The 141,642-nt window shown below is 59.0% G+C and overlaps 1 protein-coding gene across 2 annotated transcripts; it reads right to left on the reverse strand.

Annotated features, from left to right (window-relative positions):
* Nucleotides 1-5,396: 5,396 nt before the first annotated feature.
* ZFAT (zinc finger and AT-hook domain containing) lies at nucleotides 5,397-117,035 on the reverse strand. 2 transcript variants are annotated; one of them, XM_045861515.1, is made up of 16 exons: nucleotides 116,013-117,035; nucleotides 96,402-96,578; nucleotides 87,114-87,365; nucleotides 75,955-76,143; nucleotides 73,862-74,012; nucleotides 68,337-69,793; nucleotides 67,331-67,563; nucleotides 55,746-55,833; nucleotides 54,263-54,412; nucleotides 52,458-52,631; nucleotides 44,822-44,910; nucleotides 33,468-33,606; nucleotides 26,967-27,085; nucleotides 23,802-23,928; nucleotides 20,996-21,126; nucleotides 5,397-5,784 (listed from the first exon to the last, which is right to left on the reverse strand). In XM_045861515.1, the coding sequence occupies exons 1-16, from the start codon at nucleotides 116,029-116,031 to the stop codon at nucleotides 5,545-5,547; spliced, it is 3,735 nt and encodes a 1,244-aa protein (XP_045717471.1). In that variant the 5' UTR covers nucleotides 116,032-117,035; the 3' UTR covers nucleotides 5,397-5,544. The 2 variants fall into 2 exon arrangements, with proteins under 2 accessions (XP_045717471.1, XP_045717472.1); XM_045861516.1 differs by lacking the exon at nucleotides 96,402-96,578.
* Nucleotides 117,036-141,642: the final 24,607 nt, after the last annotated feature.

Here is a 141,642-nt window from a genome sequence, read left to right on the forward strand (position 1 = left end):
CAGGCTCGGGTTTGCCTTGCCTGGACCTCTCCCTGCCCAGGAACAGGCGGAAGCCTGGGCGGTGCGTGAGACCGCAGCGCAGCAGGGTGGGGTGAGTCAGAGGAGCCAGCTGGCTGAAGAGAGCCTGGGGGACAGAGCCCGGGGCCCCGGGCTCCTCCCCAGTCCCACCAGCTGGCCCGTCTCCCACCTGGACCTGGGCGGACTATCTCTGACTTCCTCCGGCCTGCCCTGGGCCTCCACCGGCTCCTGTTCACACCTGCTCTCGCCGTGTGGCCACACGGGGCCTAGGCTCTCACTCCACGTAGTGGAAATGGGCGCGCTGCTTCTCAGCCTCCCCGGAACTGGACGCCGCCCCCACACGCTGCCCACCCTTGCTCTGCCCCGCTGGAGTCAGGCTGGAAGGTAACAGGGAGGCGGCCTGGCACAGGGACCCTCACACTGGATGCAAGTCCCAGACACAGCACTCTGCCCTCCAAGGTCACCCACTGCAGGTCACTCACGGAACCTGTTTTCTCACGTGTAAAAGGGGGAGAAGGGTTGGCAGAGGGCACCTCGGTTATGAGTGCGGATCTTGCCTGGCTTCACGTTCTAGCGCTGATACTTCCCGTGTGACCTGAGCTAGTTTCTGAGCCTCTCTGTGCTGGTGTTCTCCATCGATAGAACTCGAGTGACAGCGCCTAACCTGCTGGGCTGCGGCGAGGGTGAAATGGGAACACCCACGCGCTGGGCACAGTGCCCACGGCTCACATCATAAGACACAGGTGGATGGGGAGACCGAAGACCCTGGGAAGGGACCGGGCACACCGGTGGCCCATGGGACACACTGTACAACAGGGAGGAGGCCCCCACTCAGCCTTCCAGCGCCATCCTTCACACTTCTCTGCGCGAAACCCTGAGCAAGCAGGTGGACCGGAAGGACCAGAGCACAACGACCCAACGACACAGGGTGCAACTGCTCAACTTGCACCCTGTGGCTCAGAAAAGCCACCCCCCCCCCCACCAGGAAAGAACCCTGGAGAACCAGACCCGCGCCCTCCCCCACCCAAACAGTATCCGACAACTGAACCATGTTTCCAGTAATCTAGGGGGTGGGAGTCAGGGTCCAGGGGGAATACGGAAACGAACAGCCTGTGGCACCGCACTGCTGGGAGCAAATGCTCCCCGGGAACAACCCTGCAGGGGGTAGAGACTAGGTGATCTAGTGATGCTGATGGAGAGAAACAGTCTGTGGATGCAAATAACACTCAACGGCATCCAACGGAAAAATTCCTTCCGTCCTTCTAGCCCTCCCTCCCTTCCTCCCATGCACCCCCGTGTTAGGTCTCCCCGCGGGGCGCCCCGCCTCCTCCTCTGGGGCCTTCGCTCTGGCCGGAGGCCCAGGCCCGCGGGGTTCCAGGTGCAGCACGGAGCCACAGGCAGCCCTGCGAGGTCCAAGGGTCAGGCCCCCCACTGCGCCATCGGCTCGGCCTCCTCCTCGCCGCGGGCTTTGGTCACACCCGTCGCTCCCCGGCGGAGGAGGACAACCCGGAACTTACCCGCAGGTGTGGTGCGGGGGGCAACGGTGGGACGCCCGCGAGTGTTTGGCAGGGTTGGTCCGCATTCGTTCCTGGTCTTTATTACTTGTGTCAGCAGAAGGTCACTGCCACCAACCTAACGCCAACATGTGGCCCCAATCTGGGGGACGGTGAAAGGAGCATCCGGACTCAGGTGAACAGTTTGCGAACGGGAAACACTGCCCCAGTGAGACCCGAAGGGCAGCGCCTCGGGGTAAAGGGAAGGCCACTCGCGCCAAGTTTCTGGATGGTTACAGTCCAACTCTGTCCTGATTGGTCAGAATCCTGCAGCCTGATTGGTCACTAGGGGAGCCACTCTGATTGGTCAGTAAAGATGCAAATGACTTGCAGCTATGCAGCTCTGATTGGACGGGGCAAGTCTCCACCCGCTGGTCAAAACAAGATTCCGGGAACTCTGTGTAAGGTTCCGGCAGGAACTTAGTGCAGGAGGCCTTTCCCCGTGAGCACGTGCGCCAGAGCGAGGCCGCAGTAAACAGTGGCTGCTAGCCTCTGATTACGAATTCGGGCTGTTACCCATAAGAGTCGTTTGGGTAGGAATACCACTTCTTGGGGTGGACATTTGCCATTTCCTGGATGGGTCATGTTAGTTCAAGACTCTGTCGTGCTGCCGCTTCTTTGCCTGGACCCGAGGGCACGGTACCCACCCTGACACTCGCTCGTGTTCCTGCTGTGCTTCCGAAGACGCCTCCTCTCCGTCTTCCCATCACCTGACCCCTCCCCTCTACGCGCGCTCACCCGCGGAGAATTCTCTGAGGCCCAGACCATGCATCATTGGTAAGTTGTGTTCCCAGTTCACAGCCCAGCGGCTGGCGGCTGGCGGCTGGCGGCTGGCGGCTGGAGGGAGGCAGCCCTTGCTGAACCAGTGAGCGAATGAATACAGTAGTAGGCACTGTGACAGGCCTCGCGAAGGGAAGACAGCCCAGGACCACGCAGTTTCGGGGTCAGGCAACACTGGATGTGAGCCACACTCTGCTCACAGACGAGCAAATATGGCCCTGTTCAAGCTGCCATTTGTCATGGGACTCCACAGGGAACCCGCCATGAACAGGAAGGAAAATAAATATTGTATCCCTACTATGTGCAGTACGATGTGCTGGGTGCTTTGACAATGTTATCATCACAGTTAATACTTAAAACAGACGCAAATGGGGTGAGGTTATTTACCCCATTTTACGGATGACGAAACTGACCTTCATAAAGGTTAACCGACAGCACGGCAAACCATAAACGTGGACTCAGCATGCAAATGGGAGCCCGCCCCACTGCTCGCGCACAAGGCCCGAGGACCTGGACTTCGACATTTAAAGCCACTTCTCCCTCATGTCTCCGTTCAACTTCGGAAGTACAGAAGGACTCAGAGGGACTCAGATACCCAGGGCATCCACGCTGAACACCAGCCAGGGCAGTTCGCATTCTTCGTGGGGATTATAAATAAGAACTTTTCATGACTTCAGGGTCCCTGATGGTGCAGAGAGGTGGCACCCGCTGGACATGCATCTGAGACATAACCGTGTCCAGCTTCTGCAGCGATCAGCATGTGGGACCGACCCAGCCCAGACGCTGAGCTGTGCGGACAGTCGTGCAGTCATGAGCTCCTGCCCAGCGACCCCTCCGTGTCACGTGGCCCCACCAGTTCCAGCCCAAGTCCTAGATCAGGGGATCTAGGCAAGCCAGGCTCCTCCCCTCCAGCCTCACTCGGAACACTGAGAGCACTCAATGTGTCTTTTCCTATTGTGTTTATTATGACCTGTCTCTCCCACCAGACTGTGACCCTTCGAGGGTGGAGTTTGAGGGATGGTCACCTTTGTGCCCTCCATACCTAGAATAAAAACAATTGATGTGAACAGAGGTGGGCCAGATACTCTGCTGATGGCTTCAGGGCTTTTGCATCGTCAGACCCATTTCAGAGATGAGTAAACTAAAGCTCACACGGGTGCAGGCATAGGCCAAGGTGGCTCAGATGAGTGACAAGAGCTGGGGCTCCAGCACAGGTCTCTGCCTCCAGTCTGGACGCGGCGCCATCTCAGCATGGCCCACCCGATGCTTGGGCGAGATCACCTTTCTGCAGTGTCGCTCTGCATCCATACCCGGGCCTATCAAGTGGCCACCAACACCGCGTGGCTTACTGAGTAAAACTGACACTCATCGTCCCTCATCTGGTCTTCTGGATTCTGGCTGATCTTCATGCCTTCCCCCTCAGTGCTCTCCACCAGCCAATGGAATGCCAGGGCTCACTGCTGTCCCCAGGCTGGCCTGCTCCCAGGGGTCAACTCCACTGTCACTCTCCTTTGGAATTCCCTCCCCCCTCTCCTACCCCAGTCCTTGCGAAGACTAGAAGTGGAAAGCCTGTCTAGTCTACAAAGCGCTGATCACAGGCCGCCACCACCAGGAAGCTCTCCCCAACTCACCCCAAGTGGGAGGTGTCCTTCCTTCCCCTGAAGACCCACCGCACTTCCTCCCTGCCTGGCTTAGGACAAGCGGTCACTTCCCTTCCTGTATTAGAGTGGCCTTCAGGCTCTGCTGGGGTCAGGTGAGAGGGTGGCAACAGTGAAGGCCAAGTACATGGGGCTGTGGATTCTTCCCATTGAGATCAACTGCCACTATATCTGTGTGTCCATCTGCTAACATACCTGCACAAGTTTTTATTTCAAGAAAGCACTTAGAGATGACAAATCTTGACTTCAGTGAGCCGGATGGTGGGCAATGAAATCAAGCAACCCCAGGGCTGGGCAGGCACAGTAGGCCCCACCTGGACGCCGGCAGAGCTGTGCACAGAGCAGGGGCTCCAACAGGTGTGGGGCTGACCTGAGCGCCCGGACGGGAGCTTAGACAACAGCGTGTCACGGAGACCTGCCTGGCGGCTCAGAGTGTAGACAGTGGGACGGAGGGGCCCTGCCCTGTCTGGGCTGGCGGCCCATCGAACGCTGGCATGGGGCATGAAGGGCAGGGTCCCCGACCTCCGACACTCGGCCGCAGAGTAAACCCAGTGCTCGAGAGCAGGGGTGTCAGCCTCGCGGTTGCCTTCAAAGGGCCGAATGTAATTTCAGCTCCTTCACAGTTACGGAGTGCTTACATGTATACAGCCCTGAAATTATTTCGGCCCTTTGAAGGCAACCACTTGGCTGAGGTGGCCCCATGAAAATGAGTCTGCCACCCCTGCAGTAGAGGGAGACACACGTCTCAGTCTCATTCTAAGGGCCCCAGTCTTGGGTGCCGTGGGTCTGGGTGGGGCCCAAACCCAAGACCTCGGTTCAGGACTGGGAAACATAAACTGTGCAACCCAACGAAGGAACTGAAACCAGGCAGAGGTTGGTTTTATTCTGTCCACCTCACCTCCTCAGAATAGGAGGTGAACAGTGGAAAGTGCAATTTTTGTAAATGCAGAAGAATGGCAAGACTGTAAGCTGAGACCCCACGGGTGAGGGCAGTGGACGAGTCCCCACGCTGCGGTCACCCCCCGCGGTGAGAAGCACCCTCGGTGCTGGAGGAGGGGACAACTGAAGAGCCCGGACCCCCCCTCTGCCCCGTAAGGTCACGTTCCCTGGGATGGCTGTTTCCCCGGCCCCGGGCCGCACGGCAGTCCCAGGAGAAGACCCGGCACCTCGGTGGGGCTGAGGAGTCGGGGTGATTCAGGGAGAGGCTGACGGGGAGTGCGGGGCCTCTGACACTTGACGGGAAGGGGCGGTGCAGCGTGCCCAGGTGGGAGTTGACGCACAGGTCTTCCCAGAAGCGGGTCAGACTGGGCAGGCGGGGGTGTGTGCCGGGGCGGGGTCCTGTATTGCTGGTGATGCCAGTCGCCTTGCCCACCCGAAGGAGGGCAGGGAGAGCCGCCCCGGGGACCGACTGGCGGGAAGCACCGAAAACAGCCCTGCGGAGGGGGAGCGCCGGTCTGCAGCCTGGCTGCCCCGGGGCCCCTGGGTGCCCTGCAGAGCCCACAGGCCCCCCTGGCTCTGTGTGACGTGTGCGGCCCCTAGAGCTCCTGCGTCGGCGGCCCCCCGGCCGGCTCCTCCAGGGGCTGCACGGCCTCCTGCACGTAGACGATGAACTCCGAGGCCTCCCCGCCCTGCGTGTAGACGGTCACCGTCTCGATGCCCTCCACGTCGTCGGAGGACACGACCAGGTGGTGCTGCTCGGCCAGCTCCACGGACGCCTGCTGCAGGGTCTCCTGGATCATGACCGTGTGGTTGGCGCTGGGCTCCTCCTCGGTGACCTGTGGGAGGGCGAGCGAAAGGTCACACTCAGCCTGCTTCCGGGTCCAGCTGCGGCCGCAGAGCCACCACCACTGCTCACGGAGCACCCAGCGCGCGCCGGAGCCCCTGCCCACCGCAGGGACCCTCTCCACCGCGCTCTGCGGTCTGCGCTCTCCTCCCTCCCGGTGACAGGTGTAGGGGGGCGCTCAGTGCTGCCAGGCCACAGGGCCGGGGCCAGCTGTCGCTGAGGGCGGAACCCGAGTTCAAACCAGAGTCCACGCTCTCTACTTGATGCCAGGCTGGCTTCCCCAGGTGTGGGGTCAGCAAGGGTACGAGGTTGGGAGGCGCCTTAGCACTTGTTTACTGCAGCTGTGCGGGTGGGCGGGCGGGCGCGGCTGCAACTTCAGGGCCGGTGCCTTTGGCGGTGAGAGAGGGGCTAGGTTTAGCCCGCGCCGTCTGCCTTTCCACGTGCTCTGGGAGCTCCCCCGTGTCTGGAGAGCAGCCTCACACTAGGAAGGGGCGGGTACCCTGTGGGATGCTTTTCCCCGGGCACATCTATCAGCATTAACCCCTCGGCCCTGTGGGGGGATGGCCTGCCCAGGAAAGTCCCTGCCACACGGCTGGCTGGGCGGGTGAGTGCAGCACCTGCCAGGGGAGGGGACTGCTGAGTCCCAGGGCCAGGGGAGCCCGCGGGCTCCTGGAGGATGTGAGAGAGACAGACTCTCCAAGGGGGTCCCAAGGCAAAGCAGGAAGAGTGCCTGCTCCGTACTGCTCGAAGCGCGGGTCCACCGCTCCCCGCTGGGAGGCCCGACACCCTGGCCTATGACCCTCCGTTTCGCCACATCACAGGACTGCTGGGAGAGCTCAGGGGGCTCTGTGTGCGCAGTGGGCGCTGACTCGCACCACTGCCCTCCCCATGCCTTTGTTCCTTCACTCCCAGTGCTCCTGACCCCTACCTGAGGGGCTGCGGGGTGCCACTCACTCACTCACTCACTCACTGCACCAGCCCGCTGTCAGTCCGCTGGTCCCACCGCACCAAGCGGGACGAGGGCAGGGGCCGTGCTGTCTTGCACAGCCCTTCCCGGGAGCCCAGCCTGACGCCCGGCACACGGCACAGGCTCCACTAGCTGCCAGATGCCGCGCCTGGTGTGCAGGGGAACACCAGAGTCTGCCGGGGAAGCCGGCCGCAGACAGAGCCACAGGATGCGGGCAGCAGTGCGGGGTGGGGGTGGGGATTGTCAGCGGAGCAGAAAGGCAGAAGGCAGCAATGACCCCCAAGAGAGTTGGGGAGGTTGGGCCTGCTCGGGCAGCTTCCACAAACTCCTGTTCGTGATGCTTCTGATTCCTGTCCCAGCTGCCACTGGGGGCTTCCTCCTGTCTGCCCACCCCTCTGGGACGTGCCGTGACTCCACGCCGTCTCTGGAGACCCCAGCTGGCTGGGAGGGGCCTCGCTCAGGCCCCCTGACTGCACCCTTCCCTCTGAGCAGGGGCACTGTGACAGCCGGGGGGGCTCAGGTTTTGCTCAGAGAGAACAATGGAAAAGGCCCGCTGGGGTGGGCCCCCTACCTAGGCGTGGATTGGAGGGAACTTTTCATTTGGCTGACGGAATTCACCAGAAGGTAGAGAGCCATTCTGAGTGGGAATTATTAATACATTTTGCCTGATTTGTTTTTCTGGAGTGAATTGAGACTTTTTTTCCTTCTCTTTCTGCTTGTTTCAATTTCATTTAAATGGGGAAATGTACTATGAACTAAGACTTCGGAAGTCAACACTGATGTATTTCACTCTGAGAGCGAGCACCTGACAGAAGGCAGGGGGCGGAGGGGCGGGGGGAACACACACAAACACTTCTCTCCTCTCAGCCATCGGTCACGTCCACACGGAGGAGAAAGACAGGAGCACGGTGATTCACGCTGAGGGCCGTGCCCTCCAGGGCGTGCAGCAAACCCACTGCCAGTCAGGTGGACAGGTGACGCAGGTGGAGGGGAGGCCCTGGGCAGAGCGCACACAGGTGCCCACATACCCCCCCGCCCCCGCAGCCACCAGCCACCCCTCAGTGGCCACACCACCGGGCAGAGTTCCATCTTCACCTTTCCAGAAGACTCGGCGCCGCCTGGCGCTATGAGCCGGCCTCCTGGCTGCTTCTGCACCCCTCCGTGGGCTCCGTTCCCGGCCCCGGCCCAGGGTCCAGGCGTTCCCGCTGCTCCTCTGCCCGCCCACAGAGCCTGGAGCACTGCTCGGCCCCCTCCCTGACTTCTCTGGACTCCTCACCTGCACCCAGGCTTCGGCTCCCGGCAGAGCCCGTGGCCACCCCCCACCAGCCCAGAGACTGAGACGGGACTTCACAGAGGAAGGCGGGGCAGAGCTTCGGAGGAGGGCCCTGCGCCACCCAGCCCGCGGCCCTCTGTGGGTGGGCGCCGGCCTGGCACGGGCGTTCCACTCCGCTCACCAACAAACGCTGATGCTTATTTGTCCACATTCCTTCTCTAAGTGTTCAGTCTACTCGAAGGTAGTCCTTTTTCCCTTTCTCTTTCCGGTTTTCAGCTCCAGCATTTTGCCCGCTAGAATCTCCATTAAATACATCCACTGCTAATTCTGAGAACAGCCCACAGGGTCCTTGGGGACCGAGAGAGCGATGGAGACAGAGGTGGGAGGGCCTTGCACAGACACCCCGCAAAGAGCACCCTCCTCGGTCGGCACCGGTGTGATGGGGCTGTGCCCTGCTGCTGTCATCTCACGGAGCATCCAACGCTAGCGACATCCAGGGTCCCCGAAGGCCCCTGCTGCCCACCCTCGGGCCGCCTCCCCACCCCCAGGAGCTTTCCTAGCAGCTGTGCCAGCCCCCCAGGCGCCGCCGCCCCTACAGACACCGCGCTCTGTGTGCAGCCCAGGTGGGAACCGACACTGCAGAGGGTCACGGGGTGGGAGGCTGCTTTACAAAGGGGTGCACGCGGCTTCTGCGGAGTGTGACCCTCCCCCACCTCCATGCCCCCAGTGCGATCTGTTTCACACTCTGTTTCATGTTGTTGCAAATCACACATGGACTTCCCTCCATCCCTGCAGAACCCAGTGTCCACCCAGCCCCCTGGACTCTCTCACCGGACACACTCCCATGCGTCATCCCTAGCATTTCCGCATAACGTCTCCTGGCAAGGGCATTTCTGTCCCCACTCACAAGCGGGGGCACAGAAGCTTCCGGTGGTCGAGGGACTCATCGGAAGTCAAACAGCTGAGAAAAGCAACAGCTGGACCTTGCTCTGGGTGACCCCATGTCCAGAGACCTGCCTCACAGTGTGCAGTGTGACAGGGGCTAAAGGGACCACCTACCACAGGCGCGCAGAGTAATTCTTACTCTGACCCATCCCGGGCGGTTTACGGCTGGCTGTCTAGCTCCCAACCATTCCCTGTTCGAATGATCCCTCCAGGAGCCTAATCTGTTAGCACAGGCTGAAAACTGTTCTCCACGGGGGAAATTGTACGGCTCCACAGCGCCATTACCCCCTGAGACGGGTACTCCATTCTCCCCAAGTGCTGGATCTAACACATCTTGCAGGTAAATTATGAGCAGCGTGGAGAGCTGAACAGAAATCCTTAACCCCGGGGCCCACACACATTATTCCTGAAACCGGGCCCCGAGTCCCGCACTCGTGCCCACCGCCAGTGTCCGCCCGGGGTCTGGACCGGACCGCTGTCGGACCGGGCACTCCGTCGGGCTCCGCCGCTGCTGCGCAGGGCTCGAGGGCTGCAGCTGGCCGGTGCGCACCTGCTCGCTCGCTCCCCTTCCGGTGCCTGTGCCTCACGCGTCTCGCCCATTCCCGCGTCCCCTGCCTGCCCTGCCGGCTCGCCCACCCCCGCTCCCCTCTCCCCTTCCTCTGAAGACACCTTTCCAGGCAGGCTATGCTTTTTCTCCACGTCCCAGCAACTCCCTGGAAGTGCCCTGGCCGGGGGAGCCCTCAATGAAGAGGGGCTCCCTGCACTCCCATCCCTGTGTGGCCCCCACAGAGCCCTCTCCCATGGCTCTACCATAGTCCATGCGTCGCTGCACTCACCTCCCCCACCCCCACCCCCACAGCAAGGACGAGCTTCCCTGCCCCTACCCCGCGCCACAGTCTGGGCAGGCACACGGGAGGGGCTGGTGGCAGGTCCAGAGCGCTGCAAAGGCAGAACAAGCTGGAAGGGGTGACACAGAGGACAGTCCGGAGCAGTGGCCAGCCCTGTTTCTGTCTGACAGGAGCCCACCCAGACGACGTGCAGGTGGGGAGGGGCACACTGTTCATAGAAGGACCCCTTTTGGCCCCAGAAGTCCCCAAGGCCCGTCCCCTCATCTCACAGAGGAGGAGCCCAGGCCCAGAGTGGAAACAGGTGCCCAAGGCCCCAGGTCCGGGGCCAGGGTCCAACCTTCTGCCTCCCGGTCTCAATGTTTTCCCTCCCCACCCACCCACCCTGCGCGTGGTGGCCGCAGGCCAAGTGGCAGGGCGGGTTTGCTTCCTGGGAGAGCACAGGTGAAAGCGCCATGGTGCCTGGCTCTCAGGTGCATGACAACAGGCTGTCCCACAAACACGGAGTGATGCTGAGGACACAGCCGAGGCTCCGAGGTCACCTTGTCTTGTCTCGGCTGAGGGCTTTCCGAACAATCTGTAATGAGGAGGAGGAGCGGGGGGAGGAGGAGCTCCCGGGGGCTGTGTCAGACCCGTGTCAAGCACTTGGCCTGCAGTCAAGGGCATAAGAATGCCCGGGCCCTGGCTGGGTAGCTCGGTTGGTTGGAGCATCATCCCAATATGCCGAGGTTGCAGGGTTCGAGCCCCGGTTAGGGCACATGCAAGAATGAACCAAGGAGTACCTACATCAGTAAGTGGAGCTACAAATCCATGTTCATCTTCCCCTCTCTCTCCACCCCTTCCCCTTCCCCTCTCTCTTTAAAATCAATGACAAAAAAATAAGAACACACCATGGACCCCTGCGCCTCGGACGAGATGCCACAGGATGCCCGAGGGAGACAGAGGCAGAGGCAGGGAGCACCGCTTCCCTCCAGCCACCGAGTCCTCGCGGAGCCCCGACGCTGGCCGGAAGTGTGTGAAGGGGGCTGTCCTGCCACACGGGAAGAAGCCGGGAACATGGGGGTCCACGGGGACCCCAGCCTGGTGTCCCCCTCTGAGCTCCCAGGGGGGCTCCCAGGACCTGCGGGGGGCCAGCTACCCTCAGCCCTCTGGTCGGGGGAAGCACGCGGCACTCAGCCCGCCACCGGGGGCCCAGCCACTGTCGTCAGAGCACTGACGGCAGCGAGCCCCTGAGTCGGCCAGGGCCTAATGGGACCCAGCCTGGGAGGCCCGAAGAATCGCGGACAGGCGCTCCCGTGAGGGGGTGGGCTGGGTGTGTGCAGTGTGTGTGTGCGTGCATGCATGTGGGTGTGGGGTGTGGGTGTGTGTTGGGAGTGGTTCGTGAGTGCGGGTGTGCGCACGTCTATGTGCACACGTGCATGCCTCCGTGCAGGAACACGGGCTGGGGGGATGCGTGCCCGTGTGCCCGTGTGCGGGCACGAAGGTGTCGCGTCCTCAGACGGCGTCAGGGACGTGCAACGACACCGCTGCCCCAGCACTTGCTCCGGGGACGCGGGGAGAGCGGCCTCCACGTGTGGCCGCTCCGAAAGGCGAGCAGCTGATGGGACAGCCACGCTGACAAGACGCACACTCATGTCCCTCGTACGGCTCAGCTTCTCGTACGCAGATTCCCAAGTACGTCAGGCTCCTTCTCGGCTCTCTGCCGTTCCACCGAGAACGTCACACGCGCCAGACACTCTGGCGGGCGCTGGAAACACCCGTGAGTCCCGCGCCCGCTCCCCGTGCTGAGAGCCTGCGGTCCGGCGGGAAGGACCTGGGCACTTCTGAACGCCCAGGGCGGGGTGGGGGCAGGGGGTGGGCGGTGGTCGGGGATGGCCCCCTGAAGGAGCCGACCCTGGCCTTGGACACTGGGGTTCCTGGGAGTCAGACGGTATGAACACCTCCTACGGCCCCTTCCACCGCAGAAAGTCAGTCTCAGGCTCCACGGCAGGGCGAGGACCCGCGGGCGGCAGACAAGACCCCAAGCAGAACCAAACGCCGCGGATGAGAGCCAGCCCTGCATCCATGCTGTTAGGGGGACGGCCCCCTGGGTGCGCGGAAGCTCTGGGGGAGGAGGTTTTCCCCAGCAGGCGCGGTTTCACTCCCTTAAATGAACACCGGTCCAGGGACCAGTCTGGCGTGCTCCACGTGGCCGGCCCACTTTGCAAGGTCAACAAGCAAGCGCATTGACTTTCTCAGCCCCGGGCTGGGACGGTGTGGTGGGCACTTGAGACAAAGGGAAATGGTAAATAGCACCCTGAATTTATAGAGGAAAGCAAAGGTATAAATAAGTATGGTTTATGCGGGGGAAGGCAAGCATCATAAATCCCCAACCGTAGAAATACATAGGTATACACAGGACCGAACAAAGGGGAGAAACTTGCGGAAGCAGCAAAATATATTCACGGGCAGGGACAGACCGTTCATGGCCAGCGGAGACAAAGCCTTGGAAGGGGGGATGTGAGCAGTGACTCACAGCCCCGGAAGACGGCAGGAGCCCCCACCCCGTTTTCCTCCAGGCTGTGCGCAGACAGCTGACACTCCTTCTTTTCTGAAAGTGCTGACCCCACCGACGGTCCACAGCCTGAATTGTAGAGATTTGCAGCTAAACGCAGCCAGGCCCACCCCCTGCGTGACCCCTGCTCTCTGGGCCACCTCAGGGCCCAGCTGGCCAGCATCCTGTGACCCTGTCCTCGCTCCAGGGCACTGGAAGGAACCTGTCCACGGGCTCTCACCTGCTGGGAACAGGAAGGGCGAGGCTCCCGGCTGGGGGAGAGGCGCCTCCCACGGCCCATCCGCCCCCACAGGAGGGTGAAAGGTTCCACGTTGGCCAGACGACGCGATAGGCAGAAGGGGTTACAGACAAACACCTAGGCGGCAGAAAGAGGGGGCACACGGCAAGGACAGCCCGTGTGCCTCGTGCCCAGGAGTCCGAGCACACTGAGTGTGTGGTTTCTGCGGTCACCTGACTGAGGACCACGGCCTTCCCTAGCTGGTTGTGGTAGGTGGGGCAGACGGTGTGAGAACTCAGCTGATGGGGTCCTGGTGTGCCTGGGTGGGATGGGTGCTACCGGGCGCCCTCCCCCCAGGGGGTGCCCAGCACACCCCTCCACAGCACGCCCACAGGGCACCGGGCTCCCGGCAGGCACTCAGCAGCCACCGAGCTGCATTATTCTCGCGTGCGCCCCAGGAGATGACTGGGAACCGCACCCGTGCACGGGGATCGGGGGGCGGAGGGAGCACCTCACTGCCCAGGCTCCGGGCAGGTCACTGTGCACAACGCTGTACTTCCTTGACCTCTGAGCACAGACATGCGGGCTGATGTTCTGTTTAGTACCAGGGGCTGCGCGGGGGTGCCGCGGCGTCGGCGGGCACCGTGAACGTGGGGACGTGCTTCTCCCTGCGAACCTCGGCACTGCCCAGCAGCCCCTCCTGACGGGCAGGGTCGGGCAGGGCTCGCTCACACTCCTGTCACTGACATCCCGCCGCCGCCGAGAGCATTCCCCTCTGCACGTCACCCAGGAGGAACACCCTCCCCCCTCCTGATCTTCACCGCCACACCCCAGGCGGCCATCCTGCAAGGCTCCGGCCTTTCTCACGGCGAGCACCCAGGCCGCCTGACAGGCAGGTGCTCCATGAGGTCGTGGGGACGTGACGGACCCCACCTTCCTTCCTGACTTCACTCCCTGGGCCCCCCTCTCTGTCCTGGGGAAGCACCTGGCTTCCTTCCCCCAGTGCAGACTCCTAGCCCTCGGACTCGACAATCCATCTCCTCCCAGCTTCCCTCCCCGTCCCTCACAGAGGTGACCCCTGGGGCGGAGGGGACAAGGAAAATGCAGCTGGAAGCAGAGCACCAGGCTCCTCCCAGGCCCTCCCTCAGCCACAGCCCCCGCCCGAGAGAGAAAGACACGCTGACCTCCCAGGGTGGAGCATCTCCGTGTTCCGCTGAACAGTGTTTATTGAAACGAAACGTAAACCATCACAATCACTCATCAAGCGGAGCCAGGCAAGTGTGTTAGTGGCCAAGTCGGTCTAAGGTCAGAAAGGGGAACCGTGGACCCCGCTCTCACGGGTCCTCCATCTCTGGGCACCCCCCGAGCACCGTCTCAGCTTGGACGTCCCTCCCCCTGCACAGAGCGTACAGTCTCAGACCCTGGGCTGCAGCCCCGCGAGGACATCGCCTCCCGGTGGGCAAACCCACGCGCCCGCCCGCGCCTCCTGGCTCCCGGGGCTTCTCTCCCCGGGCGGGAAGGGCCGCCAGCCTGACTCTCCTGGCGCACCTGCCCCTTGGCCAGCTCTCCCATCTGTGCACCCCTCTGGCTCTGGACCCTCGCCCCCCTCCCTTTACTCTGGGCCCTCACCCCCTCCCCTTTACTCTGGGCCCTCGCCCCCCGCCCCTTTACTCTGGGCCCATGGCCACATGACATCCAGGTGTCCCCTCTCCCAAACCAGCCTGCCAGGGCCTTCTCTAAGAGAATTACTCAGAATGGCTGCATGATCGGGGGGTTGTGGGGTTCAATTATTCCCAGGTGCAAAATTAACGCAACTTCTACGTAATGCAACTACGTGCTCGCCTGCCTGGAGCGAGCAAATAACTTGCCCCAACCCTGAGAGAGACCGAGTAATCTCAGCCGGCAAGGTGACCCCGCAGGGCAGGGAGGACCAGGGACAACCCAGCCTCCCTGGCCACGGACTTGCCCCAGGACATGGGGACCCACACACACACAGGGGTAAACCAACAACAGTATTCAAGCTCAAAGGAAGCAGGATCTTGAAAATTATGCCAACCACGCGGCGACGGTGTGGAGCGTAATAGGCAAACTGGGGCTCAGGGAGAGGAAGAGGAGAGAGAAGCAGAGTTCGGGTGAGCTAAAGATGCTCCACGCGAAAGGGGGCTGGAGCCGAGGAGGGGAAAGCCTTTACCCTCCACTTTTTTCAGACGGCTCCCCACAGGGACACAGACACATCATGGGCCTTATTTTTGCTTTTACTCTTTTGCAGAGAAATAGAAATTGCAGCCACTGCTCTGGAACAAGAGGACTCGGTGGGTCACAGAAGCGATGGCGGAGAATGTGCGGTTTTGGAGACAGGCCGCCAGAAATCACCCCAGACAAGGGAACCTCTGAGCCGGGTTTTATTTAACGCAGAGAGAAAAGACTCCAGCGGCGAAGGGGGGACAAAGGCAGGTCACAAAGCACCACGCATGGCGTGCAGTGACAAGGGACAGGAACCCCTGGCCGAGAGCCACAGTAAGGCCATTGTCTCCAGATGCCCGTGTGGAAGGTCCCCATCCGGTGACAGCGGAACAAATGTGCCGGGAGGGGCGGGAGGTACGAGAGCGTCTCCAGAGGACCTTCCTGGGTGCAGCGGTAGGAATGCGGTGTGATTAATGTCGGCACAGGATCAAATAAACAGCACCACGATGTTCTCCGGGCAGGAGCCGAACCTAACTCATCAGCGTGTGCGGCTGGAAACCGGTCACCCCCGTAACAAGGGCCAGGATCAAGGGAAGAGGAAAGAAAGCAGCCGCCAGGGCTCCGGTGTGAAGACGGAACGGTGGGGAGTGCCCAGATGCGAGACGTCCGTGGGGACCGCGGGCATCGGTGGGCCGGGGAACGGAGCCCAGCTGGCCCATCTGAGGCCAGGAGGCGGGGGCAGCGGCGGCGCTCTCAGCCCCCGAGTGTGCAAGGGTCCGCTCGCCCACGGAAGACGCACGCCATCACCCCCTTGCCCCGGCCTTCCAGAGGCATGTGAATCCATCACGCGCGCCATCACGCGGCACTGTCGGCCGGCATGGGACGGATGGGACGACCCGGCACACGGTGAGGAGAGACAGGACGCACGAGCGGTCACGGCAGGTGGAAGTGGCAGGTGCCATCCATTCTCAGGCGGCGCAGACACTCCTAATCTTGCAGGAAAGACTCCTTGGCTGAGCCACAGCAGCAGCGGCCCCCGGCGGGGAACGGGGAACGAATGGCAGGGCAGGAGACGCCAGGCTTTCGCTGCAGTGTGGAAGCAGCACGCAAACCCGCTGCGGTGCAACACTTCACACTCCCGGGCACGTGACCGGGACGCAAAGGAGGCTGTGAAGGGGACAGGGGCACAGAGGAGGGCGGGACTGGCCTTCCCACTGTGGGCGGGCGGACGCCTTGAGTCGGAGAAGGTCTGTCTACTCTACTGTGTGAGCCCCAAAGTGCTCTGGGGGGACACGGAAAGGACGATCCCAGTGGCTGGCAACGTAGCTGAGCTGAAAGGGACACCAACACAGGAAGACCTCACCCCGCCCCTTCTGCGGGTGGATGGGGAGATCTCGGCTCAGCCCACTTCGCAACAACGCAGGGGCCGTGTCTCCTGTCCTGACCGGAGGGGGAGGAGGAGGAGTTTCTTATGCTGATGCGAATCTTCTCTTAGCCTCTTGTGCAGTTAAACAATCGAATTAATAGAATGGAATGATTGTTTTAATACATAAGAAAAATGGATTTTGAAGCCTCACACAAATACCTTCTGGTCCCTCACCCCCCTATTTTGCCACAAGTCTTAAGAAATGGTCAACACCCACCCCCAGGGCACGGGGGTGGAGGGCTGATTCTGGGCCCCCCCTCCTGTGACTGCAGAGGGCGAGGCGCGTCCAAGCACAGCAGCTTCTACCCACCAGATGCCCCTGTACAGACAGACGGACAGACAGACAAGGCAGGAGGGGTTCAGGGACCAGAGGGCTCAGGGCCCTGCATTAGACACAGGGCAGGCTGGATCCGCGCCTCCCTGCAAGCAGGCAGCTGGCCTCTGTGGTCCGCCACAGCGGTGGACGGCGCGTCCTTGCAACACTAACGAGCTGCGGACAACGCAGCACAGCCCCGGCTGCTCACCCACACGCGGCACCCCTTCCAGAGAGGTCTGCTGCCGAACCAAGGCGCAGACTGAGCCCGAGTGCTGGGCCCGGACGGGGGCTCCGCCTGCTCCTCTCCTCCTGCCCCGCCCTCAACTTCACCCTCCAGCTCCACCCACCACGGGGCACCTGCTGGAGGTGACAGAGGCACAGGAAGTTGCTGGGAGAGGTGGGCTGTTTTGGGCAACACTGGAATTTGAGGCGTTTTGTTTTTTTTAAATCAGCAGCTAAGCACATGGGGAGAGCACCCGGGAATCTGAACAAGATTATGGCGGCACAATTCTGCACCATGCCAGGCTGAGGGTCTGCGTGCAGAAGTGGGCACTGGACCCTTCCCAGTCCTCCCCGCCACCGGGCCCTGGCTGACAGCTTTGAAGCGTCCAGCACGTGGAGGGAAAACAACAGACGGAAGTGTGACAATCCTAAGGGACACACAGAGAACTAGGGACGGGACCAGAGACACAGGCCTGTCAACACCCGCTGGAACAGCTGGTCAGAGTCACTGCTGCAGGGGTCCCTCCGAGGGGGCGGCACGATGAGAAGGACTCCCACCTGTGCGGAGCCCGGCCCTCCCCAACGCCCGGCAACCCTCCAGGACTCTCCCGGGGCACCGGGGCGTCCACGGTCCCCTCCTGCCCACCCGCTGCCCCACCCCAGCCCCAGGCTCAAGGGGGGAACCCCCAGTGCTCCCGCAGCACCTGGGGCACCGGCCTGGGGCACTGGCTGAGCTCTCCGAAGCAGTCACCACTCTCGGTGGGAACTGCCGATCGACATCTGCGTTTTTCAGTCTCTTGCCCAGTTCTGCTTGTTTTTCCCATCTTCTTCTAGCACACTATGCTATTTACTTATTCGTGACATTCCCGTGCATCAGCTGTCTCTCTCAGTAGAGCGCAGGTCCCCAACTGCACCGCCCGCCTGCTTTGTTCACTGCGGCGTCCCAAGGGCCCAGACGGCGGCTGGCGGGCAGAGCCAGCACAGGGGCGCTTGCTGAGTGAAAGAAGAAATCGTTTCCCTCAAGAGTCCACTTGCCTCTTGAGATCAGGCCCCAGCTGAACCACGTGACCCAGCTGAACCACGTACCCCAGCCTGGTAGGCAGAAGACTGCTCCCCGTCCCTCAAAGATGGGGTCTCAGAATCCCTGGAACCTGAGAGTGCTACCCTCGCACGACAAAGAGACTCTGCCAGGGAGGGTAAACTGAGGGTCCCGAAATGAGGAGGGCGCCCTGGATCACCCAGGTGGGCCCCGGGGAACCACAGGGAAGCAGGAGGGTCAGTCTCAGGCACGGCCACGGGGCGCCGGAGTCAGAGGTCCACGTTTTGCTTCCCAGCCTCCCTCAGTCCACATAGAGCATCCAGGCCTGCCCTGATTTTCATCCCAAACCCAAAGCCCCAAAAGCCTGCAGAGTCATCACTTTCCATTATCATCGATGAACTCCGGTACAGAAGATTCTCTCTAACTCATGCTAATGCAGCATGAAAGAATACAATTATAAACAGCATACACTGCTTCTTTTAACATGGAAAAGAAATTTTGTTTTTGCCCTGTGGAAGATATGTGTGTGTGTGTGTACCAGGAAACTTTAAAAGGATCTTGAAATGTGCTCTCCGACAGTAATTTCACACTTTTCCTGCAATACACAGCACGCACTCTCTGACAAGGTGTTCCTGCTTTTTTCTCTATGGGATGTAATTATTCGCAGGACACAACTGGAGAACCGAAACGTGAAACCCACAGCGTACTCTGCCCTATTCGTGAGCATTTTCTGAGCAAGCAACTTGGGTGTGCTGTGTTGAGCTGGAGGGAGACAGGAAGTCCTGGCACCACAGGCCCCGCCCAGTGAAGGAGGAGCCTCGGCCATCATGCCCCACCCAGTGAGGGAGGAGCCTCAGCCACCATGGCCCCGCCCAGTGAGGGAGGAGCCTCAGCCAGCGCGCCAGCGCCTGTGCAAGTGCCCTCGGCGCCCTCCTACCACGCACGTTCTCTACTGCCAAGTCCTGAACCAGTTTATTCAGAAGAGAAAACTGAAACTAGTTTACTTCTCTAGTCAAAATGGCTACGTTCACATTTAAATGACAGGACAACTGAAATCAGAGACCTTCTTTCCAGGGAGCCCGCCGCTGCAATCCCAGCGCTGCAGGTGGGGGGTGAGTGTCCCTCCGCCCGCCCGCCCGCCCGCGCACCCTGCCGTCCCTGACCTGCCGGCAGCCTGGGGAGCTAGGTGCTGGGCCAGACGGACAGGCGAACAGCCGGGACACACGTTCTCGGGGACCGCCCCCCATACAGTCACCCCAGACTGTGTTCAACGGCGCCGCTTCCTCAGCCCCGCGTTCTCGGTGAGCCAGAGAGTCTGCGTGTGAACAGTGCCACCGTCCGCCACTGCGGACCCACCACACCTGCTCGCGCCTGTTGCACCTAATGCTCATCTGTCGCGCTGTCAGCCCCGCACCTTGCAGTGTGTCTAAGCCGCACCCCAGGCCCCAGCCTCCCGCAGCCCTGCGGTGTGCAGTGGGTCCTGGCCCCGAGCAGCAGCGGTTGGTCCCGTTCCCGGAAAGGAGACGCGAACCACACACAGTGCGCAGCAGCTCCCTACAACCCTCAAAGGACCTGGTGCGCCTGAGAGGTCCAATGTCCTCCCGGCACCCACCCATGCCGACCCTTCCCGAGTGCCGGGCCGGCTCCAGATGCCGCACAACACCATGCCAGGGAGGGTTCCAGAGGAGGTGAATGGGACCCCCGAGACTGCAGGCTGGGAAACGTGAAGGCGGGCTGCAGGGGTGCTTGGCGCGCAGACCAGCAGCCCCTGGTGGTGAAGCGTGGGCCTCCTCCCGCCGGACTCCAGTCCAGGGCCTCCTGAGGGAACCCACTGTGTGGCGGGGGGTTTTAGGACACGCAGTCAGATGGCTATCGAGATGTGCCGAGTCTTCTCTATGGACTGAGAAATCCAGTCGAAGCAGGGAACTGCTCAGCCGGGACCTCCCCTCCGCGGGGTGCCCTGGGCACCCTCCCGAGGACAGCACAGCCACGGCCACCTCTGGCTCACCGAAGGCAGGTCGCTGGGACCAATTGCTCGTGGTCCCTCTGTGAGGGGCAGCTCAAGAAATACCTTTGTGAGGGCCCCCAAATCCCAGCCCCTTTCTCTAAGTCAACTGCTTCACGTTTCCTTCTTGTTTTCTGTCGTGAAACTCAGCGCTACGCTCACAGTGGGGCTGGGACAGCTCTCCCAGCACACGCCCTTCCAGGTGTCGGCTTTATGGACCGCCCCAGCCGCACCCACTGCCCCCCTTCCTCGTACTGCTGCTCTCCCTGCGCTGGCTCACCACGCAGCACCCTTTCAGTCAGTCCTGCTGATCTGTGTCCTGTCTTTCCCACGGGAGAGCAGGCCCCTCGGCGGCAGGCCCGGGTCCCCCTGGCGCCCCGGACACTCTGCCGGACGACAGTCGGTGCTGACTGAACACTTGCTGACCAAAAGACTGAAACGGGTAACTGTCAAACTCTGCGGCCTGCATGCCAGTCTTCTGCAGGAACTTGAACTTTCGTGCATCCTGGTGCTGATGCGCTTAGTGCTTTTGTTTTTCAGGTATTTGTGTGACCCAGACTAAATCTCTTGTAAAATGAAGCAGAGGACGGTACAGATGGAGAAAAGGATGGTCTTGTCATCAAGCACGCTGCACTCGAACAGGCGGCGAACTCTCCAAGGACGGAGCAGAGGAAATGAGCCGCGCAGTGTGACAGTTGGATCGAGTGACCTTTATTCCAAATCGATCGCTTCCCTCCTGTCGGTTCGGCCATCCTGCGTAAGTCCGATCGGGGCGACGTCGGACACTGAAAGGGCCTGGGCGCCGGGGACCCCTCCTGGCTTCTCTGGCCATCCCCCCAGTCCCCGCTCCCTGGCGCCTCAGGCACCAGGGGTGGCTGTCCCCACAGATGTGCCCCGATGTGCCCACATTGTGCTCACTGTCACTCTGGGACTCTTCCAAAGGAAACGAATGAAAAGTTTCCAGGATTTTCAAACATTTATTATCCCTTTGCCCTGCAACACACCTGGCCACACGGAGCTACTGACAATACAATTCCGTAACAATCGAAGGCAGAAAAAGGGAGGCCCGAGAACACACCAATTCCACATCGGACTCTCCTTGGGGAGGGGACAGCCCCGAAACACGAGGGGGCAGGAGAGGAGGAGGGTGGGTGGCAGTGGGAGGAGACAGTATTTAGGAGGTCCGGTGGGGGGGGGGGGGTGGCCTTACCTGCTTCACAACGGTCACCGTCCCAGGAGCCATGGCAACCACTGAGGCGACGGCTGCGGCGTCGTGCGTCTCGGTGCCCAGCTCGATGATCTGCTGGAGGATGTTCACCGCGGTGGGGTCCAGCCGGTCACCTTCGAGGAAGGGACAAACGGGGGACCGTTGAGGGCCCGGCACCAAAGGCTGCCGGCCGCAACAGCAACCCCCAGGGGAGTGGCCACTCGGTGGTTGCTCACCCGGACAGCAGAAGTAATTTACAGGGCACCCGACGGCTTGCAAAGCAGTTTTTATGGGAACATCTCGAAATCCCCCACAGCCCAGAGAGGAGAGGACGCCATGACGGTGTCACCCCCATTTCGCAGATCAGGTCTTTCCGCACAGAAAGGCCGAGAGACTCGCCTCAGGCCGCTGGTCAGCTGCACCAAGGCCCAGATGTTCCGACGCCAAACACGGTGACACAGCCTGCCGCTCGGAACGGACGCCTGAGCAGCACCGGCCACCGCGTGGAAGGCATGCAGGCAGGGGGTCAGCTGGAGCCCAGTGCACCGGCTCTGGGCAAAACACCCAGGAGCGTCTCCATCGCCAACGGGCGTGGCGGCCCCAAATCAACTGGAGCTGGGGCTCTGGTCTGATCGGCTCCGAGGGTCGCAGTCCCCGTGGTCAGGCAGCTGCCGGGTGCTGCCCGCATGTCTGCTGGGCCACCTGGGCCTCTCCCGGACACGGCACTCGGACCCTCCCCATCCCCTCACCGGAGGGAAATCACTGCCTGGTCCCCAGGTCGGCAGAACACCGTGAGGGCCCCGCCAACGTGCGCGCCCTCCCGGACGGGCTTGCTGGGGGATGCGTCCCACTGCGAGGGGGTGAGGACGAGGCGGGGGAAGCCATGCTCTATGGTAAGGGCAGGGGGTGGCGTGACGACACAATCACGATGTTCGTGACCTGAAAACACTCACAGGGCACCGCCCTGGCCTCCCCCCACCCACACACGCAGGCTTACTCAGTCACTCGTGACTCATCCTCTCTCTCTCTCTCTCTCTCTCTCTGTCTCTCTGTCTCTCTCTCCATGTTTCAGTTGTGCCTTGCAGCCAACCACTCAGAACATCCAAAGACTAACTGAGACGTTTTCTTTAAGAGGTCACCGAGATAAGGTGCGACCCTCGTCCACTTACTCCCTCAGTGACCTTGCATCAAGTCTGCCTGGCAGCCGGGCCAGGGGCTCAGCCCAGGGGACACAGACAGAGACCTAACGCCCCTCCCCTTCCAGGGCTCCCAGACCCCGGGACAGATCCGGGAACAAATTCCTGCGGCTCCGGACAGCCCCACGTGAGGAAGTCAATTCGGGGATGCCGTGGCTGAGTCGGGCAAGCTGCCGGCAGGTGGCACGAAACCCGAATCCCAACGACGGGCAGGAGTTGGCAGGACAGTGCTGTGGGGGAGGACACGGACCCCACCCCAGAGAGCACTGGGGCGTGTGGGGAGGTGGCAGCTGCGGGCCTGGTGGAGGCCAGGACGCCCAGAGGTAGGGGGCCGGCCGTGCAGGGAGTCAGGCGGGCAGCTGCACCGCAGAGGCGGAACTGCGCGCCGAGAGCCAGGTCCTAGGAGACCCTGGAGGGCGGGGAGGCTGTGGAAGACGTAAGCCAGCCCGTGGGTGGGGAGGGAGCTGCGCGGGCTGCCTCGGCAGGGCGGCAGGACCACCCAACGGGAGGAGGGAAGCACGTTCACACGAGGCCTCCGCTCTGGGAACTGCAGTGAACAGCTGGGGCCTCCCCGGCCCATCTGCAGGCCCCACGGACGGCTCTGACGGCTGCAGAGCGGGGCCCTGCCTCCTGCAGCCCCGGCCGCAGTGAGCACGGCCCTGGCGACTCGCCGTCCCTTAGCGACTGGCCCAGCGGAGGCCTCCACACCGGTGTCTCACAGCCTGGGGCTTAGGGATTTAAAAACTGGTCCGAAACAGGCATTTTTCTAACTCTGATGTGCCGTCACCATTTAATGCTCTCTTCGTCACCCCCTTGCCTGTCCTCTGCCCCCAAATACCAGTAGGGCGGTGGTCCATTACGTGAACTTGGGTGCCGCTCCTGCTCCGAAATGAGCATTCAAGAAGTGTTTTCTTAGCATGATGTCCCAGTCACCACTAGGCTGGCACTAGGTGGTTTGTTTTTTTTTAATTAATTTCATGTCTGAAAATGAGGGCGTTTGATACAAACATCCTGATTTGGGGCTTCTCAGAAGAAGCGGAAAGCGGGCAGCCCTGGACCCACAGCTCAGTAGGTGGCAGCTGCAAGGGGACCGGCTGCGCCCTCAGTCCCGGTCCTGCCACCCCAGCACCGCCTGACGGGCCCTGCAGACCCTGGGACAAGCCACCTGGAGTGACGACCATCAAGTGTGGAAAGGGGACAGCGCCCCAGGGAGAATCCGGGGGACCAACTGCAGGGCCGGCCCCAGCCCCGAAAGCAGGAGTCTCTTGGCGGCACGCTCACGCGGAGGAGCCCTGAGTCTGCAGTGGAGCCAGGAGGCCCCGCTGCCCTCAGGGGCTGTCCTGCACACTCGGCGTGACCTTGCGTGGGGCAGCCTGGCAGCGTGGCCATGAACCACACCTCCAGGATGGCACCTGTGTGCTGCGACTCTCCTTCAGGAGGCGGAGGGCTCCCTGCCCGGCAACGGGGCCACTTCTGCGGTCTAAACCTGGGCCAGGGACTGGGAAGCCAAGCCACTGACGGACGGACGGACGGCAGACCGCACTCATTCGCAAGCCCACTCATCCGCGTGTCCGGCACAGACCCGCTGGGAGGCGTGGGGCACGGCCTCTCACCGCTCTCGGAGGTGTATCTCAGGTCCTGCAGTGCAGCCACGGCGGCCTGCGTCCCCTGAACATCCTCTTCGGCCTCGGCGATGTGCAGATACTGGGTGGGGGGCTCCTCGGGGGCTTCTGCTGCCGGCTAAATAAACACAGACACTGAGTGACCTTCTGGAAGACCGGCTGTTACCCAGGATCCCAGGGTCACGTGCGGAGGCAAAACCAAAGCATGTTGCACCACCTCATTCACCCAGCAGACCCGAAAAGTCAGCTGCTCCAGTGAAAATCCCGCTTCCCACAGAGAAGCCTTCTCTTTGCAAATACAAGTCTCCAAAGCCAGTTTGGGCAAGCGCCTCATGTTGTGCATCCCTGCCTCGGGGACCAGGCTGTGCAGGTCAGACCCGGAGATGAGAGGCGCTCAGAGACTTGTGTGCGCTCCTCCAGCGGCTCCCCGTCTCCTCCCCCCCCCCCCACACCCCACTGGCACTGCCTCTGACGGTCCCCACGCCCAGGGCCTCGAGCCACCCGGCTGGCTGAACGGCCCAGCAGTGGCAAGGACAGAAGGGAGGGAGGACATGGTCGTCACAGAACACGGACGAGCCTGCAGCACACGCCCCAGCACAGGGTCCGGCCCAGGCAACCTCAGCTACCCGTGCCTTTCTCATTTTCGTGTGGTGGGTATGATAAACGAAAGTGGACACAGAAAACATATCTGTGCAAAAAGAGGACTTCGAGCTGGGAGGAGCTCAAGCGAGGCCCACAGGTGCCTCATCCCCAGGGAGAGAGAGAACGCAATTTCCACGAGGGCTGGACACCAACAACGACCTCTCTGTGGAGCGGACGAGGAGTCCAAGCAGTACGGCGGGAAGCGTTACTGTCACCAACAATGAACAGCGAATGGGAGGGCCGTCCACCAAGCTCAGAGCAGCCAACTGCGCTCCCTAGGCCCGTATCAGCAACTGACGCAGACCCCAGGAGCAGGGGCGACTCTTTCACAGCCAAGTTCATTTGGGAGTCTCGGCCTCACAGACATTTCACACCCAATAAATACGTGACGAACGTGTGAACAAGCGAAAGAAGCAGGTTTCCTCTCAAGGACGGTGAAGCGTGTGTCAGCCGACACAACGCTGACCGGGTCCCAGGACCCCCGAGTCTGTGAACACCGGGATGCTCCCGGGGCACGGCTTCCCCTTCTCCGTGGGGAGCTCTGTGGGACCGTGACCACGTGCAGGAAGACGGGTCTTCACCAGGCACTCCTGGGAGCCAGGCAGTGGTAGAGGCGCAGCTGCTGGCGCAGGTGGCTGGCTGTTCCCCAGGTGAGCCTGCACCCAGTGTCTGGGCGGGCCTGCTCCCTCCCTTCCGGAGCTGAGTGCCCAGCTTTGCACCAGCCCTTCCATTGGGTCCGCAGCTCCGCCTGAGGTGTGGGGACCCCTGCACAGGCTGCAGCACTGGGCACCCCCCCCCCCCAGCAATGCACGGGCGCAGTGGTTTCTCCTGAGCCTCCGCAGCAGCAGGGCGGAGGTGGAGCTTGTCTGGGTTCCTACCAAGCTGAGGGCCGAGAAACGCGGCCTCTGTCTAGTTTTAATGAACATCTATTGTGTGCGAGGTGATCGTGTTTTCAGATGCCTCGTGCTCATTTTTCTTATTGGGCTGTTGATCTCTCTCATCCTTACTTTTAGAAACCTTTTATAATGTACAGATAGTCATCCTTTTCCTAGGATAGGGCTGAAAACTTTAAAAATGCTTTCACGCAGTCATTTTTCCCAGGCTCTCCCTTACTGAATCTGCGCTGAGGCCTAGCCGGGAAAGGTCGCCAAAGGTGTCCGCACTGCTGACTTACAAACGAATTCACTCACGTTTTCTTCCGGTATTTGTCAAACATCCCTGTCTTTACATTTAAAATCTCTGTGCCTTTGGCTCAAGGCTTTCTCTATGTATGAGCTACTGATGACAGTATACTGATGATTTAACATATTGTCTATAGCAGTTTTTCATGGCTTTTACTGAATTTTCCAAAAACGTAACCCCGCCCCCTGCAGATCCGCACACTTCGCTGCTTCTCCCCCTTCCCGTCTCTGTTCGCCCTGCCTGGGCAGTGCCCTGGGGCGTCCATCTCCGCTGACTTCAGGGAGACGGCCTCTACTCTTCCCCATGGAGGAGGAGGCTGATGGGGCTGAGACTCAGATGCTTATTTTTTCATTTTAAAGATATATTCATTAGCCCTGGATGGTGTGGCTCAGTGGATCGAGTGTCGGCCTACAAACCAGAGTCACCAGTTCGATTCCCAGTCAGGGCACAGGCCTGGCTTGCGGGCCAGGTCCCCAGTTGGGGGCATGCAAGAGGCAACCACACACTGATGTTTCTTTCTCTCTCTTTCTCCATCCCTTCCCCTCTCTCTAAAAAAAAAAAAAACAAAAAAAAACACATAAAAAAGAAAAGAAAAGATATATTCATCACATTCTACTTCACGGACTGTTTTTAACCAGGGACCCTGACCTTCGGCAAACGCCTTTTCTGCAGGAGACGATCGGTCTGTTCCCGCCGCAGTTCCATCACTGTGGTTGGTCCCCCGGGCACAGCCCTCCTACTGCACCGCCCGCCTGTGCACTCGGGGCCCTCCCGCACGGCCAGGGCGTGAGACCTTCCTCACGTGCTGCAGGGGCCGTCTCCGAGGCCCCGCTCCTGACCACTGGCCGTCCTGAGCTGGGTTCTGAGCCAAAGCTCCTCAGTCGGGGGCCCCTGACTCCGGGGCAGCGCTGACTGTGGTGGTTTGGGTGTTCGCAGTGAGGGAGCACTAGAGCCTCCTAGCAGGCAGAGGTCGGCGATGCTGCCAAAGTCCCAAAACGCACGGGACAGCCCCACGGAAGCATTTCCAGGTCACCGGCAGCCCTGCTGATGGGTAAACTCTGGGTCTGTGACTAACGGAAGTGAAAACGTCGGTGAGCCACACAGACCCTCACCAAACAGGCTACACACAACCCAGAGGGAGAGCCGCAGCATGGCCCGGGCCCCACCCAGTCACGCCTCGGGTATGAGATACGACTTGAAAAGACCCCCCAGTTTCCCAGCCCGAAGACCCAGGGTTCCGAGGGACTGTCCACGCCCGGGGCCTGGGCTTGCCTGCTTCGCACCAGCGTTTAGAAAGGTCAAGGTCAACACCACCGCACTCCGGAGCCTTACCTCCCACTTGGGCTCTCCATCACTCTCCACCAGCTTCAGGCCGTGCTTGTTCTTCAGGTGCCTGTTGAACTCCCACTTGGTGCCGTACACGAAGCTGCAGACCGGGCACTTCAGGCCACCTGGGGGCAGACAGGGCAGGGGGCACTCGCAGCACGAGAGGCACCCCGTTCCCCCTCCCGCCCCTGAGCGGGAGCTCCTTGTCTCCGCGCCGAGGTGGCCGGCGGCTCCCCGCAGAGCCACCAGCGGAGACGGAAGCCACCCCAACAGTGACAGGGAGTCCCCTCCCGAGGCTGGGAGGGCACAGCGGTCTGACAGAGACAGAGGGCGGAGTGGGCAAGAGGCTAGCAATGGACGCCAGATTCTGAACTTGGAGAACATTCTACAAGAAAGGCAGCTCACACGGGTGCTACTTCCCGAAACTCAAGCAGTCCGAAACTTTTTTTAGGCAAAACCTCGTGAACCTGTTCTTTCTTGGCTGGAGAGTAATGAAATTTAAGTTTTCAGCCTCCTCTGTTGTCACTTATTAACCACCTAAAATGGTGTATTGTCCTAGGATCACTTTTTAAAACCTCCAAGGTGTGAGACCCACTGCTTTCTCTTTCTCCTTCACTGGCGCTGGCTCTACGGAGACCAGACGGGGGGCACTGCACAAGAGCACGCTCCCCGCGCCCCCACTTAGGCTTCCCCACGACATTAAAGATTCCGCACGGGGCACTTCTTCATGGAGACGAATGTAGGGAGGGAGACACCCTTATATTACATTTAAATCAAAATTACTATGATAAAGCCCCCACATTAATTAAAACTTCAACCTCTGCCACAGTGGCGTTAATTAAAGAACAAACGGAAATCTGAAATCTAGACCACACAGGCTAGATTAACGGGCGGAGCTATCTCTGCTAGCTAATCCACACCAAAGCTGAGAGAAATTAATTTCCACCTCGTTTTGTTAAATTCTTAGGCAACGCACAGTGACAGGTCAGGGGGCACTCGGGGAGGTCACTGGCCGTGTTGGCATTAGGCAGCCACCACAAAAACGGCAAACCCGCAAACCAGTTTCCTCACGAGGGACCATGACCCAAGCAGCAGGAGAGAATTTCAGCAGCAATTTTAAAAATCGATCCTGCCATCTTTTGTGCTTTTGGGAATGCAGTATTTCAAGCATTAAAATGTGAGCTCCTTCGTGGTGGCTGACGTGATTGAAAATTCAAGTTCATTTCCAGCAATCTGTCTCCCAGGATGGCACAGACTGTGCGTTCCAGGCGCAGGGAGGACTGACCTAGCACTCGCTCCCGTGACCCAGGACCCGTCCTCAAACTCTCAGGGGAAACGCCGAAGCTCATGAGGGCGCTGCAGTGGGCAGAAGACCGGCCCCCCGAGACTTCCACGTCCTGATCCCTGCAACACGCCCAGGTGTCACCTCACGTGGCAAGAGGGACTTCAAAGATGTGATTCGGTTAAGGATTTATAGACGGAGAGATGATTCCGGGGGGGTCAGGGGGCTGTGTAGCCCCAGGGGTCCCAGTCAGATGGAGGCGGGACAGAAGGTCACGGCTATGTGACCTGAGGCTCTGCCGGCCGTTGCTGGCTCTGCACCCGGAGGAGGGAGCCGGAGCCAGGGAGCGTGGGCGCCTGGGAAGCTGGGAAAGGCGAGGAAACACATCCTCCCCCAGAGCCTGCCGGAGCTCGGGCTCGTCAGCGAACTCGACTTCACCCGTCTCGGGGCCCACCTTGGACTCTGACCTTCGGAACTGAAGAAGGCCACTGAGCTGTGTTGTCTGGACCCCCACCAAGGTTATGGTCACGTGTTACCGCAGCGACAGGGTGCAGGCACTCCAGGGGGAGCAGAACGAACGCAGCTCGATCCTCGAAAGGGAGCACGCACGCACGCACGCACGGAGCATCTGACCCCACAGTGCTGACGATGAAATGTGCGTCGGACTCGCTAACATGCTCGCCTCTTGGGTCTCTTAACGCAGCACCTGCCTGAGGGCGCAGCCATGGCCTTGGGACCCAGCAATATCTGAATCCTGAACTAAACCTCAGCCCCACTTCCTGCGAGACCCCCTAGAAAAACAGCCCAAGGGAACACAGAGCAGAGGAAGACCAAAGTGCGTTTTATCATTGGCCAGGCTGGTGTGCAGAGCCCCAGAGAGGGTGCCTGGGTCGATGGAGCCTAAGCAAGGCCTCCCCCGTCCCTGCCGGTGCCTCACACGCTGCCCCAGGCCGTGGGGCCGCAGCAGAGAGAGAGACAGGTGCAGAGTCGGCCTCAGGCAGAGAAGCCGCCGGCCTAAGAACAAGGACACACGAGGGAGTGACCAGCACTGTGTGAGTGACCTTTCAACACCTGATCTGTGTGGCCTCGAGCCAATGAGAACCAGCGGCACCTCACAACGGACGGGCCATGCCTCCCCCGCCCCCACTCGTCCTCCACCTCCTCCTGCTCTTGACCAAGTACGAACCTGACATGAACTGCAGGGACATCAGCCCCGGACGGTCAGGGACCAGACTGACCTCAGACCCAGCCCGGCTCAGCCATCTGTCCCCCCTGCGCTTCCTCCTCACTTTGACACAGAGGGGAAGAGGCCGACCTCCCAGGGCCTCTGCGAGAGAGAACTCGCCAGCAACACACCCTGACGTGTACCGCCAGCGCATCTGCCGATAATGCACGGAATCTGGGCCCTAACAACTTTCAAACAAAAATTCCCCGAAGTAGAATAGACAGGTGAGTTTTGAGTGAGCTGCCAGCCCCTGGATTTTCTTCTACACTATCTCCCTAAATCTGGTGTGAAAAACTGAGATGAGTGTATGCCCGAGGTACCCATGTGTGCGTCCACACTTACGTTCTTTTAACACAGCTCAAAACAACAGGAAGAGTTCAGCAGGTGCCCAGACCTTCCTTCTCCGTGACCCCCTCCTCTCATTGCTCCTCTCACCTCCACGACCTGCCCCCACCACAAAGAGCCTCTAAAACGGGGGCAGAGAGAGGGGCGGAGAGAAGGGTCGACCTGGGGAGGAGCCGCTAACCCCACCCCCCATGAACAACGGGGCCTGTCGGAGGAAGGCTCACCCTCTGTTACCGAGCCGAACACGGAGCCATGGGGGGCTGCCGGCCTCCGTCCCCAAGCCAGGCAGTGGCAACGGTAAATGCCACTGTAGCCCAGCACCAGGCACAGCACCAGGCGCACCAGGAGCACAGAGTCACGTGGTGAGAAGGGGTGTGCTCACAGTCTGTCAGGCACAGTCTGGGATTCAGGAGAAGAGTTCCCCATCTTTGCAACTCCAGCCGGGCAGGTGTCAGCCCCTCCCCTTTGACGATGTGCCACGGGGTGTTCGGAGACGTCAGCACCTGGCCCCAGGCCCCAGTGAGCGGACAGCCCGGCTCCAGGACCACCAGACTCCCAACCCTGTGCGGGGGGCCAATGACTTGGGGCCACCCGACGGAGCGCTTCGCGGCCACTGGGCGACGACCAGCCTGCTCAGTCCCCTCCCCATCCCAAGTGAGCTCCAGCAGGGAGCTGGCAGCCAGTGGAGCCGGGCACTGAAGCCTGCATCTCACGCCCTCACACCCTGTGCGCAGCCAGCCCACTCTGGAGCCAGCCGCACCAGGCGCGCGTGAGGGGAGGGAAGGGCAGACCTACTGAGGCAGCGCAACACGAAGACGTGTGTTTGGGTGGGGAATGCCTGGAATCCACATTAACGAGCAAGTGTCGGGCTGAGAGGCACAAACAGGAGGCTGTCCGACCTGCCTTCCAGTGACCAGATGTGCACAGACCACTGGCAGGGAGCGCAGCGTCTGCACGGTGCTCACCGGTCTGACTACCAACAGTGCCGGACCTCCAAGGGAGTCAGGCACCCTGCAGGGCCCCGCCGGCTAGGTCCCTGCTGCTGCTGCAGCGTCACCCCTGCTCCCTCGGGCGGGAGGCGGGCTGGGCCCGGCTGGAACCAGCTTAGGAGCCTGCCGTGCACAGCTCTCCCCGGTTCAGCAACACGTTGGTGGTAGGGGTTCAGCAACACGTTGGTGGTAGGGGAAGCTGGCCCGGGTGGAACTGTTTACACCACAGAACCTGGCAAACGCTGCAAATCAGGTTCTCCTCCCCCGGCCCTGGGGGCGGCCGGATGTTGAACGTCATTGGCACACACTCCGGGGGAGCCTCTGGAGCACCCTGAAAACACCCCAGCTCGGGAAACCACTGTGGTCCCTTCCTGCAGAAGCCCCGCCGGGGCAGGGTGTCTGACGGAGCACGTGGGGGCCCGGAGACTCTTCTCCAGCAGGCGCTGGCTCTGCCCGCGCCACCACCTGACACTGTTTCAACAACACAGTCCGTGGACGCGTCCTCTGCATCGAAACCCCAAGCGACCGAGTCCCGCAAGGATATTTCTGAGGAGGAGAAGAGGGACATAAACCGAGTGGGGTTGGGAGAATTACCTGAAACTAATCAAAGGAGAAGGAGAAGCTCCCACGGCGCCAGACAACTCGGCACTTCCAAGCACAGTCCTCCCACCCAGTCCCAGTCTCCCCCTCCTTTCTCCATCCCCCCCACCCACAGGACTCCAGCTTCCTGCCCCCGACGTCTCCCTGCACAGCCCACCGGCTGTCTGAGTTCGGAGCCGGCTCTCCCGCCGAAGCACAGAGTCTCTGAGGAGCCAGGAGACGTGGGTTGTTTCTCCCTCAACACGTCCCCTTGCAGGGGGGATGACAGCACATGCACACACACGCGGACATGTATGACACATATCTAACACAAACACAGCAGGAAAACATACCAGACACACCCCTGCAGACATGAAGGGGACGCCCACTCACGACGGAGTCCTAGTCAGTTAACTGAGAAACTCAGGCCCCGGAACAGCCAGAACTCAGCACGTCTCCTGCAAAGCAGCGATGACACTTTGGAAGGTCCGAGCAGTGACATTATTGTCGGCTGCTGCCCACGGCCGTCCCAGCAGCCGTGGTAAACGTCTCTTTCCTGCCAATCTGACCGGGGTGGGGGCGGGCGGGGGGGGGGACGTTAAAGGAATCTCCCGCCCGCTACTCCAAGGCACTGGCTGGGGCTCTAAGGCATCCATCCCCTCCTCGGAGACGCCTGGACATCCTCAAGAACGACGCAGTGGCCCTGCAGGTCTCGGGCGATTTCAGAAGGATGCTACAAAGGGGAGGAATGAAAGTGTACCGAGGGCCGGGCAGCTGTCCTCTCACTCTGCCCTGCCCGCCCCGACGGGAGGCGGCCGCTCGGGACTCCACTCTTGGTTGAAAGGCCTGGGCTGGAGGGGCCCGGTGGCCTGCCCAAGGGCACGGCTAAGACAGGACACAGATCGGGGCCAGACCCACCCCGCCCCCACCATCCAGCTCCTCGCCGCTGCCGCTCAAGAACACGCAAGACACACGCGCCCCACTACCCCGACACACAAGACACGCGCTCACACTACCCTGAGTTCTCAGGCCGTTCGTTCATTTCCGCGCGTCGGCTCCGTCACGCCAAGTGCGGAAGGATCCAGTTACTTCGTTTGCTTTACGTTACGCTGCACTTCAGGGCAGCTCCAGCGACATGACGCTGCACTTTACGGCAGCTCCCATGGCGGAGCTTCCCGCCGCAGCAGGAACCTGGAGCAGCCGAGCCTGCCCTCCCGCACCCGTTTCCCGGGGGCAGGTTTCTCCAACCGTGTTCGGCTCGCGCAGACGCAGGACTCGGGCGAGCGCGGCAGTGGGAACGGCGCCCGCCGCACCCGCTGTTCAGTGGGAGTGATGCAGTGCAGACAGAAACGCAACAGCGCTCTCTGCACGGCGTCGGCGCTCGAGCCAAGGCCTCTCGAGTGGGGCTGCGTGACGGGTCCCTGAGAAAAGAGGCAAAAAACGCCTCAGCCTTTTCAACAGTGTGAGAGGAGTCATCCATCCTCTTTAGTTGGAATATTCCCAATGGTTTTTCCTTTTCAGGATCAGTGACGTACAGACTCAATGAATATTTTTGGGCAACCTAAAGCAGCTCACAACAAATATGTCTGCCGCAGCATTCTTTACAAACCCTGAAACGTTCGAGCCAGCCCAGGAGCACAGACAAACAGTGGGCGCGGCCCGGGACGCTGTATCCCAAGGAGCCTCGGCGGTCACGACGAGGAGGACCGCAGGGAAGCGGCATGCCCGTGCTAATCAGTGTTACGTGGAGGAAGGGAGGCGAGAGCTTCCCGTCCTGCAGGAAGCGCCCCGGACAGAGAGCAGAGGCAATGCAGAGAAGTGAGCCCCGAGTTGGCGGGGGGGGGGGGGGGGGCTGAGACCTGTGGGCGTGTCACTGCTTTTTTAGTTCAGAGTTCCATGAAGGTTGCCCGCCACTAAGAGATGCTGGTCACTGCCAACGAGGAAGAGGAGGAGGACACACGGACGATAGAGAAATAACAGCACGCGCAGGGGTCAGGACTCAGGCATCAGACGTCACAGCGCTTCTCAAGAGCAGCACGGCCGGCGGGCCGCGGGCGGAGCAGCGCCCCAGGCCACACGTCACCTACCTTGCTGGACAAGCGTGTCGGCCGCCAGCTCGCCGGCACCCACGTTGGCATACTCCTCGTTGGGGTGCTTCCGGTTGTAGTGCCTCTTCAGGGAGCCCGAGATGTTGCAGGAGTAATGGCAGTGGGCGCAGCGGAAAGGCTGTGGGGACAAGGGGGGCGTGTTAGGGATGTGTGGGCCCAGCCTCGACCAGGCCCTTGGGAGAAGGGGTGGGCACGGCTCCCCCAAACATCCGCTGACAATCACCGCCCTCCCACTGTATGTGTCTGAGACCCCAGAAGCCTGTGGGGGCGAGCCCGCCCCACTGGGCACGCTCCAGGGAAAGCGTGGCCTTATTGTTGAGTCCTGCCTCTGTGAGACCAGCCAAGTGACAGGGCAAGGTGTCCCCTGACCAGGAGGGGCCTCTGCACACACAGGTGCTTTCATTTCTTTCCTTTCTGTTCTCTTGCTTGCCCCAGAACTCACAGTTCCTGCTTAAGAAGAAACTGAGAAAAGAGCGGGACAGCGACGCATCCCTCTGGTTCAGTGGATGCCTTTCCAAGGGGCTCCCCGGGCAGGTCACCCCCGACGCGCCTGCTTCTCTGCCTGAGCTGCTTCCTGCAGCGTCGGCCTGCGAGCACCAGCCCAGACACAAGTGTCCACCCAACGTCCACCACGAGGGAAGGCCCCTGTTACCACCTACTTCTGCCCGCCCCCGCCCGCGCCAGACAAGGCACCTCCAGGGCGAGCACACAGACGGGCCCCGCAGCCCTGTGCTGCTCAGACCGCTGGGGCCCCCGTGGGGAGACCCTGCCATCGGCCGGGCGGCGGAGGACATCCAGGTCACGGTCATACCCCACGCCCACACTCCGGCCAGGGCGCTGTCCGAGTGTCCCTCCAAACCACATGCTGTGCGCCTTCACAGCGGCGGCTGGAGAAACCCCATTGGGTGCTCAGGGCCCTCTCGGCACCACGGCACCTTCCTGGCCAGCGGGAGTGGGGGAGGGGCATGGAGCAGCCCACGGCGTGGGGGTCCTGACAGGGCAAGTTCAACTGACCCCCAGGGCTGCGCGATGATGGAACCTCGGGCAGGCGGTGAGGCTCTCTGAGCACCGGCTTCTCATCAGCAAAGTGGGGGTAATGACACCCCCCCCAAGGCTGTGCGCACTGAAGGAGATCACGTGAACGGACACTCAGACGCCACGGAAACAGTCATTTGTTGTTTTCACCAGCACTTCCACACAGCCCATGCCGTGCCGGTGGGAGCCGCTGCGCCGCTGCATCCGTGGCATCCTCCACCCACCCTGACTCCGCAGCTGTCCGACTCCTTCACCTCTCACCGCCGTGGCCCAGAAGGCCAGACCAGCTACGGCACATCTGTGCTGGTGAGGCGCTGCCCCAGCGAGTAGGGCAAAGGTCCCCTCCCCTCCCCGCTTTCAGTGGCCTCTTCCTTTCAGGTCTACAGATGCGCTGCAGCCTCCCATGCAAAGAGAGAGACCGGGAGGGGAAGGGGCATGGAGGAGAGGAGGGAAGAAAATGAAAAGGAAAACCTTCTGTCTGCCTCCTTTACAAGTCACTGCCCCTCCCCCGAGGCCCCACCCACCCCAGTCCTGAAGAGCAGGCCCCGCCCATGGCCGGCCCTCAGGGGTTCACCTCCAGTCCCAGGCCCCAGGACCCCTCCAGCAGTACAGCATGCACTCTCTTCCCAGACCTTCCACACACCCTGTCATCTTTAGCTGGCTGCCACCTCCCACTGCGACATTTGCTACCAGTGACAGGGTGATCACCAGGCCCTGGGGGGAGGGGGGGCTCTCTGAGCCGTCTCGGTTTACTTGCTAGATCCCCTCTTCAGGCTGACGGTGCATGCTGGCTGTCTCCCACGTTCTGTCCCCAGTCCTGCCTTGCCTCCTGCCACAGTTCCAGGGACCGCGTTCACCTCCTTGCCTGCTGGGTCTCTATGTCCAGTTAAGGTTCCTCCTGAACCACACGCAGGAACTTTCAAGTACCTTGGGGTTTCTCCACAGCGACGGTCTGTGGGCACCTCCAAACAAACACACACAACTCCAGACTCACGCTCTTCCTGCAAAATCAACTCATCACCAAAGACAGAGACCTGAGTGTCATCCAAGATGTTTTCTTCTCTGACTGTTCCAATGCCTGAGTCTCGCCCAGGCTTCCTCGGAAACCTCCCCAGAGCCCACTCGTGGAGCCCGCCCCCGCCCGTCTCCACTGTCACTGCAGCCCAGGGAAAGGGGCCGTCCGCGCCCGGCTGCTGCGGAGGACCTGACGTGGCTCCCAGGAGGGCCTTTCTCGGAGAGGAGGATGCAGGGAAGTTAACGTGATGAGCCACCCAGCTCCGAAACGCCCCATCCCCGGGAACTCCACCCCACGTCAAGGTCGCCCTTTGGTGGAGACGCTTTTTGCTACGCTGCGTGTGCCTCCATGGGTTATTCGCACAGGAGAACGCTGTGGTTCGGCCCGCCGGGGCTTGTTAAACAGGAAGACCTGGCACAAAGGTAAAAACCAGGCAGCCATCCACGGTGGAGCAGAGCGTAAGAGGACTAAAATGCCCATCCATGGTTGTTTGCAAAATTAAAATGGAAGCTAAAACATTTTTCAAGTGCCTCCATCCCCGAATTAGCAAATACAATGCAACTGTGTTTGGAACATTAGCGTGTGCGCGAAAATCAAAGAGAACCACCAGCAACGCCGCACTGCCAGCGCTGGGTGGCCGGGGGCAGAGAGGCGGGGAGGGGCAGGTGAGTGAGAAACCGTCCCACAAACCCCACTCCAGGCCCGTCCTGCTCAGGCTCAGCTGGCAGACAGACTGCCGCAGGAGCGCCTCCTCGGCCCCTTCCAGTCCCTGTGCCCTCCCTGGGGGCCGGGGGGCGGGACACTGCTACCGGGGAGAAAGCGTGCCCGAACACGAGCAGGCAGGCAGGCAGGCCCAGGTGAGCCCAGACGAGAAGCCAGTTTCTGAGCCGCTGATTTCTAAGAGAACCTTCAGTTCTTAGAGTTGGAAGGGAAGCTTTCAAAGAAGGACTCTGACTCACCTTCCCTCCACAAGGAGACAGACACCTGGGGCCCCCGACAGTCCATGAGCTCAGCGCCTGTCCTGTGCAGGGCGGACACGCCCCCCTCGGCCCCTCGCAGTGCCGGGGGTCAGCAGGAGAAACCTCCTGCCTGCGTCCTTCGCCGGCTTTGCTTCCACTCCCTCAGGCCCTCCATAACTTTTTACTCCAGATCAACCAGATCCTAACTTCCGCCTGGGATCCCCTCTGGGGCCCCGGAACCAGCCAGCACCGAAGAGATGACTTGGTTTCCCGTTCACCACTATTTTCTGAGCATCTGTCTGGCCTGGGAGCCCCCCGGGAGGGGTATGGTTTGGTTTTCTCTGCCGCACAGGCAGCCCAGACCAACTCCCAAAATGCGAAACACCCTGGTGGGCTGGGAGAAATGGAGGCAGCTGCTGGGTGACGGCAGTGAGGTGGGGGCATGGAGGCTGACGAAACTCGGCGGGAGCTCAGCCAGACCGCGTGGGATGCGCACGGACCGCGTCAGCAAAGGGACCTCGGGCAATGCGAGTCCCCGCAGGTGTCGAGTGGGGGGGGTGACAGCCCAGCTTCACATTTAGAAATTTCACTCTGGAAGTTAATGGAGGGCGGCTTTAGAAGGAGCAAGGCGGGAGGCAGGGAGCCAATCTGCCAGCTGTTGCCGACAAGAGATGGGGAGAGAGAGAGAGAGAGAGAGAGAGAGGGAGAGAGAGGGAGAGAGGGAGAGAGAGGGAGAGGGAGGGAGAGAGAGGGAGAGGGAGAGAGAGGGAGAGAGAGAGAGAAGGAGAGAGAGAGAGAGAGGGAGAGGGAGAGGGAGAGGGAGAGGGAGGGAGAAGGAGAGAGAGACTGAGAGAGATAGTGGAGGGAACGCCAGCCAGGCCTGGCGACCGAGACACTGAGACACTGCGGGGAGCAGAGAGGTGGACGAGTGCCCGTCCCAGGGGGTGCGGGAAGAAGGCATCCTGCCAGCTGGGAGAGAAGGGGTGGTAGGCCAGCACCCTGGACCCCCAGGAGGTCAGGTCCAGAAAGGGGCTGGAGACATGAGTGTACGACTGAGGGGAAAGTTCTGGGCTCCAGAGGTGGAGCTGAGCACAGGCCAGGAGCGGATGCCCTGGGACGGAGCTCAGCCACTGGACAGCATGTGAGTGAGGGCGGGGGCATCCGGATGGCCCCCTGGAGCGTGGGGCTGAAGGAAGATGAGCTCCTGGGGAAGGACAGAGGGAAGGACAGCAGGTGGGAGGGTCTGGGTGTCTGCTGTCACGGAGTCTGGGCAATGAGCTTCCTCATGGAGTCAAGTGCAGTACGGAATCCAATCCCATGGGGCCGAACAGGCGTCCACCGGCCCCGGCCCCCAGGGCGGGGGCACGAGTGCCCTCACCGAGAAAGAGGAGAGTGGGCAGCGTACTGAGAACAAAAGGCAGGCCCAGGAGCGCAGGCGCGGGGCTGCGCGGGGCCCGGGGCCGGACCGATGATGTTTCAGCGACGCGAGCATCTTTCTCCTGGGGCGTTCAGGATGGTCAGTGTGGGCTGCAAGGAAACGGGGCGAGCAAACTTGCCTAGGCTGACACTGTATGTTCTCAGACTTACGTCAAGACAGCAGGGAAATTCTACTGTTTCACAATTTGAGGATTTACTGTTCTGGTTCTCCAGACAGAAGGAAAGCAAGGAAACTAGAGGACGGCCAGTCTGCCCGCCGTGCGAAACCGGGTTCTGCGCACCTGGGTGAGAGGGCACAACCTGCACTAAACTTCCCAGCGGCACCCAGAAGGAGACTCAGGCGACAAGCTGGGGATGAGGTCGTGCCCAAGGCCGTGACACTGGGAGCGGACTGCAGAGCACGGGGCACACCTGGTGAGAGCAGAGGGTGCTCTGCCCCACTTGCAGCACGCAGGGGGCCACGTGGGCGTGGTGGTCACACAACGTCCAGGGCCCAGAGACCAGGACGGGAGCCTGCCCCTCCGTGATGGGCCTGCTGCTCTCTGCAGGGGACAGACAAGGGAAATGAGAAGAAAGAAGGTTCTGGATGACTAGTGAGGTAAAACTACGGCCACAACCTCAGTCGAATGACCCAGTGGGTGCAGGGACAGAGAACAGAGGCGAAGGGGACCAAGCGCCAGGCGACTCGGTGCCCGGTGCCCTCGGGTCCCCAGCGCAGGAAGAAGAGTCTGCGGGACCCGGACTGTGCGCTCACCTCCTGACCGCCCGCCGGGCCGCGATTCAGGCGGGTGCGCGGCGTTCCCCGTGCTCCTCCCACTTCGCAGCAGGGGAAGTGGGGTAAAAAACGGATGATTACACAGGTAAGCACGTGACATGAAAAACCCTCCTTCGTTTCATAAATGGTGTAAATGTCTAACTGCTAACCGCTATGGTGTGCACCTGCAACTAATACAAAGTAGTAACTGAGTGTCACAAAGAAGAGAGAAAACCCTCTTCACGAGGCTTTGATGAGGACGAGAGGTGACTTACATAAAGGACGCACAGCACCCAGCAAGTGGCTGCTGTTACTAACCTCAGGAACACTAACGACACTTCTCCCTGACACGTAAAGTGCTTTCGAGGTTTACTTTCCTGCACCCGTGTGATGAAGTTTCCGTTGATGGAGAACGATGCTCCAACACACCCACCGTAACCCCAAACGTCCCCAAAGGAGACAGAGGGGGAGCGGAGTGCCCCCTAAAGACAGTGACGGCCCGGAGGAACTGTTAACGTAAGTCTGTCGCGGCCCAACTCAAACCGAGTGACGCCGGTGCAGAGGGGTCCCCGGTTCTCAGGAGCCGCCCGGGGCTTTGCCTGCAGGACACCTGGAGGATGAAGGACCCACAGGCCCCGCTGAGAAAACACGGCAGGAAGATGGAGCTTTTCTCATTAAGGTTGAAGGCGGCCATCAACCCCCTAAAATGCAAGCCAGCACCGAGACACCCCGAGAATTGCACAACTGAGCTGGGGGTGGGGCGCGGGACCCCAGTTCCTGAGAACCTCTAACCCGGGCTCTGCTCCCTCCCAGCCTTCACTCAGCTGCTGCTGAGACGCGCGAGGCCTGCTGTCCGACCCAGACCTGGAAAGGACGGGCCGAAGGGAGCTCCTCCCGACAGAGCCTTCCTGGGTTTCATCTCTGGAGGATCACACGCAGAGGGATCCCCACGGGCGGCTCCGAGGGTCGCGCCCACGGAGCCCCGTGCGCCTGACCTGCCACAAGAGAAACCGGGGTCGGGGCCACCGCCGGAGACTGCATCTGCACCCCTGGGCCGTCCGGGAAGGCAGCTACCCGAGAAGAAAAACAGGCACAGTCGTAGGGAAAAGAACCGAGATCGTACACTGTAAGGTCCACGGTGCAGCTTACAGGGGAGACCCCCCTGAAGGGCACACCGACTTCTTCCCCCCACGGCCCCCGCCCCGAAGCATGGGGTGACCAGGAGCTGCGTGCAGCTGCGCCGAGGACGGAAAGCACCTGTGCGCCGAGGAGCCGCAGGGGCACCCGGACCGCCGTGGATTCGAGTTCCCGATGGTCGGCACCCAAGATGCCAAAGCCACGTCACCGCTCTGGACAACCCCACCACGCCTCCTCCGTGTCTCAGCGACCAACACCCAATCCACACGAGAGTCTGGTGATGTTTGGGGGGCCTCATTCTTCAGAGTTGCCAAGCCTGAAGTCCCAAGGCTGGGAGCCCGTTCCAGGGTCGGCCGCCACGGGACGAAAGCACGCCGGGGGCCGGGGGCCAGGGCCTCAGGGATCCAGGGCCAGGCCGTCCGGCCCCTCAACGAGCACAGAGCTGTCTCTGTCGTAAAACAGGGCCAGAGACAAATTAGACAATTTATAAGAATAAACGTTCCAAAACCACGGGGTGCCGCAAGTTCAAAAATGGCTTCATTGAGGCAATTATCTCATCACAATAAATAACAGTAAATCAATCCATACTAATTGCTTTTCGTGCCGGAGCTGAGACGTCTCTTCTGCTTTCCCTGATTATTGATTTTTTGTAATCACTTGTGCTGTCAAAAATGCAATATTTCCAGAGAATATACAGCTCATTATTAGACAGACAGGGTTTTAATTTAACATAAGTCAGTCCAATTTCCTTCCCCCTCCCCCCCGCAAGTGCTTTAAAAATCTCACGTGCAAGGCAGCAGAAGGTGGCCCAGGAGGGTTCCAGCAGGGACACTTCTGACAACCTGGTACCTGGCCCCTCCGACCGCCCCCTCCCCACCCTGCCCCTCGTGCTTCTCACGCACGGACACGCACTTCGAGGACACAAGGAAAACGTGCAACCCCAGATTCTTCACTCCCACCCAAGCTAAGAACCGGAAAGCCAAACGAACCGCGGCAGCCAGAACCCTGCACTCTGCTTCCTCCCCGCCTCCACCGCCCCGCTCTGCCTGGGGTTCAGTGATTGCCACTGAACTCGGAAAACGCTCCGCCTGCCGAGTTCACCCCGTCAGCGTTTTGCTCCAAGATTTTGCTCGAGTGTGATAACTGAACATGTAACTGCAGGCTCATACGACCACAGCAATGAGGGGGAGAACAGAGAAAGGGGTGAGAGTGTCCCTCTGCCCGGCCTGAGAGGGAGGCAGTCCTGGATGGAGAGAGGGTCAAGTCCAGCGCCACCACCCACACGCTGGTGAGCACGTGACTGGACTGGACTCTGGGCCTCAGTCTCCTTGCCTGTGAAATGGGAACGTCAGCACCTACAGCACAGGAGTGTTGGGGGAACGTCAGGTAACGTGCGAGGAACACCTGCTGTCGGGCCTAACCTGATGCTACTATAAAGGGACCGCCCACCCGTCTTCTTTATTCCGACACTAAACGTTTGAACAGTCCACCTCGTGGTGGGACTCCCAGAGGGGAGATGGGACCGTCTCACAGGCAAGAGAGCAGCGGCAGAAGGGAAGGCCCGGTGCACCAAGCAATGAAGCAGGGGGCTCAGCATTCTGAGGGCACTGAGGATCTCAGTCGGAGGACAAACCTGAACCTGCTCACAATGTCTGCCTCCAGAACCTCTGCTTAGCTGAGGCCCCAGCCACGCTCCCCCCTACCCCCTCGCTCACCACATGCAGCCCGCGGTGACGAGCGTGTTACCCGCGCAGCTGCACCCTGGCCGACCCCGCCCGGCGCCGCCTCTGCTCAGTCTGGCACCGAAGCCCCCGACGCCTCCTGTGAGGAGCTCAGCTGCCCGGGGTCTGCCCAAGTGCGGCCCGTTCCGGCTTCCCGGGGACACACGGGGAAGTGTACGCCGCGGGGAGCCGTTTAGCTGTCCGGAGTGCAAGGAGGGGCCACGCCAGCTCCCCCCAATCTGTGGGCATCTGTCCACCAGAGAACTTTCTGGTTGCTCTAGGTGGTAAAAGCAATAGGCTGGACACGATAGGATGATGTATAACCCAATTACAACATGGCTTTTAAAAGACGGCAGAGCTGAAGTGCTGAGGCGGTCTCCTGGGTTCCCAGGGCACGCGGCGCGGCACGCTCCTCTCTTCCAGCGCTCCGCACGGTCGCTGCTGGTTCCGCGGCGCGGGAGCTGGGGACGGAGGCCAGGCCTCCCCCCGAAGCCCCTGCCCCCGGCGTGCTGCCTGGCCCACGGGGGTGCACAGAACGGGGGTGCCCACGGCATGAGCACACATTCCGCATGCTGCGTCCAAAGTCCGGGTGAAAATCCAGTACTTTGTGTGTCCTGACGTTGCCTCTTAAGATTCTAAACGTCGGACTGTGGCGTCACAGACTCCCTCTGGAACACTTAGGGAACGTTCGTCAGTGGTAACAAAGTCAGTGGTTAAAACCTCCCCGACTTCTCACACTAGTTATTTATTTATTTCACTGATTCCAGAGAGCGGGGGGCAGGGAGAAAGACAGGGAAGGAAACATCGGAGAGATGAATATCCATCGGTTGCCTCTCGTGCGCTCCCTGACCCGGGGACCAAACCTGCGACCCAGGCACGTGCCCTCGCCCAGAATCGAACCTGTGACCATTGGTTTGCAGGACGCTGCCCAACCAACTGAGCCACACCAGCCAGGGCCTCACTGATTTTGTGAACATACTTTAGTTGAGGTAATTTTTTAAAGACTTTATTTTATTTATTCTTAGAGAGAGAGGGAGTGAGAAAGAGAAGGGGAGACGCAGCGGGGTCACTCAGAACAGCCGAAACCGGGCCGGAGCCCACTGCCCAGCATGAAGGGCTGACGGAACTACTCCTCCTTCAGCGGCTGCTGACCGTGGTCGGTAAGTGTACTTTCACCCAACGTGACAAGGCCTGGGAACGGGCGACACACGAGCAAGGCGGAGCTGGGAACACCGGACGTGCACTAGCGCGCAGTGTGGCCTCTGCCCGGGGGTCGTGGTCCGCCCCGGCGGCGAGGGTTCTCCCAAGCCGCCCGGCCGGGGCTCTCAGCCACGCTCCCCGGCACGGCCTCGCCAGCGGGGCGTGGGCGTTTCCGTCTCCAGCAGGCAGCGGCTCACGTGCAGTGTGACCACGGTCACGCCTAAAGCGGTACATGTCCGACAATTCCACACGGGACCGAAAGGCACACTCTAATGCTTACTTAATGAATGCCATTGACTTTATTTTTAAAATGTACAAATAAAAACCTGTAATTGTAAAAGGCAGTGCGAGAGCTCTCATTACAGCGCTTCCTGACACAAATGACACGCTGCTAATTACAGAGGCAGACCTACGAACGCAAACCCGTTTCCTCTCGCAGGCCAACCGGGCGCACAGCAGCGCCGGCCCGAAGGCCGCGAGGCTCGTCTCGGCTTCGGGAAGACGGGGAGGGCGAGCTTCCCAATGACGTTTGTCACTGGCACAAAAGAGGAGCGGAGGAGCATGCACACCGTGTCTCTTCTGACCTCGACGAAGACTTTCCACCACGGAGCGAACGTGAGGAGGAGAGGGGATGCAGCAGGCGGCACGACGCGCCCAGCTGAGGCACCGGGACACTCCCGGCAGGTGACTCGGGCCTGACCTAGACTCACGCTCAGGGCACACGTGAAAGCAGCTCCTCCATCTGTCTCCCCAGCACCCCGCTCCGCCGGAGTGAGTAACTGAGACAGCGGAGGGAGAGTTCGGGCCGAGTGCTTGGAGACGAAGCCTGAGTTCTCGCTCCCTCGGTACCGAGAGCACGGCGACCCGCAGCCCTTATCCTCGGTTTCTGAGCTACGAGCGGAGAGGGCAGGAGAGCTCCCGCCTCCCGAGGCTGTTCTGGGCACCCAACCAGCCTGTGGGAGGGGAGGGTCCTTCTCACCTCAGATGCAGTGACGACACAGGCTGGTCAATGTGACAATGCAGGCTGGAATCGTGGGTGTGGGCTTGGCAGAAGAGACCAGCAGGTGGTCAGTTAACTCCTCTGAGGGCCAGGGTCTTGCTCCGTCCAGCCAGGGAGAGAAGACCCACAGTGGGGACACCCGAGTCGAGGGGCACGGAGCAGACGCTGGATGAGTGCCACCTGAGTGTGACCGGTGGTCCCTCCACCGCCTGCCATGCTTGGGGGGCTACAGTGGACAGTTTCAGCAAACGTGGCACGGTGTCCAACCTGCGGCCCTGGGCCACACGTGTGTCAGGGTAGCTATGAATACGGCCCAACACAGAATCATAAATGTACCTAAACTGAGGGTTTTTTGTGATTCCATGTGGCCATGTATTTACTGTGTGGCCCCAAACAACTCCTCTTCTTCTTCCAGTGTGTCGCCCAAAGGCAGGACCCCCGCCAGCCAGAGCACCGCACCCGCCGTGCCCACATGCCCATCGACGCCGGAAGCAGCCGCACCAGCACCCGCCGTGAGGCCCCGGTTGCCAGGTGCTGGGCGGGATTCTTTACAAAACAAACTTCCTGGAGCAGAGCTGTCGCCAGTAACTGAACGAGAAGCAATGGCCAAGTGACGGCGACCGTCTACGCTGCAGAAACACCCATTAGAGGGGCCGGGGGGGGCGGGGCCGGGGGGCGGAGAGCCACTGCCTCCCGAGCCCCGCCGCATCGCCACATGCTGGGCTCCCTGAGCTCCCTCCCAGCTCTCCAGCAGCCGCCAGGTGGGCGCCTTCGCACCTGTCGGGTCAGGGGGCTTACCTGAGGAACCTGGGATCTGAAAGCACAGGTTCTTGTCCCTAAAACCCCCTTCCCTTCCTCTAAATCACTCCTCCCGGCCTTGGCCTCCCAAGGACAGAGAAATGCCGCCCTTCTGAAGGGAGGCCGGGGCGCGGCTCCTTCACTCCCTGAGCACTAGCTGCGGGCCCGGGGGTGACGGGAGCCCCCGGAGCAGTGAGCGAGGCTCTGCCCACCCCCCTGGGCGCGCCGGGCACCGGCAGCCCGCACGCCCGCGCCCGCCCGCCCGCCGCGCCCTCACCTTGAAGGAGGCGTGCTGCTCCATGTGCCGGAGCAGCTGGGGCTTCTGCGCCGCCGTGTAGTCGCACACCGCGCACTTGAACTGCTTCCCTGGAAAGAAGGGGGCGAGGTGAGTGTGCATGAGGGCGGCGCCGGGCACCACGCCACCCGGCAGTCCGCACCTCGGACGGGGTCCCAGCAGGTAGGGGCGCAGACGCAACACGGCCTGCTGGGTCCCCCACGGGTGGAGCGCGGACACCCGGCTCGGCCTGGGGAGGCCCGGGAGCAGTGACCCCCGAGTCAAGGTGTGGCCAGGTGACCAGAGCAGAGACACGGGAGGGACAGGGGGGCCTGGAGGTGCGGGGCCCGGGTGGTCAGGAAGGTGGAGCAGCTGCGTGTCCCTGTGGGACCTAGTTTGTAAGGTCTGGGGAGAGTCGCGAGCCGGCCCTAGGGAAGCCGTGTGGCCAGAACTCGCGAGAAGTGCGGGCGCTGTCCTGAGAGCGGGGAGAGCCTGCAGAGGGCCGGGGGCCAGGGAGCAAGGTGTGCGAGCGTTCAGGAGCCCCTAACTCGGGGTGGGGAGCTGGGAAGAAAAGCGCAGAAGAACGCAAAACGTGGCTCTTTCAAGAGGATCAACAGGTATGCAGACACTCACTGACGGGATGCAAGGGGTACACGTTAGTGAGTGCACAGGGCCCACGGCACGTTTCACCCCCCCGACTAGCACAAGTAAAACCTCAGCTTGCCAGAACACAGACACGGCTTGCGAGAACACAGACACAGCCTGCAAGAACACAGACACGGCCTGCCAGAACACAGACACGGCTTGCGAGAACACAGACACGGCTTGCCAGAACACAAGCAAGAACACAAGCATGTACAGCCCGATGAGAACATGGCCCCTTCTCACAGCAGCAAGTGGGCACCCAGCAGCGTCCTTCCGTGGCGCACACCTGCTGCTGCTGCTCGGGGACCACGGCCACAGCCCCTGCGCGTGGCCACGGAAACCCCGGCTCCTTCGGGGACCTCGCCACGCTCGGACCAGCCGTGGGAAGTAGCCGCCCCCTCCGCAGCCCCTCCCCGCCCTTCCTGTGCGCTCTGGGACCCGGAAACACTGGCTGAAGGCACCAGCTCACCCCGAAACCCCTTCTCACCGGGGAAGCCAGTGAACCCCGCGATGCCAGGCCAACGGCAAGGTCCAGCCCTTGTTCCACCAGACGCCACCGCAGGAGGTCGGGCCCCAGCAACCCTCCGCACCGCTCGGCCGAGCCCGAGTCCGCACCTCCGCTGCCTCCTGACGCCTCCCTGACGAGCCGTCCTGAGCGTCCTCCCCCCCCCCCCGCCTTCACACGCTGACACTCCACAGCATCCGTTCCCCCCCCCCCCCGCCTTCACACGCTGACATGCCACAGCATCCGTTCCCCCCCCCACCGCCTTCACACGCTGACATGCCACAGCATCCGTTCCCCCCCCCACCGCCTTCACACGCTGACACGCCACAGCATCCCGGCCCACACTCCTGTCCTCCGTTCTGCAGGCTCCTTGCACACTGCTGTCCCCTGTGGGCTTCTGTAAACCCCTGGTGCCCAATCTGCAACTTCCACTCTGACCCCTTCCCTGAACTTGGACTTGAATACCCAAGTATCTGCTGAATGACCTGCTTAGCTGCCCCAAGTGCCCTAAATGGGACATGTTGTCGTGCCCACCAAGTGGGTTCCACCTGCAGCCTCCCCAGTTTATCGCTCACCTGGTCACCCAAGTCAGACACCTGCTGGCCTCCCGCAACGCCGCCACGGCCCTGCCTCCGCTCACCTCGCTTCTCTGCTTCTCCCTCCCAGATGTGTCTCTGTCCACTTGTCTCTGTTTCTGACACCTCCACCGCTGCTTCCGGCCCCCCGAATTTCTCCCCTGGATGGTGGCAAAACCTCTGGATTGGCTTCCTTGGCTTGGACGGACCCTCCCATCCACCCACCCGTCAACCACCCACCCAACACACACACATTCTGATGCCGCACCCTCCGTCCAGAAAACCTAACGTGGATTCTCCCGCAGCCCTCCCTGAGCAACCCACGGACGCCTCCCACTGCAGAACCCACCGAAGCCCAGAGAATGGTCTAGAGAGAGGCACCCCCACCCAGCAGGGTCAGGACAGCCCTCCTGCCCAATCCGTCTCTGCGGCGGAGGGAGGTGGGCGAGCCCGGGGCCAGGCAGCTGGCGGAGTGCCTGCTCACTGCACCCAGGGCTCAGGCGGGAAGCAATCCCGGGGGGTGGGTAGGCCACCACCCACTCCCTGCCCAGGCAGCTGGGGGGCTCGCTCTCAGACAGGAGCCCCCGCCCAGTGAACAGCTCAGCACCTCTGGTGTCGTCCCACAGCCCCATCTGCTCGGTGAGCTCCCCGAGGGCAGCTCCAGCTGCTCAGTTCCTTCACACAGAGTTCCACACGCGACCACAGAGACACAGAGCGGCGGGGACATCGGAGACCGGCCCACGAAAACAAACCACCCCCCTTCGCCTTCCAGCGCGTGCATTCCACGGGATCCCTGGGGGGGGGGGGGACAGCGAGGGAGCACTCCCCCACTGTAAGGTGCCTGCCTTGTTTAAGTGCCTGTTGGAGTCAGTGGGCCCTGCCAAACCCAGCTTTACTGCCCCTCAGACTTGGAGGAGATTAAAAGACTTAGAAAACGAAGTCTCCATAAATCCAACTGTTACTACCAGTAACAGCTGGAGGCAGGAAAGGGAAAATGCCTTCATCCGACTGTATCCAGTGTTACTGCAGAAGGTGGTATTTTGTGTAAATTTTTCAGAAAACCGACCTGACCCTTTCCCCGCGGACACTCTCCGAGCACGACGTGCTGACTGCGGCCTCCGGCCGAGAGCGGGTCCGAGAGAGGGCAGTCTGACCTCTCCCGAGCGCACAGATGACGGAGAGTCATCGCTGCAGACGCCAATCGCACACTGTGCCCCTGAGCTCTGGGGACTGAGAACACCGACCACGGACAACAGGCACATCTACCCAACACTTAGGACGACCCGACACCCTTGACAGGAGCACAGTCGTCCCACACCCCACCACGGCAGGCCGGGCATGCCCTCCCCAAACACATCCAGGTCCCGACCCCAGAGCCTGGCGATGTCCCCTCCTACGGCAAAAGGGATTTTGCAGACGTGATCAGGTTAAGGATCTTAGGATGGGAGATGCCTCAAATCATTCCGACAGACCCAGTGAAATCAGGAGGGTCTAAAGAGAGAGGCGGGAGGCTTGGAGTCAGACAGCAGGCGTGAGGACGCAGCGAAGGGACAGAGAGAGGCTGGAACCCTCCGCGCTGCCAGCTTTGAGGAGGAAGGAAGGGGCGCCCAAGCCTGAGGACGGGGCGGCCCCGAGAAGCTGGGAAGGTGAAGGAAACAGCTTCTCCCTCAGAGCCTCTAGAAGGCGTGCAGCCTGCTGACACCTGGATTTAAGGCTTCTGACCTCCGGAGCTGTCCCATGATAAATCTGTGTTGTTTTAAGCCACTCGTCTGGTGGGAGTCTGTGATGGCAGCCGTGGGACCCGCGCACACCCGCGTCACAAACGGGACGGCAAAGCGCTTGTTAAAGGCTGTGCAGGCCCAGGGCTCCACCCCTCCTTCCCGCCTTCCCGACACCCCTGCACTCAGCGGCTCTGCCACCTGCTGCGAGGAGAGGGCCCTGCGGGGAGCACCGCGCACTCTGCAGCAGGCAGGTGCTCTGCGGAGGACTTGGCCCCACGGTTCCAGCATCTGCGTGATTTCTGCAACAGCAAATCAGAACAGAAACAGCCACGGCTATAAAAACGTAGCTTAAAAAGCCCCTGTGCTCACAAGGCTGAACCTAAAACCGCTGCAGACTTTGAGAGTGTGCTGATTCCCTGTGATTAGTACGTCAGCCCTGACGCCAGGAGGGCCGGGTTGGGATGAGCTGGGGGAAGAAACGAAAGGTGGCCCAGAGTCAGACTGCAGGACGGCCGCCATGCCGGCACGGGCAGCCAAGACCCCGCCGCCCGGGGTGGTTCAGGGAACCGAGCTTCGGCCGCGTTGAATCTGCTCCGTAAGCTGCACGGTTCACTTTGCAGGGTGGGCTCCGTTACTCCAATGCACCTCGTCGCTCACGAAATCCGAGAACAAGAGCGTCGGGCGGACCCACGCAGGGTGCACACACACAGAGGCACCCCGGGCCCTGGAGTCAGCCCCACTCCTGCCCACCGCCCGGATCCTGTCCACACAGACATGCCACAGGCTGCCCTGTGCATGCTGCCCCGGCCTGTCGCTGCCCCGGACTAGGGAGAGTGACAGCGGGCCAAGGATGCTGCAGACACCAGTCCCTGAGGCCCAGTACATGACCACGGGCACATCAACCAGCTGGCAGCTCAGGGACCACTTGCTACCGACTCCCTGCTTTTACAGTGCATGTTTTTAGGGCCCATGGGCTGTTGGGGCTACTTTATCCTAGAGGGCTTCTGCTTTTCAGAGGAAAGAGGGAGGGAAAACTCCACTTGCTCTCCCCTAGAAGGTGCAGCCACGAGACCTCTTGCTGCAAACGAAAGAGCGAGGGAAAAAGGCGCTTTCTGCACTCAGGCCTTGTTTCCACGCGGAACCCTCCACCCACTGGCGCAAGGCACGAGATGCCCGGAGCTCGGGTCACTCCTCTCTGCAAATTTTACCAGAATGCTCCTTCACTCCAGTACAGAGGCCAGGTCGGATTGCAGGGAGGGGGAACCCAGAGGAATTAGCACGGAACTTCAAAGAGCTTTTCATTTCGTGATTAGGGAATCTGGCTGGGTTACATAACATAAAAGCACTGGGCCATTTAGTCTTCCCCACCTGCCGCAGGTGAGCACAGTCAACGGTCAGCCCCCAGACCCCAGCCACGGCCAGCCCCTCTCCGACGTCAAGAAGGGCACATGTGTTTCAGCCCGGGGTTGGCAGCATGGTCTTGCGCACTGTCGGTGCACACACGAGGGGCCTCACCGGGCCCCGTACAGCTCGCTGGCTCTCTCCGTCCACGCCGCCTGGCAAGCCTGTGTAACTGAAGTCTCCGCCCGGAATGACCTGCCTCTTAGAAGGCACAGTAATGAGCTCCTGTGGGGAACGGGAGTGAACACGCAGGGACGGATTGCTTTCAAGACGACAATAAATGTGGAAAATTAAATTCACAAGCAGGCAAAGGACAGGGTGCCTACTCAATTCCTTTCTACTTCATTAAAAGATGCCCAAGAAGACCCATTTATAGTGAATGCCTCTGCCACAGTTTAAAGCACCTGATTCACAAGCATTTGATGTAATACAACTGGGGGACGAGATGGGGAAAATAACTGGCCATTTTTCAGTGCCACTCCATCCCAACCACTTTAGGCAGGGTACCCCACACGTGGTCTCCCCCACTTTCAATCAACAAAACTTCCATCACCAAAACCTTCCACAAATCAGGCACTGTTTTAGGTGCCGGGGATACAAAACAAATACAGTTAAAGTCAAAATCCCCTGCATGCGGGGCTCACGGTCCAGTAGGAGACACAGAAAACCGCAAATAAGGACGTACGAGAAATGGCCGTCAGAGAACAGTCTACAGAGAAGTGGCGGGAAAGGCAGAAAAAGTAGGAAGTGATGGGTGGAGGGCCCAGGGGTGCAAAGTGACGAAGCAGGACACCAGGTAGTTCCTGAGGGAGAGACAAGCCAAGCGAGAAACAACAGGCGCAGGCGGCACGGCTGCCTGGGGGGGTGTGAGACCCTGCAGCACACGGCGGCGAGGGGAGGCCACCCTGGGGAGGGACCATCCAGCACAGACCCGAAGCCATGAACCAAGTGTCCACGGAGGATCAGAGGGGGAGAGTGTGCCGGGCAGAGGCTAGCAGCCTGGCGTGGGCTGGACCTGGCAGGTCTGAGGAGCAGGAAGGAGACCAACCAGCCCGTCTGGAGGGGGGTCAGGGGCGTGGGGCAGATGAGTTGGACGTGCAGAGCGGGTGAAGGGGGCGGGCGGGTCTCAGCGAGGACATGGGCTGTTACTCTGATGTTTATTTCAATAGGGGGACTGGCCGCTGTGGCAGAACAGATGGCAGGGGACAAGGGCAGACGCAGGGGCACTGCTAGGAGGCCAGTGGCTTGCACAAAAGCCATGCTGCGAGGGTGCAGAGAAGTGGGGTCCTGGGTCATGCCGAAGGGAGGACACCAGGTCTGCTCACAGACAGTCCAGCAGGACCCCAGGTTTGTGACTGGGGCAGCAGCAAGGGAGCGGTGACTGGCCCGGGGACAGTAGCACTGGCAACTACGGCAGGGGCCCCACCCAGCCCGCTGCCCGCTTTTGCACGGCTGGGAGGAAGGCATGCTCTCCCAAGGTCTGCTACACAAAACAAAACAGAAAACAAAAATATGTAGCAGAAACCTCAGATGACCCTCAACACCTAAAAAATTTACTCTCTCTTTGCAGAACCTGGGCACCCGGACCGCAGGAGACACGGACTTGGGGGACAAGGAGCTCAGCGCTGCACCAAGGTGCCTTCCAGACCCGCAGGTGCAGACTCCGAGGCGGAGGTGCAGGGGCTGGAGCGTGCAGCGGGGGACAGCGCTAAACAGGAGTCCGGAAGTCTTCCACGTAAGTGATCGAAGGCTGAGAGATCGCCTGGGACGTGGGCATGGGCATGGGAAGAAGGGTCCAGGGACCGAGCCCTGGGGCCTCCCGGGCTACAGGGATCAGAGCCAAGGAGGGCCCAGAACGGGGCGGCTGGGGGGCAAGAGGAAGCCCAGCAAGCAGGGGAACAGCCCCCAGCGAGCCCCATTTCCCTGATGAGGAAACTGAGGCTCAGAGAAACAGCCATCCGACCAAGGCCATCCTACCAGGCCGTGGCAGGCAGGCAAGACTCCTTCTGCCCGGGCTCTCTGAGGATGCCGTTCCCGCCACTGTGACCCCCTCCTGCCACTGTGACTCCCGCCCACCACGGCTCACACCCACCTCCCCGGAGCACGCACACGCCCACCATCACGGCACCTGCCTTCCTCAAGGCCGTGTGCCCCTCTTCCTCCCACGGGACTGTCAGCCCCTTAAAGGCAGGACTGTTCCTTACTGACCCTGTCCCCCCAGAACCTACCTCCACGGCCAGCACTTAGTCAGAATGCAACCACTGGTTCTTAACGAATGAATGGAGTTAGAAATCCATTTCACACTTTCTTGAGGTCAAATGTGCCCCGACACTGCATATGTTTTGGACTTGGTCCCTCTTTGGACTGAACATGGAAACCCTAACGTAGCTTGGATGACAGGGGCACCCACTGGGCACGTCGGGCCAGGGGTGACCGTGGGCACTCAGGATGCTCAGGCTCAGGCAGGGGCGGCAGCTTGAAGGGAACTGCAACTTGCAGAACCGGAGGTCGAGGTCTCCTGCGGACTCCTCACTCCCTGAGCCATCCCCCCACCCCCATGGCACACTTGCGTGAGCACACAGACACAGGGTGATGACCCAGCCCTGGAGGTCCTCGGCGCGGCCCCGGCACTGACCCAGCGCAGGGCTGAGAGCAGGCGGGCGAGGTCTCGTGGCTGCTGGTCTCAGGTGGAAACGCCACACGACGCGCGCCCTCGCCTGCCTCCAGGGCGCCCCCCGCAGCTCCCGCTGCCCCTGGGGGCGGGGCCTCAAGCCTCACTTTCACTCGCTCACCGTCAGCAGTGTGGAGGAGCTTGTGGCTTTTCAGCGTCCCTTTGGATTTGAACTTCTTGCCACACATGTCGCAGAGGTGGGTCTTCTCGGTGCTGTGACGGTTCATGTGAGCCTTCAGGTTGCTCTTGCTGCGAGTCGCGTACTCACACAGGGAGCACTTGAAGGGCTTCACCCCTGCCGGAGGAGAGAGGACACACGCGCACGTTTACGTATTCGTGTGTGTGTGTCCGCGCCCGCCTGCTCCCCACGCGCCCCGCACACTTCCCCTCCTCGTGTCCGGACGGGGAGGCCCCTCCCCCGGGGTCTGCCGCGGCCTCCCCTCTGCAGCCTTCGCGGACCTTCTCAGAGACAGTCCTCGCTTCCCCACCCACATGCCCAAGGCTGCAACTCCCCCGCCAGCGGCCTTCTCACGGCGCACCGTGGTGAGCTGTCTCCACCTGCCTCTCCCCGCCGCCTGGGAACCCCGCCAGGGCACAGGCCCCAAGCGGTTTATCCAGCGGATGTTCGTTCAATCCAGCTGAGCCGAGTTAAACTGAACAGAATTGAAGCAGCCATGGGCCTCTGCAAACATCAGTGGGGTTGGGTGCCCAGGGCCAGACGTGAAAGCACTCGTCACTTCCTGAGACTGGCAGAGCTCCCCACCCTAGTGCGGGATGGGTGATGCCTGGGACTGTGGGCGCTCTGGCCCCCGCGGCCCCCGTCACTCCTCAAACACCCACAGCACCTGTTTTGCAGTGAAGACTGGGGCCTGATTTGAGGCTGAGGGCCCGGCCCCGCCTGCATGCAGACCAGCAAAAGGGCCACTAGAACCTGGTGTGACATGGGGGAAGGCTGTGCCCGCACTTGAGCACAGGGGTGTAACAAACCGCAGGGAGCCCGGCCTGCTCACCCCTGACCTTTGCACTCATGACCTCTTGGGGGAGGAAACAGGGCTGGGCCGCACGGTGGCGGGCGCCCAGGAGCACAGCCGAGGCACTCACCTGCGCTCAGCGGGAAGGCATGTCCCCGCCGCGCCCCGACCCCAGCTCCTCCCTCACTGCCGACCCCTCGATTCTGGCTCTGCTGTCAGTCCCTCCCTTCCGCAGGGCCTCCCTGTGGCCTAAAACCGGGCCACTGTTGCCCCGTTGGTGGGAAGGACCGAGTCCTCCATCCCCTCCCGGAGCCTCCCCGCTCCCCCTGCAGTGCTCCAGGTCCCTAACACATAGGAAGGGGCCCACACAGATGTCCGGGTGGGCTCCCCCGGGCCCCACGGCTCGGGGCCTCAGCCCCAAGGAGCTGTGTCCTGACCCAGGGGGAGAAAACAAAGTTGGCGGCCGGCTGCCTGCAACAGTGCCCTGACCTCCAACTCCCCCAAGTCCCAGAGTGCTCCCCACACTTCCCTTCACGGGCGAGCACCCTAAAAGCACAGACTGCACTCCTCCTTCTACTACCTCATCCGTACACATCTCCTCCCGGCTCTGAGTTCTGAGGTCCCCCTGGCCTTCATCCACTCAGAACACCAACCAACACTAGCTCAGCACCTGCTGGGCACAGCGCACCCTGGTGGGCACGGGAGGTACTGCTGTAACTGAGACGGCTGGGCCTCGCTTCTTGGTGCAGGAGTCACGGAGATTTACTGACACAGCAACGAGAGCCATGATGAACTGCAGGCCTCTCATCCCTGCAACTGCAACTAGGTCAGTCACACGTACATCACTGGCCACGGCAGACTGGTGGGCCCGCTTCCCGGGAACTCGCTCCCCGGGGAGTGTGCGGGCACCAAACGCAAAGGGTGCCCCCCCGCCCCCAGAGAGGCGGGCACTCACCTTCGTGAGCCCAGATGTGCCGCTGGAGGTCGGAGCCGTTCTTCATGAAATAGAAGTCACAGTACGGGCACTTCATGGCTCTCTTTCCGATGAGCCCTTTCAGCTGCACCCTCCTCCCGAGCACCTCGGAGATGGTGCTCATGGAGACCTCTGGAAGGGACGACGCAGGCGGGGCGTCAGAGGGCCTCGGGGCGCGTGGCGTGCGAAGGGGCCTCTCCTGAAACCCCGGCCCGTCCCGGCAGCCAAGGCGGCAAACCAGCATGCGCCTCGCGGGGTCCCGAGAGAGGAGTTCTGCCCCGAGTTAACCCAGAACCCAATCGGGCCTCAAACGCAAACACGTGTTCACGTGACGTGGGGGCGTGCAGGAACACGGGGTGACAGACGGCTGGATGCAGAACTCGAGACCATCTGCCGGAGAAGGGCCTCATTTCTCCCACAAATCTAAGTCATGGGGGGGGAGCAGGGGCCGGGGGTGTCCTGTGAGGGCACAGGACGCCGAAGTGACACACGACCGAAAGCACAGCGCCTGGATCTTGACCCACACAGGCCAACGGTGAAAACAAACCCCGTGTCAACGGGGGACATTTTAAACGGGCTGGCGGGAGGGGGAAGAAGGGGTCCTGGGGACCCTCGGCCTGAATGGTGGCAGGCACAGGGCTACGCCGACAACCGGAACTACAGGTGCACTCTGGAGTTCCGGTTATGGGGAAGCACATGACGTCCGGGACACCCTTCCCAACACCCCGGGAGACAGCAGCGCGGGGGCTGACCCGGGGCAAGTCCAGCAGCACGGAGGCCGCTGCGGGGCTCGGCTGTGGGCACGCGGGACCCCCGCCCCCAGGACGCCCCTGGGCTGCGGGACAGCGCACACCACCGGAACGCAAGGGGCAGGCGACTGCGGTGGGGAGTCGGAGGCACCCCCGGACCGGGGCCACCAGCGCCTCCCCGAGAGCGGGGCTCTGAGAGAGAGCACAGCACGTCAACGGGAGCCCACCGGGCAGAGTGGGGGAGACGAGTCCCGGGCCGTGAGAGCCGCAGTGACGAGACAGGGATGCCCAGGCAGCGGGGCCTCGCCCTCACGCAGCTCAGTGGTGTGGGACTGACCGGGGGTGGCGGCCACTCCACCTCGTGGATGCTCCTGGGCCAGGGAGGAGGCCCGCGCCCCCCTACACCACCAGGGTGGGCAGCACAAACTTGTGGACGGAAGGGGCGGCCCGGGCGCCTGGGGTGGGCTCCAGGCCAGACGTGCACTGGACGTGGCTGCGTAGGGGCACTCCACATTTACGTGGGGGGTAGGGGGGGGGGTAGATGAGGCACGTGACTGCATACACCCCCAGCTCTAAACGAGGACGGCTGTTTCCCTGGCATCACTGTCTTCACCCCCACCCCCCACGTCCATCAGGAGCAGCCGGCAGGCAACGCTGTCTTAAAGTGAGTGTGAGCACCCTGACATTGACCCCCGGTCCGGGCCGCAGAACCTTACCAGGATGGTTCGTCTTGATATGTGACTTTATCAATCGATCTTCTGAAAAAGACTTTTCACACACAGGACAAGAATAACTCCTTTTGTCCTTAACAGAAAGAGAGCATAATCAATTGGCTGTCTGTTCCCCCCAGGCTCCGTGGAGACACCACCACCACCGCCGTCACCACCGCCGCCACCACCGCCACCACAGCAGCCGGATGCACAGTGCGCCTTTCCGAGGACGAGACATGCAGCCGGCACCTGGCCCCACACAGCCCGGCAAGCTCAACAGTGGCAGGGGACCGACGTCACCTCCATGTCAGCGAGATGGACAGGCTGGCGGGGACGGCAGTCCTGAGGAGGTGACCAGCCAGGGGAGGCCGGGCTGGGCCTCGAGTCCACACACAGACAACTCTGCTCCGAGACCCCATGCACTGTGTCCCCGGCGCTCAGGCAGGGCAGGCGTGGGGCCGCGTGTCCTTGACTGCGCCTCTCCGAGGACAGGCACTGTCGTGCTCGGGTGACAGGGTAAGTAAAACACTGAGGCCAAGGGCTGTGAGCAAGAGCCAGAGCCGGAGCCCGGGCGTCCGGAGTACGGGTGCCCCCGGGCTCCTCCGGCCACCGAGGCCGTGTCCCACCGCGGCTGCAGGCGCAGAGCTCACCCAGCGCAGTGGCCACCCTCGCTGAGCAGGCAGGCTGACTGCGGGGCGGCGGCCCCAGCTGGGGAGACACCTCTGTGCGCCCCCGGGCTGTGGCCCCACTCGCCCGCCTTCTCGCCCGAGCTCACGCAGGGGCTCTTCCACGGGGCGGTCGTCCCTGCGGGCGGGCGCCAGGGTTAACCTGGGTCCCCCACATGCACACGTGGGAGTCCTAGCCCCCACGCCTCAGCCCTTACTCGGGAGCAGGGTCAGGGCAGGTGTAATGGGGTCGACGAGGCCACCGGGCGGGCTGTGACCCAATACGCCTGGTGTCTAAAAAGGGGCACTTGGACACAGATGTGCACCCCAGGAGGACGCCCTGTGAAGGTGAGGGCACGGGGGACGCGTCCGCAAGCCCAGGCGCCCAGAAGACTGCCAGCGGGGACAGCCCTGCCGCCTGGGGGCAGTGGCAGGCTGACACCTTGGTCGCACGCTCCTCGCCTCCAGAGCCCACCGCGGGGCGTACGCCGCTGCCGCTCCAGCCACTCAGGCGTGCGGAGCTGCGACACAGCCCCTGAGAGGTGAGGACAGGGCTCGAGCTGAGCAAGGAAACGGAGCAGCGGCAGCTGGCGCTACCTGCACCGCGGGCAGGTGCTGCAGAAGGTGGACGGAGAGGGGCAGTTCGTCCGGGCGTCAGGTTCCACCCCTGCTCTCACCCCTAGCGTCCCCAGCAGGGCAGACGCCCAGGGGAGGCGGCCTCGGTGCACGCTGGGCGGGCCGCGAGACAGCGGCAGGCCCACACACAGCAAGCCTCGGACGCCTGAGCAGCCTGAACACGCTTCGCCCGCCCACGCGCGACGGCGTGCCGAGACCTGGGGGTGAGGACCCTGCGTGGCCAGATGAACTCAGAACCGACGCCAGACCCACAGGGGCCGTGGGGAGTGTGCTGGGCTGGGCCGTGTGCGCTCGGGAGCCTGTAACACAGGCCCCGCCCCTGGGGTTGACAGGACGCCTGGTGCCCGCCACTACGGCGCACCCGCGGGAAGCTGGGCCTGGCTCCGAGTGCTCTCCGTGAGTTGGGGAGGGGCTCCCGTCCGCACAGACCCCCAAGTGCAGCCCACCCACACCCCGAAGCAGTGATGACAACTAGAACAACCACGCCTTAGCAGCTGACCGCGTGCACAGCGCTGGGCACCGCTGCAGGTGCCCCACCCTCACAGGTGTTTGGGAGCCTGCCCGAGGCCACACCCCCAGGAGAGCAGAGCTGGGCGTCCAGACCAGGCCTCTGCATCCGGAGCGCTTGCCCGCCGGGTGAGTCTCGGGGCTCAGAACCCTGCGTTTAAACCCTGTCTTCACCGCGTATCAGCTGGGGCAGCTGGGGGCACGTGATGGGACACGTATCGGCGCCTGAGTTTCTTCAAAACGTCAATGAAAACTGCCTCCCTCATTGGACTGCTGGGAGGGCCGAGGAGACTGAAACCACACAACGTGGATTTCTGGTTCCAGGCCCAGCCGGCAGGAAAGGACAACAAATCTGAACACGCTGAGAAAGCCACAACTCTTCTGAGGCCCGCGGGGGGTCAAGGGGCAAGTCACCGCCCCCAAACAGGAGCGAGCAGAGAACCAGCTTCCTGGAGCAAAAACCCACATGCAGAACCTCCCTGAGACGCAGGACAACTGCAGGACACATCTGGGGGACCCAGCGATGTGAGGACGCCCAGCTCTGGTGAGTTTTATCCACACGGGCTCAGTCTGCTCCCACAGTGACTATCGGAGAAAAGCTGTCTTAGCTTCCAGCAGGGGAGGGAGAGGGGCACCACTTTGAGATGCGCCAGAACTTTCCCGTCCTCCTCGCACAGTCTATCCCCAGGGAAAACTAGCAAAGCAGCCCGCGGGCAAGACGGGAACCCACGGCGTGTGTGCACGGACGCCCGGAGTGAACGAGGAATCAGTGAAGAAAGACAGGCGGAATGCCCCCAGACACATGCAGGTAAACACACACCTTTAAATATCATGAGTCAAAGAAGCGATCCGAAGAAAAAATGTTAACTCATTTCAACTAAACAAAAATAAGAACTTGTCAAAGTCTGTGGGAAGCAGTGAAAGCTGTGCTCAGGGGAAATGGACAGCACTGACGCGGATGTCAGAAACGAGGCAAAACCTCAAATTGATCACCTGAGCTTCCACCTTAAGAAAGCAGGGGGAAAAGAGCACATCAAAATCAAACCAAGCAGGAGAAATAAAAATTACAGCAGAAACCAATGAAATAGAAAATTAATAATGAAAACAAATCAATGGAACCAAATGCTGGTTTTTTACGAAGATCAATAACATAATTGAGCCTTTGGCCCAGCTAAGAAAAAAGAGAGACGCCACAAATTAGTGACATCAGAAACGAACGAGGGGACCACTGGAGGCCACGTGGCCGCTGAAAGGACCATAAGGGGGCACCATGAAAAACTCTGTCCACAGGTTTGACAACCAACATGAAATATAGCAATTCCTTAAAGCAATAGACCATTGTTTTAACAATAAGGAAATAGCAATAAGCGATTCCTTAGAAGATACCAATGGCCAAAACACACAGAAAGAAAAAGACAATGTGAATAGGCTTGTATCTATTAAAGAAATTGTATCAATAGTTAATAATCTCCCAAAACAAAAAGCACCAGGCCCAGATGGGCTCACCAGGGAATTCTACCAAACAATTAAGTAAGAAGTTACACTAGCTCTCTACAATCCCCTGCAGAAAACAGAAGCAGAGGGAGGGCTCCCTAACTCGCTCTGGGAGGCCAGCGCCACCTGACACCAAGGACAGACAAAGACATTACAAGGCAAGTACAGGCCAGTGTCCCTCATGAACACAGACGCGAAAACCCTCACCAAAGCGCCAGCACATCCAACCCAGCGATGGACGAGACCTCTGCAGCACGACCAAGGGGGCTCACCCCGGTGTGCAGGGCGTGTGGGGGGAGGGGGAACACGGCACCCCTCTGTACTTTCTGCTTAGTTTTGCAGTGCCCCCAAAACGCTCTGAAGCTGACATCTATCAAGAGAAACCGGTGCTCAGGACAGCGTGAGGGCTCCGTACAGCTGGGGGAGCGCTGCTGCAGTGGTGTTCCAGGGACGGGGCAGCTCGGCCCTCCGACTCCATCCTGGAGGGCGGCTCGAGAATCCGTTCGTTCGAAAAGCGAGTCGCCTCTCCCCATTAGAAATGCAGTATCAGCGTGGAAGGGCTGTCAGGGCAAGAACCGAAGTTTGTTCGACAGCCAAGACTTTTTTCCCGTGAACCACCTGGTTGAGCACTGAATTGTTCGAGATGGAGGTGGGGCTGTGCTCGGCCCGAGATGACAGACCTCTCGCGGGCTGTGCGCACTGGGGCCCTCCGAGGGCGGGTCGGAACGAGTGCGCCTCCATCCCTCTGTGGGTCCGATCCCTCTGTGGGTCCGCTGCTGGTGCAGACCGTCTCCTGGGGCTGGTGTTCCCAGAGCGTGCTCAGAAAAGGGTGCTGCATACTCAGACACGCAAGTCCCTCTGGACAGCCAGGCAGTGTGGGTGGACGCCCTTCCCAGCAAACATCTGGGTTCCGAGTGCTACCTGCCAAGCTCCGACGCCCAGGGGTCCAGGCAGCTCCGGGAGGCCGTCTTGAGCTTTCGGTCCAGCCCAAGCCACAGACTCCCGCCCAGACTACATCATGGGCAGGAGGCATCTCGGTGCACCCGTCACTGTCCTCCTCTGCCCTTGACCCTTCCACAGGACCGCGGCACTCCCAGATCCACGCACAGGAACTTGTGTTCACAGTGACATTCTGAAAGACACGTTGGCGGGGGCAGCACACGTCCTGGAGGAGGCCCCCCCGCCCCGTCACCGGAGTTGATGGAGCCTTCAGGAAGAGGGCTTTGAAGGAGTTTACAGCGATCGCCCCTGAGTCCTTGCTATTTGATTTTTTTCCTTTTAATCTCTGACAGTCCGAAAGCAATTTATCTTAGAGCTTATCAGGGCCCCGCGTTTCTTGATGGCTTTGAAGATTGTCGGAAGGACACAGGCTGTGGGGACGGGTGCTGGGAGAAGGGTGCACTCTTAGGAGTCATTTATTCCTTTTCAAAACCTCAGTTCCGCACCGGAGATGAAAACCCAAACTGACAAAGCAGACTTAAAAAGAGCGGCGGTTAAAAGCATTCCCGGCAGCGGCAAAGAGGGAGAGCTCCGTGCGGCAGTGACGGGAGGAGCGCCCAGCCCGGGAGTTTGTTTGTTCCGAGGGAGAGACCTTCACAGCAACACAAGACTCTGCAAGAAGGGAGGTGTCGGCGGCAGGCCGCGGCCTCGGGACGCGTGCAGCCCAGGGCCCATGCTCAGAGCCCGCGCTCTGCTCTGGGCAAGCCCAGCCTCGGTCTCCGCCTCTGCACCGCCATGAACTGTTGCGTAAAAAAGTCCACCTATAAAGGGCCTGACACCAACTTAAACACACAAGGAGGCTCCGCTCGGAGCAAGTTCTCGGGAATCGAAGTCACAGTCAGGGCACTGCTGCCCGCCCTGGGCCGACCCTTCACCCCCAGGCCTCCCAGGGCCCCGTCAAGTGCCGGGCTCGGTGCTGCGGGCAAGGGGGTGAGATGCTGAGCCCGCCCTCGAGGGCTCACAGGCTGGGGCAGAAAGGGAAGTGCCAACACACAGAGGCCACTGTCACTGCGGGACACGCCCACCTGTGGAGAGGACACGAGAGGCGACGCTGGCACTGTGGCTAATGTGCACAGTTAGAAAACAGCCAGAAAAGGGCGCCATCGGGGTTTTGGCTCAAGGATTCTCCTTCCACCGAGAGCAATGGTTTTGCCAGGCTGTGCCCCTTCGTTTGGAGCTAGACCTGGGGCCACCGATAGGAAGCTGTTCTGTGTGCAGGATGCTCTGGTGGCCCGAGGTCTCTGTGCTGTGGACACACGCCCAGCAGGACAACACAGAAACAAGGTGGCCTATGACCAAGTAAGAAAAGACCATGCGCTTGTAGCTCCAGGAAAGGAAACGCCTATATCCGATCGTTTAGGTTCGGTAACATTTTCCTCCCCTTAAAAAAAACAAGACCAACCCACTTATTTCCAGAATGGTACGGGAGGCAGCTCCCACCCTCACTTGCTCTGTGCGTTGCTGGCAACATGTGACTTCAGCTCACTTGCAGCAAGTACAGGTAGGATTTTTTAAACTACGTGTGCCTTCTTTAGCCAAAAACAGACTACGCGCTTCTCGAAACCAAGGGCCGGCGTCGACCTTAAACCGGTGAAAAACCACCACCCAGACGGACACAGCACCACCACCACCACCACCACCCCCCTCCCCTCCCGCCGTCCCTGCTCCTGAGGACGAGCACCCGCGCCGTGAACCCTACGAAGGCCATCTCACTGAACGCCCACCGCGCCCCTGGCGGTGGGGCCTGCTGCCGCCACTGCACAGCCCAGGGGCCGGACAGGTGAGGCGGCGAGGCCACGCCGCTTACAGGTGCTAGACTCGGAACGCAACACCACACGCGTGCCCACTCCCGGCTCGGGCGCGCAGCCGTGACCGTGCCCCGTGCCGGTTACCTGCGAGGCGTGCGGGGCAGGAGCACGAGCCGGAGACGAGGGGGACGCGCTGACACGCTCCGCACATCCACCACACGCTGCGCTTCCTGATAGTTCAAAAGTCTGTGTCAGGAGAGACTCACTTCATTAACCGACTCCCAGGCCCCCCCCCACGTGTGATGACAGGGGCGTGCGCCCGGGGAGGGCGCGCGTAACAGTCACCCCCTTGGGGTTCTGATTCGGGGCGTCGTGGATTACACTGCCTGGGACAGGGACTTACACTCGTGTTTAATGGGACTCGCAGGCCATCGCCCCCTTCACACGGCCACCCCGCACATCCAGGTACACACACCGACACGTGCCCGTACGGAAACACGGAAACGGAGGTCTCAGAAAGAGAACACTTACCTTTGGCGGGGTGAACGACAGACACTGGGGATTTCTATTTCACTCTATCCGCTCCCTTTCTCAGACAAAGCCGCTGTGGCCCCTACACCGCGTCACCAGTCTTTGGGGATCATGGCCCAGGGGAGAAGTGCACTGGCCCGGGGCACCGTGCATGCTGCCTAGTCTGACGCTCGCAGCCCCAAGGACAGGACAGAGCGCCCTGTCCCCCCGCCCGAGAAAGGTGAGGCTCAAGGAGGCTGAAGGACTCGCCCTGGGTCACAGGGCCCCTCCCACCGAACAAACCCCGTGTTCTCTCGGGAACCCCCTTCGCAAGGCTCCCCCGGTGCTGTAAAAAGTGGGTTTGCTCCGGGAACGTGGGGGACTCATGCCCTTGACTGGACCCCCACGTTTCCTTGATTCTGATACGTCCTCTATGGTCAGTCACCCCTTCTAGTTACTGATGGGCGTGGGGGGTGCCGGGAAGACACCGCCCTGAGCGTGCGCACGCCTTCCGATCACTAGTGGGCCCTTCGCTGGGACGGTTTTGGAGAGTCACACGGGAACCGAGCCAAATTGTCCCGGAGCCCTCTCCCAATGAGAACAGACCTGGGCATAGGGCCGCTTGGGGTGGGGGTGGGAGTGGGGGTTAACCTTAAGTTCCCTCACTGTCACACTGCATGGGGATCTGTGCTAAAAACAGTAAGTCCTGGACCAAATGGGAGGGCCCAGCCAGCCTCCCGACACCCCCGGCCTCACCCCCCAGGTCACACGCGAGGGGACCAAGCCCCCGGCCGATGCGAGGGCTCTCCCAGGCCGGGACAGCACCGTACCCCGGGCCGGGCCAGACCGGCCCCTAGGCAGAGTCTCAGCTGGACAAGGGCGTCTGCACTGCGCCTTTTCAGCACGAAGCTCATTGGTGCCACCAGCGGGGAGCCCCACCGCCGCCCAGGAAAGGCGGGCACGGCATTCGCCCCACCATTCCGTGTGAAGGGTCCAGAGCAGGCGAATCCACGGAGACGGAAGCGGGCGGGCGAGCGGCTGCCTGGGGCGCGGGGAGGGGAGGGAGAGCGGTGACAAGCTCTCCCCAACAAGAGAACTCCCACCAGGTTGGTGCATCCTGGTGCCTTCGGCTGCACCACGGAACAACGTATAGGCTCGAAGGACAGATGCTGTCCAAACCTGTAACACCGGAGCCCATTTTCACGAGCGATGCTGCCTCACCACAGCGGCAAGGCGGGCCACCGGCCTCGGGAACACGCTCGGCCCTCCCGTGCCCTCACGCGGGAGCGGAAGGCTTCCCCGTGGCGCCTGCCGCCTGCTCTGCCGGGGGCGTCCCCGCCGCTCCTCAGGCCAAGTCCTACTACTCAGCAAACTCGGAACACCTCCTCCAGGCAGCCCCCCTCTACCCCGGCCTGGCCCGCTCCGGGTCGGTCTGCGTCGGCCTTGCTCACCCCCCTCGAGGCCATCCTGTCCACCCGTGCGCCGCCCCCCACCCCCGCACAGCCCGGGGCACCTCGAGGGCAGGGCTAGCTCCCGCCCACGGGGGACACCCCAAGGCCTGGCGCGCACAGCTGTGGGGGCCGCAGCGCATGCTCACCTGCAGGAGTGTCTGCCTCAGAGGGAGGAACCGCCCGCCTCAGCGAGGGCAAGGCTGGCGACAAACCTGATCCACTCCGAGACAACGGGGGTGCTGACGAGAGCCAGGACGCCCCCCTGTTCTGTGAGGTCAGGGGAGGCGCCCTCCCTTGTCCCCTCACTCCCGCTTCGCCCTGGCGGTCACTCCCAGACGGTCCATCGCTGCGGCATGAAGCACAGCACAGAAGCGCCCCTCAGTCCCCGCTCTCCGGGGACAAAGTCTGCTGCCACCACCTTCCTTCAAACGGAGCGCCAGTGGCCCGGAGACCTGCCCAGAACGGCATGCTGGGAAGCCGTGACCACGGTGGGGCGCGGCCACAGGGGCGTGGCTCACGGAGAAACACGGGGGCCTGAGCGGCGCCTCTGTCCCTTCCCAGCAGCATGACTGAGGGCAGCTTACCACTGGACTCTGCAACAGGGGGTCCTCGCCTGCCCGGCGGTGGAAGTCGTCCCCACCTCCCGGAGGTGGCGTGAGAACTAAGCAAGGTCACACGAGGGCCCGTCCCCCAGCACACCGCACCCCCGCCGGCTCCTTCTCAAGGCTGAGACTGAAGAGAGGGCCTTGCTGAAGCAAGGTTCCTGACCACGGGAAGCTGGAAGTTCACCGAAGAAAATGAGAGCATATGGAGTTGGGGCTGAAGATCACAGGGCGTGTCCCCAACACACCCCTGTGGACCAGGAGGAGCCCCAGGGATGCGGCCGGCAAGCTGAGCACCTCGCCCATGGGCCAGAGCACGGCTGCGCTGGACCCCGAGTCCCTGTGTCCCACGCAGCGGGCAAGGGAGGACCCCGAGGCCCTGTGTCCCACGCAGCGGGCAAGGGAGGACCCCGAGTCCCTCTGTCCCACGCAGCGGGCAAGGGAGGACCCCGAGTCCCTCTGTCCCACGCAGCGGGCAAGGGAGGACCCCGAGTCCCTGTGTCCCACGCAGCGGGCAAGGGAGGACCCCGAGGCCCTCTGTCCCACGCAGCGGGCAAGGGAGGACCCCGAGTCCCTGTGTCCCACGCAGCAGGCAAGGGAGGACCCCGAGGTCCTCTGTCCCACGCAGCGGGCAAGGGAAATGCGGGTGGAGGAAAGAGGCAGGCCCAGGCCCTCAGCCTCTTTTCCAGCTCCCTCACCCCCACTGGTCCGAGGGCCGCGTTTCAAACTCTCAATCCAGAGCCGCAAGTTCCAAAACGGTGAGTGGACTAAGCACTGACAGTGACCACCGTCACTTGTGTATGATGCCCACTCCACGCCGGCACTGCTCTGAGGACGGGCAAACTGGGGCGCGGCCCTGTGACCCATCTCCAGGGTGGAGTGGTGGGGGGCGGCCTGGCTCCAGCTCCCCCGCGGGGCTGGGACCCCTGAGGACCCTCGCTGCTCTGGAGTCCGCTCCCTGCCTCTTGACCTCACATGAGCCCCTGGCAGGGTCACGGTAATGACTTCTGCCACCTCCCCTGCCCCAAGAGAAGCCGGGAGGCAGGAGCAACCTGACAGCCACCCTGGAGGGAACGGAACACGTACTGAGTAGAACCAGGCGACACGCCACAGCCAGCACAGCCGTCCACACCGGCACCGAGGGGAGATCTTCATCCAGAGCACCCCATCCTCACCCCCCAGTGACTCTCAGAGACCTACACCCCGATGTACACGTGCAGATGTGTGCACACGGGTGCATGCGTCTACGGTGTTTATAGTTGTGTGTAGTGTGTGTGTGTGTAAGACTTAGAGACTTACGTGATCACTTCATAAATTACGTAAATGTCCAACCCCTATGCTATACATCTGACGCTAATATACTGTATTTTGCCGTGTACAATGCATAGTTTTTTGCCCAAATTTTTAAGGGAAAAATAAGGTGTGCACTGTACACAGCAGTACTAATTCCACATCTATACAAATATTTGTAATTCTTTTATTTATGCTTATGCATTAAAAGTGTAAATCTAGAAAGCAATTAACGATATCCATATGCAAAATAATATAATTGTTTTGTTTCTGGAATACAATAATCAGTTTTGTTTCTAAATGTAAGTAAATAAAAATTGAACTAAAAAATTAAAACAAAAGATTTTTTTCCCTGAAAGTTTGGGCCAAAAACATGGGTGCGCACCATGCACAGCAAAATGTGGCAATATTGAACGCCAACCATAACCGAAAAGAGTCATTTAAAAACTACATTATGTGGCCGTGGCCGGGTGGCTCAGTTAACTGGAGAATCCTCCTGTGCACCACAAGGCGGCAGGTTCGATCCCCGGTGAGGGCACTCACCTAGGTGCAGGCTCGGTTATAGGTCGGGGCACCTATAGGAGGCAACAAGTCCATGTTTCCCTCACATCAATGTTTCCCCCTCCCTCCCTCCCTCCCGAAATTAATAAACACATTCTCAGGTGAGCATTTAACGCCTGTGCACATGTGTGTGCATAAAAGGGATGCATACTTTTTAGTACATATTTCATATAGAAGGCCACCAAGTCTCAGAAAGGACAAGTGACTTGTCCAATGTCACGCAGCCTGTGCAAGGGCTAGAGACAGCATCTGAATGCAGGGTTCTGACCCCCAAGGGCGTGTTCTGACCTACCCACAAAGCCTGAAAAACCCCACCTTCACCCTCAGTGACAAAGTGCTACCGTGCCAGCGACGCTGGTGCCAGCAGACAGCGGCACGAACATCACATGTGCAGCCTCCACCAGCGCCGCCTGCAGCATGCAAGGGGACACGGTGGGAACACAGCACGTCTGTCTGGGCCCACCGCGTCCCCCGGACAGCGCGTCTCGACCATTCTCAGGTGTCAGCCTCCTCGGTAGACCGGGGTTCGCAAACTAAACGTTCACCCGCGGGGCTGCCTGATCTCCCAGCCGAAGAACGAACCCGATCTGCCATCATGAACACGAGCAGCACCTTGAATACACGCACCCCTTTTTTAAAAAATAACATCGCCTCACAGCAGCCTCTCGATTTCCTGCAGACGGCACGGCTACCAGGCAGCAGCCTCACCCCGCTCTCCCTACGAGCCGGACCCCGGGAGCGGCCCTCACCAGGCGCCGTCCGGTTTGACCTCCCCACGACCTCTGGCGGTGCCGTCGTCGTCATCGTCGTCAGCCCTGTGGTCAGCGACCCTTCCGCACAGCACTGGGCACCCTCGCCTCACCTCTCCCCTGCACACCTTTCTCCCGCAGACTCCACCCCACGCGGGAAACTCCGCACAGAAAGCGAAATGTATTCCATCTAGAAGGCACCCTGGGGTGAAGGCCCTTGAGAGGCGCAGAGCCGGTGCTGCGGGAAGGGCCGCTCTGGTTTCGGGGTGGACGCCGGCACGCCGGACTGACACGCAGCGGGGACGCCTCCAAATGCATGGCAGTGAGCAAGCCGGGAGCACCCAGGGGAGACGGGGCCGCCGCTCGGGCTTCTACTTACCAGCTCTGTGTGCACTTTAAGGTGTGCCTGCAGCTTATATTTATCTGGAGTCGAGTAGTCACAGCCATCAGTGGGACACTTCAGCAAGATGTTACTGTGTTTCTGAATTACATGGCGTTTAAGGCAGTTTTTGGTGATGGAAGAGTAATGACACTGGGAGCAATAATACAGATGTTCCCGGGTGTGGGTGCGCACATGCATGTCAAAATGCACTTGGTACCAAAAAAGTTTGCCTAAAAAAATATGTTCACGTGAGAAGAAGGAAGTTTCTTTTAGACTGAGTCTGATTTTTTTAAAAACTACCACCACTCCGCAACGACCGCCTTCCTCTAGGTCTCCTGCCTGGGCGGGCCACCCTTCACACTCCCCACCACACTGCTGCAGGGGGCTGCCTCCGGAGGTGGGCGGCTGCGAGCGCTAAGGGGCTACTTCTTCCGCCTGGCGTCACAGCCGGGAGGGAGGGGAGGACACGGGCGTCTGCCGAGGACCGGTTACGGTGCCCAGGGCTGGACGCACGTGCCGGCGACGCCTGGGTCACCAGGCTGGCGCCGGACCTCCCGCTCCCCGGGGACACAGAGGCCGCGCCTGCTCTGTGACTGGAAGGTCCTGCTCGGGGCCTCCCCGCCCAGGGCTGCCACCACGCCCCATCCTCTCCCTCTCTCTCTCTCTCTCTCTGCTCATCTGTCTAGCCCTCGGCCACAACGCAAAGCTCTACGCCAACCGCGTCCTGTGCCGGAAGAGAGACTCTCCTTGGGTACCGCTCCGGCAGAGGCCGCGGCTAAACCTCCGCATGCAGCCTGACCGAGCCGCACGGCTCTCTGTCCCGTCACCCCGCCGTCTCCGCAAAGCCCGCGCACGGGCGGGTGGCCGCCCGCGGCTCCCCACAGACAGGCACGGCTCGCCTGGAAGCCGCTCTCTGCAGAGACGCGCGCTCCAGCCGCACGCGAGGCGGGCGGGCGGGCTACGGAGCGAGAGGCCCGCCGGCTGCGCCCCGCGCCTCCCTTACCACAGTATTCACACTCCAGGTCTCCGTACACCTTCCGGAGCCTCTCGCACAGGCCGGGGTCCATGCGCCTCTTCTGCAAGCTGTCCAGGATCCGCAGGAAGGCGTTCATGCTCGCCCGGTGCTCGGGCGCGGGGGTACAGAGGTCGGCCTGGCCCACGGCCGCGTCCTTCCCGCCGGCCGCCGGAGGCGGGTCCGAGGCCTCTGCTGGGTTTGACCTGGGGCACCTACTGGGATCTGGTCCCTCGGGCGGGAGGGCAGCGGCCTTCTGCCCTTCCCCTGGGGGGCTCTCGGAGGCCGGGGTCTCCCGGTCTGCGGCAGGGATTCCGGCCTTGGGCGGCAGCAGGGTGACTTCCTCGTCCTGAGTCTGGGTGGGGCTTCCGGGCTGGGGGTCCTGAGTCTTCTCAGGAGCAGCGTGCACCTCGGCAGAGAAGGGGTCGTTTTTCAGCAGCAGCTCACTGGGAACAACCACCTGGGGGTGCAGGTCCGAGGGCCCCACCGCGGCAGCTCCCAGCGCGCAGGACGGCAGGGCAGTGCTTTCGGCCTGAGGGGCGCTGGCTAAGTGCGTGGCCGGGGCAGGCACCTGCAGCAGGGCCTCCGGCTCCTTCCGTCCCCCCTCAGGCTCCGCGTCCCCGGGGCAGGCCGCCTCCTTGGGCGCGCTGACCCCCCGGAACGCAAACTCCTCTTCAGCCAGCTGCAGCTGGCTGCCCAGGGACTCCTGCTGGATGTCGCCCCCGGGCTCCAGGAGGCAGAAGCTCTGGTTGATGGAGCTGGTGAAGACGGCCGCCTCCTGGGCGGCCCCGTGCGCGTCCCGGATGTGGGCGCGCAGCCGGATGGAGCTGACGAACTTCCTGAGGCAGAGGGCGCAGACGTACACGAAGGGGTGCTTCCTGACGTGCAGCTCCAGCGCCTGGTACTTGGTGGCCCCGTGGCCGCACAGCTCGCAGGCAAAGGGCCACTTGTCACCGTGGACCAGCATGTGGCGGTCGCGGTCCAGCTCGTTCTTGAACTTGCGCTCGCAGATGTGGCAGTCGTAGAGCAGCTGCCGCTTGCCCTCCCGGGTCAGGAGGCAGAGCTCGTCCAGGGCCTCCTGGACCGGCTTGTCCTGCGGGTCGTGCACGTGCCGGATGTGCTTGATGAGGTTCTTGACGTCGGAGTACTTCTTCCTGCAGAAGCGGCAGTGCTGCTTGATCTTCTTGTGCACCCGCTCGACGTGCACCTTGAGGTGGCCCTTGCTCAGGCAGGTGAAGGAGCAGTAGTCGCAGGAGAACTTCTCGCCCGTGTGCTTGCGCAGGTGCACGTTGAGGTTGGCCTTGATGGCGCTGGCGTAGCTGCAGTGGGAGCACTTGTACGGCTTCTCGTTGGTGTGGATCCTCAGGTGGGCCTGCAGCGAGTGCTTGAACTTGAAGACCTTGTTGCAGTACTCGCAGGTGAAGATCTTGAGCTGGGTGGGCCCTAGCCTGGAAACAGACAACACCACAGTTACTGCTGGAGACTCCAGCTCCTCCTAGGAACCAAACAGCGAAGGCTCGAGAGGGAGCTAGGTGGGGCTTGGGGGGGGGGGGGGGGCGGGGACGCATGCACTTATCGACCAACAGGACCGAGGACCATCGAGGACAGAAGCGAGGGTCCGTGATCCTGCACTCCCAGCCTGGGGGGCAGGGGACAGGCCGGCACACGGCTGCGTCACCATGTGGGACGCGTGGACTGGAATGTGAGCGGGGTGAAAGAGAAAGCCACCCCTAACCGGATGGAGGGGGCTGGGAAACTTGCCGAAGCAGAGAAGTCTGAGAGCTCAGGCCAGAACAAGGAGGAGGGAAGCTGGAGGAGGAGGAGGAGCAGGAGGAGGAGGAGGAGGAGGACTGTGTCGCTCAGAACGTACTCGAGAACCAGCTGTGTGCTGGAGCTGGCCTGCATGGGTCCCGGGCAATTCAGCGGGGCCAGTCCTAACGGAATGAACCCAGTCTGCTCCATGGGACTGCGCACCACCTGCTTCGGCTCGCTCAGGAGCTCCGGTAACGCAGACCCGCCTGTCCCTTCAACCAGCCGTCGGGGTGGCAGCCTTTCCCTCTGCTGCGGGTTCCCACGGGAGGGCCGCCCACTAGCGAAAGAGCCCGGCATTTCTCCCAGGAAAGTGGCCAAGGGGTCTGAGCGGAGTCCGGAGCAGGACCAAGCGCCTTGAGAACTGAGCTGCCGCCTCCTTTCTGCTGAGGACGCGTCTGCCCGCGGACGCGTGTGGCGCTGAGCTCTCGGTGAGGTGGGCACCCACGGGCCTGGCCAGCCGCAGTGGAGGACTGCGGGTGGGAGCAGGTGGGGGGTTGGTGGCTAGTCCTCTGGCACATCACGGGAGGCCCCGTGCTGACTTGTGCCACGGGACTTTCTCCCGCTGACACAGAATCTGCATCTCAGTCCCCTGTGTCACGGCTGGCTTCGAACTCGGACAGCTCTCTGAGTTCAGCGATCGGTTACTAACCTCGTCCCATCACTTATTAATAAATGAGCGCCATGGATTAACACTTGCCACGGGATCTAGGCGCTGCTGGATCTCACGTACGGGGTGGAGAAGAAAAGCACAGTCCCCCTCGGAGCCCTTTCCTTTCAACAGGGCAACGCGTGTGGGGAAAGAGACAGCAGTGACAACAGCTGATGACCGCTGAGCACTTAGCATGCGCCAGCCCCCGTGCTAAGTCTCTAATCCCAACCCTCCCACTGTACCCACTTTACAGATACGAAGACTGAGCCGGTGCCCACGGTCATACAGTTAGTGAGCGGTGAGGCCCGGGTATGAGCCTGAGCAGACTGCCTGTCTCCAGAGCTGGCTCGTTCCTCCCCATCCTCTGAGCTGTCTGCAAGCACCACACACCCCAACCCCCGCCCAGGGGGGCCGTACACAGGGAGAAGGCCCCTGTGTGGGGCGCCCATGCCATCGGGACCGCCGTGCCTTGTTTCTGAAATCAGCAAGTGACAGTCACCAAACCGCTACAACGTGCACGGGGACAGGAGCTGGCCACGAGCCAAGGGGGTGGGCGAGGCCTCCTCCCCTACGAGGGCCCCCTCTGGACGCGTGTCCAGGGTCCCCGGGGAGGCCTCAGAGACACGAGCGACCGCACCGCACCGTGAGCCAGATGGCGCTGAGCCGCCCCCGCCGGAACCGCCGGGCCTGTAATTACCGGACTCTCCCCACCACTGTGTTTGATCAACACAGGCTGCCTTGTCCTTAAATCAGAAATACGCAAACGGATCGCAGTCCACGAACCCCGGAGGGTACACTTCACGGGGTATAATTAAAATATTCAAATGTGGAAGTTACTGGTAGGCCTGCATGCTGAATCCAAGGCCAATTTAAAGAAAGTCATTTGGACTTTTCTCAGATGGTAAAGATATCCAGAAGGAGACAGATTTTACTGGTGCAGAGAACACCAGAGGAAGGGAGCCTGGACTCGGAATACTAATTCAACAAACACTCCACGGCACCCCCTTCTCCAATGCCAGACCTAAGTGGTCCTAGGAGAACCCTCGGCTGCACTGCGCTACCAGACAACACCCGGGACCGTCCTCGGTGCCCTGCGTCCCGAGGAGGGGGTGGACACAGACGCCCAGCGGCTGCGTCCGGCTCTCAAGTGCTGGCCACTGCCTGTGAGCGTGAGCGGACGCACGGGCTGCCAGGCCCCCCCAGCCAGCTCCTGTTGGGTTACGCTGCTGATGCCCTCCCCCCACCCGCTGTGGGAGAACGCGACTGGGCGCTCCGTTCACAGGGCCTGGCCTCTGGGTCCAGGAGGAGCACAAAATCCCAAGGAAAGGGCTCACTGAGCTGCTTCTCTCCTACCACAGCTCAGAGCGGGAAGCCGTTTGAGGCTCCCGACGCAGGAGACGACTTTGCACATTTTTTCCATTCATTCATTATTTCAAACAAGTGTTCCAGACGCTGCGGATGCGCAGGGACTGAAAACACACACGCCCCGTGCTCTGGGCGCTGACCTTGTAGAGGAGCACGGACCGGCCCGACAGTCCCAGCACACGGAGCTGGGGAGACCGCGGGTCCCTGACTGTGGTGGGGGAGGACCAGGTCAGGCAGACTGGGCTCCCTGAGGGGCAGCGCGGGCCTCCCAGAGGGAGGGCTGGGCGGCAGAGCAGAGAGCTGAGGGACGACCGGGGGAGGGGCGGCACCCGGGAAGAGCAGGGGGCACCTGCAAACAACAAAGGTTAAGGAAGTGAAACAGGCCCAGGTGGCTGGAGCCAGAGAACCAGCGGGCGCACGGGAGGGGCCGGGCCAGGTGGGAGAGGGGGCCGCTCTGGAAGGCCTGAGGCCGGGCTCTCCCGACAGCAGGGGGGGCCTCGGAGGGTACAATCCAACGGGCATTTTACAGAGACCCCCTTGGCTGCCATGTCTGGAGCGGAGAAGGCACATCCTCATCGTGCTACAGCATGTGCCCCGAAAGAGAGGTCGTGAACAATTCAGCAAAAACAAAGTACAATGTGGCTAATATTAAAAGCAAGATACAAAATTGCTCCTAAAATATAAACTCAATTCTATAAAATATATGGGCTGCAAAAAGGCTGAGAAGGAACACTCTAAACTATTAACAGTGGTTATCCCGGGGTGGAGAGCTCACGAATGATTTTACTGGTATTTTCCCGGGCCTCCCAAAGCTCCTATATACTAAACCTGAACCACATCTGCATGGAGACCTTAACTAAGACGGCCTAACTGACAGACTGCCGTAACCTAAAGGTCTGCACCTCTGTTTCACAAAGCAAAACTGTCATACCAATGAAGTCTCTTTCATAACAAACACTACAAAAATAATGTGTAACACAGAAATACAGCCTAGCTCTGCTCATTAATACTGAGTATCAGTCTACCCGCAGCCGGATCAGCATTCAGCTGAAGCCCCCCCAACAGACCTGGAAACAGAGTGAAGGTAAGTAGCTAAGGTCCACCTGAGGTGAGACCCCAGTGATCTTCAAATTTAATCCCACTACAGGTTTGCCAAAGGAATGAGCACGCTCACAGCTTCACCGATACATCCGGTCGCCCCCCACGTGCGAGAAGGGGACCGCGCCTACGAGGCAATGAAGCCCCACGTGACGCCACAGTCCAGTGGGGAGGAGCACCACGGGCGCCGGACGCTTCTCGGCCGCGCCACCACTCCTTCTCTCTGCGGCGCCGAGTCCGACTCTACAGGCTGGCGTCACAGGAGCTCGCAGGCAAAACCACCTGTGTCGGTCACAGCAGAGGGAAGCAGGTCCCGGCAGCGGCCGTGTCTGTCCCGTCCGCGCTCATATCCCCGGGCCCTGGCCCAGACCAGATGTCCAGCCTGCTGAGCCGAACTCCGGAGGGGACACGCCCCCCTGCACCGTGGGCTGCAGACTGGCCGGGAGAGGGGCGGACTCTCCGGTTAAGCCCAGACACCAGTGTCCTTCCTTCACGGAGCACAGCCCCAGTCAGCTCTCGCGCCGGCCTCTCGCCCTCTGTGGCGGCACCAGCGCCGGCCTCGGGCGGGAGTCACGCGGAACACACACTCTACCTGCTTGACTTCATGGGCTGCTCGTACGGTGTCTGCTGGATCGCGTACTCCTGGTACCCCCTCCGGGGCGCCCGCTCGGCGGAGGTGGCCTCGGGGTTCGTGGCTCCTGTGTCTGGGGGCCCGGCCTCCACGGGAACAATCTTGGTAGCACCTGAGAGGAGGCACAATGCACCGAGTGTTACAGAGGCACCCCGAGGGGCCCCGACCGCAGCCCCGTGCAGGGAGCAGAGGCCGAGAAGCACATCTCTGCCCTGGATGACGGCCAGGTGTCAGTCTCCATTGAGGTCACACATTTAATGCGCGTGTGCGCGTGGGGAAAATGGGTACACCTTCCAATAACCTATCAAAGGGTCCTGAGGTCCATTGTCACTTGATCTACTTATTAAAAATACACAAACATATAGACAGATACAGACATGTTTACCTGCCAGGTGTTATGTATGTGAAATGACATGAGTTGAACTTTACGTAAATGTAAACTTGCATTGACTGCATGGGGTAGTGGCCCTGGCTAATGTGCCCAGTGAGCTGGGCACTGTCCCACAAACTGAAAGATCGAAAGTTCGATTCCCAATCAGGGCACATGCCTGGGTTGCAGTCCAGGTGTCCAGCAGGGGGTATGTGAGAGGCAACCAATTGATGTTTCTTACACAGATGTTTCTCTCCCTCTCTTTCTTTCTTTAAAAATAAATAAAATCTTTATTTAGGGTGGTGGGCAGGGCAGGGGGGAGCAATGGGAAAAAGGTGGGACAACTGCAAATGAACAAAAATAAAAAACTATACAAAATTAAAATCTAACAGCTAATAAAAGAAAAGCAGCGCGGAGCAGAGGGAGCCGCCGGCCCCCGGTGAGCAGGCACGGGCACCGCCGGGGTCCAGCTGCCGGGTGAGCTCCCGCCCCGCCCCGCAGCCTCTGCTTCCGCCCACGGAGTCAGCGAAGGGCTGGGGTGAACACACTCAAAGGTCGCCTTCCGTGTGCAGCTCTGCGGTGTGAAACGGCCGAAGACCCTTCACGGCAGCGGGCACTTCAGACGAATGTGCACCGCACGCACGCACAGGTGTCTATCAGGTGCGCTGAAGAACAGGCTCCGGTCGCCCTCTTGCCTCTGCGACAGCAAAGGACAGTAACTCTCCTCTTCACCCCCCCTTAACAGACATCTCCAAATACCACCACCTAGTTTCAAGGAATTATTGTAGGAGCTTCTAGAGACGGCTGAGAACAGGAACCTCTTGCCTGGGATTTCCACGCCCCGGAACAGAGTAACACTGCTCTGAAGCAGGGTGGGCAGCTAAAGTGACTTTCCAGAAAGTTCTTCTAGTCACAGATTTTATGTGGATGATTCTCCACTTACCTACTTTCTGGGCACTAAAGTATTAAGAGCCATTTATTCAGCATTTTCATTTTAAATAATGAGTAACTATTAGTATTGAAAAAAAAAGATGCTTAAAAGGCACTTTTAGCTGTTTTTAAAATCCTAAACTTAAGTTTTAAAATTTTATTTCACACCTATCACCCCAAATGGATAGGAGAAAAAAACCTATTATTTTACTTTGGAACATATGATAACAAAACTGCTCTTAGTCTAAAGTAACCCTTTCTGGAAGAGACTTTTTTTTTAAAAAGTAGCATAATACAGCCACTTGCTATCTCACGTGAAAGGAAAGGGAGACAGACACTCCCAGTACTGCACAATGTTTGATGAACCCACTGAAAACGCACGAAAGCAGCGAGGCGGCGGAACGGAACAATCAGCAGGGGTTCGGAGAAGCAGCGGCCCCGCTGAGCGCGGTGAGGGAGGGGCGTCCGGGAGAGGGGCTGGGGCAGAGAGCGGAGACAGAAAGCCCGTCCTTGGCTGCAGCACCCTTGACCACCGCTGGGGCGGGAGGGGCAGGGGGCGGCTGCAGAGTGGGCGACCCAGGCAGGAGGGGCCTCCCACCCCTCCCACACACAGCACACAGCACGCACCGCCCTGCCGTCATTCCGGGTTAACGGGTGGTGGAATGGGGACCCCGGGCTCCAAGCAGCCAGGCTGCCCTCGGTACAGCCTTGCCCAAAGGTCCCCGTCTGGTCACTCCCTGCTCGTCCCGGTCACCTGGGATGGCCTCGTGGGCAGTCAAAACCACGCTGACGATGGGCTTCTTTGCTCTGGACGCCTGCCCGGCCTCCTTCCCCGAGGACACCCTCTGGACCTTCTCCGTTCTCTGCGTCCGCGGTCTCCGAGGGGCCTTTTCTCGATCTTCCTCCTTAAACTTCTTCTCTAGGTCCAGGTCAGACTCGTTACCTGAAGAGCAAACACCGAGATGGAGAAAATGTCCTTCCGAGCAGAGACAGAGCCGGAGGGCGCCCAGAGCCCGTCTAGGGGTGGTAAGGGGACATGCCTGTGACCTGCACAGTGGTCCCCGTGGGGCAGGCCACCGAGTCCCTTCAGACGCCATCCTGGGTCCTCCCACCTGTCCTCGAGTCAGTGAACAGCCCCTGCACCCCCGCCGCAGGCCACGGTCCAGGCACGGGGATGCCCCCCGTCTCGTTGGCTCGAACCCCACCAGGCTTCAGAGTCACTCACGAACAACTCTGGGCGGGAGAGAGCACCAGGTCCTGCAGCCTGAGAAGAAACCCGTCACTTCCTCTCCATGCGGCGGGCAGGTGCCTCGCATGCGCCAGGCACAAGGGACCCAGCCTTCTACAGCACCCTTGCAGACCCTGCCCGAGCCCGGGGAGAGGCCGACGTGCAGACGGTGCAGTCAGAGATGGCCCCAAACACCACCTAGCCAGGAAGGGGTCGGGACAATGCGGGCAGGGAGGGAGGGTAGACTCTAGCTGACAGCTCAGAAAAGACTTTCAAAGGAGGCAACCCTTCCGTTAAACACAAAAAAACAGCATTTGCAGCAAAGGACAGGTGGTGGTAAAAATGGCAGTGTTCCATTTCAAGAAAAGGTAGCAGAGACAAGGAGAAACTGTTACCCGAGTGCCCCGTGCGGCTCCCTTTGGGGAGAAGCAGGGCGGCGGACATAAAGCCAGCGGAGGAGCAGCTGGGTCCCAGGGGCCTGGAAGGCCGTGGGAAGCCCGGACCGTCCCGTGAGCGCCAGAGCTCACGAGGCCCGGGCAGCACGAGTGACCCGCCCCGGCAGGCGAGGTTCCGGACAGGACACGGGCCCCAGCTCCCGAGCAGCCAGGGCTGCGCCGGCAGGTCACGGGGCACAGTCACCAAATCTTTTGGCTGTTCAAAGGCAGACTGGAAATCCAGATTTTTACACGAAATCTGATTTTTTCAGGGTTGACTCTAAAGACTTTTAAAATAATGGGGGAGCCAACCAAAACATGTCTGTGGCCCCATGGGACCCGCCTCTCCCCTGCCAATCTGGAAGGTGATGGGGGGAGGGTGGGCCTTGATTAAATCTGCTCTTTAAATCTGCACCACCCAACTGGGAGAATGGCTGAATGTGTTCAAAAGACATTCACTCGCACCAGAGGGTGGCCGTGCCAGCCACAAGCAGGACAAGAGCTAACCCCACGTGGCCAAGCTCGGCATTAGCCTGAGGGGCGGGAGCCACCTGGACAGACGTCCAGGTGAAGGCAAAGGAGGGAGCGAGCTCTTGAAGGCACAGCTGTCCCAGATTCCACAGCAAGATGCAAAGAGAGGGCGGGAAGGGGCAGGGCTCTTCCCTTGTGCAGAATCACGGCCGCAGAACTGAAGTCAGCTGTCCAAGGACCACTGCCTCGGAACGTCGTGACAAGCACACACAGCCTGCGGTCAGAGAGGAGCCGCAGGCAGGCAGGCAGGCAGGCAGGTGGACAGCGGAGGCTCGCAAAGGGCTGGGCTACCAGAGGCGAGGTCGGAACCCTGCATCCATAGACCGAAGCCAGAAGCACGGAGAGACCAAAGGGCGATGGCCTGGGTAACTGGGAGCTTCCTACGATTCAGGTCCGCCTACAGCCGGACCCGTGTGTCTGCGTCCCAACAAACGCCCGAGGGCAGGCATCCGATGGACAGGCACAGATTTTTAGGGAGGCAAGTCCCTCTCAAGAGGAGGCAGGGAAGGGCCTGGCTCGTGCAGACTGACCGAAGCCAACGCTGGCTTTCTCAGTGCTAGGAGCGAAAGTCCTTGGGTGCCTGACCCCACCATGGGGTGCTCGGCGCAGTTTTAGACCTGGTGGAGGCCGTTTTATGGGTTTCTGTGAACTGAGTGGGAAAGGTCCTTAGTCATGTAACTAGCACCAGCACTAAAGATGTCAACGTAGAACCGAAAGGAAATGACGGCAGGTGAGATGAGGAGTCACCCGAGCGGCACCTCACTCTCCGCGGCCAGAGGGAGGCAAGGAGGCCAGGACCAGTGTGCGGGCCAGTCCCTCAGAGAGCAGGACGCCCCCGAGGAGCCAGAGGGCGGGCTGAGCAAGCGGTCTCCAAAGTCCCTGCCAGGGACCGGTCTTCTGTGACGTCTGATTTGCATCGCCCCTGGTGGCAGGTTTTGTTTCATTGTATGTTACTGTTTAGTGGCTGTAATAAGAGCATCTGAAAGGCCTACAGATTGCCTGAGTCACAGAAGCTCTTTTTGTGGCCTCTATATTGGGTGACACGCCTACATTAATAACCACAGCAGAATGTGGGATGATGTCAAGAGGTAGAAACAATGCATTATGGGATTTTTTTTTGCTTTTTAAATAATGCTTTGACACAAAAAATCGGGAAGATGGTGGTGTAGGCAGACATGGCTCGCCTCTTCGCACAACCACATCAAAATTACAGCTCAAACACAGAACAGCCATCACTCAGAACTGTCAGAAACTGAGTTGAATGGAAGTCTGACAACTACGGAATTGAAGAAACCACATCCATCCAGACGGGTAAGAGGGGCGCAGACACGGAAAGGGCCGCTCTCTCCCCCACGTGTGGTGGGTAAAAATTCAGGAAGGATATCTCAGGAGCCAGGAGTCCCAGCCCCACACCAGGACTCCCAGCACTGGGTTCTGGGGTGCCAGGAAGATAAGTCCCCACAACTTTGGCTGCAAAAACTGGCGAGGACTGAGTCGGAGGAAGAAGTTTCTGGAGCCCCAAGAAATTCCTCTTGAAGAACCCACACACGGCCTCACCTCCGCAGACTCGCTCCCTCAGAGCTCCAGCACGCATGGGGTAGCAGCTTGAAAGGCACCAGGGGCACAAAGGGAGGAACCAAAGTGCCTCGCATCAAAGCAGAGGCTATTGTCCCTTTTGAACCCTCCCCCGTGTAGCTGACAACCTGGTGGCACATCTGAGACTCCAGCAACTTGGCTAACACTGTTTCACCAGCCTTCCAGATCCCCTAAGACTCTGCCACACCCAACTTAAGGGCCCACCCCAGCTGCTTTTCCAGATGAATGGCTGGTCTTGGTTCAGCTTCACAACTTCCTAAATTCTCTCAAATAAGCAACAGCTGGCCTCAGTGAGCTCTAGGCGGGGCACTATCAGCAGCAAGATTAGCTTCACAGCTCGGCTTCACCTGGAAATCTCCAAGCCAGCACAAGTAGCAGCCTTCTCAGATTGCTTCATAGTTCAGGCAGGGTGGCCCCGGGCTAAACACAGTTGGGGGCTGACCTTGGCCTGCACCACCCGTGAAACCCCAGGGCCAGCGCAGCCAATAGATGAGGTGCGCAGCTACAGGCCACATCAGAGCACCACTATCCTGCCGCTGCACAGCTGGTCCTCCACTGAGGGCGGAGGTTGGTGGTGAGTGGTCACAGCCAGTCCTTGCAGCTGACTCACCTGGGAAAATGCCTCCCATTGAAGTGCCAAGAGCAGCCAAGGCTCAACTACAAGAGGAGGGTGTACTCGGCCCACAGAAAGGGTGCACCTTGAGAGGGGAGGCTGTGCCACTGGACACTACACGACACCTACTACATTAGGGCACACTACACCAAGACACGGAGTCAAAGCAGCTCTACCTAATACACAGAAACAAACACAGGGAGGTTCCCAAAATGAGGAGACAAAGATACATGACCCAAATGAAAGAACAGATCGAAACTCCAGAAAGAGAGCTAAATAAAATGGGATAAGCAATCTATCAGACGCAGAGTTCAAAACATTGGTTATAAGGATACTCAAGGAACTTAGTGAGGATCTCAACAGCATAAAAAAGACCCAGTCAGAAACAAAGGATACACTAACTGAAATAAAGAACAGTTTGCAGGGAAACATCAGTAGAGCGGATGCAGCTGAGAATCAGATCAATGACTTGGAATATAAGGAAGCAAAAAACAATCAATCAGAACAACAAGAAAAAAAATCCCCCCAACATGAAGATAGTGTAAGCAGCCTCTGGGACAACTTCACGAGGTCTAACACTGCATCATAGGAAAGCCAAAAGGAGAAGAGGAAGAGCAAGAAATTGGAAATCTATTTGAAAAAACAATGAAAGAAAACTTCCCTAATTTGGTGAAGGAAACAGACACATAAGTGCAGGAAGCACAGAGTCCCAAAGAAGATGGACGCAAAGAGGCCCACCCCAAGACAATAATTAAAATGCCAAAAGTTAAAGATAAAGAGAGAATCTTACAAGCAGCAAGAGAAATCAGTTAGTTACCTACAGGGAAGCTCCCATAAGACTATCAGCTGATTTCTCAAAAGAAACTTTGCAGGCTAGAAGGGATCGGCAAGAAATACTCAAAGTCATGAAAAACAGGGACCTACAACCAAGACTGCTCTACCCAGCAAAGCTATCATTTAGAATCAAAGGGCAGATAAAGAGCTTCCCAGACAAGAAAAAGCTAAAAAAGCTCATCATCACCAAACCATTACTATATGAAATGTCAAAGGGACTTATTTAAAAAAAAGATCAAAACTATGAACAATAAAATGTCAAAAAATAAATATCTATTAACAAATGAATCTAAAAAACCAACTAAGCAAACGAACTGTGACAGAATCATGGATACGGAGAGCATTTTGATGGTTGCCAGGTGGGAGGGGGTGTGGGGCATGGGTGAAGAGGTGAGGGGATTAAGAAGTACAAATAGGTAGTTACAGAACAGCCGTGGGGATGTAAAGCACAGCACAGGAAATGGAGCAGCCAAAGCACTTACACGCAAGACCCACGGACACGAACAACGGTGGGGGGATGGCCTGACGGAGCGGGGGTGCTGGGTAGAGGGGGACAAATGGGGGAAACCAGGACAACTGTAATAGCGTAATCAATAAAATATAATTTAAAAAATAAATAACGCTTCTATTAACGGCCCCTGCTCCAAGGGCCTCGGGAGAGTCAAGGGTAAGTGAGCTCAAGGCCAGGTGCTGCCTTTGAGCTGAATCCGTTGGGAACTCTGTAAACTTAAGGTCTTTGTCAGGTGCCAGTGGGGGGTGGGGAAGGGACAGGATGATGGCAGCGTCCTGTCACTCTGAGGTCTGGGGCCGGAGTTCCCGCTTCCTCATGGCTCCCTCTGGTCTGTGCAGATAGAGGCGAGCTCAGCGGTGGCCACCTCACCCCAGCCCCCAGCCCCCAGCCCACGTGTCTGCCGGGTTTCCGACATCAGGAACCACGCCTTGTCATTTCTTGACATCTGTGCGTTACGGCTCTTCAACCCTAGCACATTAACACAATTCTATGTGTTTCATTTCCTTGTGAACAGAAAGGGCTTTAAAAAGCAGCCGCACTGGGCGAGGTGAGTGCAAGCCCTGAGGTGGAGGCAGACACTCATGGGTGGGAACAGACGCCTCGGAGCTGACGCCCCGCCCTGCAGGGTCCCTGGCAGCTCACACACACGGCATGCTCTGACGACCAAGCTGGCAGCGCTGCCTGAGGAGCAGAGACCAAGCATGCATCCTGTCTTAAGGGTAATGAGCAAAAATCCAATGTCCCTGCTATTCTAGAAAGTTCCCATTTGCCCCTCCAGGTCCACCCTCCATGACTCTCCACCCAGCTCCCAGAGGCTGGCCTGCGGGGTTCACACAGGTCCCACTATCCTCTGGCTCCCCGCTGGGTTTGGCCGGTGGAGGCACCAGCAGGGGGTGGGCGGGAACAGAGCAGCCCCTGTCAGTTCACCTTAGGTTGGCTCCATCCTCTACCTAGGCCTCCTGCTCTCCCGCGGAGTGGTGGTGAGCACGGCCCCCCCTCCTCTCAGCCCTGGGTGACAACTCCACCCGCTGTTCCCACGTTCCCCAGGACCTGGCCCTGCCCACACCATCACCAACAATCCTCTGTCAAACTCTCAAGTCGTCACCCTGAGTGCGCCACCTGCCACCTGCCTCCTGCCGTGTCCTGCGGGCTCCCCGGGAACACCCCAGCCGGCTCCTCTTTCCCTCCCCAATCCCACCTTCATTCCTTCCCCTCTAAAGCAACTGCGGCGGCTCCTGCCCGGCTCAGCACGAGGCTCGGTCCCAGGACCCATGAGTGGACGCCGTGCCCAGGCTTGTCTCGCTACGTTCCCTGAGTCACTTCCATCACTGACCGTCCTCCCTCAGTCCCCAGGGATGCCCGGCAGCGGGTCCTCTGCAGGCCACCCTGCTGTCCTGTTCTTCTGCTTCCATCTAGTCCCCTGAGGAGCCACCGGGGGCCCCAAGGCCAGGGCTACACACACAGGCACATGACATCCCCAGGGACACCCACCAGCCACCAAACTCAACGTGGGACCAAAACTAACTCATCCTCTTTCCCCTAAACCTGTTTCCCCCTGTGGGTTCTCAAGGTCAACGGGGCCACCCTCCACCCCAGCATCCAAGCCAGAACCCGGATGGCCCCTCTCAGCCCTTCCAGCCTCCTGCCCACGCCAACCTCTGCCCTGGTCCTGGGAGTCCCACTTCCTCAACAGCTCCAGAATATGCCCCCTTCTTTCGACCCCAGCGTCACTGCTGAATTCAGACACTGTGCCCTTGTCGGGCCACGGCACCGCCTCCTTACCATTCCCACACGGGCCACGTGCAGGCTTCACAAATGCTGTTGCCTCCGCCAGCACTGCGGTCCTCACCTCCTCCCCCCTCTCCCTGCCCCCTCCTCCGCTGCCAGCCCTTCTTCAGAATACGAGGCCCAGGGGCCCTCAGACCTCCGCCCGGGCCCTCCCTGGCCACCACCCTGCTCCCCCAGGCTGCTTGGGAAGCACCCGTCTCTGAGCTCCCCCAAGACCCTGAGTCCACAGAAGCTCATCACAGTGAACACAAAGGGTCCCCGTCGCTGTCTGCCTGGCCCATGGAACCGGCAGCCCCCCAGCACACGCCTCCGTCCCCTTGACGTCACACAGCCAGCAACCACCCTGCCTCGCACCCACACCACAGGGGCTCAGTCCCTGCTGGGATCCATCAATGAATGACCTACAGCGAGGGTTCAAAACTACCCCCATATTCTCAACCCAAAACCTAACGCGCACACACACATGTGCACACACACACACACACCCCTGCACGCCCATGCACGCATACCTGAACACACTCTTATTTCGGATGAGCTTCTGAAACCATGCAAAGAAAAATGAAGCTCATCAATACGAACATCTGAAGTAAGTTCCTTTTACCTCACCATGCCCCTGGTCTGTGCTCAGCGCCCCCACCCCCATCCTACATGAGCCCTTTGGGAGAGGTGTTGCTCCGTTTCCCGACCCCACGCTCTCGGGGGTGGGACTGCATCTGGGTGTTTCCCTGCACAGGGCCCTTACAGGTCTTGCTTTCAAAAGGACAGGCTGGCGCGGGGGCGGGCAGGGAGGAGTTAACGGTATGGGCAGTCACACACGGGCAGGAATGTTCACATGCATTCATTTACAACTGACGCTGCACTAACACCCCAAAGTACCAACTCTACGTTGCCCAAGAAGTAATTAGCTCTCAGAGCGCCCCGGAGAGCCCAGTGCTGTCGGCCTTATCACCACTGTAAGGCCCGGGACAGCTGCCGGAACAGCAGACTGACAAGGGGTTACATTCCGGGCTCCCCACCATCCACCCCTCCACGCTCACACAGCAGTTTAAGAAACGAATTAGCCCACATTAATTCCATCTGACCTGCTGAGTGTGCACCACTCCCCCTCCCCTCCGGCTGTTCCGCAGCCTCCCGGCCCCCTCCATTGCTCTGAGGAGAGGCCAGGTGAGCTCCTGCCTGCAGCCTGCAGGCGTCCCCGGAGAGCCGGCCGGGACAGCCGGCACGGGAAGGGCGGGAGGACCTCGTCTTCTGGGTGGCCCCTTCTCACTGCGGAGAACTGCCCGGCACTCCTCGGAGGCGCCTGCGCGCCCGCAGCTGCGGGCTGTTGCGTGAACCGTTGAGATACTTACCCCACCTGCTGCCCCGCCCTGCTGTCTCCCGCTCGGTGGGCCCTCTGACTTCTCCTACCTATTCGCTCACCTCTCTGTCCTCCTCTGCAGGTGCGGGTCCCCCTCCCTCCTGCTGAGGCGGCTCCACACAGCTGGCGGCACCAGGCGCAGCAGCCCCTCTGGCTTTAACGGCTGCCAGGCCGTCCGTCCCAGTACCTGAGCCATCAGGGCTGCCGTGGCGGGAGACAGCACTCTTTTTCAAATGGGGGGTCACCATGCTCAGCAGCGACTCGTCTTGGGAACAACCATTCCTTAGAGTAAGGCCCACTGTGTCACAGGCTCTGCCACACGCCATCAAGTTCCAACACGCGGGACACACGGCAGCCCACCAAACTTCAGACGGCAAATTCGACAGATCCAACCCCTTGCCTCCCAGCACCACGGAGCAGGCTTCCACCACGCTGTCACCAAGCAGCACAGCCCCAGGCCGGCCTCCAGGGTCAGAACAAGAAAGGCTTCCCTCAAACAAAAGTGTCCCCAGCAGGAGTCCTGCTCTTTGGGAGCGGTTTCTGGCTGAGCCATCTGAACAGTGGGGCCAACGACTGAAAAGGAGCAGGGAGGGGCATCTGTGAGGAGCTGGACACCGAGCACAGCACTGCACACGCCACGCAGCGCGCACCCCCCCGGGACGCAAGCCGCAGCACAGGCTCGGGCTCAGGAGACCCTGCACAAGAAGGATGTCTTAAGTCCCCAGGACACAGCTGGCGGAGGACTCCATGGGCATGAAGAGGGGCCACGCAGCAGTGTGTTGCGGGACAGTCGGCAACCTTTGCCAGCTCTCCCCACCGTGGGCGCGTGGCAGGGCTGCACTTCCGGCCCCGTGAAGTCGGGTGGGGCCACGCAATCAGTTCTGACCAATGAACTGCACGGGCAGAAACGACAGATGCCACCCTGGGCCCAGGGGAAGCCGTCAGGGCTCCCCTCCCCTCTCGCAAGGCGGACAGAGGGGGTCCCAGGAAGGGAGCGTCACTGTCCAGGGCAGACCCCACGCTACGAGCGTGCCGGAGACAGGGCAGGGTTGAGACCACGGCCCAGATCTCCTCCAGGTTCCGTTCGCCTGACTAATGCAGACTTATGGGAGGGCCGACGGGGGAGCACAGGGAAAGGACGTGACGTTACGCACTCGGCACGGAGACAAGCGTTACATCTGGAGCCCGGCGCTGCCCCGACTGCGCATGTCCAAACTCCACTCACTCAGAACACCCGGAGGGGGCAGCTGCCATCAAGTCAGCTGTGCTGCCGACACAAATGCGGCAGAAGACACGCGAAACACAACCTTAACATAAATGCCTTGTCTTCTTTAAGAAGGATTTAACAAGAGCACTCGTCATCGCTCCCTGCATAAGTCGGCCCAGAAATAGTCAAGCTGGAATAGGTGCCTCGAGATCACTTTGAGACACCTGACATATTGTCTGGGTCATAAGCGGTATTTCAGTATGACTGCAGCTGTCAATGACACGGAAGTAGCAAAGCACTTGTTTTCCTGGTTTGCTTTGACGAGTTTCACAGCACGATAAATGTCGAACAGATGATCTAAAAGCTGCCAGTCTCACTTGCACAGGCGCATTGAAAGTTCGTTTTGTGTTTTGCTTCAATCGACTTGATCAGTGAAAGATGCGTGGTTACCACTTGAACGCATTAAAGCAAATTTAGAGTTGCTTGGCCGTTCTTGAGAAAGCAATCGCAGTGAATTTTTCCAACGTCTTATGCTTGGTACAGGATAGAGCTTTTAGAATGAAAGATGCAGCTTTGACGTCAGCCGCGACCGCTGGGCGCGAAAGTCGCGCTGCTGAAATGCTCGCATGCGCCATGAATGTCAGCTTTTCCGCGGTAAAGTCAGTAAAGTCACCATCTTGAATGCCGCCGGGATCATGGATCAGAGGCATTGTTACCGTACATGCATATCAGCCACTACAGCCATGCAGATGCAGAGCGCCGCATGCTTTCGTCGACTGCGATGTCGCCGCCATGATACTTTAATACGGATGCAGCTGTGAGCTGAGCCGCACGGAGGCACTACTTGGAGGCAGAGCGGACCTGATGCTGCGACGCTCTGACATGCAAAGCCCAGCTCCACGGCAGCCAGCCCTGGCTGCGCACTAAAGGCGATGATGCAGCGCTGCTGTCAGCAGGCCGACGATTAGGGGATGATGCGCCCTCCTCCTCTGAGCACGCTCCTGCCTCCTAGCTTCCTCAAGTCTAAAATTACGAGGCGGGGTCTGAAAAGGCGGGTTTCTACGTCAGCCTTAGGGTTCCCATCCCATGGGACTCGGTTAATATTCTCGAAATGCGAAACTTGCAGACCTGGGGGAACGTGGGCACTTGCCAGGGGGCGGTGACTGTGAAGCCGCAGCGCCAGGGGGACTTCCGGTGACGGCGCACTCCTGTCTCGCTACGGCAGTGGCGGCTGCGCACACACAGGCACCGCCTCCTGTGACGTCCTGATGTTGACGCTGCGTTTACGTCAGACGTGACGGGGGGGGGGGGGAACCCGGGAGAAGCGTACGCAAGATCTCGCTCTATGATCTTTGCAAATTCCTGTGAATCCATTGTTATAAGTACAAAGTTTTACCCGTGAAAGGGTTTCTCAGACTTTGAACCAGACTGTTACTATTTTCTCTGTGGACCCTACGGTTTGAAATATTTTATCTACCAGATTACACGTATGAAGATAATCCCTTTGCCCGTATTTATTGTTCAAATATATATCGGCCCTACCTCATTAAGAGCAGAGACTGTCTGACCCTCTCTGCAACCCCACGTCACTAAGACACCCCTGCGACTTGGGCTCGGTGGGCATCAGCCCCCAGATGACACGCTCAATTCAAAGTCTGCACCCGGTCGGAGTCCAGGATCACCACCAAAGCAGCAGCACCTTCCCGGAGAGGTGAGGCTGGCACGAATATGCGCCACTTCCCAGCAGTAGCGGAACCAGCGAACGCTGCCCCACGCAGCTGGAGCTCTCTACGGCCAGCGCGGGCGGCGGTTACCTGCGTCGCCCTCGTCCTCGCCCAGGTTCAGCACGATGATGCAGATGTGCTTCCGCAGCTGGCGCGTGTTGGAGAACTTCCGAGAGCACTTGGTGCACTCCAGGCAGCTGGGAGCCGGGCTGCGGTCCTCCTCCGGGGCCAGCGGGCGGGCCGCGCTCGGACCCGCGATGCTTTCCGCCAGCTCCTCCTCAGTGCTGGGCTTCTTCGTGGACCCCTTGGGCCTGCCCCTCTTCCTCTTCATGACGGACAGCTCTGCCAAGGAAACCAGAGGGCGCAATGGAGTCACAGGGGCGACAGCGCAGGCACGCACGCAACTTCCACACCTGGTAATGGGTCTGGGGTCGAGTTTTATGAAAAAGAGCTTAAGAACATTCCAGAAACTGACAACCACAAACAATACCTTTAATGCTAATATATTTGCATCTAGATGGTAAGAGGTGGGGTGGGGCAAAAGTAGGTTTACAGTGGTTTGCATGGAAAATAGTGCATAATTAATGAATGATAACACAAGAACACACCCTGTGTTTTGTGTAGGCACAGCCGCAAGCCTGCACAATCAGTTCCGCAATGTTGTGACTGAAGAAAGCCTCTGGTGGGGCCTGTGCACCTGCTGCCTCTGTGACGCAGCCGTCAGCCCCCGGTGACCCCGCAGCTCCCGCCCATCCAGGTCTCAGAAACCGACAGTGGGCTTCCCACAGAGGCTTCTCGGAGGCGCGTTACACAGCTATGCAAATTATTTCAAGACATAATTATCACGGCCAAGTTTTTTGGATAAAAAAAGAAATAATGACAATAATCTAAAGCCACAAATTATAGGACTAAAGATAACGATGTTTTCAAGTTTCCTAGCGACCTAATGATTTAAGTGTCACGGTCAGAGCTGCTTTAGAGCAAGCTTCAGAGCATGTTACCACCTGCATTTCTTCTTAATTAGCGTTTGTTTGTTTGCAGGCATCCGTCTCTAGAACGCAGGTGGGAACAAAGAGGGGTGCGCGGGGTCCGGGAGCCCAGGGCTCTGGGGTCCTAGGTGATGTGACTTGAGAGGGACACAGAGCGAGGCCGAGCAGGGAGTTGGCACCTCCTGGCTGATGTCCCGCCTTAGTCCACTGTCCCGCTGGGCAGGCTTTCCAGCGTCCTCTTCAAATCTGAACATCGGGGGCAAGGGTCTCAGATTCTAGCACCACCTTGGGGGAATGGCCACCTGCAGGATTCGGATGCCTTCAAGATCCCTCCATGCTCTCTCCGTGGCTGTGACTCTGCACAGCACGGCGTCAGCCATGCCGCCCACGGGTCACTGTTGCCCCCAAGTCAGACAGGGAGGCCCCAGGACAGTCCCGGAGTGGAGTCTGCAGGGCAGGAGCGGCATGGTGACAAGGGTTCTGGACACAGGACCCTGAGAACTCGGGGAGGCTGCACCCCCCCAAACGCCAAGCCGGCTCTGGCCTCTGTACTTCCTTCTTTTTCTTTTTTTTAAAGATTTTATTTATTTATCTTTAGAGAGAGAGAGGAAGGGACGGAGGGAGAGAGAGAAACAGCGATGTGAGAAACATCAGTATGCACCCCAGTCGGGGGCCAAACCCGCAACCCAGACATGTGCCCTGACCTCGAATCGACCTAGTAACCTTTCCCTTTGCAGGCAGAGGCCCAAACAACCGAGCCACACCAGCCAGGACTGTACTTCCTTCTTACTCCTATTCTTTGTCCTGTAAAAGCTTCCCGCCTTCCTTTCATTTTATAGTTCTCTGAATGGAGACTGTCTACTTTGTGAGGTATTAAAGTTTGTTTGTATCACCTAAATTACTTTCTTTAATCGTTTTTAACATTAGGAAAAGAAGCATTTGGAAAATGAGTCGTCCCCTATGGCCCACGTTTCCAGTAGGAAGAGAGGGATGAGCAAAGTGCATCTCCACCCTGTCCCAAATCCACAGTGTGGGGACAGCATCTCCACAGTCAGAGAATAGTCCGTGCCCACCCAGGGACAAAAGCCAGCAAGGGACAGAAGGAACCAGTCCGAGATTTTTATTCAATCAAAGACAACGTAAGCATTCTGGAAAAAAAATAGCCCAAATACCCCAACGGCGGGCAGATGTAGATAATAAAAAATCTACATCTGCCCGCCGGTCAAGACTGCAAGGCACTTTCCCAGCTGTCACCTCATCTTGTCTTCATAAAAACCTTGAAGATGGATGCAGCCAATGCAAGTTTCACTCCAGGAAGAGAAACGAGGGCCCCAGAGGCTAAGGGACTTGGCCGGTTTTCCAGAAGCAGCTGCTGCACTCACGGAGCTGGGATCTGGGTTTGCTTTCTCCCGGCCCAGACCCTTCTGCTCGGTCACGTAGCCCTCAGGTGGGTTCTAGCCAGGTAAAGAAAGCCAGTGGGTGGGGTACTGAGAGTACTGCCCGGGGGGGAGGTCGACCTGGGTTCAAATCCTCCCAGAGCCCCGGTTTCCAACACGAAAGAGAAACACAGACTGACTCGCTCTTACCGAGTCGCTGTTAATAAGAGAAACCCACCAAAATGCTGAGCCCAAGACTCAGGAGGGGCTGGGTAAATGGCAACTGTGTATGGTGATGGGCACAGTCATCAGTATTCTGACGTGGACACTCTCTGAGAACTGGTCCCCACCCAGCCAGTCCACTGATAGGTCATATGATGCCTGGATGCACCCCCTTTCGTGTTCATTAGGGCTCTGGTCCCCTGCTCTCTTCATTTAAAAATACCTCACACACCAAGAAAGCCAGTACAGATTCAGCAGTGTCCTTACGCCTGAGCCCACGGACACACGGACGGGGCCAGCCTTCCCACCTCTCACCAGCCCGATCTCTCATCAAACCAGCTGGAGGACTTAGAAAAATCCTCAACACTCACACCACCAGGCCCTGACAGTCCATCTCCGTGATGTTTATTTCCAACCAGCCCAGGAGACGACATGGAGATGATGAATTATTGCTAAGAAATGAGCGAGTGTGCGCCTTCCAGGCCTGTGGGCCACACAGGAACCGCTGTGTGTGACACACGGCAGCCGGGCCCGGGACTCGAGGCAGCAAGAGGCCAGAGGCACCCTCTGCCTGCCGCCTGCCTGCGTGTCACCGGCAATAATGTGGACTCACCACACTGATCAGCGATCATTACTTATTAAGCGTGCACATCTCAGCCCTGCGCAGAGCACTCCTGCACGCATCCTCATCAAAGCCCCGGGGATGGTTTAGTGCAACTCCCTTTCTGCCGAGGAGGGTGCTGGGGCTTCAGAAGGTGAGTTCTTGGTCCCAAGACAGAACCAATCAATGGCAGAGGTGTCACCAGAACCCAGTTCTGTTAGCGTCAGAGTCAGTGAACTTCACCTCTATGTCGGCTCGGGTGAAATCACAGCATGGAAATAACACCTTTTGACCTGTAAGTGCTGTGGACAAATGACGATGGGACTGCCCAGCTACCGGCCTCAGCACGAGCCGATCCTGACCTGAACCCCAGGTGGAGGATACAAAGGGGAGGGGAGGGCTACTAAGCACATAGTGCACCTGGCAGGGACTAAGGCATTATGAGTATTTGTCTCAGAGCCTCTTTTGAAAGAGGGCCAGTGTCTTCCGCCCCTTGAACAGACGACAAGAGCCACCTGCCCGCACCACCAGCAGTCTCCATGCCCGCGGTGCCAGCTGAGCCCTGCACGAGGCCCACGGAGGGCGGTGGGGGCTGACACTCCCCGGGCCCAGGCTGAGCTCCCTGGCACTGGTGCCTCGGTCCTGAGCACATTTCAAGCTTGTCTACTCGGAGAGCAAGGCTGTTCCCGACTCAGAGGCCCAGACGTGGGGCTCCTTTCTGTGATCCGCACAAAGGCCTGTGGGCCAGCCCCAGCCCTGCAGGACTGAAACCCGAGTCTCAGACTCCTTCCCTGCCCTGCGCTGCCTGCCCCCGTGGATGGAGCGGCTCAGGTTCCAGTGGCCACCAGAACAGCAAGTACCACGTGCCCACATGCACGCAGAATGACCCTACTTGGGCTAAGTGCCCGGAAGACACAGCACAGATTTAAACTGGGATGCCCACTGCCCCTGGGCCACATCCTTCAACCCAGTGACTAGACTCAGCATCCCCCCTTCCAGCCCAGACTTAATTCAGAGAAGCACTGGAGTCCGCTGGGGCCTCGCTGCCACCCAGCAGCCAGCAAGCAGACCCGACAGAAGGAGAGCCCAGGGCCCGCCCCAGACCCAGCACCCAGCCTTGCACCCAGCACTGCACCCAGGCATACTGCAGGCGCCCCGTTACCGAATAAAGAAATGTAATAAGGAAACAGGAGGGAAGGAAAGACAAAAAGGAGAAGGGAAGTCCTCCCGAAAGTCTGAAGGCAGGAAGGAGATGGAGGAGCCAAACAAGACTCCCAGGAGACCCACAGAAACTCCTCCTCGAGCAAGCCCAACTGCCCAGCCTCCCCCAGGATGAATGAGTGTGTGCGCACACACATTCTCTTATACACACACACACACACACACACACACATATACACAGGAGGGGGAATGAGCTTGGTCCGTTCACCAGCTTGTTCTTGGACCACAGCCAGATTAGATTAGAAGAAAGGAAGGAGAATGGAAGGGTCTCCTGCAGACCTCTTCCCACATGACCAGAAGATTAGAGGCTCTGAAGTAAACCAGAGGATTTAGGAACCTTCGTGTTATAAGGGGATACCAAAATGATAAACCAATTACTCAGTTAAAAGTTTAATTAAACCATTTCAAGTATCTCTCAACCTAAAATGAATTGTGAAGGTTAAACCTGAATAGAAATCATTAGAGACAAACTAAGCCTTTAGAAGCCTCAAATTTTATGGACTTGCACAAAGAAAAATAGAAGAACTTGGAATTCTTAATAAAAGGTTTTTGAAGACATTTTCTCATATTTAGAGTTTGAGTTACTAAAGACTTAAGAAATACATTTTTAAGTTATACAGTACAGGCAACTAATCTTTATATATGCAAGTAAATAAGAGAAAATGTATTTAAGAACTTAAGTCAAAAGTAGCCCTGGCTGGCATAGCTCAGTGGATTGAGCTCGGGCTGCGAACCAAAGTGTCGCAGGTTCGATTCCCAGTCAGGCCACATACCTGGGTTGCAGGCCACAGCCCCCAGCAACCGCACATTGATGTTTCTCTCTCTTTCTCCCTCCCTTCCCTCTCTAAAAATAAATAAATAAAATCTTTAAAAAAACATGAAAAAAAAAAAGAATTTAAGTCAAAAGTAAATTAGCCCTGGTGGGTGTGGCTCAGTGAACAGAGCACCGGCCTGTGAACTGAAAGGTCACTGGTTCAATTCCCAGTCAGGGCACAAGCCTGGGTTGCAGGCCACGTCCCCAGCCGGGGCATGCGAGAGGCAACCAGTTGATGTATCTCTTGCTCGTTGATGTTTCTCTCTCTTTCTCCCTCCTTTCCCCTCTCTCTAAAAATAAGTAAAAATTTAAAAACCAAGTAAATCAGTTAATAAGGAAAAAAACTTATAAAAGTAGCTCAGTGGTAAGAATGTGATGATACCCAGCGTTCCACAGGAACACGAAGACATTTTGACGCTGGATGGACCCGAGTCCTGTCCCCCGCTCCCTGCCCAGGTAGCCGTGAGGGCAGGCACGCCTCACTCCGCTGTGCTGCGCTGGACTGTGCCTCCCAGGCGCTGCACTCGTCACGGTCGGAGAGGAAGACGCTTCACCAGCAAGAAGACGACGACTCGCTTCATGGCAGTGGTCACTTCACGGGGGCGGTCAGAGCCAAGCCCGCAGCAGTATCTCCCAGGTCTGCCCGGCGCTGTCCGACCTCCTCTGCTCTCCAGGTCACGCACTCCTCCATCGCAGAGTCGGGGCGTCCGTCCGAGTGGGCCTGGAGGCCCGAACGACAGTACCGGGCCAGGGCCTGGGGCCAAAGAGTGGAAGCAGCCCGTACACCTTCCTCGGGCGTTCCCAACAAGTGAGAGGAAGGGACAGAGGCAATGAGCGTGCCCCAGGAAGGACAGAACCGAGACACATGTGTGGGGCCACAGGAGCCGACAGAAGGGCCTCCTACCCACCCAGGCCGAGGTCAAGTTCCTAGAGGCCACCTCAAACAAACAAGTCGGGACCGTGCAGGGTGAGCCAGGCTGAGACGCCTCCGGGGGCTTTCCGGGCAGAGCCATGGCCGGGGCTGCAGGCTGGTATCATGAGGGACCGGAGGAGCATGGGGGGCTAGCTGCGGGAGAGACACAGAGGAGGGGGTCCCCAGGAAGGAGGGCAGAGTTCCGGGTGAAGTCCTGTGCCGTCTTGCACTAACATCAGATGTAGGGAGGGACAGGGTGGAGGTCAGGAGTGCGCACCTTATAAAACACCACTGCACGCAATCCCGCATGAACTTCTATCTGCTTGTGGCCGTGCATTCATGTATTGTTTATAGGCGAGGTGAAAAATGACAATTACTTTATCTCTTATTCACATTTCATTTTAGTAGGAAGATCTTAATAAGCAAAGCTGAATAAAAAGAGAATTAAGAGCTTTGTAACAGGCTTTTTCAGAGTTCTTTTCATGTTAATCCTTCAGACTCCTGTCTGCCACAGAAGTTTCACAGAAGAGATTATCCATTTTCCCAAGCATGTAGATTCCACTCCAGAGGCAGGGGCAGCAGCACCTGAAGTTCCCGACGGAGGCTGTGACGCCACCTACCTGCTCAGCTACGCTCCTTGGACAGCCCAGGCACCTGAGCGGCTCCTCGGGGAGAGGCATGGGGCCACCGAGGCTCCACCTGCCAGGTGGGGAAGGCTACGCCTAACTCACCCCCAGACCGGGTGGCAGAGAGCGGGCTGGCTGAGCTTCGAGGCCCCTGGCACTAGGAGATTCTTTTTTTTCCGCAGCTTTATTACGAAATCATTGACAAATAAAAATTGTGCAGATTTAGGCTGTACCTGTGATTTTCAAGAGGTACGAGATGATTTAATATACGTCTATACTGTGAAATGCCTCCTGCGATCAAGTTCATTAACAGGTCCCTCGCCTCACACCGTGACCGCATTTTGGCGTGCGGCTCGAACACGGAAGGTCTACTCTCCTAGCCAATGTCAAGGAGATGAACAGACTCGGTGTCATCCACAACCACCACGCCGAATGTTCGGTCCCCAGGCCTCACCCTGAAGTCTGGGCACTGTCATCGACACCTCCCCCTGCCCCCAACCCCGGGCAACCCTCATTCTTTTCCCCTGGTTCTCTGAAATCCGCCACTGTGGATTCCACACGTGAAATGTGGGGCCACGCAGGACTGGTCTTCCTGTGTCTGGCTTACTTCACTCAGCATAGCGTCCTCCGGATTCATCCATGCTGCCAATGGCAGGACTTCCTTATTTGTTATGGCTGAGGAACGTTCACGCGCGCGCGCGTGTGTGTGACTTTCCAGGTCCGCTCATCTGTCCATCGACACTCAGGTCGTTCATTCCCACAGCCGGTCTGTCGTGAAGGGCGCTGCAGTGAGCCCGGGAGGGCCGGCACCTCCCCGAGACCGACGTCACCCCCTCTGGACGCATGCCCAGAGGCGGGACTGCCAAGTGGCACGACAGCTCCGCTTTCAATTTCGTGAGGAGGCTCCACCTTGTTTTTCCCACGGGGGCTACACCGGTGTACACTCTCCCACCCGGCGCAAGGGCCCCCTTTCCCGCACGCCCTCTCCGGCACACGCGCTCTCGTCTCTGCCACGACCGCGCTCTGACAGGTGCGCGGTGACCCCCTCGTGGCAGTACTGACGCTCGTGTCCCGCACGACGGGCGGTGACACTGAGATGACGCGCAAGTGCCCGTCGGCCACCTGGACATCCTCTTTGGGACAGGTTTACTCAGGCGCTTGCCTGTTTTGTAATCGGGTTACTTGGTGGACTCCTGGGGCCGGACACGGACCTTTGCCCCCCCTCCCGTCCCCCCGTGCAAACAGAACCAAGTGTGAACGGCTGGGCAGGACGTGAGCATGAGAAACCGCCCAGCTCGCGCCTGCCTCCTCGGTGCCCGGAGGGCAGGTCTGTTCACAGGCCCAGGTGGGCTGAGGGAGGCCCGGGCACCCCGCTGCTGGCCGTCGATGGGGGGCGGGCTGCGAACACTGCCGTCCTCCTCGTCTGCCAAGACGGCCACGGGTGTGGGTTCTCCCCGTTTTCACCTCACGAGGCTCAGAGTGACGGGAACGACTTCTCACGTGTCAACGCCTTAACGCTCCGCCAGGCGTGTTCTCCCAAGCACCCTGGGGACGGCCAGAGGGACTCGCCACCCAGCTCGCCTCCTGCCTGGAGTCTGCCCTCGTTCACCGAGTCGGGCAGGCGATCCGTGAGCCGGCCCGCTTATTGGAAGTGCATCTGAGAACCCCCAGGAACGAGCAGTTGGATTACTGGTGTGGCTAACGAGCCCTACGAGGGGACGGTCACCGCCCCAGACAGGGCTCCCGCACAGGAGACCGGCCGCCGTCTGCCAGCACGTAACAAGAGGTGCGTGTGGGCTTTTTGCTAACTGCTGTCTGCCGCTGCTCCTCCCGGGCCGAACACACTCTTCGTCTGCGGGGACCGGATTACACACCGCCTGGACGCTTCCTCCGCCCCTCCGCCTGCTGCCTCCGATGCCGCTCAGCGGAGATGGCGGACGCTGCACCCCAGACGTGCCTCCCCACGCACGCCGTGACCGTGAGGGAGTCCGTGAGAAGCAAAGCATTCTGCAGCTGGAATCCTCGGTCCAAGTATACATAACTGGTTCGCAAATGCTGTCTTCAAGAATATATGTATTTACTTATCACGCATGTTACAAGAACAGCTTCCTGTAGCTGTATCGTGACTTACTCCTCACGGCCCACCTTGCGACGGGAACATCTGTCTGTATTTAGGTAAGCAATGTGAGGCGTTAGAGACGTAGTATCATTTGCTTCAGGTAGCGCAGCCAGTAGGAGCTAGAGCTGGGTTAAACCCCCGCTTACCCTGACAGCGAGTGCACGCCTTTCTGCCTGTTGGAGGATGCCTCCTCCCTTCACTCACTCACTCACCCACCCGGTCTCCCACTCCTCCCTCCGTCCACCGGCCGGGCACGGAGCAGCACCCACAGGCACAGGGGGTCCAACACAGCCGCACTCGAGCAGACCTGCACTGTCCTAGACTGCGACCGGGCTCCTGGGCTGCCTATGGGCTCTCCGTGGATCTATGCCCACCGGACAAAAGCCCAGGACGCCAGACAGGAGCCCGGACTCCGCGTATCTGAGGGCGCGTCAGCATCGCCGCCACGGACACGCACACCCGCGGCGGGGCTCCCGCCCGGGACCCCCGCCCCTTACCCTCTCCGGCTTTGCTCGGGTTGGCGGGCTCAGGCGTGCTCAGAGGCCTGAGGGGGATGATGATCTCGTCGGCATTAACCCCTTCTTCCGCGTGCTTCTCCGACACGTGGGAGAGGAGCTCCGACTGACTCGGGGAGAAGAGGTTACAGCACTTACACATGAAGATGGCCGGGTTTTCTGTAAGAAAACAAAGTGTTACTATGTGATTGCGTCTTCACAGAAACAATAATCGCTTCCAACTGCCTAAGCAAAGCACTGAAGGTCACCCGTCTGGGCCACCGCTGGCCTCCAGCTGACCGCCTCTCTCGTGGACTCCCGCCCCGCCAGGAAGCTCACTCCCCCCTTCCGGCGGCCCCTGCTGTCCCTGCTGCCAGAAAAGCCTTTCTTCCGTTTTTCAGAACCTCAGCCCTGGACCACGTCTAATACGGACGTGTCTGAGACCCGACCCTACTCCACAGCCTGGATTCCAGTAACAGCACAGAGAAGGTGAAAATGAGGACAGGACCTGGAAATTATATCCGGCCTTCAACCGAGTGACCGTGCCGACGGCAGTCAGGGGTGCCAGCTGCACTGTCCTGAAGCTGGGCCCAAGAAACGAACAAAATAACACCTCTCAAGAGCCGAGACACCTTTTCGCTGGCTGGCACAGAAGGTAAGAACCAGAAGAACGGGAACCTGTCCCTTTCCTAAGCCACTTCTGCCCTGTTTAAAGCATCGTCACCATTCACAAACAGTTCCTGACAGGCCGTCATGCTCATCCGGTGTGGCAGGCAGGGAGACGTGACGGAAAAAACTGGTTTTTGAGTCTGATAAAATAATTGTAGGCACATATAAGAATATTAAATTTAGGACCCTGGCTGGCTAGCTCAGTTGGTTAGAGCATTGTCCCGATACACCAAGGTTGCGGGTTCAATCCCCAGTCAGAGCACATACAAGAAGCAACCACTGAATGGATCAATAGGTGGAACAACAAATTGATGTCTCTCTGTCAAAAAAAATCAATAAATTAAAAAATACATATTGAATTTAGGATCCAATAACAATTAAAAGCTAGAGGGTTTTTTTTTAACATTGACACTGAAAGGAAGGATAGGACAATGGCCTTGAAGCTAGACACCCAGGCTGCATGTCCAGCCCCAGTCCCTAAGTGCCGTAGTGACCTTGGAGGCGCAGTAGGCACCTCTCGGGGGCAGAATCTCACAGGAACCGCAGGCAGCGGGTCCACTCTGCAGCGGAGACACAGCAGGCACTCGGAAAACCGCAGCCTGAACCAGCCCAGCTCCCCCCAACTTACGTGTCCCCGCCCACACAGCTGTGCAGCTGAAAACTCGCACTGGTTCCCATGGGCACTCTCTACCGCCGGCCGCGGAGGGCCACGGGGCAGTCCTACCGAGTCTCCAGGCCACGGACTCCCCGTCGCTGGGGAACGAAACCGTCCCCGCTGTGCTCCGGACCCCCAGCCTCACCTCCGGCCGCTCGCCTGCCTGCCTGTGTCACTGGAGCAGCCAGGAGAGACCCCGCCCACACCTCGCCCACCACACCCGCAGCCCCTCGCCTCCGCCCATCCACCGGCCTCGCCCCGGTTGGCGTGAGGGGCGGCACAAGCAGTGGCCGGCTGTGTGTGCGCAGGGCGGCCGATCGGGGGAGAGGCCCATGGGGCAGGCAGTGTCTGCATCACTGACACTGGCTACAGCTGGTGGCTCCTGGAGATGAGAAGCAGGCAGACACTGCTGAATCGCTGGTGGGACTTTCAGACTCTGCAGACAGCGCGCCCTGAGCCTGTACCCGAAGGTGTCCCCGCAGCCCTTGCCCGGGAAGGCCGCCGGACAGCGGGTGTTGCGAAGGCCCACTGGCAGCCACCCACGGCACTGTGGCAGGGACTCCTGCTTCTCCCTCCCGGTGGCCAAGTCTCCCTCTCTGTGCCCCCCCCCCGACCCGGCCCCTGCCATCAGTCCTCCCGTCTGCAAACCAAAACCTCTCGCTCTCCACTCCCCGCTCACCCCCACCTCGTTTTCCTGCCCCATTGGGCAGAGACCAGACAGACAGGCGGCAGGCCAGCACGAGCTAGCCAGTGTGGACAGGACCCACTGGTCACAGGAACGGGCCCCCTCCAGACTCAAAGAAAGGGCTTCTCCGAGAACAGGCAGGTGAAGTAATGGCCTGGGAGAATGCTTTCCTCCCCAGCGGCACATGAAATAGAAATTTAACAAAGCAGAACATTGCTTCATCAATGAGAATTTCTCGTGAATACAGCCGATCGATATTTTATTTTTTCCAAGATATGCTTTATTCCTAAGGAACCCAAAAGGCTTCGCAACTAACAAGAGACTGCAGTAACAGCGCTCTCTCCGTGTGGGGCCATGCTGTGTTCAGAGTGCTTCTGCGGGTCCCGCAGAGAGCCCCCCGTTCAGGGGGAAGGGGCCCGCAATCCCCACCCCACGGGGGAGGAAACCGAGGCTGAGAGAGGATAAGCCGCCCGCCCGAGTCACGGCTGGCGGGAGGCAGAGACTAGGCTCGCCGCTACCTGCTCCCGACAGGAGCTGCTTGGCTGCGGACCACGAGCCGAGGGCCTCCGGGTGAAGGCTGAAGCGCTCACCGCTATCGCGATGATATCTGAAATGGAAATCATCACGGAGAAGCACATAATCCCCACGTCGCTTATCAGCGTCTCCCGTGTGCATTTCAGCACCTGGCGCGCAGCGGCCATGGAGCGGGCCCCACGGCAGGCACCGGGACACGGAGAGGACGCAGGCACGAGGCCCTGCCACAGAGGAGGCCACCGCTTCACAAGAGAGACCGACACGTCATGGAACAACTGCATCTGGGCATTTTTACTTAAACTACTTCCCGACGGGCCTGTAGGTAATCTCGATTCCTGTCTGCTTTCAGGAGGAAGGGGCTTCTGTGACATCTGTCTCACGGAGAGAGCTCCCGGGGACCACGGAGCTGTCGTGAGGGGTCTCAGTCCCCAGGCGCGGCAAGTGCTGTCAGGAGGGGGGCGGAGAGCTGGGGCTGCAGCACAAGCAGGAGGACTCGGTGGCCCCGGCGGCGTTGGGCCTTGGCTGCCTGCTGTCAACCAGCATGTGCTTCCCGGGTGTCTGCTGCGTGTCCAGCCCTGTAAGGTGAGGGGGCTGGACCTGGAGCCCCTCGGGGGCAGGTGGGCATAGCACACACGACCTAGGCCGGTTGTCAGCCCCGGGCTCCACCGTGCAGGGCAGCCCGGGAGGCTGGCCAGCCCCTGAACTGAGTCACAGAACCACCCGGGGCCCAGAGCAGGCGGGCGCTCCCGGAGCCTCCACAGCGCTGGGCCTGCAACGCCGTCTCGTGGGTGCCTCCCCGAATTAGCTCAGGCGGTCCCCCCACCTCCTGGCCAGCCCAAGCTTATGATCCCCCTTCTACAGCTGGAGGACAGACGCTCAGAGAGGCTGACCTCCGTCGGCCGCACAGCCAGCCGGCCAACTGCAGGGCCAAGGTGGAGCCCAGCTGTCATTGACCCAGCCCAGGGCCCCCGCAGTGCCACAGGGCCCTCCCAGGGCCAGCACCGGTGAGGAGCAGGGCTGTCTCGCTACCGACGGTGCGACCTTTATTTACGAGCAGCCTGTGCCGAAAGCCGGGCGGGAGGCACCGAGTCCCCTCTTGCACGGGGTCCGCGACTGCCCCCAGGACTGGAGATGTCACAGAGCCTCGCGGAGACAGCATAAAGCCAACGCGTGGGGAGCAAGTGTCAGAGCGGGCCGCCTTCCCCAGGCACTGAGAACTGTTCGTCTGCCAAATAACAGCAAAGGAGCTATTTTCATTATTATAGCAGGCTCACATGAAAAAATGTATCTTACACCCTGGAACACCCTTATTATGTTGTCAGCTAATCATGATGAAGATGCTATAATTTGGATGCATTTTCAGGCCCAATTACTGGGCGCTCATCCTAACAAAAGGATTCAAACGAAAATGACGTGTTCGGCACAGGGGAGACAGATCGCAGAAGCCTGGGGTTTGAGCACTCGAAGCCTCCGAATTACCTGCCAGCTCTCAGTCTGCCACTCGGTGCTATGAGAAAGGAAAGCCCGGCAATAAACAAGCCCTGGTTTCCCAGCGCTGACCTGCGATCAGCTAGGCCCTGTCTGTGACCTCTGACATGCCCCCCGCTGACCGTCATGGCCTTGCCTGGGGACCCCGGAGCAAGCGAGGGCCTCGGACCCCACTCCCCCGGGAGGTGCACCGGAACGGGTGGGAGATGCAACCAGGAGGCTGGTGGGGCCGCTTTGACGCTGGGCAGGACCGCTGGTCGCTGACAGGTCCCCACCCTTCCTCTGGGCACCGGAGGCACATGTGGCGGCTGGAGCCGGCCTGCTCCCGAGCGCGGCCCACCCCCCGACCTCAGGACGGAGGGGAGCCTTGAGCTCTGGGGGACTGCTGTGCACGCCGCCGTGTGCAGCACCTGCAGCCGGAGCCCTGCCTGGCCCAGGGCCACCCCCCCAACCACGGTGCTGCTGGGGACACAGTGGGCGCGCAGTGTAAACGCCAGATCGACCAAGGGCCACAGCCGTGCCGAATGTCCATCCGTAACCACAAGAAGATCAAGTGCTACATCTCACCAGACGACCAAATGACTGCACTTAAAAGCGACGGCTTAAAAAAACACTCCCTCCCTTCTTCCCCTCAGTGAGTAAGTACAGATCACCCTCTCCGCTCCGCAACTGTGTCTCACTGGGACTGACGAACCTCAAGGGGCGCTCAACGGCCAGACCTCGGCTCCTGTCACATCACGCAGCTTGTGAGAAGTGGGTGGCGAGTGCTCTCAGAGCTGTGTTTCCGTTCCCGTGTTCTCCACCGGCCCCAAAGTCATTACATTCATGACAGCGGGCAGCTCCCGGCAGGAAGGGGAACATGCTAACAGCACAGAGCCCGGCGGCCGTCACGGCCCGCGTGACGAACGCAGTCTCACGTGGCGGAGCCCGGCACGGCTGAAAGTGCCCTCTTCCTTCACCTTCAGGAAGGAGGCCTGGGCGCAAGCGGGGGCAACACACCGTCCCCCCACTTACGAACAGGTTTTTTACGGACCACACATCACATCGTCAGAATGATCATCGTCACCACACTCACTGAGAACCTGCTTTTACCGAGGACCGGGGTTCAGAGTGGGGGACGTAAGCCCTCCACGTGCGACTCGCCGAGCACGGCCCACGCGAGGCCCCTCACTCCGCCCAGCAGCCCCGTGGAACGGGCTTCACCGCTGCCTTCCTTCCTGCCGGAGACGCCCCCGCCTGACGCCCCCGCCCCCCGGGAGGCGCCGACACAGGAACCGCACGCTCTGAGAGACACGCCACCAGATGAGGGAACACCGCCGCGTCCACTAGGGGGCCCTGGCTGCTTGCCACGCCCACGGGGGGACGCCTCCTGATTTCAGACACGTGACGACGTGAGTGGTGACACTCGGCGACGTTTCCAGATCCCACGTCAGGTGCCGCCCGGCGTAAGTGCCGGGAGGCTGCATGTGAACTTGGGGAAGCCCGACTCCCGACGCCGGCCCTTTCCCCTTCAGGCCACGTGTCCGCACCCAGCGCCCTGCACACTCGCTCTGGCGGGGAGCCCCACTGCCGGGGGGTGACCCCGTGGCAGCACGTCACGCCCCGATGTCCAGAGCAGGAGGGAGACAAACGTGTGCACAGTGCGGGGCGCTGCCACACTCCTGGTCACACTCAATCCCACCAGCGGGGCTGCTGCAGCCCGAGGCCCTCCCCCAGTGAGACACGGAAAAATGCACCCCTTCCTTCAGACGCCCGCTCCCCCTGAAAGTGGTCCCAATGTTGTGATTCTGTTGGAACAAGACACTTTACTGCCAGTTGCCGAAAACGGTCCTAACGAACGTGCAAATCCATCGTGTGAAAGGGGTCCCCGTCGACGTGGCGCCCTTGCGCAGCGGGCCACCGGCACGGCTGTGCCCTGGCCCCGCCCGTGAGTCAGCCGTGGGGTGTGGGTCACCCACGTTACAGAGGAGGCAGCTGCACGTGGCCAACGAGGGCAGATTCCGGCCTGGGGGGGTTCCGGGGCTGCTCGGCCAGCGCACGGGCAGCTCCAGCCCAAGGCAGGAAGCCGGGCGTGCTGGCGTGCACGGTGGGCGGCTGTCTGCATGAGGACACGCCCACCACGTGCCCGCCGCAGGGGAGCGCGTGGAGGACACAGAGATCCCTGTGACTGCGGCACTGGGAGGCTGCTCGGGCAGGACAGCTGGGGGCACCGCAGCGAAGAGGACTCCTGCAGGCAGGGCAGGGCAGGGCAGGGCAGGGCGCGCACCGGGGCTGGCCGGACGCGGCAGGCCCCGGCCCCGCAGAGCCTCGCACCTAGGGATGGGGAGTGCAAATGCACGGCATGGCTGGCGAGCCAGGTGCCTCTGGAGCACGCAGCAGCTCCTGGTCCTCGGAGAACCAACGTGGGACGGCAAGGGGCACCTGGCCTCCCCGGCAGGAGGCCCATCTGAGAGAGGCCAGGGCGAGGTACCCAGGAAGATGCCCCATGGGGAAGAGTAGCGACCTCCCAGGTGTGGTCAGCGGGGCTGAAAGGCTGGATCTGGATCTGGATCTGGAGCCTCCTGAGTTGTAAACACCAGCAATTAAAGAGATTTCCTCACGGCTGACGAGTGTTTGGTGTTTCTCTCTGAGGCTGACAGACACTCGGCTGGGCTGGGGAGGCCAGGACGGGGGCATGGCGACTCACGTGCCGCCCGTCATTCTCTCGTGATGGTGTGTTAGGCTGATAAGGAGAAGTGCATGGTGTTCAGGTTAGAATAAAAGAAGAAAGGAGAGGGTGGAGGGAGGGGAGGGGAGGGAAGAAAGGAAGAAAGAGAAGGGAGGGAGGGAGGGAAGAAGACAGACAGACAGACAGATGTAGCATCCATGGGGAAAAGGTGTTCCTGACACAGGAGACACGCAATGCGACAAGCTACCAGGTGGGTGCGCGGCGTCCAGCCCTGGGTCAGGCGAGCACGGCGCCCAGGCACCAGAGGGCCGTGGCCAGGGCAGGCCGGGCAGGGAAGGCACGCCCACCCTCCCCGCCCAGCCCGTCTGCAGAATAACATTGAGCTGCCCCCTGTGTTCACACAGAGGGTCATATATGCCTGCACTGGGTCCCCCCACTGTCCTGTGGAGACGCCCGGGACGGGACTGCACCATCCCCATCCCCACGTCCACCACCAACCTCCCCCACCCCCGCCCCGTGTGATGCAGCAGGAAGCTGGGACACGGAGAGTCAGTGCGTTGCCAAGGAGTCCCAGCCGGATGCATTAAAAAGCCCACACTGGACCGAGCTGACCTTCCAAGCTGACTGCCATTTCTGCCCACCCCTCCCCCGCAGCGGCCAGCACCGAGCCAGGAGATTGATGTGCTGTTTCCTGTAACAGGACGGGGTCACCGTCAGGAAGACAGGCCGTGGTCCCCAACCCACAGCGGGCATCACGGTCACAGGGACATTTCAAACAACCAATCACGACTAAGAAGGGCAGCTGCACCAGAAGGGGGACTTTGCTCCCCGAGTCTGTCACCATGCACTGCAGCAACTCATTGCAGGGCGGCAGTGAGCTGGAAGATGGGGGTGTCAGTGGTGGGTGCTATCACTCCCCCGGACCGCGCACGTAGGGACCACACCCACTGCACAGCTTGGCAAGGGCTCCGGAAGCAGGGGGCAGAGGACCACCACGCACAGGGCAGACAGCCATTTCTGCAGAAACACAAAGACACTGGCCGTCACCCACACAGAAAGCACAGGGCCTTCGGTCATTCCCAGCCGGCACATACACGTGCTAGCGGCTCCCCCTGGTGGCCGGCCAGGGCACTACACCCTGCCTGCCCTGAGGAGAGAGCCTTGGGAGGGCTGAGCAGGGTGCAGGAAAGAGGGCTAACTAACATCCTCTGGTTCCTGCCTCTGCTGGAAGCCTTCACATCAGTCCCTTAAGGGGGCTGCTCTCCCCATGTTACGATGAGTCAACAGGGCCTGGGGAGGGGGCCGCAGTCACAGGGCAGGAGAGCCCACAGGAAGGGCAAACCCTGGCCGCTGGAGGCCCCACGGCAGGGTCACCCGGTGCAATGCCACCGGGGACGGGTCTGTCCCCGCAGCCCAGGCCCGGCCTCGCCACGGGTGAGTCAGACCCACTCCGACAAGGAGGCTCGGTCCTCCTCCTCACAGTCAGGCACTGCTTGGCCGGTCTCCCGCGTGCACACCCAGGTGATGTGCACCCCTAAGGGTGCTTCCCCACGCACATGCCCCTTTCTGTGCCACGGAAGCGACGCTGAGCGAGGACGCCTGACTCAGGCCCGGGCGAGCTTCCAGCCACAGGGGGCGGCAAGGGGCACCGGCTCTCGGGCCCGTTGGAGCTGCGACGGGTTCCCCTGGGTGGGGAGCTGCAGCCGGGGCCTCGGGGAGGCGGAGTTCTGGCTGGTCCCATGGGGAATTCGTGCATGTTTGTGAACACACATGGAGCCATGCCTCTATCTTACACACACTTGCGTACACACAAGTTACACATCAATCGTTAAAACGTAAACGTGAATCTGAAGGAAGACACTGGGGAGGAGCAGGGTCTGACCCGCAGGCGGGCCCCTTACTTACGCCGGCACGGTGGGGCGACAGAGGGGAGCTGCCCCGCGGCCCGGACCCGGACCTGGACCCGCCCTTGCCCTGCAGCCTGTGGCCAGGTGCGTGTGCTCGACCTTTGAGCTTGCACTCGCCCACCTGCGCAGGGCCTCGGGGTGGGGGGGGGGGGACACGGTGTCCGCACTGTGCCCAGCTCATCAGTGACCCCCACACCCCAGGCACCGTCCTTCCGGAAGCAGTGGGCCTGGGCCCCCCCCACCCCACAGTGGCGGCTCACCTCCAGCGTGGCGCACACCGTGGGGGTCTCCGAACCTCCTCAGGCCTCGGTGCTCCCCTCTGAGCGATGGGGGGCCCTGGTCAGAAGAGGCCTCCGACGGTTTTACAGCGGAGCCTGGTCTTTGAGTCTCACCCAGAGGCTAGTGTGTGCGCACACGGACAGACCACCTGGGCCAACACTGGGATGTGAGGACAGCCCCACCCAGCGCAGCTTCCCCCACAGCCGGGAGGGGCCCCTTCCACACCCTGCACCGCCCCCCCCACTTCCCACCCCCAAATAATCTCCATGGTGCCCTCCCAGCTCTGGGGGCTCGGGGACAGCAGTTCCCACACACGCTCACCCTAATTTGTGGCATTATTATCATGCATCTCATAAAATGCTGATGAATGTGCCAACTTCTATAGCTCACAGAGTTAACATTTTTATTAAATGCAAAGGAGAAATCCCGTGAGTGTTCCTTCGCTGAAACTGGATTAACAAAACAACATGAGAAATGCTGGGTATCAGCTATAATTAAGGCTGGGCCGGCAGCGGCATTTTAATTTTATGCATCCACATTTCTTCCGTGTTAAAACTTGGCATGTTTTTAAGTCATCGTTAAGCGCCCTCAAAGCGGGAGCCCTGGCGATGCAGCAGGCCCACCTTCAACCCCGTCCACGCCAGGTCGGGCCCTGCCCTGGGAGAGCACCCCAAAGCCTCCGTGTAGGCAGGCACAGCGCCCGCTCTCCACGGGCTGGCAGGACCCCAGGCGGAAGTATGGGGAGCCCTGAGGATGTGGGCCCCCCCCACCAACCCCAGGGAGCCCTCTGATGCCACAGCTGCCCTGTGCAATTACCAAGCTGGCCCCGGAGCTCACGCTGCACCTCTCCAGTGGCCGGGTCTCTGGGGCCACCCCCACGATAAAACAAAATGTGCAGCCCTGGCCGGGCGGCTCAGTCGGTTGGAGCATGGTCCCCCACACCAGAAAAGGTTGCGGGTTCGATCCCCGGTCAGGGAGCATGCCTAGGTTGTGCGTTTGATCCCTGGTCGGGGCGCATTCCGGAGGCAACTGATCGATGTTTCTCTGCCACATCGATGCTGCTTGTTCTCTCCCTTCCCTTCTCTCTAAAATCAATACACGTGTCCTCGGGTAAGGGTCACAAAAGAATGTGCGAAGTCCCCTCCCACTGTACAGTGGGTCTGAGGGGACAGCAATGCCCATGGCCACTCTGCCACCAGGCCCTGAGCTTCCAGTTTTGTTATTTTGGTCCCTTTTGGTTCCTTCAGGCGGCGGGTGCATCTTTCTTACTTCTGAAGGGGAAGAACTGGGGAACTCGGAACTTCCCCACCAGAGTCCCTGCCACACTGCAGGTGCAGACGAGGAGACACAGTTTCATTTATCACTGCTGCGGGCAGGGAAGCTGGCCGCTCGCTCTGGGCTCCCGGGGGCGGAGTCAAAGACAGGAAGTAACAGTCTGGGTGGGACTGAAGGCAGTTGTCGGAGACATGCAAATTCGTCTTCGGATCTTAAATATCCACTTTATCTATGATGAAAGGCCGAGGCCAGTCCCAGTGATACAGTGCTCTGAACTTGACAATTAATTCTAGGACAGCCCTGACCGGTGTGGCTCAGTGGGCTGGGTGTCATCCAGAAAAGCAAGAGGTCACTGGTTCAATTCCCCGTCAGGGTGCATGAGACAGGCAACCAATCAATGGTCTCTCTCCGGCTTCGATGTGTCTCTCCTCCTCTTTCCCCTTCCTTCCCCTCTCTCCAAAAATAAAAATAAATAAAATTTTTTAAAAAATGTAATTCTAGGAGAAAGAACATGCTCTTTAACATTCAAACATGTCTAAGGTCTTTTTAAATTCCAGAAGAGATCTTTAAATTTAAGCAAGAAGAAAACTTGGAAAAAAAGAATTCTCCAACCCCCCCCCCACCGGCCCACTTCTGCACCCCGCCAGGACGACCTGGCCCACACTCCTGGTGACTGAGATGTGAGACACGTGTTAGGTGTATTCATGCTCCAAACACTTGGGCCACTCTGTTCTGATGGGGGGGGGTAAGTTTTAACTTATTTTGTTTATTAATCCCATAACTCAGCATTTAACGAGAGAACAGAATAAACCACACACTATGCTGGGCAGGTTTAGCAACAAGTAAGGCACAAACCTGCCCTCCAGGAACACAAATAAATCCGTTTTGTTGATGACACTGATTTTAAGTGACTGTGGTGTTATTTATTATCTGTAGTCTGACTTTATAGGCTCTTGCCCTGGAAGGGACACGGAGAGGTAGCAGGTCCAGCCTCCCAGCCAGTGTCTAGGGCCAGGGGTGGGGGCCGGGGGTCGACAGCCCTACCTGACCCTCGTCCCCGCCGAGTCTGGGCAGCTCTAGAAGCGCGGGCAGCCCGCCCTCTCCCAGACCCGGCTGCAGCTGGCACGGCTGTGGGCAACCCCGGCGAGGCCGCTGCTTCCACCCAGCGCTGGAAGTATCTGTGAGCCTCTCGGCCCTGGCCTGCTCCCCAGCGTGCCGTCCTCAGCCCAGCAGGACAGGCCCTGGCCCCGGTGGGGCCCACAGTCCCAGCTCAGCCCACAGCCCCCCCCGCCCCGGGTCCCCCCCCTGTCTCCCAAGCCACCTGCACGGGTCCTCTGACCTGCACGTCCCCAGTGGGAAGTGAAGGGCAAGGAGAACCGGCCTCGGGGACCCGGTTCCAAGCTGCATGCTAGGAACTCCTTCTGCGAAGTGGAGAGAACCGGCAGGCGCCTGGCTCTCTGGTTATCAAGCTGGTTTTCATTTTTCGGTTCAGGAGCCTTAGATCACTTAATCTTAAGTGATCTAAGATTACTTAAATCTCAGTTCCACGGTCACTTTCTCAGAGAGACTTTTCTTAAATACCCTTGAATATAAGCTAGGGCCCTTACTTTCTCCACCCCGCACCCCCCCCTCCGCAGCCCGGCAATATTCACCTTAGTGGAAATCACTACAATCTGTAATCGAGCATTTAACTGTGTGTTTGTTAAATATGCTTCCTCAAAACCATCAATATCATTTAATTCCAAATACAGTTAAAAGCTTAAAGAGATCGATGTTAAAGGTCAACAGCATATTTACCTATAAATAGAGAAACACTACACTCCTGTCAAGAGATCATTTCCAGAGTGTCCACAGGAAAAGCCCTGAGAAATAGGTAAGTTAACCAAGTCCCTTTAACTCTGGCTCCCACATCAGACAGTGCGCGGGGAACAAAGGCCCGCGTGGGTGGGCCGGCCGCGGCCACCCCAGCGGAGGGGAGGCAGCCCTTGACCTCCGTGGGCCCGGAGCCCCGTCTATAACGCGGGAACAAATGTGGCGTCCGAATGGCGGTCCTGGGGAGGAGAAGCCAGCCCCGGACGAAGGGGCTGGGAGACAGGTGCGCGGGAGGGCAGGTGGGCAGAGCCCAGAGTCCCTGGGGAGCCCCCTTCCGTCCGTCCTCCACTCCTTCTGGGAAACCTCCCCCGGGCGTCTCCGCCACTTCCTGTGTCTGCGTCCCCACAAAGAGAGAAGCAGAATTCACTCCTTTCCCTGAAATACAAGAAATACACCCCTTCCAAAAGTCACACACTTAGAGAAGTTAAAACATGAATATGCAAACAAGTGTGAGGGGAGACCCTGGAAAGAAACACAGACAGAAACAAGTGCCAGGAGCCCACCTGGCAGGAGCACCCACCGGGGCACTGGCGTGGGCGGGGAGGTGCGGGGAGGGCGGGGAGGACAAACCCCAGCAGCTGGGGAGCAGGTGTGCGCGGTGGGCCTCAGGCCACGAGAAGGAGAGACCCACAGTGGGCCCCCCTTGTCCACGGCACAGGGTCCGAGAGCCCAGTGGATGCCTGAGCCCACGGACAGTACCGAACCCTACATACACTGCTTTTCCTACATGCACGGACCTCGGATAAGGTGTGATTTCTGAGTCGGGCACAGTGAGAGGTTAACGACAATCATTAGTAGAGTGACAGTAACCACGCTCTGCAATGACAGCTATGGGAATGCGGCCTCTCTTGAAGCCGTATCGCACCGTACTCACCGCCCTCGTGGGACGCCGTGAGATGGCAAGGGGCCAAACCCGTTCCTGAGTCCGTGTGACTGTCCCTCACTGGCAGCCCACCTCTGGGTGTCGTCTGCTTCCGGGGACCCCTGGCTGAAGTCCTCGTAGGGGCTCAAAACTTTCCGGCGCAACAGGCCGCCATCAGTCGGGACTCGTTTTCAGCTCGTGTCCTCCACCCGCAAACTGAACGTGGTCTCCCTCCCAGCCCAGCGCTTAGGAGCGCCGCGCCCATAGCTCCGCCCTGTGCGGGCCACGCCCATGGCTCCGCCCTGTGCGGGGCCGCGGCAAAGCCAGCCCGATCTCTCTTCTCTCCTCCGCCGTTCAGGGCGGATGCGTCCTGACCCCACGCTTTCGTGGCCTCCGCACAGGGCACTGTCCTCCTCGCTGAGATGAGGACTTTTATTTAGGAATTCTAATGCTTTATTCACAGCCATTTTCCGTATGCAATCACGTTCTCTGTGAATAATAGAATTTACCTGTTGGTTTGTTTCTTCTTTTCATCCTCTCCCAGGGACATGCTTGTTGATTTTAGAGAGAGGAAAAGGGGGGGGGGGGCGGGGGAGAACCCTCTCACAGGTGCCCGGACCGGGGACTGAACCTGCAAGCCAGGCACGTGCCCTGCCTGGGAACCACACGGCGACCTTTCAGTCCACAGGATGATACTCCAACCGCCTGAGCCACACCGGCCAGGGTTTACCAGTTTATTTCAATTCTTACATCTTTTTCTTATTGGCTAGCATCTTCAATAAAAGGGGAAACAGAAGTGACAATAAAAAGCATTCTTACTTTATTCTTAATTTCAAAGAGAAAGCTTTCATTGCAACACCAATACATGTTTCCTTGGAATTTTTATTTTATTTTTATTGTTTTATCTTTCAATTACACTTGACATTCAGCATTATTTTATATTAGTTTCAGGTGTACAGCATATGGCTCGACATTTGCGTTATTTACGAAGTGATCCCCTGATAAGTCTAGTACCCGCCTGGCACCACGCACAGTTGTTACAATGTTACTGGCGATATTCCCTTACGCTGCACTTTAAGTTGGGAACTTCCACCTTTTCACCAAAAAAGCACTCTGAGCTCGTCTCGGGCACACCAGAACCGCCAGCGTCCCCACACTAAGGGTGACCTGCACGCAAGCCCCGGGTACCCCGACAGCCGGTCCAGTGACCAAGATGCGGGCGAGGGAGGGGCGGCCGGGAGTGCCCACAGCGTGGGGATGTGAACAAAGGGACGGTCCACTCCCGAGGACGGAGGGAGGTTCCATCACACCACTCGGAATGGTGCACGATTTAAAACCCTCGAGTTGTCTATGTCTGGAATTCTCCCTTCAATATTTTTGAACCACGGCTGACTCTGGGCGGGTACCTGGGACTGCGGAACGGGAGGGCGCGGGCAAGCGGGGACTACTGCGAGCGAACCCTAAACTCCGGGTCAGCAGGCCCCTCGTCCCCAGGACGTGCAGCAGCGACCCCACGCACGTTCCAGGGCGGAGCGAGCCGGCGGCTATACTGCCGGCAGTGGGGGGCGCTGCTCTCTTGGTCGGAAGAGGGGTTACAACCCTGTAAAGGGGAGGGGAGGATACACCCTGGGCCGCTGGGTCGGAAGTGGAGAGATCCATCTGACCTCAGTGGTTTCTAAGATAAAAACATACAGATGTGTGAGCCTCTGTGCATCCCTTTCCCAGCTGTGTCTGCCGGCCGGGCAGGCGGAGCAGCCGCGACACCCCAGCAACAAAGCGCTCACCCCGAGCCCAGATCCCGGCTTCCAAGCGCCGCTCTCCGCAAACACAAGCCAGGCCTCCCCGCAGAAGCAGCCGACCCCAGGGCCCGGACAGCACTGCCTTGCTGCACCGGACGCAAGGGGGCGCTCGCGGGAGGCAAGGGTGTGGCGCGGGCACTTCGAACGGCCACACGCGGGGCACCCTGAGTGCTGGATTAAATAAGGGTACAGGATTATAAACCACTAATGGAAACAAAAAGTCAGGAGCTCGAGTTAATACAAAAAGATACACGAAGGAGAAAAGGACATTGTTGGTCACACACAACGACAACTGGCAGATGCAGAAGCAGTGATGGAGTTAGAAACGAATCACCTAGCAACCGGGATAGTAACTGATTCCAGCGAGAATCATCAACGGACGCGAACACTAGTGAATGAAGGACGATCGCGGAGTGAAGGCCAGCAGAATAAGCACACAGTGTCCGAGTATCTAATCGCCAGACGTTTAATCACAAAGGAGAACAACTGTAACTTTGCTGTGGAGGCACCTGACCTCCTGGAGCGCAGCACCGCCCCCAGCGGGACAAAGGACTGCGTGGCCTCCTCACGGAACCACCGAGAACTCAGCGCCGCCTCCCTGAATTCCTCCCGAACTGCGGGATGTGACCGGAGTCAGGAGGGCACGTCACACAGAGCCCAAAGGAAGGACGTTCTACAAAATAACCAGCCTGTATTCTTAAAAGTATGAATCCTCCGGAATGCAAACAGAGGAAATGCTCCAGACGAACCGGGGATGGGGCACAACCACTGAGCGCGGTGCGTGACCCGGGATGTCCCCGGCTTCGTGGACAGTCACCAGGACATCGCTGGGGCGGCGGGTCACACTAGGGGTTTCTGCTGACGCACTCGGGAGAGCGCTGCGCCAGCGCTGCTTCCTCACGTTGACAAGTGCAACGTGGTTATGTAAGAGAAAGTCCTCGCTGTTAGAAAGTATTTAGGAGTGGGTAAAAGGGCACTACGTCTGCCACTTCATCTCAAATGGTTCAGAGGGGGAGAGGGCACATTAGCATTCTGAGACGCCCTCAGTCAAGACACGTGCCAATTCCCGACACACCCCGTCTTCAGCCACCGAACCCTCACGGCACACCTCCCTCTCCCCGACAGACGCACACACAGAGGGAGCACAAGTCTGGACCCGGGACCCGGGACCGTGGAGAGGAGCCAGCCGCCACAGCTGGTCAGAGCACAGATGGAACCCCCTGCCTGAGGCGAGCAGCGGGAGAAAAGACAAGAGGAAGTGGAAGGGACAGAGGGAGCCCCCTCACGAGACACTTGAGGGCCAGAGGGAGCAGGACCGCTCCGACAAGCCCGGGAGTAGGCTGGCTAGGGTCCGGGGTTCTCAGTGACGACAAAGACAGGAGAACAAGGGTACCCTGGCCACACCTGCAGTCCCTCCGGCCACAGCTCAGGCTCAAACCTCCAAAGGTCAGTGGAGCCATCCAACCAAGTGTGACGTGTCCAAACCAGGACTCTTGTCCCACCCTGGGGACCGCTAGGGCTCCAGGGCACAGCGTCCTCCTGGCTTCTTCTCACCTTTGACCCTGGCCCTGCACATGAGCCAGGAGGCAGTGCCCACATCCCAACCGCGTCCCTGCCTGTGGATGTCTTTCCACTCCTGGTGCCAGTTCCTGCCACCGAACTCTACTCCTGGTCGTGCCCCTCGCGTAGGCACTCCTCGCACGGCTCCACCTAGATAGCGAAGGCGGGGCAGACAAAAAACACAGGTGGTTTTCCCCGATGACTCTGTTTCCTCCTGCCTGAGCCGCCTCGGCCCAGATGCAGTCTCGACAGAAGGTGCCAGGCTCCAGAGTGCAACAGTCTGTAGCTCCGCATGCTACATGGTTTGAAAGAATGACAGCAAAGCCTGTCACCCATGGTACAGCCCGTTTTGATACGGATATGCCACACATCACCTTTCTATCAGCAAACTCAATTACCTATATGTTTTATGTCACTTGAAAAAGGAGGTGGAGGAAAAACTTCAAACTAGCAATAAATGTTTAATATGTCTATTTGCTTCACTCTCAGATAACCGTTTTTTTTATTGGATTTTTTTTTTTAGAGAGAGAGAGAGAGAGACAGACAGAGAAAGACATCAAATTGCTTTTCCACTCATTTATGCATTCGTCGGTTGCTTCCTGTCTGCGCCCTGAGTGGAGACAGACCCCCTGTCTGGACAACACTGTCACCAGCCAAGCCACCCTGCCAGGGCGACTTTTTTTTCTGTTATGAAATTAAAGTCTACCCCCGTTTCCATCCACAAATGGGTGGGTGACGCTGCAGGGAGCTACCCCATGGAGAGGCCGGGTCCAAGCAGGGAGGGCCAGGGGTGGGCCGAGGCCCCCCGCGGAAGCAGGACACAGGGGCAGTGTCCCCAGAGTCCCAGGACGTGCCTGGCGAGGACTCTGGGGGGTGGCAGATCTCCGGACCCGGGCACACCTGCCTTCCGCCCTCCCCACGGTTCCAGCCCTCACAGTGGACACTTGCCCTTGAGAAATGCCAAAAACAGTGGAATCTTAAAAGAATAAACAGCTGGGCACAGAGAGACTTAACCCTAAGCTAAATCCCTTCCACGAAATTAAGTCAGCCCATCTGGATGGGAGATGTTCGGAGGTGGCGTGCATGGACCTATCTACGAAAGGAAACGCCATGGAGGACATTCTTTTTAATATCTCTAATTCTCGACTGCCCTCGCCCTGGGCGGAAACCCAACTACTTCTGATGGCTGTCTCTGAAAAGGTATGTGAATTACAGAGTAAACAGGAACCACTTTACAAGGAAGAGGAGAAGCCCAAGGAGAAGGGAACCAGGCAGTCAAACATCCAGTTTCCAGGGGGACCAGCTGCAGCCCTCTCTCGCCAGTGACTGCGGTGCCTCTCCTCGATTATGTAACCAAGCGAAACAGGAAACTTCAGAAATTAGCTGACCACAGGTTGACAACAATACATTAAAAAATGTGATCTTTTCTCATCTATCATGACCAGAAAGGAAAGGAAACTACTGCAAATGCCTGGGTTTCTTGTTAAAAGCTGTCAGTTCCAGAAAAGGGCAATTCGTGTAGTGAATCAGCAGTTAGCTGACTGACTTGGTTGGGGGGGGCGGGGGGCACCACACCCAGAAGTCATGATTTTTCAGTTCCAGGGAAAGCCACCTCCCAGGGCGAGGCGACCACTAATTCCTAACTGGGCAGGCCTGGAGGGGTAATTACGCCCTAGGCCTCTAACTTCTTTAGTAAAAGGCTTATCTTTGCCTTAAGCAAGTCCTGCCGCCTCTGACAGCCCCTTTCAGACCCTCCTGCTACAGTGTGACCATCCTCCAGATAACTCGGTCACCCCACCCCCACCTCGAACTTTTCCACATTTTCTTGTCCTCTTCCTTGTATTCCCTCCTTAATTCCAAATGCATAAAAGAAGCTGAAAACTGTTATTTCTTGGAAGCATTTTTTCAGCCTATGGAGGTCTTGCTTCCAGGCATTTCCTCTGTTTGGCTCAAATACGTTACTATAAACATGCTGTCCAGGTTTGGATGCTCTTCTGTCAACCTAGGAAAGTGTGGCTGGCTCGTTTAAGGCCCTGCCACTCTTGGCTAGGGATGCGACCACTGTCACTCCACGCCACCCACGCCTGAATCAGACACATCAGCGGGATGAGGGCAGGACCAAGGCCGGAAGGGCTCCTTAGCCCTGCCTGGTGTGGGTGTGGGGCACCGTCCCCAGCAGCTGTCTCGAACTCAGCCCGGGAAAGGTGCTCCTGGGGATGGGGGGAGGGCACCCAACAGCCAGCAAACATAAGGTCCTGGTGTCTTCTGGAGACACTACAGCTGCTTCAGGATGAACCAGCAGGCTCAGAAGCAGCTGGAGGGGGGCAGTCGTGGAGGGTAAGTCCGGGGGCTATTAAGTGTGCATTTGTGAAGGGGCACTGGGCTCTTCGAGGAAAGCAGACCCACAGGGACAGAAGGTGGTGAGTGAGCGCGTCTGCATCCACGTTTTCATCCGAGACATTCACACTGAGCCCTTACTGTGGACAGGAGTTTGGACTTCATCCCAAATGGGAGAAAGTGGATTTTCAAAGCCTCAGCCCTGCCATTTTAAAACTGGATAAAATGGGCCCCTCTAAACTTTTGTTCCTCATCAGTGCTGGGGTGTGCTTCCAAGTTCATGGTTAAGGGACTCGAACCTGGTGTGACGTGAAAGGCCCATCACACCATTGCATCCAGCCAGCCAAGAGGCTGCCTCTGCTGGGAGGCTGGAAAACAGAAAGGGCTGCCTGGAGGAGGTGGCATTTGTGCTAACTTTAAAGAGTAGCGGAGAGCTAGGCAGAGCTAGGCAGCAGCAGAGGGTAAATTACAATTCATCACAGCATGTTGCACGATTACTCAGTTGCTCGTTAGGACACTAAGAAACTTTCCTTCAGTAGCTCGACTGAATCCTGTCCCTTCAAAGCACTGGGGCCGAGTACGTGGTCTAAAGGAGCTACCCATCTCACAGAAGAGAAAACGGAAACCAGGAAAGGAGGCACGACAACTCGGCCGCAAAGTTGGCAGCGCCGGGATTCGAACCTCCCGACCCGTGTTCTCCAGCTACCCTTCGCTGGCGCGAGCCCCAGCGCAACCCGTTACCCTGGAAATGGCCAGAGTATGCGCGTGCGCCGTCTCCCCTTTTCCGCCAGCACCCTTGTTACTTTTTTTTTTTTTAATAAAAACCAAGGCGGCGGGATACTGCCAGCGACTGAGCGTGATGTCGAAGGACGCCGCTACGTCCGTTCTCCGCCCCGGACTGCGGATCCCTCCGCCACCCGGAGGCCTGCGCGCTTCTTCCCGACTCCAAACTCGAAGCGGCTTCGCAAGCTGCGCCGTGCCCCACCCCCACCTCTTCTCCACCCCAACCCCCAGCCCGGCTCACCTGCGGCCCGCGTCTCCATGGCAACGCCCCCACCGCGGAGGAAAAAAAAGCCTTGGGCTCTTCCGGACCCCCTCCCGTGCCCACCGAGAAGGCGGGGCGCCCCGCTGATGCTTCGCTCTTTATTTTTATTTTTTTAAGAAAAGAGCCGGCTAGCTTATGGCGAATCTGCGGCATCCAACATGGCGGATGGAGTCTTCGCCCTCCTCTTCACGGGGTGCTGACGCCGGCGTAGCGGACGTCAGCCTCGGACGGCCCTCCCCCAGCGCCGAGCGCGGCCTGGCTGCCTGGGGTTCCTGCGCATGCTCGCGCCAGGGACCGCGCTCGGTGTCCCGCTCCGAAAATTCCTGTGCTCCGCGTTTTGAGCCATGCCTGGGAAGGAGCTGTCGGGAGCGCTGGAATGCGGATCGCAGGATTGGGAGTCTCCCCGGTTCTGCTCGCTGACAGCCAGTGCTTGGACCCACGTGGTGTACAGCGACGGGGCTGGACTTGGAAGGAGAGTTCAGAGTCGGTACCCCAGTCCTGCCCGTTACTAACCAACCTGGGGCAGCGACTTCGCTGTGCTTGGTCTCGGTCCACCATGTGTCAGTCCGTGGTCTCAGACTGCCTCGCTTTCAGGTTGCAGCGCTTCCCTAAGTGGGTTACTTTCGCCCGGAGGTACCAGACTTGAAGGAACCGGTGCAGACAGAACAAACCTGGAACCACCTCGAGGACGTGCCTTTCCCCTGCCCTCTGGATTGCCTCTCGGCAAGTGTCCGTGGGGCGTGAGGTCACGCAGCCTCCTGCCCGCAGCAGTGCCTGGTTGAGAAGTCGTGGCCTTGTTTTCGGTTTTCGATATTAAGGCGGTCGGTCAGCTCTGCCACCTTTCAGGTCTCTGCTCAAATGACATCTCCGAGGGGGTCCTCCAAGACCACCCCCTCTAAAGTAGCCCTTCTAGGCCACTGTCTGTTTTCTGCACAGTATCGACTACGATCTGACATTATTTTTTCTCGGTTGCTTGCCTTTGTCCCTCCCGACCACCCCTGTAGCCCCAGAAACTAGACCGGAGCCTGACAGCTATTTATTCAAGAAATGAATGAGCTTGTGTTGCTTGTATTCTTAAGGTTATTTTCTGTTCATAACAAATAATAGGGTTTTTTTTTTTCATTTATGGTAGCAATACGAAGTTTTGTTTTCAAATACAACTATGCCCATCTCTTTTAAATTAGTCAACTTAAAACGGTACACCTGGAGCAGGGACAAAGCAAAACAGATGTAAAAGGGACCTCGAGTGATGAGAAGGCTGGGAGACCGATTTATTTTTATGGTTCTCCTGCGGTGCTCGTCTCTGCCTGGCGTGGCTTTTCCTGGAATGACCTGCCCTCCACTGCTGCTCAGTTGAAACAAATTCTCCGTCACGCAGCCCCGCAGCTCGTGCCCAAGTTCCACAGCCCTGCTCACTCTCGCACCTTTCGTTCCCCACCCACCTCACACTTACCTGTCTGCACAGCCCTCTCCCCGCGAGCTCAGTGCGCACAGGAGAAGCCTCGCACGGGTCTCCGCCACCCGTGTCTGCCCGCGCCCAGGGCCCGGTGGGATTGCCGAGGGCACACGCTCACGCCCACTGCCACCTGGTTGCCAGGAATAGAACTCCGAGGACAGTGAGCGCAGGGTGATGGATGGCATCCGACTTCTCGGGAGCCTTTCCACCTGGTTCTTTAATCCCGTTCTTGGGGTGAAAGCAGTCAGGACCAGACCCCGACTTTGCCCGTTAAATACACATTCAGAGATGTCTCCACCGCCGCCCCTCATTCCATCCTCACCACGGGTGGGCGGCACTGGCGCAGAGGAGGATTGTTCTCTGGCGGCTGAGGAAAGGCACGTCCAGAGCAGCTACGTGCTCTCTGAGATCACACAGGGAGTCAGGAAGGCCCAGGTGTGGAACTGGTCCTTCCCACATCGTCGCCTCGCCATCCAGGAGGTGCCCAGATGAGCCACTACACCCCCAAAGAGCCCAGCCCGAGGCCATGTCGGGTCATGGCGACACGCCCCGTGAACCCTCATCGGGAGATGGACGCTCGGGGGAGCCCGACACTGTGTTCCGTTTGGACATGAGCTGCTCGCTCGTCAGAACGCTGCCCTGACAAGCTCTCCCTTCCGGAGCTATAAATATTGACGATAATCACTATTTTGCTGGGGATCGATTTCTGTCAGGAAGCTGGACTTGTTCTGGGTTGCCGACAATGTTGGTTTTGCGCTGAACGCCTTTCCTGCCGTGGCGTTTAATGTTATTTATTGATCAGCAGATGGATTGCTCCTGGATGGGACCACAATGAATTTTGGAAATGAAGCAATTTAAAAAAGGGTTTCAAAACCCCATTACCTCAGAATGTATCACAGTCAAAACTTAAAAAAAAAAAAAAAAGCAACTATGGACTTGGAGTGATGGTCCCGGGTTATTGGGACAGCCATGATTTTCCTCCATCACTTTCTTCCTCCTCCATCCAGAGAAGGGTTGCTGAGCACCTGCTGTCCTGAAAACTGCCCTGGCCACGGGTGCGCAGAAACAACCGAGTCCCTTTCTAAGGGACCAGGTTTGCAGATGGGAAGATGAGTCCACCTTTGGCCCCTCCGTCACCTTGCCAGGTGACCTACACATTTTGAATCAGTGAACGTCTTTATTCTTTTCATTTGCCAGGAGTAGCTCAAAATGCCCTCAATTAATGGAGAGGCATTTGTGGAATTAAATATAAACTGCTCAGAATTATATAATGAGTGGCACCCTGCTTCCTCGACGGTCCCCAGAGGAGCTCAGCCTCCCACGGCCCGCACACGAATGAAGCTGTGTCACTGAGTGTATCAGCATGAAGTGGCATTTCGGGACAAGTCAGCAGTTTCTTTACATAATTGTATTTGTGTCAATAATTTTATAATGATGTCTAAAAGCTATATGACAGGCATGCATTTACGTGAAAACAGAATAACTGTACACATATTTTTATTTATAAGATTCTTTCTGGTTAAAGGATACATACAGGTGTCCTCACAATCACGATCCTCGAGGTGCACAGAATGGTGAAGTCGGATAATCGGTCTGAGAGAAGTGCTAAGCATCTGAGTAGGCACATCGAAGAGTCCATTTAAAATTGTGTGAAAGAGCCCCGGCTGGTGTGGCTCAGTGGACTGAGCACCGACCTGCAAACCAAAGGGCCACAGGTTCAATTCCCAGTCAGGGCACATGCCTGGGTTGCAGGCCAGGTCCCCAGTAGGGGGTGCACGAGAGGCAACCTCACACTGATGTTTGTCTCCCTGTCTCCACCCTTTCCCCTCTGCCTACAAATAAATAAATAAAATCTTCAAAAAATAAAATTGCGTGAAAGAAAGAGTAGAGTGATAGTGAACATAATTATGGCCAGAGCAGGCACACCTTTCCTAATTCTGTCTTTTCGGTCCACTTCCCCTCAGCACCCAACTGTCGATCCCAGCAGCGTGTTTCATCAGCAGGAGCCAGGGCCCCTGCAGAGAAGCTGAGGCCCTGCCCCAGGGCCGGGAGAATCAGGACGGCCTGGCGCGTGTGGCTGTTGCCAGCACACCACATGCTGTGAAGAATGCTGGGCCGGTGCCGAAAAGACGGAGGAGTCAGCGGCAAGGGCAGGGGCGTCCCTCTGGCCAGGCGGTGGCAACGGGCCCGTCACAAAGAATGACTAGACCTACTGTTGTTAATCAAGTGCAGCCTGAGTCTGTGAAAACCATGATAGAGGAAAGGTTAATATTTACGTATTAAAGCACACATATAAATGTATAATCACAATGCTAGCTGTGATTCAAAGGGTAAAAATGGGATCTTTTAGTGAATAGGTAAGTTTGGCCTACAGGGAGTTCAGTTTTTCACTTGAAGTTCTGCGTATCTGTTTATAAAATGCTACAGCTGCATACGGTGAGAAGAGCAGGTAAGCCTACCATGAGCAAGCCAGAGACTTCCAGAAAGAGTAGGAACTGCACGAAAATCAGGAAGGGTGGGTCAGGACCAGTGATCTCACAAATCACCAGCTAGAGAGTTCAGTCATCGGCTTTGTGAGTTCATGGATTAGCCAAAGGTGCTGGGAGAACGGCTGGTAGACAAACTGTCATACGGCCCGGCTAATTAATACGAAAGGCTAACGATGCATAATGAAGGTCATTGTAAACGGAGGCAGAACACCACGTGCCCAAGAGGTAAGGTACACAGAAGTGAGGACGGCAAGGACTCGCTGGTAAGTCCTGTTGGCAAAGCAGGGGGCCCTGGCCCGGGACAGGGAGCCCTCACCAGCAGACCCCTGCTGCCATTTGAGTCGCCTCGAAGGATTCTGTGTTCCCACCCAGAATCCATCAGTCGCCAACCCAGCGGCTGGGATTTCACTCAGTGCACCTGAAAAGGAGTTCCCCTTTCTCTCTTGGGTCTGCTCTTACAATCCTGGAAAAGTACAAAAATAAGTTTTGTGGGGGTAACGTATTGACCGGCACGATAGTTATGATTTTTACAAATGGGCTTAGGTGTGGGTAGAGTAAAAACTTGGGTGCTTTCAGGGTGTTTGAAGCAGTCAGGAGAAGGGATATCAGACACACTGAAACGGGATAATTTGACTACGTGTGTAAATGGTAAAGGCAGTTTATTTGTGGGGTCTTAGGCTTTGATGAGCCGTCAGTGTTTAAGGAGTTTAGAGAAACAGTAGGGTTATAGGGGTAACAGGATGACCTTAAACCAACTACAAGTAGCCGTACTGGGGCATGAAAAAAAATGGGGATCCCAACACCATGAAGAGCCTAACAGAGTGCCAGGCCCACTGCGGGGACCCCAAAAACAGTTGTGGACGGAAGGCTGGAGAGATGGGGGAGGCGGAGCCCCAGGGGGAAGCCAGTGGGTGAGGAGAAGGGCCCGTGCATCACTGGACATGCATTTCGTGGCTGTGGTGTGAGCAGTGCAGTTTTAGTTGTTCGAACAGGGAAAAGCCATGGGCGGCTGCATGTCCCTGGCCAAAGGGCTGGTGGGTGGATGGTTTGTCCAACGTGGAAACACCGTGCAGCCCCCTCAAAGAGTGCATCAGTAGAGACGAGGGTGTGCGCTGAGAGATGTCGCTGGGCGGAAAGGCGGGGTGCAGAGTGTCTGGGGCACGCGGCCGCCGGAGAGCAGTTTTCTAGGGTAGGGGTGAGCCATGCAGGAAGCAAGCACAGGGAGGTGGCAGAACGCAGGCATTTCCCCCAAGAACCCCAGAGTCGGTGACTCTGCTGGGCTCCTTGCTGGGCAGCTGTCAGACCGCATCCAGCACTTGGGGCCCAGACACTCTGGTGGCCAGATCAGCTGCCGGGGAAGTGAGTCAGCGTGCTGCCGCCAGGGCAGCTGGAGAGGAAACCCGGTAAAACAAACAGTGTGGCCTGGCCTCCTAGGGCTGGCCAGGCTCCTTCCTGCTCATCCTCCGGCACAGCCTTCCCCACCGGCCCGCACAGCAGGGAGGGCGTGGAGGAGAAGCTCCATTCTAAAGACAGAGAACAGCAAACCAAAGCGGTTAAGTGACTTCCCCAAAGTCACACGGACAACAGCAACCTCGGGACTGGGAACAGGGCCCGGTGACAATTGACCCAGGCCTTTCCACACCGCCCCTCCGTCACCCGCCCAGGTTCTGAAGCCTCGTCCAGGGCGTGGGTGATGAGGGGTGCATGGTGGGAGACGCTGTTTTCCATCTGCAGCTCGCGGAGCGTGCAGACAGGCAGGCAGGCGGGCCAGCCGGGGTGCGGCCGCCTGGTGGGGCTCAGCCAGAAGTGTGGTGTGGGAGCAGCGTGGTAGAGGGAGCCTCGTTAGTAAAAGGTTACGCCCGGCCTGCTTGGCCCAGATGTCCGTCCACTGTGAGATGCCACGTCCCACTCGCCCTGCTGGCCCGAGTTTGACCTTAGGGCATTCCACATGTCCCCATGGTTTTCCCCGAGCATCTGATGAGCAGGCTGCCGGAGTCGCAGCTTCCCTGGAAATGGTCAGCTGCTTTTCTTCCAACAGTGAACTCAAGTTCAAAGGCCAGCGGCTGTGCCTGCCTGCCCGCAGCCGCCTCCATCGCCGGTGCAGGAGAGACAGGAAGGGATAACATTCTCACTCAGGCCTTTTCAGCCCAAACCGAAGAGCTCCTGGGCCGGTGGAAGAGGAGGACTCGGCGTGGAGGAAATGAATGTTCCAGACCCCTCCGTTGTTTCTGGGGCACATAATGGCTTTGCGTCTAAGCAGACAAGCTACCCCTCCCCTAACATCCAACCATTTCTCGAAGACGTCAGGCCTTTTTACCACTCTGAGCCTTGGCCCCTGTCTAGAGTATTTCGCCTGCATTTCTCTGCCTGTTGGACTCCTCTACACCCTTCAAAACCCTAACCCAATGCCCCTTGCTCTGTGAAGCCGTCTACATCCCGGGCAGAGTTGGTGACTCCCAGACACCTTCCTCGTGGTTCTTACACGTCGTGCCGCACCTGTTAATGCAGCTTCCGTCCTGCCCCTCCAGGCCAGCGGCAGGGACCAGCTCCTCTCGTCACACTCTCTTCTCCCAGGAGACAATCGGAAGAAGCTGGTAGGGAACTGACCAGCCAGAGTAAGGAAATGAAAGAGCTGCCGGTGTGTAGGCTGAGCAACCCCTGGGAAGACTTCGTTATGAAAAAGGGGCCACGCCATTCACTTATACACCTAAGCACCTACGGGGCGCCTACCAAGTGCCAAAACTGTTCTCCAAGGAAGCACAAATGTGGTCCCAGGCTCTGTCCTCCAGGACTTCCTGGCTCACTGGACACATAAGAGGATGAACGTGGTGAATGCATAGGAAAGTGTGGGGGCAGTAGCAAGGGGGTGCAGCCTGGCCTGCAGGGTCAGGGCGGAGGGCCAGAGGGTGGAGCTCAAGAGCAGCTGTGGGGTCACAAGAAGGGCTCTTCAGGCAGAAGGGTCGGCCTGGACGAAGGCCAGAGGGGAGGGTGGGTGTGCTGCACGCAGGACGTTGGGCGTGAGCATAGGTGATACCACAAGAGTGCAGGGGTCACCCTGGGACTTCCAAGGTGACCCTCCTTGGCCACTCTCATGCAGGGTCTGTTGTGAGATGTCCCTCCACACCCGACCCAAGGCAAAAGGTGACTTGTGCATGGGCTCTCGGGGGGCCAGCACCCTCGGGGCCAGCAGCTCACGTCGCTGGGACAGCTGCCGGGCCAGAGCGCAGCTGGCCTGAAAGGTGAGCAAGGAAGGGGCCACGGTGTCCCCTGTGCACCTCAGGGTGACTGACACATGCTGAGCAGGAGCCCACACTGCACAGACCAGGGAGCTGGGGGGAGGGACTTATTTAAGACGGTGCAGCAAGGTATGCAGGTGTGGCAGAACAGGCATCACGCACCCGGGGACGCGGTGCTGAAACGCCCCTGTGCCCGACCTGGGGGGATGGACAGCCCTTATCACAACACACGGGCCGAACCGAGTCCCTCCAGACTCGGTGTGTCGGCACTTTAACCCCTAGCCCTTCAGAAAATGACTGTATTTGGAGATAAGCCTTTGAAGGGGTAACTAAGGTAAAGGGGGGGCGCGTATGGGTGGGCTGTAATCCAGCCCGGCTGGTGGTGTCCTTACAAGACGCGGCGATCAGGACGCAGACACACACGGAGGGAAGACTGCAAGGACACACGGAGAGGACACCTGTGCCAGGAGGACACTGCACATGCTGACACCTTGATCTTGGACTGCTAGCCTCCAGGACTGGGAGGAAATAAAGGTCGGTGGTATTTGCTATGGCAGCCCTGGTGAAGTGACATATAGCCCCTGAGAAACCAGGGCGAGCACCGCCCAGGGGATTCTGGGGGCCGGGGGATTCTGATCCAGCTAACTGGTCGACCCTCTGCGGGCAGCATCTCAGACACCCCCCGTAGCCCCCCAGAGTACCCACATCTCCTCCTCTTCACACCCTCCGCAGCCCAGCGCCTTAGCAGTCAGGGCCCAGGGGGAACTAGATCGCCCCCTCCAACCCAGCAGTTTAAGGGGCATTTCATGTTTCATAGAGGGCCTCCCCACAAAGGTGTGGGCAGGGGTTAAGAAAGGCAGAGAGAGAACACAGCCCTTCGGGCCCCTCTCCCCCAGGCCTGCAGGCACGGGGGAGGGAGTGCATGCGGGACCCCAGGGCCAGGAGAGCGCGCTGGTCTGGAATTGCAGGAGCTGTGTCCACAGGTGGAGACACACCACCGGCCCTCTACAACTGGAGAGGGAAGGAGACCGAAATAAACGCCCAGAGCTTACTCCCCTCCACCCTCCTCATCTCCTGACAGTGTCCCCTTGGTTGAACGCAACCCGGAGACGCCCTTGGCTGCGCCTTCCACGTGCCTAGAGCATCGTGGGCCGAGGGAGCCTTTGGGAAGTTCACCTCCCTGACCGACCACACGCACGCACAAGGAGCAGTTCCACGAACGCACGGTTCGGCCTGCAGCAGAGGACGGGCGGCCAGTCTTCCCACCAGGAGCGCATTTACAGAGTTCCTGCCCAGTGCTGGGTCGGTTGGGGGGAAGCTGGCAACCTGGAAATGAGCGGCCGTGGGGATTTCAAACGTCGCCGAGTGCTGTGGAGCTGATCAGCTCTTTCGTCACACTGCCTCTCGCAGTCCAGAGAGAGGGCCCACAGGCTGCTCACCAGCTCACGTGCAACCTGACCGTTCACGCCCCTCCTCAGGAGTCCGGGGGTACCGTTCGGCGAGCGTGACGCTGGTGTAGGCTCTTACACAGGTTTCCACGAACAGGCTCGGGCTGCCACCTGCCTGGGTGCCCCAGAGGGAGGACCTGCGAAGGGTGCCGCTGGAACAGGGGCCCCGTGCCCTGGTACGGAGCGGGCATGCCATTGCAGGACCAGCAGTGAGCAAGGTACAGGGGCAGGCCCAGGGCGCACCTCCTCTGTGTCCACCGCCCGTGGTGCCAGCCTGTTCCATTCTTTGAGACACTTTTTTAGCTCCCAGGATTAATGTTTAAAAATTATACAGTATTTTTCCTAAGGCCAATGCTAAGCCCTTTGGAAATTACCCGGTTCTCTTTGGTGTGTACGGGCAGCTTCCCCAAATCACAGGTAGGACAGGGAGGGTCTGTAAGGCCCCCCGGCAGTCGCCGCCTGGCGACATGCCCACCGACATGGACGAGCCGCAGACGGAACAGTGCGGAGCAGTCATAAAGCAGGCAGACCCACGGCAGACCCAGGAGCAACCATGCAGACTCTTCCCCCAAATCCGTGAGGCCCCCTTCGACGAATCACGAAAGGGGCGCGTGGAGCCGGGGAACGGTCTCCGTTGGCTGGAAGTCGGAGGCAGGCTCACTGCATCCAGGGCGGCACCCCGGGGCTCCATCTCCACGAGCCGCTTCATCAAGAGCGGTGACCTGTAGCTTACAGACAGGTACACGGGAACCGCCGCAGACGAGCTGACCTCACACCGTCTCCCGGGTCACAGCCAGTTCCGGGCAGGGCTTCGCTGGAAAGTAGGGCACATGAAAAAAGTGAGAAAAAGAGAAGGAGAAGTTAGCCACGTATCCAAGAAAGCTTGTTTGCAGGGAAACGCAAGGCACGTCGGCCCTTTGGGAGAAGGACCTGGGTGGATCGGTTCACAGACTGGGGGTCGGACAACTTGTTTTCACCACACGAAAGGGCCGACATGGCCACACAGGTTTATTGAACCCGACCCGTGTTTGTGGCCCTCTGAACCTGAGCTGCTGCAGGACAGCCGGTCCAGGTTGTCTTCGCTGCACACGGACAGCCCAGCACCCGGTCTCTTAAAGCACCAACCGTTCACTAGTACAGCCCCGTGCCTGGGGGTCCTCGGAGCGTGTGCGGGGTGAGTGGGGTGTCCACTCTCGGCCGACCCATCTCAGCCGGGGCCGCTCTGCCTCACGCGGCCCCCACCTTCCCTGTGGGGCACCCAGTTGGCCGAGGCACGGCTAACTTTCTCATGGTGACGGCCAAGGCCAAAAATGGCAAGTAGACCAGTCCAACACCTCTTCGAGCCTTTCCTGCCCCCCACTGACCGAAGTAAGCTCCATGGCCAAGCCCAGAACCAACAGGTAGGGAGGTCCATGCTGCTTTCACGGTGGGAGGAGATACGAGGCACCTGAGAAAGGGCATGCCACTTGGCGGGGGGGACCTTCGGGACCATGAGTGCACCCAGCCACACCAGCCATCATACGCCCGCAGAAGAACACCTGTGACGTGTGTCCCATGAATTTACTTCCCACACAGAGGACCGGCCGTCCCCGGGCGTGGTTGAGTGAAGGTGGGAAGACTGCCCACTAAGGTTTGGCATGAAAAGGTGACGCACTTTCTGCACGGGCCTCAATGGAAGGGTGCGGATTCCGCCTGGGCTCTGCCCTGCGTGGGTGAGCTACTCCCCCTCGGTGACGGAGGTCCCTGCTGCCGGCCCGCCTGCCTTCTCCTGGCAACAGCCTCCTGCTTCTTCCCAGGCAACTTCCCGCCCTCGCGGGAGGATGTTTCATGCCACCCGTGCAGACACTGCCGTGGACATTGCCGCGCTCTGGGAGCCCCGCGGCACAGGTTCTGGGCCCTGCAGAGAAGTTCGGGCGGGGTGAGATCGGGGAGCTCCTCCTGGGGTGTCTCCCAGCCCCCCTTTCCAGCACCAGGGGCAGCCAGCCGGCCCAGGCCTCGGATTCCAACCTGCCTGGGGAGGTTTCCTTCCGAACAGGAAAATTCCTGCCCTTCCTCGTGCTGTCACCTTGGGGAAGAGCCCGGCCTCTGGAGCCAGGATGCCTGAGTCTGCAAGGATTCCCGGCTCCACCCTCACAAGCCGGTGCCCGGGGCAGACTCTAAAACTCTGTGTCTCGGCGGCGTCCCTGCTGACGGAACGAGGGTGACACTAGCCAAGGCCTGGGCTTGCTGTGGGACTGAAATGAATTAGCACGCAATTAGCTGGGTTTTCTTTTAAAACATCCACACGGGTGTTCCTACTAGACCGTGGAGTTTGACATCTCGCACACCTTACTATAGTATTTCCATTTTCTGCCCCTGCCTTTGCGTTTTGACAGGGTTTGGGTCGGTTCGTGTGGGCTGGTATCTGAGAACTTTGAGGATCAGAGGGGACTGCCAGCCAGACTGGCGGACCGGTCCGCACTTACACCAGGAAGAAGGCAGGCGGAGAAGTCTGGGCTGGGGATTCATTGCTGCAGGCAAAGGAAATCTCGAGAATGTTGAGGGGGATGCCTGCCCCCGGCCCGTCTCCGGAGGGAGTGTGCCCCCCGCATCCCCAGCCACACTGCCCCAGTGACCCTGCGCGCCCCCCCCCCCGCCCAGACACCCTCCAGCCTCTGCCGATGTTCCTCGGTGTCGGCATCTCCCACGACTCCTGCCTTTTCGCAATGCACTTGGCACTGTGACAGCGTCCCATGGGAGCCACGGGGGCCCCAGGCACACCGCCCGCGGGAAAGACCCAGACCAGGTCACCACCCGGAAACCGGGAGTGTCCTTGGCGCTCAGGCGCTATCTGTCGGAAGGAGGAGACACGGAAGGAAGAAGTGTCCCCGTTCTCTGCTGCCAGCAGGCAAACGCTCACGGGACCCCTCGGGGGCGGGGGGGGGGGTCTCTCGTCTAGATGCAGGCGGACAGCTCTGTGAGGGTTCCCAAAATAACGTTCAACGGAGTGTTGGAGGGAAGATGACGCCCACGATCTTTTCACCAAATCCCTTCGTTGAACAGGTGGGGAAACTGAGGCCCAGAGAAGCTTAACATGTTCCCCAGGATGAGGAGGACATGCGAATCCCTGTTCTCCAAGCAACTTTAGAGAGGCTGGAATTCTGTTTTCTTCTTTTCCGGGAGAAGATAGCATTATGCAGGGACAGGAGCATCAATGTATATAGATCAGATACAGATATAGATATATATATATATAGATAGATATAGATATACAAATATAGATACAGATATACATACAGATACAGATATAGATACAGATATAGATGCAGACACAGATATAGATTAGGTTAGATATAGATACAGATATAGATATAAATACAGATACAGATACACATACAGATACAGATATATATATACAGATACAGGTACAGATATATACATACAGATATAGATACAGATACAGATATAGATTAGATATAGATACAGATATACATACAGATACAGATATAGATGAAGATACAGATATAGATTAGGTTAGATATAGATACAGATATAAATATAAATACAGATACACATACAGATACCGATATATAGATACAGATACAGATACAGATATATACATACAGATATAGATACACATACAGATATAGATTAGATACAGATATGGACTAGATACAGATACAGATACAGATCTGAAGGGCTAGTGCTTAGAGAAGAGCTTCTTAAGACACCAGGAGCCCCGGAAGATGGACAGTGGCCCCGGACGCGGCGAGTGCTGTGTGGCCGGAGCTGCCCAGCACAAGCTGAGCAGTAACTCAGAGAGAAGAGAAGCATCAGGACAGACGCAGGGAAAAGGGCTAAAACGATACAGACAGACATGACCAGTCTCATACGACTGGGCCCCTCACACACCGCTGTGGGGTGGGGTGGAGGGGTGCGGCCACTCTGGAGCACTGGCGGGTGGGCCGTCGGTGATCAGGCCAGGCTGACAGGGGCCCTGTGGTCCGGCCAACTCGCTCCCAGGAATAGACCCAACCGAAGGACACAGGTGAGGTGTCGGAGCAGACCACTCAGGAGAGTCCGGAACTGGAGGCTGGGCACCTGCTCACTGACCGCAGAGCCAACAGACTGCAGTACGTGCACACGATGGGCCCCCACACAGCAGGGCCACCAAACGTGGTCTGTGACGGGCCGGAGTGGGCTTCCAGCTTTGCAGACCACACGGCCTCCACGCCAGCTTTGTGACTGCGCCGTAAAAGCAGCCAGAGACGCAGAAGCGAATGGGTGTGGCTATAGCTAAAAAAAAAAAAGCCAAAACGTGATGGAAGGCTGGATTCGGCGTACCGGCCCTGCAACGCCAACCCCTGCAGCACGGCACCGAGAATGGACACCCTGCGGCCATGGTGTCCAACACAACGCAGGCCAGTGCTGCGGACACAGCGTCGGGCCCAGGAAGCCAGACCCCGAGCACGCAGTGCCTGGTTCCCTCTGTGTAAGGTGGGTGCAGGCCGGCCGAGCTGCCCTCCCAGGACGTCAGCTGCACCCCCGAGGGCGGGCCTGGAAGGGGGAGGAGCAGGCTCCTGCGGTTCCGTTTCCCGTCTGGGGCCTGCGTACCTAGTGTGTTCAGTGTGTGAAAGTTCTCCGAGATGCCCAGTTAGGATACGTGTATTTCTGAGTACGTATATACAACAGGATTTTCCATAAGAACAGTTTTGGCCCTGGACGGCTAGCTCAGTTGGTTAGAGTGTCATCCCAATAGGCCAAGGTTGCGGGTTCGATTCCCGGTCAGGGCACATACAAGAAGCAACCCATGAATGCATCGATAAGTGGAACCACAAAGCGGTCTCTCTCTGTCTCTTGTAAATCATTAAATTAAAAGGAAGTTTTCCAATAGAAAGTTTAAAAATAGATAGATACAGGGCAGCCATTGGCCAGTGAGACTCTCTGTCTCTGGGTCTGTGACGAGTCCCTGGCCACAGAGTTAGATCATCCCCAAACTGGGACTGAAACCCAGGTGTCCCCACGAGGAAGAGGAATTAATACCCAGCAGACACTCCCTGTGTGCAAGGAAGGCACCTCTAACACTCAGTCCTCACACTAACTCTCAGGAACTATCGCGCTCCTGCGTGCCCGTGCGGAAGGAAGCCGGGGCCTGGGGGGGCATGTGAACCTAGTCTGCAGCAGCAAAGATGTGTTGGGGGCCCAGGCCTGCTGGATTCTGACCGCACGCTCCCGAGCTGCTCCTGGGTTTTAACTGCTAACGCAGTTCTTACAGGAGCACTGCGTGAGTATAAAAATAAATGGTAAGCCCCACGCTAAGAAATATTATCCAGTTACCCACTGGCTTTGGCTGGCTGCAGCCAGGGCTGCTAAATCTTATTAGCGGATGGCCGTGCTGGCTGCTTCTGGGCCAGCACTGACCACAGGCCCAGCTGGGGCAGACCTGGCCTCCCAAGGAGTTTTCGAGGTGGTTCTTGCTTCTCTCTTTGAAGCAAGCGGTGCAGGGCGGGGAGCGGGGGGAGCATGGGACAGAGGGCAGCGGGAACGAGGCGAGAGGCTGGCTGGCTGTCGCAGGTGCCCAGCGAGGGCAGGCCGGAAGGCAGGGCAGGCACTCTGTGGGTGCAGGGTCTTGGCACAAGCTGAGTGCCCAAGTCAGGAGCCACTGACCTCCACATTGGACTCTACTGACACAATTCTCCCCCTTGCTCACAGCCCCCCGCCCCAGCCTCCGATGCTGAGTGTAAAAAGCGAGAGAAAGTTCCCTCCTCGTCCAACACACAGAATGGTGTAGGGTGAAGGTCTGCCTTCCTGTGCTTTGCATCAATTTCCATGCGATCTCAACAGTTAAAAATTAGCAGCTACCCCAAGAAGCCTTAAATGCTGAGTGAAAGAAACCTGTCTGAAAAGGCTGCCTGCCGCATGTCTCCGGCTCTGTGACGTGCTGGGAGAGAAGAGAGACAGCGAAGGGATCAGTGGGGCCAGGAGAGCACAGGAGTTGACAGAGCCCGCCCAGGATTAGGGAGGAGCTGAAACCCTGGTAGGAGCAGGCCCCGCAGAGCAAGTGGGTACTTGACCGAGGCTGGGCACGCCCGGCCCAGGGCACCGCACGGGCGCAGGTGCGAAAGAAAGCACGGGGTGTGTTCGGGACAGGCGGGGAGGGCTCGGGGGGGTGGGGGGGGCTGGCCGGCAGCCACGGCCCAGACAGTGAGTCATTTTGCAGCTGAGAAAGAGTGAGCTCCCACAGCTGCAGAGTCTGTGGGCATGAGGGATGGGGAGGGGAGCCGAAACCTAATCCGCTTATCAGCTCTGCCCAGCCAGGCCCTGCTTCCCTGCTTCCACCCCTGGCTCCTCTGTCCGTCCTCCTGGAGTTTGTCTGCAGGTCACCGGGGGCGTGTGAACCACACCTGCCGTGCGTTCCGTGCCGGGGTGGGCTGGTGGGAGCGAGGTCACGTGGGCGCCGACAGGTGCTGATCACCTGTTCCTGCTCCATGATTTATTAGGGGAGGCCGTCCAGCCCGGGGTCCTGCACACGCCTGCCTGGTCGTCCCAGCCGGGCTCGGGGCCGCAGGGCTTTTAGGGCAGGCGCCTTCATCCGGGGCCCGCGCGCTGGGGGACTCAGGAACACCCCGCCATCACTGGCGATGTTTTGCCGGGAAAGTTTCCCAAGGTTTTCTCAGAGCCTGAAAGGTTCTCAGGCCCTTGCGTTGGCTGACGCCCAACCACAGCTCCCCAGGGGCACGGGCTCTTTTTCCCGAGGGCAGGGGCACACTGAGGGGCAGCCTGGGGACCAGCACTGAAGTCAGGCCACGGGGGTAGCTGATCCCGTGGCCACGCGAGCGATGATTCACTCAACTACTCAGTTTATCCACTACCTCCAAGGTTTTAAATGGCTTTTTCTTAAGCACTTGTGTGCTTTCATGCTTTGCTCCCTTTTCACTTACCAGCGAGTCTTCTCTGACACACTAACCTGTACATGAAAGCCCGAGGAAGTCACGAGACCCGAGGGAGGGGGGGTTTTGCGTGTTTCTTCGTTATAAATCACTCACTCTTGAGGCCTCCAGTGGAGATTCAATCCATACGATAAGCTTACACTTGATTCCTTGATTCCAAGAGGTTCACACGGGCTTTTTCACGGCCTCCGGGATTATGCAAAATAAAACACGAGTCGGGATTTGCGAGAAGTCCGAACAACAACAAAGATAACGTCGGGCATCGTCGTCGGCCCCTCACTGACACAGGGACTTCCTGGCGATTTCAGGAGGCGGGTGGGACACAGGCTTGAAGGAGGTGAGCAGTCAGGTCCTGGCCGGAAGCCCGGGTCTCAGAGGACCCTCCAAGCAGGCTGGACGGGCTCCCAGCTTGCACCGGTCCCAGACATTGGAAGGGAAGGCCGTTAGCTGGGTGATGGGTGAAGAGCACAGCCGGGACCCCAGTGATTACAATGGGAGCACCCTAGGGAGGGAGCGGGGAGGGGGTGGGGGCCGAGAGGACGTTAAAGCGTCCACACTCCGGCCGCCTGCTGTGGGCGGCCTCACTCATTCATTCTTCTCACTGCCGGCAGGCTCTTTCTTGGGGGGCAGCTGCCCGCTGACCCCCACGCCCACCAGCCATGCACAAGTAGGCCTGCTCACCTCCCATGAGTTTGGGGCACTGTCAACACACAGTTCAGGTAGGACACAGTGGCCCTGCCTGCCCCCTGGGACCAAGTGATCGCTGGAGACGGGTGGGCTCCACGCCCCCCGGAAGTCCTCGGGCGCGACCAGGTCTACAGGAGGCTCCCTGTGAGATTTTGTTTGAAGAAGAGGTACGGCTGCTGGAACATTTTTTAAAAAAATGTTAAATATAGTTCTATTGTACTTTCCAGAACAGTTACTTTATGAAAATCGGTGCAGGGGGCAGTGACGGCTGCAACACCAGGAATGAGCTGGGGAAAAGCACCCGATGAGTTCGGCAGAGCTCTGCGGACAGTAAGTCAGGGCTCTGTGTGTGTTCAATCAGATACGAAAAGCTGTCTACAGGTTAGGGGATAAAGCCCCCTTTCAAACATTGGATTTTTAGGACCTATCTTTAGGGTCCTAACGTTGCATGTGGAAGCTGGGACTGCCCAGCCAGGTCAGGGGTTAAGCTGGGGGCAACCCCAGTGGGACGGTGAGGAGCTGAGGCTGGTCGGTTCATTAAAGTTTCAAGTCAAATCGAGTCCCCGACGGCGGGGCAGGCGACGTGCCCAGAGTGGCCGGTGGTGGATATAAGGCGGGGTCTGACTCTGCCCCTCCTCGAACCCCTGTCTCTTAACTCCCATCCTCATCATTGTCTTCAAGATTGGGGGCTTCCACCCCTGGCTGGCGTAGCTCAGTGGATTGAGCTCGGGCTGCGAACCAAAGTGTTGCAGGTTCGATTCCCAGTCAGGGTACATGCCTGGGTTGCAGGCCATGACCCCCCCGCAACACATTGATGTTTCTCTCTCTTTCTCTTTCTCCCTCCTTTCCCTCTCTAAAATGAAATAAATAAAATCTTTTAAAAAAAGGGTTGGGGGCTTCTGGTCAAATATTCGAGCAAAGGATCTCGTTTCCCAAGATAGAGCCAGGGGCTCATTTGCACGCCAGGAGGTCGCCGCGCATGCGGCTCCACCCAGTTCTCGCCGTGGTTGTTGCGCACACGGGCGGCCCCACCTCACTCACTCGCAGGGCACACCGACGGTGGGTGAGGACACCCTCCTGTCATCATCTCCACCCCTCCCCCAGTCTAATGCGGCTTCTTTCTCGGTTTTCCATCCACGTAGAAAAAGGAAGTCACTTTGTGAGCACAAAGAAAACAAGCGTTAGATGACCCGGCCCCATCCCGGCCTCCTGCCCCAAAGCCCCTGAGCTCCGGGGGCAACTTGGCCAGGGTTACGACCCGCCTGCCCCCTAGGGCTGAGCAAGCTTGCCTGGCCCTGGTGCTGGATGCACGGAGGTCGCGCCCTGGGACACCGTTCCAGTGAGAAGAGGGGAGAGCTGAGTAGGCGAGGTGGTTTTGAACCTTACTGCTTTCTCCGTGACCGCTGATGGCGTGGAATCACGACTTTCTTTTGCCCGATTTGGTTAGTACAAGTGCCGTATACACCCCGACTTTTGTGCGAGCATCCGACATAGGCAGACGTAATTTCTAGGCAAAGGAGGTTTTATCAGGGGACGAGAAGTCGAGGTTTCCCTCCCTTGCTTCCTTGCAGGTTTGATCTAAGATCCCATTGAAGGAATTCCCTCAAGGGTTACCAACACTAGTATTGCTTTGTTCAATCCCACACACACACGCACACACACACAAATCCAGTGGGAATATTATATTACCATTATCATCCCCGTTTTATAAATAAGGAACCGGAAGCCCAGGGAAGTTAGGTAACTTGCTGAAAGCCACAGCGCTCCGACGTCTAGAGGGCGGGATTGGTCCCAGGTCTGGCTCCGAAGCCTCGGGCCGGCGACCCTGCGCGAAGGGTGATGTTCCCCTCCCACCTCGAACCCTTTCCCGGTGCTCTTCATTCTCTGGAATTCCGTTGCCTGCTACTTTACAAGGAATTCCTTTCAGGTTTCATTGCCCTGACTTGTGGGAATCCTTGAATTTGAAATCTACCATTCTGTGAAGTTCGTCTTAATTCTACCCTTGGCGGCACACTGGACAAGCAACCAAGCAGCCGATCAGTGAAAAGGAATCCCTCCTTCTGATAGCCACCCTGATGTCTACAGCCCGCTCTCGTGTTCCCTCCAAGTCTACACAGCAGTTAGAGCAGATCCCCAGATCTGCTCACACGGCTTGATTTCCAGACCGTTCAAAACCCCACCGGCCCTCTGGTTAACCCTTGCTTTGCACGTCCCTCTCGTGACGAGACACCCCAAAGTGATGAGCAGTCCCGCCGGGCCTGGCACGCCCAGAGCACATGAGACTGTCACCCACTTGATACAGGTGCTGCGCTCGTGCCAATGCACCCTCAAGTCCACTCGCTTTGCAAACAGCCGCGCCTCATCGTTGGCTCGTATTTCGATGGCACTTGGCTGAACCTGGTGTCTCTTTCGATTATACTGACATCAAACCAGACCCTCTCAACCCTGAACGTGTGTTGCTGAACTTGGACAAACCTACCCGTTTGCATCTTGTTTCAGCCCTCTTTTGGAACGTGTTCAGACCCTTTTAGGTGTGAGTCTGCGAGGCAATGGATAAGCCCTTCTTTCAGTGCTGGGTCATCCACGCGTTTGCTAAGGAGGTCTTCTACCTCCTCCTTCAGATATTAATGAGTGTGCAGTTCTTTGAGGTTGGCAAGATAATTTAACTTTTTAATCCTCACCTGAGGATATGTTTATTGATTTTAGAGAGAGAGGAAGAGGAGAGGGAGAGAGAAACACCAATGGGAGAGAGAAACATCGATCGGTTGCCTCCCATATGCACCTTGACTGGGGACTGAACTCACCACTTGGGTATGTGCCCTGACCGGGGATTGAACCCCCAACCTTCTGCTGTATGAGACAATGCTCCAACTAACTGAGCCACCTGGCCAGGGAGTAACCTGACAGTTCTAAAAGAATTATTAATGTCTTGACTGAACAGCACCCATGCCTGGTGAAAACTGAGACACGGTTTGTCTGTGATCCTCTCCTTACCCGAGAACCCGGTAATTCTCTTAAAGATGGAAATGATATTAATGAGAAATAATCTCCCCTTGGAAAAACCATGCTGATCTCAGTCATTACTAATAATCACTAACCATCTGCCAGAAACGATAGCCTCGTGTTTTTGGAGGATTGATGCTGTTATAATTTATTCCTGGAATAGACCTTCTTCCCCTTTCTAAAGATCTTCGGAGTGTTTGGAAACCTGTTCCAGCGTACTTTCTGAAATCTCATTCATATAAATAATTGACTTATATGAATATTCTTCCTACTAGATTTTCTAAAAAATATAATACTTCTTCAAAACACCACATCAGCAAGGTTCTAACAATGTTTCTAACTGCTGCTATTTATAATCTGCATACTTTCCAGAGATGGCTAAATATACCGAAGCTTGTGAAATACATTTATGGAACTTGTAACTGTGAAGACCAAATTCAGGTAAGTCACGACCTGCAGAGCTGCAGGAATCTAGGCCACTTGTTTTTCTGTGTTCTTATGCTGAGATAATCTTTGCCTCACTCTTCCTGAGGCCCTAGAATGTTGTGTTTCTAATCCGCCCCCCTTTTTAGGAGAGGATAGGCATCCTCTCCTATCCAGGTCTGAGCGGACCAAAGGAGATGGAAATCAACCTGAAGCATCTCTGGTCCCTGGTGCCGTTTGAAAGCAACCTGGGTTTTGTTCCTGAGGAAGTCCAGGGTAAATGACATGTGGCTAAGAATCAAAGCCTGCTTCCCACACTGAACAGGCAGAGTGTGTTGGCTAGTTCTCTCTGTCCACATCGTTACCATATCAAATGTCCATTGCGTCTCAGAAATATCAGGGGACTGGGGCTGTTCTTTCCAAAGCATTTTTTTAATTTAAAATATAGTAAGTAGGCAAGTGCATTAAACACATATGCACAGTCGGTTCAACAGATGGCTGTGAAGTGAGCACCCACGCAATCCCCCCACCCGCTGGGGCCCGAGAGACGCTACGAGCGGCACCTCAAAGCCCCTCCATGCTCTTCGATAGCACTGACTCCTGCCCTACGGGGGTGACTGCTCTCCTTTTATGGGAATAATTTCCTTGTTTGTCTTTGTGGGTTGATTCCTCCTGGATGCATCCCTCCACCATATACATTAGTTTGACCTGTTTCTAAACTGTTAAAACATGGAGCTACATTGCATTATTCTTTGTGACTTGCTTTTCTGGCTCAGCATGGCAAGATGCATTGCCTTGTGGGCATACATCTAAAACATTTATTTTCTTGCTGTAGAGTAGCACACTGTATAAAATACACCATATACATCACCCCATCCTACCTGTACTTCCCTAGTTCCTTCAATTAAGTAATTTAAAGTAAGTAAATGAAAGATATACGGAATGCATACTATGGCATCGTCCATGACGGCTACAAGGCCAAACACAGCGTCTTCAGGAAGCTTCCTCCCTCCCCCTTCCACTGATGACTGTCCCGTCTCTCTCTTTCCCGTCACAGACCACTGTTCTGCAAGGGGAGCAGACAGCTGTAGAAGGTCAGGCCCTTCCGTGACCTTCCCGCAGCTCGTGACCCACTGCAGAAAGGCGTCTTGCCTGCTCACTGAAAGGGCCCTCCCTGATTGTAAGCAAAACCAGACCAAACTTGGGGCGCACGCACGGCCCCCACTGAAACCTCTCCCCTTAGGCACCCCCGCCCCCCGGTTCCCGACCCCCGTGCCCAGCTCACGTGTTTGCTGTTTCCAGCCGCCCTTTCCCAACCAATCTGCTGAGTGTGAAGCCAGCCGAGCTCTCTTGCGATGATGCGTAGAGTCTTGAGGTACTTTTGCATTCTCGATGCAAAGTTTCGAAAGTTCTTTCTCCCTCCCCATCTCACTTAGCCCTCAAATTAAAACAAACAAACAAACAAACAAACAAAACCCCAAGAAACAAAAGCTACGGAAGTCATGCCACTCGTCTGCTCTGTGTTCCTGGGCCAGAATCTTCGTGGATGAACTCAATGGAGAATGGATTTGGGTAGCAGGGCCTTGGGAGGGCAGCACAGGGACACCTCTGTGTGACGGTGGCCACGGTCAGAGATGTTTCCTGGGGTTACAAGATAAAGCGGGAAGCAACGGCAGGAAGCTCACTGAGATGCAGGGTTCTGAGCGGGGTGCAAGTCTGACTCCCACAGAGGCACTGGGGTGCAAGGGAAAGGCAGCTGGCCCTGGCCGCCACCAGCAGTGTATCGCCGATGAGTTTCTTACACCCCGTAGGCCTCCAGTCCCACGGCTGCAAAACTGAAATAACACTCCTTCGCTCCAGAGGTTCTTGGGGGAACCCCTGAGATAACGGACCGGCAGTGGCAGAGAGGTGGTGGTACAAGGAGTCCCAGCCGCTGCTCCCTCTAAGGAGGGTCCACCACGCGGGGTCCCCGGAGTCCTGGCCTCGGCGCTGAGCTGGGCTGGGGGAGCAGCAGGAGTGCAGGCTCACGCCGCGGGCTGGGACTCACTGCCAGGGAGACAGGGACTGGGGCGACAGGTGACGTGAGCAGGGAGGAAAGACAAGAGCCGACTGCATGGGTCTGAGGGGGCAGTTTGGGGGGCCTGTCCAGCCTGGTCCTCCCGCCACACTGCGGTCAGAACGCACTTGAACCTGTGAATCGGACCGTGCCGCTCCTCTGCTGAAACTTCCCCCACACCAGCCTGTCCTGGCCACATGCCACGCCCCTGAGCCTGGCAGGCAAGTCCCGTCACGCTCTGGCCCCCTCCCGTCCCCGGTCCTCTCCTCTAGCTACTTCCCTCACACGCCACCCCTCACCCTTCGGCCGTCTGGAGCCATGTAGGGGTCCCCAAATGCCCCTGTCGACCTTCCTTTCCATAAAATGGGTATGTTCAGTGGGCTGTCATGACAAGTCAATACAGTGAGATGTGGAAATAGAATCAGTTCTAAATGAGGTATTTAGATGTCAGTGTAATCATCTATGAACATACAGATGCTGAGACTGACGGGCCCCGAGTGTGTCATCTGCCTGGGCTGCCATAAAAAACGCCATAACCGGGAGACTTAGACAATGGACCTTTGCTCCTCACAGTTCTGGAGGCTGTGAGTCCAAGATCAAGGCGCCAGCCACTTGGCTTCCTGGATGGCGGATGGCTACCTGCTTGCCGTGTCCTCAAGGGCAGAGAGAGACACGCGAAGCTCCCTGCTGTCTTCTCCTAAGGACATTAGCCCCGTCGGCAGGACCCCCACCCTCATGGCCTCCTCTAAAGTCACCGCCCCGCACAAAGGCCCCACATCCAAGTGCCGCCACCCTGGGGGCCAGGGTTTCAACACGTGGGTGGGGGGGGGCACAGTTCAACCCACAGCACTGAGCAAAGACGGGAGTGGTTTCCCAGGGCCGTGGGAGGGTCTGCCCTCGCCAAGAAGCACAGAGCTTATCTCCTGAATGACGAGGAGCACGGGGAAACCAGATTCCAGGATGCATTCACACGTGGTCGTTGATTAGCTGGAAGAGCTATAAAAAGGCTCGTCCTAATAATCTCACTTTGGGGAATTCATCCTAAGAAAGTAATCCGAAAGATCAAGAGAGGTGTGTGCACGACGGTATTTATTGCATTATTTACAGTAATGAAAACGGAGAAACCCACAGAGAGATGCTTAAGTAGTTATCAAATAAATGCTTGTTGAACGAACCAGCAAACGCGTGCTGAATATAAAGTGGCAACTACACCAGTCAAGTCCAGGTGGGCAGCATGAAAAAAAGAATCTTCGGAGTAAGTAAAATACACAAAAGATAAAATTATAATGAGACAGCAGTACTACCGCTGTATAAACACAGCAACAGCAGAGGGACACGACGACGGGTAAATACCGATAAAAATGACCTCGGACTGTTTGCGAGGTCGCTGCCATCACTTCCATTAATGTACGTTTACGACAGACACTGCTCTCTTCCCACCGGCCCAGGGACGGGGCGTCTGGCCCGTTTGTCGGCAGCCGGAGCCTCGAGGAGGTGTCCTTGTCTGCAGCCGGCCCGAATAAACGCCCGGCCTTCGGGGCCAGCGGGGAAATGTCTGAGGTCAGTGCAGCGGGAAGAAGCGTGCGGTCTACAGGGAAGCACAGGACAGTGGTACCGGGGCACGCGGGGTGAAGGGGGACTTGAACTATTGAAGGAACCACACGCTCAGGCCAGAGCGCCCATGGTCTCCCGGGTGCGGGATGGGACACGGGGGGAGAAACGGGGCCCCTGTGCACCCCTGAGCTGCAGGGGAGGTACACGGCGTGACGGAGGCCGAGCAGAACTGCACTTGCTCTCACTGGACACAAATACTGGAAGGAGAGAGAACCAGACACTTGGCGGTAGTTACGGCACGGCTGGGTTTTGCATGTAGATCGTCTGGTAATGAATTTTCTCAATGTAGAGCCATAGACAGCCAGAGCTGGGAGAGGCGTAAGGTTGAAAGGGATTAGGTGGTGATTCAGCCGAGGGCACGCAGTTGGTCTGTAGTATCGGAATAGAGACACCAGAGTCACGCAGACTGAGTTTCTTTTTTTTTTTAAGATTTTATTTTCTAATTTTTAGAGAGGGAAGGGAGGAATAGAGAGAGAGAAAGAGAGAAACATCAATGTGTGGTTGCTGGGGGCTGTGGCCTGCAACCCAGGCATGTGCCCTGACTGGGAATTGAACCTGCGATGCTCAATCCACTGAGCTACGCCAGCCAGGGCCAGACTGAGTTTCAAACTCTAGGACTGCTACTCCCTAACTAGGTCTCCCCCGTGCCTTCCCTCCAACAACTAGTAAGAGAGTGTGCGCCCCTGGACGGGCCAGCCTGGCCAGCACCGATTCCCCACGGTGCACTGGACTGAAGGCCCCCCGAGGTGGTGCTGCGCTTGGGGCGGGGCCCAGCATCTGTCTGCCCACGACACCAGTCCGCATAACTGCACCCCGCCCCGGGGAACCCTCTGCTCCCCGGCTCTCGGGCCACGTGCTCTGTGTGGGCCCGGGGCCGTGAGCACACGCTGTTTTCCTGGAGGTGGGTGGTGGGTAGGGGAGCGTGTGTGACCCAAGGACAGGCGCGGAGGGTGAGATCTGGGCAGGAATGGAGGAGAAAGTGCACGGGTCCTAGTCCCCAGTGGGCCTGAAGCCGGCCGGGAAAGGCCGGAGCTGCTGCCGTTGCTGCGGACACGGAGGCACTGCGGGCTCCGCTGGTGCGGTGGGAGGCAGAGCTGGGGGAGGGGACACAGAAATCGCACCCTGGGGACACCACACTGAAGTCCAGGCATCAAGTTGCTCTCGAAGCCAGGCCTTCCCTGGGCCTGGAGAGCCCACACATCCCTCTTGTTTCTATTGGCTTGGCGTACTTGAGCTAGCCTGAGTTCAGCTGCACTTGGGATAGTTTGACTTGGAGTTTCTCGCACTTGCAACCTGAAGTCTCCTGACGGAACGGCCGCCCTTGCAGGGAAAGAGTATGGACTCGAGGCCCAGTGTAGCCCAGCGCTGGGTGCTTGTTTAACCAATGCCGGCTGCACCCTCTCCTCCTTTTCCCTCGTGACCGTCCACCTTCCTCTCTTCTCCTTCTCTCCCATCTTTGCCAGGCGTCCCCTTCCTGTGGGCCCCGTCTCTACACGCCCTCGTTTGCCGGGAGCACCGGGTCAGGGGCGCTGCCCGCTCCTTGTAAAGCTCAGCCACTTAAAACGCCGGCGTGACCTCAGTCAGCCCCACCCGCGAGCTCGCCAGCCCTGCCGCGCTGGCCTTTGAAGTCAGACCACGTCCATAACGACCCCTCACACTTGTGTGGCCTCTGGTCACCAGCCACGTGCAGACTCCCGTGCAACGTCAGCTGCGTGCAGCGCTGGGGCGAGGGGCTCCTCGGGTCACGCCCACTTCTCACAGGAGGAATCAGAAGTTCAGCCGTGGGGTGAGTAAGCACAGGAACCAGACGCACACACGCAGACCCCAGCACCAGATCCCCGTCCCTCCCACGCCCCAAGGAAAATGGTCGCGTGTGTGGGTCCCATGCGGCTCCATCCAGAGCTCCTCAGGGCCTGCATGCCGCCCCCTCGAGCGCTGGCTCCTTGGCTGCAGGGTTGCTCAGCCGTGTCCCTCGCTGGGAATGGCTCTCAGCAGCAGGCACCGCCACTGCCACTCAGGGCCACGGGCTGGCCTCCTCGCTTCAGTGGGCAACGCGTGAAGGGCCACCGCGGCTCCAGAGCTCCCCGCAGGGTCCTGGAGACCTGCAGGCTGGAGAGGGACGGAGAGAGAGGCCTCTGCTGCAGTCTGCCGTCGGACCTCCCTCCAGAAACACAGCCTTCTCCATCGCCCTCCACCTCCCCCCGCTGCCTTGTTCAGGTTCTCTTCTTACAGAGCCCCCTGCCCGACTCACTGACATGTATACATACG

Source organism: Phyllostomus hastatus, unplaced genomic scaffold (assembly GCF_019186645.2).
Source record: "Phyllostomus hastatus isolate PE091 unplaced genomic scaffold, TTU_PhHast_1.1 phas_scaffold_21, whole genome shotgun sequence".
In the NCBI taxonomy this organism is placed as follows: Eukaryota; Metazoa; Chordata; class Mammalia; order Chiroptera; family Phyllostomidae; genus Phyllostomus; species Phyllostomus hastatus.

Excerpts from the sequence above, each read along its gene's own strand:
- ZFAT (XM_045861515.1), bottom strand. Across the intron at positions 54,413-55,745 it reads TATCAAGACGAACCATCCTG|AGGTCTCCATGAGCACCATC; the intron begins GTAAGGTTCTGC and ends CGTCCCTTCCAG. Across the intron at positions 52,632-54,262 it reads GCACATCTGGGCTCACGAAG|GGGTGAAGCCCTTCAAGTGC; the intron begins GTGAGTGCCCGC and ends CTCCTCCGGCAG.